Genomic DNA, 118,755 nt, shown 5'->3' on the forward strand with positions numbered 1-118,755 from the left:
GTTCTTATCTAACGAAAAGGACGTGAGCTGGGTTCAGAACATCGTGAGACAGTTTGGTCCATGTCCAGTGCAGGCGTTAGAACATCGAGAGGTCTTTTTCTAGTACGAGAGGACCAGAAAGGACGCACCTCTAGTGTACCAGTTATCGTGCCTTCGGTAAATGCTAGATGGTCAAGTGTGGAGCAGATAACTGCTAAAAGTATTTTTCTTAAGTAAAGTACTTTTTTTAAATGAAAAACTAGATTTTCTAGTTCTTATGAACCGAACTCATTGAAATTTCATCCTCTTCTTTTTGTCGGGCGTATTTCTCAAAATCTCCAAGATCACAAGCGGAATGCTAAGCAAGGGAGGGGAGGCTGCGAGCGGAGCATCGAACAAAAAGAAGCAAGCAGGGAGAGCAAACGTGTTGCAGACCTTGTCATTATGAAAACTTCCCAAGCATCACCTAATTTCTTCAATAATAGCTCTTGTATCCTAGGTCGGTTCCACAAGCTCATTTATCATGTTGGCTAGAGTTAGCCATATGATTAGCTCTCACTCTCTCCAAAAGTTCCTCTAGAAGAAAGTTTCTCCATACAACGACATTAGAAGAAGACCTCCGAAAATTTGCTCTAGTCTGCAGCCTAATTACATTTCCTATATACATGGTGACCTTGTCATTATGAAAAGCTTCACAAGCAACACCTAATTTCTTCAATAATAGCTCTCGTATCTCAGGTTGGTTCTACGAGCCCATTTATCATGTTGGCTAGAGTTAGCCATCTGATCACTCTCACTTGCTCTAGAAGTTCCTTCGGAAAAAAGTTTCTCCATACAACAACATTAGAAGACCTCCGAAAATTTCTTGTTCAGTTAGCTGCCTGATTACATTCCTTATAGATATGGTGACCTTGTCATTACAAAACCTTTCCAAGCAGCACCAAATTTTCGCAATAATAGCTCTGTATCCCAGGTCGATTCCATGAGCCCATTTATCATGTGGCTAGAGTTCACCATTGATCAGCTTACTTGCTCCAAAAATTTCTCCAGAAAAAAGTTTCTCCATCCAACAACATTAGAAGAACTTCAAAAATTTGCTATCTAGTCAGCAGCATGATTACATTTTTCTATAGACATGGTGACCTCGTCATTATGAAAGCCTCCCAAGCAGCACCTAATTTCCTCAATAATAGCTCATATCCCAGGTCAGTTCCATGAGCCCATTTGTCATGTTGGTTGAAGTTAGACATGTCATTATCTCTCACTCCAAAAGTTCTTTTGGGAAAAAGTTTCTCCATACAATACCATAGAAGATCTAAAATTTGCTGTCTAGTCAGTAGTTTGATTATATTCCTATAGACACGGTGACCTTGTGATTATGAAGCTTCCCAAGCAGCACCTAATTTCTTAATGATAGCTCCTGTATCCCTGTCGGTTCCACAAGCCCATTTATCATGTTGGCTAGAGTTAGCCATCTGATGGTTTATCACTCGCTCCAAAATTTCCTCTGGGGAAAAGTTTCTCCATACAACAACATTAGAAGAACTTCAAAAATTTGCTGCTCTTTAGCTATCTTATTGTGAAGACCAAGAAGTGAGTTATTTATACCAAGCATTCTTCTTAAAGCTAGATCCAATCTCCTGGTCCTTGCGAAAAGGAAAAAGAATTTTACATTCCTCCTTTCGGAAAGGGAGGATTAAAATCCTTTTGATTGTTGCTTTCTCCAGACCTCTAGAAAACGCATGAAAAAAAGGCTCGAATGGTACGATCCCTCCATGTCACCAGAATGAAAGAGGCAATCTCATAGTTCCTCGTCCTTAGGAATTCTTCAAGCTCTAACAGATGGGACTAAATTACTTTTTAAGGTGGACCTACTCCTATCTAGAAAGATATTCATTTGTTTATTATCGAACCATTTACAATAGTCATATCAATTCTACTAAGTTATTTAGTAATTTCTTTTGGGTATTGCCTTGTTTTAGGTGATCTCAGTATAGGTGTTTTCTTTTTGGATCACCATTTCAAGGTATTGCCCGTATTGGGCTATTTATGTTAACATATGGATCGAAAAAAAATATCCTTTTTAGGTGGTCTTACGAGCTGCTACTTCAGAAATTTTTCTTGATCAATCTTTTTGGCCCCTTATTCTTGAAGAATCAGGAAAGATCTCTTTTGAGTTGAATTTGTTCATTTTGGAATTCCGGGCTCTTCTATCAATCTACTTTTTTTCTTATTTGCATATTTTTTTTGCTAAAGATTTTTTTATAATTAATAATTGATTCCGATTCACCAATTCTTATCTCTTTCGAAAAGAACAATAAAAATTAATAACAAAAAAATAAAAAAATAACAAATTATATATATAAGAAGTGGCAAAAAATTGGAATAGAAATATCATTTGATTTATCGATTTTCAGATAAAAAAAGCGAAGTTCTATCATTGTGTGAGAAAATAGGAAATTCATGGAAAAATGCAACCCCCTAGTGGTTCAAACAAATTCACTTTCTTTCTCATTCATTCTATTGTCGTCTTTTAGTGACCTTTTTCGGGATTTGGCAATACCACAATCGGCTTCCTTCTGATGATTCCGTTGTCTCCTCCTAGATGCTGTTATGGTAGTCGTCCTAGAGGGTGCGGACCTCCGCCATACCACCTAATGTTCCGGGGGATAATTCTCCTTCACCTTCCTTCACGCATTGTACTTAATTAAATAATCTAAAACATAGGATCTTGAGTACTATTTGGAATTCTAAAGAATTACATAGAGGGGCCATTGAGCAGCTCGAAAGGGCCAGGACTCGCTTACGGAAAGTGAAAATAGAAGCAAATGAGTATCGAATGAATGGATACTTTGAGGTAAATCGAGAAAAAGAAAAATTTCATTAATGCCACTTGTGACACGTTGGAATGATTAGGTCCGACTCATAAATTTTTTTTAGGATCGGCCGACTCATCCTTGGAATCCGAAAAGAAAGCAGAGACAACAGATTGCTTTGTCGGTAAGCCTAATTGTGATGTCATCATGGTCAGAGTTCATATTGGTACCCATTTGATTGATCATCTAAAGTTAATGACTAAGCCTCTAAGTCAAGGTTAGTTAAGACATATCAACTTATTTAGAGTTTATGTTCTGTTAGCTACTTAAGCTATGGTTAGAGTTCCTCTATGAACTCATTTGACTAACCATCTTAGGGATCACAACTCAGATGAAGGTTTATTGAATCAGGTCTCAACTAGCTTGAGTAAAGGATCACTATAGGTCAGATTTATGCCTGATTGTGGCCTGGCTGAGATGAAAGTTCTTATCTCAGTCCATCTGATGCAATTATTCTGATAACTTGGCCATGCATCGAACTTAACGAAGTTTGGGTTTGGTCCCAAGTCCACTTTCATGAATCTGGGTGTTTATGTTCTAGTCTGACCCAAAATGGATCATCTTGGGCTTTGGATAAGGTCAGGTCTGAGCCATCTTTTAAAATGTTAACCTAGTGAAGCCAAATGTCCTTTTTCTTAAAAATTATGACTGTCATTAGCCATTTTGAAGCTCTAGCAGAAGCTCCTTTGTTCAGGAACCCATCATCAAAGTTTTGGACTGGCTCCATAGCGGCGTCTTTTCCATTTCTGAACTCATGATGGGGGTTGGTCTGTACCTGAGAATAGTCCTACGGGATCAAAGTTGTTAAGTCTCAATAGGGCACATATGATCCATGTAAGCCTGGTTTTGGTCTTGAAACCTGCTTGAGCATATGTTTGATGATTAAATATTCACCATGGTCCTGAGAGATCATAGGCTTCACTCTTGAAATCCACATTTCTTTGGGTTGGAAGGTTTTATTATTTGGGACTAAGGTTCGCGATCTAGGTACTAGATTTTGTTGTAGTACCATGATGATACAGTGGTCGGTACGCTTGGTATAGTGGTTGGTTGGGCATATCGACACTCGGGGCATTCCCTGAGTCTTGGTTTGGTACCGATACGGTATGATATGCTTGGTATGGGATGGTACACACGGGTAAAGCAAAATTTGCTTCACACCTTTATGCTGAGGTTGTGTGCAACCAATAAAGATACATGGAGAGCCCTATGATGCTTTGATGCTCTTGGTTGATAAAGAGCATGTATGCTTGAGCAAGATGTCACCCATTGAGGCAAGCTATGTAAGCACCATTATCATCTTCATTTAGCAGATGATTAGCAATAATCATGGTAATCACCTTAGTGGCCTCAAAAAGATATCGAGCTGAGGCGTGCTTGAAAGAAAACCTGCCATACAAGTGAACTGGAGAATATGATAAGGGTGGGGAAGGGGAACCCCACCTTTGTCTTGAAATCCTGTCTGCACTTCATCCTTCAAGAAAAGGAGGTTTATTCTTTTTGATGGCTGCATACAGTATTGTGGCCATTGGGGAAGGGGGGGAGATCAATCCCTTCCTCAATGGAAGCCTCTCAACATGGAAGAACAAAACATGAGTCTTTCAATGTTGGAAGGATCTCCAATGGCATAGCATTGGAAAGAAGAGTTTCATAGCCTCTCAACATTGGACCAAGGAGAGGAGTGAGAATCCTCAGATGGCTGCCTCTCAATGTGATAGAGGAGATTAGCAACCTCTCGAGTCTCAATGTTGGAAATGCTTCTCTAGCGCAGCCCTAAACACTTGAAAGTTGTCCCTCATGCAGTCTCGTAGCATGGGAAGGAGAGTTGCAAAGGCAGACGCTCAATGTGGGAGAGAAGAAAATCCCTAGAAGATGCTATCATCCTTTTTATAAATAGGACCAGTGGGATATCTCTGTAGAAGGTTTTATGTTCGATATTAGGAACTGATTGGGGGCAGATTATATGGATAGAGGAGCTGTGAGTTGCACGGCTATTAAGTACCTATTATGCAAATATCCCGGTCTAGATTTCATGCGTAATCAATAGAATCTGAAGGCTCAAATTCAACTTCACACTCTTTTGCTTGTAGTGCGCCATATGGTGTGAAATCTGGTGAGCGGTCGCAACTGGAATGGACCGATGTGGTATTTCCAATTGATTTTCATTTGTTACTGAGCCACCGCTGCAGCTTTTATGGAATGGAGGAAAAAATAGTGTCCTAGTGATGGACTCTTGTCTGCATGTACAGAATTTGAAGATCCCGCCGTCAGTTTCCTTCTAGGCTGTGGTCAGAAATAAGAGAGATGTTAATGAATGCCCCAGGAGCATCGTTAAGGTGATTGCCCCCATTAATCAGTGATAATGTGTTTTAATTCTATTGGTTATATAGCTACAATTAAATTGGCATTTTAGTTATCAACTGTCTTTTCATGTCTTCTAAGATTTTCTAAATATCTCCATCTCAATCACCAATCCACCCGTGTATTGCTCTTTTTGTCATCATACGAGCAGTTGATATTTATTTTAGTGAAGCACAATAGGAACTATGAAGTTGTTATATGGGAACTCTAATTGTGAATAAATTATATTAGGAAATACAGGTTGTTTAAGAAGATTAAAGTTGTCCTCCAACTAAATTTTGACATGTTGTTTAAAGTAATTAGGGCATTGCTCTTAATAGATGTTCCGGAGGCATTTGTTAACAGGACCCCAAAATAATAGAGGTGTTATAAGGTAGGAAAGACTGGTGCCTGGTGGCCTTACTTGGTTGCTCAAATTTTCTGATATCTATCATATTATCTTTGTCTGTCTTGATTACAATTTTTTTTTCCTTTTAAAGTTCCCACATGGAAGTGGGTAGCTTGATGGCCATCCAAGCCTCTGGGCTTTAGAGCGAGGGAAGGAAATCTGGCTGACTTGTTTTGATACTTTTGTTTTATGTCCCAAGGCCAAAGAATATCTATTATTTTCAAAAAACAAGCAGTCTGATCTGGCCTCTTAATCCTTTTGTTTCCCTCGTTAGTCAACTCCAACTTGACACCCTTTAATTGCAATGGCTTTGACAGGTACGATAAATAATCTCTCCTATTGCTTGTAGATGCGATGATGTATATACACCCTTGTGTGAGACTCGTGCTAGAAACTTGAATCTTGAAAAATAATGGTATTGTCACATGCTGAACTTGTCAACCTTCAAAATGGGACGTTGGATGTGTGATGTGAGATTGATGCTTATATTTGTTTATTTATATATGTGCTCGTGTGTGTTGTCCAATATGTGCTTGAAGTCACTGCAGACCCAACACTCACAGAATTAATACCTCATGATCTCGTGGTTGAATTTGTTGTACTCAGTTGATCCAATAATGCACGAACTAACATATCCAGTTGGTATAGGTCAATGGATCAGAACATTATGGAAGGTATAGTATCTACTCTAAACTAACCCAAATAAAAACTAAATAATGATACGCATCAGGCTGGGCTGCTGGGGTTAGGGGAAGTAGATATGTGAAAATCTCACCTCACCATCCCCAAAACCAGAATAGTCTTTCAGCTGCACTAGGTATATTTAAGAAATATGTGGTTTTAATGCTAAAATGATTTGATACACATGCAAATCTAAACAAGTGAGAAAGTGAATAAAATAAAATAAAACAAAGTCAGGAGAAGGAACAAAATGTAAAGAAGTTCGTCATCTAAGGTCTCTAGAAGTGCTCTCTTTCATTCTGTTCAGGATCAGCAAGTTAACCTCTATGATATCACAAAGACACGAGGACAGTGTATGAAGGAAGCATGGATGGTAGGTGGAAATAGGTGTTCTTGGATGGATCCCCAAGTTATACTTCAGTTAAAATGTGTTTAAAATAAGAAAGAAAAATAAGCATTTGGTGCATGACAAAATAGTAGAAAGCAGAAAAGTTATGCAAAGATAGTTAAAAATAGACCTTTAATTTGTCACAATGCTTTTGAGCCATAAATTTTTTTTCTCCAAATCTTCATGAAAGATATTTGCATGATTGATGCACAAAATTATGCATCAATCCCAACATTTTCTCCAAATCTTCATGATTTTTTATTTTTCAAACTTTGGTTGAGAAAAATAAATTTCATTGACATGATGCTTGTTAATTAATACCAACGCAAGTTCTTTCGCCTGAAAAGATTTTGAATTTTAAACTTCAGGAGAAAGGAAATTCAAAAACTGATGCACAAAAGTGAAAAAGATTAGATTATGTTTTACCTTTTGAGTCCTGTGAAAAAGATACTCAAAGTGAGATAGTGGGAGAGTATAAACTATCATATGTTGAGATGATCTAATCAAGATCAAACTAGTACTTTTTGGGATGCGGGAGTTTTGAACAATCTAGCTGGAGAAACTGTCGGGAAAAAAAGGTCATGTTTAAAAGATAGTCGGTCAGAACTTATCTCACTAGTCTTTTTGATAATAATTGTCTGGTTTTCTTGAAAATATATTTTTTTCATGATAACCATAAATCAATCTTAGAAACCGGGGGACATGGAAGATCATCTTTTATATGGCTATGCATCTCCTGGAGAATATGTGACTCTCTCTCTCTCTCTCTCTCTGTCCCTCTCCCGCACCCCCCCCCCCCCCCTTTCTCTTTTAGCTGCTGCATTCTGGTTCTCGGTGTCAGCATATATGGCTGTTCTCAAGCAGCGAGATAACTACCCTGTCATGGATTTTGAGCTGTGTTGTTGGTTTTCAGTCTTCCTTGCAATCTTTTGGGAATGTTACTAGTGCCTGCATGCCTGTTCTTGCTTAACTGGAAGTTTCTTTCCTGCCATTCTTGTTTACATGATGTTCTTTTCCAAATGCAGAACTAGCCACTCCAGGAGTTGGAGAACTCGGGATTATATTTGTAGTTGTGCTGACATGGAAGCACAACCTAGCATATCTAACACTTTCAGTGGTAATATTTTTATACTTCTCTGGAACTCCAATAGTTTGAATGCAAAACCCAAATCCAGATCCCTATTTGAGCTGTTTTTATCGGTCATTGATTGCATTGCAGGATTGAATCTGCTCCCTGGATCAAAGAGGAAGTCTCCTGCAGATGCTGGTGAACACCATGAGGAAGAATCAAAGCGTTTACAGAACCCAACAAGCTCAGATCATGTGATGAAATCCAAGCGAGGGAAGCAGACTTTCATTGCTAGACCTTGGGAGTCTGACTTAGCTATGAGTCCAATTGATGTTACGGTAGATTACCATGCTGAAATGAATAAACATAGTTCACTTGGTTGTCTTCAAACCTCAGCATGTGCTGTAGAGGATAGCTTATCCAAAGGTTTCGAAGGATACCTTTCCATAGGGTGCTGTTTCCAGTTTGATCAGAAAAGCAGGGTTTGATACACATAAATATACCTCAAACCTCAGCATGAACGGTCGAGGATAAGTTATCCATAGGTTTTGAAGGATACCTTTCTAGAGGATGCTTTTTGCAGTTTGATCAGAAAAGCAGGGCTTCATACACTTGAATATACCTCCAGGAATGTTTGGTTTGAGCTCATGCTTCAATTATGAATTCCCGTGGTCTTCCCCATTGCTGCAATTTATTCTTATGGCATTAATTTTCGTCATTTGTTCATGTAAGGTATTTAAGCTTAGCAATTTTTTCTCAATGTTTGAACTTGATGTATCAATAAGTAAGACACGATCAAATCTACCTTTTTCATGAGCTTGTTTTCTCGATCTGAGTGTGAATGCATGTTGAAGTATTTCTAGACATTGTTCTCCAACCGATTCTGTGGCATTACTTAGAGGCTGTTATATTCTGGCTCACAGTAACTCTTGCTTGGTAATTTTTTCTTAAAAAGTGGTCAGTGGCCAGTCAATGTGGTTCTGTGGTCGATGGCCGAGTGTTTGCAGGGTCACTCTATTGTGTGCGCATCTCATTCTGCATAAGTTTTATGGACTAAAATCAGAGAGAGCTGTCTTAGATGCCAAGAAGGCTTTCCTTGATTGTTCCAGAATGAGTTTGATGATCACCAGGTTCCTGGCAAGAGTATTCCTTGGTGAGATAATGCCCCGGTAGTTCAGTTGCTTTCCAATCAGCTGCTTTTTTAATTCTGTTTTATTCGCCTTTTTTTTTTTTTCCTTTGTGGGAAGAGTCTCCATTTCAGCTGCTTTAAAGACTGTCGGCTAAAGTGCACTCTGAATCTCAGGTAGGCCTGCTAATGATCCAGGGCGTATTTCTGGTCATCCGAATCCCAGGCCCGCCATTGGCTGGTCGTTCAGACAGGGCCCCTGGGCAGCCTTATATCCATGTTTAAAATCTTGAAATTGGTTATTCTTTTTGAACTTGTCTGGAATGTTTTCTTGTCTATTGCTGACGAGTACTCTTGTAGCTCTTGCATCTCATTTGAACTGTGTTTTTGGAGGTGAATTGCATCAGCCGCGTCTAAGCAGGGTTGCTAATGAGCTGTTACCATACAATTTTTCAAATTTCCATGGTAATTTGAGCCAGACTTCTGGTAGTGTGTATTCCAAATCTTGGATTTACTCAACTGGAAAAGAGCATTGGCTACCTACATTTAGGTGATCTCGAATGTAGCAGGCCCTTGTTATTGATAAGGGATATATAAAGCACAACTCGCCCCTATCTCCTAAGTTAAATTCATACATGAACTGGCTACTAAAATTTCTGCTTGTTCTACTATCTTTTTCTTGTCATATAATCAGCTCTCTTCAGCGGTGTCGAAGCCAAACTCTCTTCTGGTGGGAACCAAGTTCGCACTCCGCATGCCATATGCTAGGTCACAGGTTAATTGGCCTTGGGAGAGGACAGAACTGAGAGCTCCTACAATTCTCAACAATATCAGATAATGTTGTATGAGCTTCTGAGGGGGTATAAACTATTTATGAGCCTAGAGAATAGTTTTTTTTTTCCTCCTAGAAAAAGGCATCGTAATTTCTACATTTCTCCAAAAAGAAAAGGAACAGAGTAATCTTTAAAAAGGGGGGGGGGGGGCGAATGCAGAGTAAATTTTTCTCCTTTTTCTCTCTTTTACAAACTAGTCTTTAGCTTATTCTATGGGGCGGCAGCATTGGAGTTTCAATGAACGAACAGAGAGGATAATAGACTAAAACAAAACTAATTTAGTTCACTCAAAAAAAAAAAAGGAGAAGAAAAGAAAAGAACAGGAAGAAGACAAACTAATGCATGAAAATGAGAAGGACCCCCTTCAGCTCTGCTTCCATGGGTACTATTTTATTATTCATCAGCATGGCAAGTAAGATTGTCTCAATCAAATAGAACATTTACAAATGAACAAAATAATGATGGAAGACTTCTCTGTTCAGAAATAATGATGAAGATCCAGATGTGTTGCATCGAAACGAATAACAGTTCAGTTGCATGAAAAATTTTCTTGTTGATCTCTCTTTAAGAAATTAGCCTACTGAGGATGCACTATCTTTTAGCTGCCATTGTGGAAGCAGTCTACTAGTGTTTACCATGGCATCAACTAATTGTTTCTCCACAGTATGAAGCTTTGATGGGTCCTCTTATTCAGTTCAAATTTACACAATGGAAATGCGAATCCATAAAAGAATTTTGACGTGGGGGAAGAGATTAAGATGGTGCTCAACATATCTTCATGTTCATACTGCATTCGCCTGCTGTGCCCCCGGTATAAAGATGCCAACGTAACCAGAGCCCATTATGAAGAATGAGATGGATAGCGGAAAAATGTATATGAAGTATTGATTTCTGCTGAAGGCGTAGTCATAATATGCACATACGAAGAGGAATATTCCCATTGCAATCTCCAGGAAAAGGAACCTGTTAACAGATAGAGAAGTTGCCAAGCTTTAGTATGCATGGTTTTACGCTTGGTGAAGCCAGACGGTGTGAATCTTTCATCCTTAAATTCCAAGAAATAGAAAAGTTAGTTCATATGCATGAGCAATGCTTATCAGCTTCTGACCACATGCAAGCGTAGCACTACAACACAGCAAAAGGATTGTAAATAAAGCTTGAGATATATGCATTATTTTGATTCGATCTTTGTCAAAAGAAGTTAGAGATAGATGTGCATCGATGATTCGAGAAAGAAAGAAATAACAAAGGTTCGAAGAATACCTTTCCCAGAATTTCTTCTGAAAGGTCCTAGCAGCATTAACAACTGGTTTCGTCTTCAGCATGTTTCCTAATTTCTCTGTGACAACCCATTCATTTACTCTTCCAGCATCAAATAGACCAATATACACAGCTTTGCATCGGTGCAAGGACATGACATTCTCGAAAAGGATCCAAATGAAAGTTAGATGCAGAGAGCTGTGATAAAGAGGCAATTTAAGGTAAGCAAGCAGGAATATCAAATAAAATAAATTTCTTACAAAAATCAAATACAATAAGTCAATGTGCAATACCTTTTTGATGCCTAATTGTTTTTAACTTTTAAACTGGTAGGTCAAGTAGAACTACGTTGTTGTTTAGCAAAAAGAAAGCTAAATATTATTGACAAGTGAGATGATCGTGAGGGGAAACACTGAAGAAGATTCAAACCTTGGGGTTCCAGCTGCATTGAGGATGGTAATGATGGTTGGAATATAAACAACTCCCCACGTAGGAATCTTGACTTCAGGGAAAAAAGTAGATAGTGGAATCACCACACAGTAAAAGAAGAAAGTAACGTTATACGATACAATCCTTCGGGCAAAAAAGAAGTTGTAGACCAAAAAAAATTTCCTCCATATGGACACTTTCTGCGACAAAAGAATTAAAAAAAAAAAGAAGAGAGAAGGCTTCAGCAAATTCATTAATCTTTCTACCAAGTGAAATGCAGATCTAACAGACATGGGTAAAAATAATATATGCACCATTCATCATTGCACGCATACATTCATCAAGCTTGTTGATTACATCTAGCTTTTCTTATAGTGGGTGAAACTGACCTTGGCCTTAATAATGTCCCAAGCCATTTTCTTAAATAAATTTGCAGGTCCACAAGCCCAACGGTGTTGTTGATATCGATAGGCCTTGTAAGTGCTTGGTAGTTCACTTTTAACCTGGCAGGTCCATATAAAGAACATGTGGGTATTAACAATTCGACATACAGCTTGACTTAAATTATAAGTTAATTAGGAGTTGCCGGTCATTACGCTTAGTTTTTTTTCACCCATTTGTTATGTAAAGAGATTAGTATTCCATGAATATGAAAGTTCAAGTTACTTATATCTGTCTGTAAGGGATTTTTCAAGACATAGTTTGCTTATCTTCCATTCATGATGAACCCCTCATCACTGTTTGTACCTAAGGGTATATTTACATCTTTTGGTAGCCAACAATCTTGTTAGGAGGGCCCAAGTCAAGTTAAGATTTAGGAGCCATTGATATAACACTAAACAAATCATGAAACGGATTGGAACTCGATTTTTGCCAGACATAAGAAGCAGCATATATTTCAGCAAGTCATGTCCTAGCTATCAAGGCTTTTCCCAACTAAGCAGGATTGGCTTTACAAATCCTTATTAGACTGTTGCACCCAAGAATTTCCACTTCTCACAATTTCCATTCATGCACCTTTCATATCCTACATCCTTCCTGATCTATATATTAAATGTGGATCAAGCTTTACCAAACAGACGTATGATATGAAGCTGTCCAAAGAAATAACTAGTCTGTTATGAGTTAGTACTTTTTCTGAACTTTTCCTTCTTTTTTTTTGTGGGGGAGGGGGGGTAGTGGGTGCAAACATTTTTAAACTGCTTGGAATTTTGTGATTGCAAATATACATGCCTCGTGATCGTAGGATATCTATAATCATGTACTTCATTGTGCCAAACAAATAGATACCTCAAGGTCACCAATATATACAAATTTCCAGCCCCGGAGAGTAGCTCTGACTGCCAAGTCCATGTCCTCCACAGTAGTTCGTTCCTTCCAACCTTCAGCTTCTTGTAAAGCTAAGATTCTCCAGACACCAGCAGTCCCTATATGTGGATGAGATTAGAGAAGAATTTTGATCGAGTTATATGGCTTGTAAATTATTAGGATATTAATGACACTAAATGTTGTCTTGCTTCTTGTAATAGGTAAATTAATGTGCAAGAAATAGCTAGTCTAGTTTTTTCTTAAAAAGATAGCCCATGTAGTGTATTTGGATTCGACACACAGAGTTTCGAAATGAGTTTACACATATCCCATACACGAAATGAGAGGACTAATTAGTATGTAACAAGCAATCATGGAGTCTGTGTCCACTGTATACTATAAAATAATTAGCAAGAACAAACTCGACCACCTGCTTCTAAATATCACCTGCTTGACCCACTTCTTATATGTGTTTGCCTCATGGGAATTAATTTATGGATTGATGACTTGCCTATATCTAAAACCATCAATTTGGTAGCTTCTAATCATACCATCGAGAATGCACCTTCATCATTGCTTTCTCATGGAAATGCTATCATATCTATTTTGTGACTGGAGCTCGTCTTCTGCTCCTTATTATTCAAAAAAGATTCTGTGCTTGGTGAAAATTTTCATTTGCTTGTGCCATAAAATTTCGCGTTGGCAATCGGATTTTGTAAGAAGAACCTACGCTATTGTTAATTTTTTTTGAGCAAAATGCCATTCTCTAAATTTCATTCTATGTTAAAATTCATTCTAGAGATGGATGAACATACCATTGAAACCAAAGAATGCAAATGTTGATGAGCCTGATTGTTGCTCCACCTTGAAGTGGTAATTCAGAGACATCTCTTGTATCCTTGTCATTATGCATTCGTCGGCATTCACTGGAGATTAATAAACAAGACATCATCAATTTTGGTATAATCACATGAAGTTGATCAATTGAGAATGATGTGGGTTCATGTTCAAGAATGTATTCCAGTGTTTCTCAAAATAGATTTTATTTCAATGATAAAAATTGTAGAAATACTGATATTGGCCTGACATCATAGATTGCTTCAGCTGGATGGTAAGTCACTGGCACGTCTAGAATGGGATACAATTAATATTAGGGACTTTGTTATGGTTCAAAGCTAATGTTATAATTTTTGAATAAACATGATCATGCTTTAACAATTATAGAAGAATCAATATGCCACCAAGTCCAACAACTGAATTTATGAATTTCTATGGAAACGGTACCAAAAAAATTGCCATAAAAATATATTAATTTCATCTGACAAATATCTTTTTTTTTTTCCTTGAAGAACCAGAATGGGAGAAAACCTGGTCAAGATCAAGCAAAGCAGGGAGTTGAACCCAGATGACTAGCATCAACACCCAATGACTTGACCAACTGAGCTAGTTGGCATCTTCTTATCTATCTAAAATTTAACATGTGAGGCTATATTTTCAAAAATTTTAAACTTTAAGGACTTTAAACTAAATTTCTCTAACTACTCCATGGTTTTTAGGTTAGGAATTACATAAACACATATGATACTCTAACAAATTTTTCACAAACATATCCCTAAGTGGGAAGGAGAGATTAGCAAAAGTTATTTTCTTATTTTATAACATGAACCAGCTAGAATGCATCGAGTTGAGTACAACATAAGCTTACCGAACATCCAACGAGCTTGAACAAGAGCAATTTTAGGATTGTGGATGAAAAAAGGAATTGTTCGCATGAGAAAATCACATGGGGGCTGGTGATCTGCATCGAATATTGCAACATAGTCACACTTCTTCACATAGTCAAGCTCCATAGCTTCTTTTAGAGCACCTGCTTTGTACCCATTTCTATTATCCCTTGACACATAATGTATGTTCATTCCCTTCCTCAACCATCTTTCACATTCTTTTTGCACTAAATCCTGTGACTCAAAAGGCATCATATCATGCTTATGAAACAAGAAAGAAATACCCCCTATGCATGATATAACTAAAACTATTTGTATATTTTAGGTGGAAAAAAATGTTTTGCTGCAATTAACAGTCTATGCCAATTTTTTTCTTTTGCAATCATAGACATAATATATGTTTGGGTTAGTTTTAAAGATAAAAGTCAGAATGCTTTTAAGAGGCAAAAGTTGCATTATATGGTTGTCCAAATAATGCACATTTGGATAGCTCTTGCTTGATTAAATTTTGCAAAAATATCGTCATATAGAGGTGCTTGATAAGCTAAATGAGAAAAGTTGAAGGGGTAAAATGGCATCCCGGAAGTCTTAGGTTCAAGGAGGCAGTAGGAGTGATCAAAAAATTAATTTATTGATTCCACGGAGTAGCTGATGAGTTTCAGTTTAAGAAATTAAACCTTGTCTTTGTCATATTATAAGAGAGGTTAGTAGATTACATATTATAGGATCTATGGGGCTACAGACTAGACTGGCTGAAGAAGCTGAAATTGATTAAAAAAATCACTATTCAACGTTGCTGAACTATAACCAAACATGGAACTCAAGCCCATCTTTTTTACCCAATATCAAAGGAAAAAAATAATCTTCATAAATACCCCCTAAAATATTTAAAAGAAATAAGACATCCACATATTTTAACTTATAGTGGTGATGCATGGCATATTTTTCTGATATATATATATATATATATATGAGAAATATGGTGGGAACGCCAATACCAAGGTTTTAAGAATGATACTATCAAGTGGAAATGATGCCAACCAGCTAAATTAAGAGGGGTTGTAAATACAAGCACCTATAAGGAAAGATATGGGAACTCATTCATTCTTCATTAACCCTCACGCGGAAGAGAGCGAGCTAGGTTAGTTAGCGTCAGAATTTTTACATGAAAACTCATGTGATTCAAGTAATACAATATTTTAGGTTCCACATGCTGTAAAAAATAGTAAACTAATAATTTCCCAAAGAGGGGAAGGTAGATCGAACCTTGATTGCTGCATCTGTTGAATCATCGAGGACTTGTATGATAAGTCGGTCGGATGGCCAATCAAGTGAGCATACAGCTCCTATAGACAACTGGTAGACCTGCAGTGCAAAAATCTCTCCGATTATAGATATTAACTTTATAAATAGCATCAACAAGTAGCATAAGAATTAGAATCAAGAGTTAGTTTAAACAAGCACTGGAACCAGAAGATCAAAATGAAAATGATAGTTCTTGAAAGAAATGTAGCATCTTGCATACATATGTCAATGCATTACAAGATGATTTTTTTGCTGAAAAAATCTACCAGCAATTAGCTTGATTATTAAATGAAATTAAATATTAAATTGCATCTGAAACCTGGACTGAGACCAAATTTTTGATCAGCAGAATTTGTTAGTTAAAAAGGAAATAACTTCCCAAAAATAACCCTAAGGAACCAATGGTCATTTGCCCTATGGTATACCCCTTGCCACTTGGGCAAGGGGTTGGGGGTTTGATTTCTATTGGAAACAACCCTCGAGGAGCAGGTGATTGGCACAAAATAAAAAATAAATCAGTCTCTTTCTAGTCTATAAAAAAAGGAAAAAAATAAAGAAGATTTGTAGTAGCCCACCTCCTTGGGCCTGTGGGCCGGCTCGAAGAGGCTAGGTCCAAGGCCAATTGTGCCCTATGGCACAAGGCAAGCAGAGAAGACTCCTAACCAGAATCTTCTTTCTCCCCAATTTTGTCGGACCTTAGGCCAGACCTTAGGGACTTCATCTATTTAAGGCTCCCCATCTCCTCCGTTGAACACCGTCCACAATAACTCCACAAATCACCGCCAATCTCGAGTTTCTTCTCCAAATTTTTCTCTTGATTCTTCACCGGCAAAGTCATCAAACCACCTCGTCGGACTAAGATAAACGTTGTTCGACTCTCTCTCTCTCTCTAGTCTCCGAGCCACTTTCTCCTTGATTTGCACCGGCGAATCATCGGGATTTGATCCGAAACAGGGTGCCCTACTTTGGCCCCTTTTCTTCTGGGTTTCATCACCACTGGCTGTCGGATTAGGCCGGGCTTCGACTCTTCTTGGGACCCTTGAGATCATATAGCTGTTGGTCGGGGTGATCAACCATGATCTAGGCCAAGTTTGGTGTGGATCCTTTTCTATTTTTCTTGTTTCTTCCTCTCGTCGGCGGACCACCGTCACCGATTGTGCCACGGCTGAAGGCCGCCCATGGCCGTCGTTGCCGGGGCTGGGCCTCTTTGGTGGCCATCACCCTGATCCAAGAAGAAGAGGGAGAAATGGCTCTCTCCTATTTTGGAAAAAAAAAAGGAGCCCTCGCTTCTTTCTCTCTCCTCTCTTTCTCTTTCCTCTCTCTCTCTGCATGGTTTAATGGACCCAGTAGGAGGCTCCCAAGTGTTCTCTTTGTGGAGCCAGGTTTACCCCAGTAGAGGGTCCTGGACTAGTATTGCTATGACCATCTATCATGCTAGCCTTCACTCTGGTATTCGTCGGTGCTCCTTGGACCCTGACCATCAGCAACCGGGCATGTTACCCTTGTCATATTTGATACTTATTCCTTGATCTAATGATTTAGAAAATACTATTTTGACATATTTGAGAGATTGGGCATCATAGGACTTTACCATTATGAATCTCTAATGCGTTATTTGTACCATGGACTGATTCTTATTTCTTGAGTTGACTGGTTTGATTAGCCAGAGTAGACCAACCTAGATCATCAGATACTGTTACCTAGTTGACCCTGTCCTTTCTTCCTTCTGACCATTGTCAGCTACCATTGAACCCATAATTGATAATTCCTAATTTATTATTCTTTCTTGATTGGATACACGTTTTCTGATCAGATGGATTGAGTTATGTTGTGCCGATCAATTCAAGTAATTAGTTGTCGCCAACCAGCCGACCTCATACCTCATTCTATATGAATTTATTTTCATAGTCGGTCCTGATTTGTATGGAGGTGCAGTCATCCGGATAGAAAGAAGCCCAACGAGATTCTACACTCTAGTTCTAAATCAAAATAAGGCCCTGACCCTTTATTTATTTTTAATTTGCAATTGAAGGAGGATTGAGAATATGGGTAATTCAAATATTAGAACTCTAAAATTAGATAATTTATTGAATAATTGATTCATCAGTATGGCGAGTGATTGATAAGAGATAAGTTGGTTTTATATTAATATTAAATTAAAATTAAATTGACTAAACATATTAGGTGTGGATTGGTAGCATTGTAGCTGCATTGAATTGCGATATAGGTAAGAATCTTTGTACACTCACCTGCATGATTATAGATATTTTATACACATACGTATGATATGCTAATGATTAGGATAAGTAAGCTGCAAGAATTCTTTTATGATAGTTTCGATATTAAATTATATTTTGATCATGTATAATTGTGATTGATAGTATGATGGATGCATATATGAGTATAACTTATATTTGCATAATCGAACTAATGGACTGGTGTTCTGGACTAACCATGTTATATAGATTGCTCCATCATAAGCAAAAAACGTAACCGTGGTTAGTCTAAATCTGAAAATAAAAAAAATGGTATATGAACGTGAACTTGATTGAATGAATAAGGACTCTAGGCTGAACTCATTATTATCGATTACCCCATCACAAGCTAGAAATGTGGCACTATCGATTGTCCTGTCACGGGCGAAAAGTGTGATACCTATTGATTGCCCCATTACGAGCGAAAAACGTAATTAGAATTTGGCCCAAAGCTGAAAAAATAATTTATCTTAGATCCAGATCGGGTTAAAAAAGCATGGAATGAAAAACTGCTTAAAAGCACTATTGAAGATTTATGAGATATTGTATGATATCTCATTCTTGAGTGGTTGGATTTCTATTGATATTTGACGTATATAGGTATACTTTTATTCGAGCATTATTGATAGTCGGTTTGTAATTTTATGATGTGCGTAATAATTTTTTGTTATTTTCAAACTTATATTATTATATTGATGTGGATATATGGGGATTCTTACTGGGCTGTAAAGCTCAGACCACCTCTTTCATTTTTCTTTTAGAGTCATAGGATGTTTGGTACTTGGTTGTGGTTAGAATCATAGGTGAATTAAAGGATGAATAGATAGACTATCACTAAAACTAGCTGAATGATTAAATTTTGTAATTGTACCAGTTTTGTTATTTATTATGAATTGAAATCATTATTGTTCAATGATATTAAGGTTGTAATAAATTTTTAAGCATTACATATTCTCTTGGGTTTTGCCGTAAAGAGTATGCGGCCGTGTCATAGCCGACCCAGGTGTTGGGTTCGGGGTGTGACAAGATTATTCTCATGCCCTAATTAGGATTTGGGTCAACAAAGTTTTCAAGTGAAGCATGGCAAATATAAACTTGGAAATCATGCATTATGTGGTCCCAAGAAATCATATAACCATGCACCATGTGGTACCAAGAAATCCAAGTTTGGTGGTTGATATTGGCAACAGAGTCCACCGTGGGCCAGATCAGTAAACATTCAGCCTGAGATGGCACATGAGTTGATCATTTCATGCATTCTGCAGCCACAGAAGGTTGATATATTTCAAAGTATTTGGAGTCGTGTGCTTATATTATCTCCACTTTCAAATTTGACTCTACATGACAAAGCAAAAATAAGTCTAAGATACTTGAATATGGCTATATATAAATCTACTAGTTAGGTTACACACTGAATATTATTTTTTTTATAAAAAAGTTAATTTTAAAATTAATGATAGATTAATCCAAACTAAAGATCCATGCTGATTTATTTTACGTTCGTAAAACTGCATAAAACCAAAACTTATATAGTTCGGAGATCTTTAACATATATATATCAAGTAAATATATAAAGAAATAGTTACAATATGCTAATGTGCTAAAATATGGCAGGTTGCTGTTTCTCAAAAAGAAAAAAAAAACATGACAGGTCATCTAAACCAATTTCATGGATCATGATTCATATATCTTAAAACATGGGCAAATTTAAACTCGATAAAGTTTGATAATTAGATTAGATCAATACATAATACCATTTTAATTAGCAAAAAATGCATAATACCATTTTTTGAGAAATATGGTAACTATTTACGATCATGTTTGAATTTGAGACCTCTCTTATAGACAGAAGGGTGCCAATTAACTAAGTTAACAACTATTAGCATATCATATAAATCATTCATTTCATAAAGCATGATTTAAAATACATGATTTTTGTTGTTAGACATTATTTTAAAATATAAATCATGTCCGAAAATTTGATTCTCTAATTTGGATGACCCTTCATGATTCGAACCATAATCCAAAATTTGATTCTTTATATTATAAAGCCACATTCATGTTGATATGTAATAATTGCTGCCCATTTTGTAAAAGTATTATTGTATTTGCCTTGCTTCTTAACTAATTAAGAGCATTTTTTTGGATATACCATCTTCTCCTTTCTTTGATAGAGAAATATAAATTGAATAGCAATCAAAAATAAATGTAAGAAAATGATCTCAAATCCACCATATCTGACCATTGGCCAATGATAGAATAACTTCTCCCTATTACACTACCATATTTTACTTGGGGGACAAAGACTCAGGGCAATCTTAGGACATTCCCTTTGCTTGGATAACAAACAAAATATGGGCAGGTTGCATGTCATACCAAATTGCCTTGTATCACGGACGTGGCCTTCCTCTCCATCCAAACCCGTTCTTTGTGCAGCATCTGATGGTCCAGCCGAGCAAACGTTCTTATAAGTCCAAACCTAACCTCATGTATTTAATAGGTGACATTATGAGTCCTCAAACCCAGCATTCAGTGCTTCCCTCAAAACAAGGGCCAAAGGACGACGTGCGAGGGTGAAGGACCCATGCAAATTGCCCGAAGACCAAAGTGGCGGAGAGACGGTCTATAGTGGAGATCCTGGGGGTGGGAGAGCAGGAGGGCATGATGACTTATTTGGGGGTCCCGCTCTCCTGTCAGCGGCTGCGGCGTAGGGACTGTATATCTCTGGAGCTCAGTATCAGATGCAAATTAGAGGGATGGCAGATGCATACACTTTCTATGATGGGTAGGATCACTCTGGTTCGATCAGTTCTTACCTTGGTTCCCATCTACCTACTTTCCAATACTCTTATTCCAGTTACAGTCCTGAGGTCCCTTGAGCAACTATTCAGGAACTTCATTTGGGGGAGGTGCAGTGGCAGAGGGGGAGTCCATTTGATGGCATGGGATGTTGTGTGCCAGCCGATTAGCCACGGAGGTTTGGGGGTGCAGTCCCTGGTGGCGATGCGGGAGGCCCTAGCGGCTAGACATGCAGTTAGATTTGTGCTTGAACCCGAGAGTATGTGGTCCTCACTGATGAGGGCCAAGTATGGTGCCTTGGCTACTGGGGTGCGAGCGGGTCGTCACCACTCACCGATCTAGAGGGAGATGTGCACTAGAGCAAGGGTGGTGCTTCCAGAGATTAGATGGACCATAGAGGACGGCCGGTCTATTGATGTGCTGGAGGATAAATGGGTGACCGAGTTGCCGATTTGTCGCATGCCGACCATAGTGGATTCGTCGAGATTAGCTGGTTGCAGAGTTAGCGAGCTGCTGACCTCAGAGGGGGGTCGATGGAGGGAGGAGATGATCCAGGAGGTCTTTGGGGAGCAGTTGGCGGAGTCGGTTCTGTCTCTTCCGATTTCCGGTGATGGGAGGGCCGATAGGCTATTATGGGTCCCGACGGGACGAACGCGAGTGAGTGCCAGTGATCTCCATGCATTGATCGGGAGGGTACCAGCTCGTCAGATTGAGGGTGGTTGGATATGGAGGTTGCGGATTCACCTGCGAGTAGCGTTATTCATCTGGAAGGTGGCCTGGGGCTGCCTTCCTACGAGGAGCTTGTTAGCCCGGCGTGGCATGGCGGTCTCTCAGTATTGTGAGGAGTGTGCAGATATTGAGGAGACGACAGAGCATGTTCTTCTGCAGTGCCCCAGAGCCAGAGAGATATGGAGGAGGTCACCGGTCATACTACCCGACTCGATAGTCTCTGTGCAGGATATGATTCAAATGCTGAGAGCCTCCACGCAGAGTCCCCGATCTACAGAGGCAGGGATTTTGATGGCATACTTGTCCTACCACATTTGGTTGGACAGGAATGCCGGCCTATTTGAGAGGAGGAGGTTGTCCCCGAGGAGGGTGGTGGATAGAGCGACGCTATATGCGAGGGAGGTCCTAGCGGCTACCGTTCGATTCTCTTCTGGGATAGTCAGGGACACCTGAGGTACTTTCCACGCTACTTCAGCGCCCCGGTTTGCCCTTGTTTCTTGGGTACCCCCACCCCTTGACTATCTCAAAGTAAATTTCGACGGCAGTCGGTCAGTGGATGGTGCAGCAGGAGGAGTTGGATTTGTGATTAGGGACCACCTTGGCAGGTTGATAGCAGCAAGAGGGCGACGCACACTAGGACTCACAGTGGTTGGGGCAGAGCTGCAGGCTACCTGGGAGGGTATATCCTATGCGTGGCAGGTACTTGGTGTGGAGCGGGTCTGCCTTGAGGGAGATTCAGCTGTGGTTATCGACTGGCTCCGAGGGGCGGATCGGTTTGGGGATGGTCACCCCCTCATCCGGGAGATCCGGAGGGTGGTGTGGCTGTTGGGCGAGGTTCAGATAGGACATGTGTTCAGGGAGGCGAACAAGGCTGCAGACTGGGTCGCCTCTTATGTTGCTCGGCATTCCGGAGATTTTACTTGGACGTCTGCTTCTGACGTTCACCCTTATTTGCATCTTTTACTTTTCCGCGATTTAGCAGGTTGTACTCACGTTAGAGCTATATGAAATGAGTAACCGCTTTTACCAAAAAAAAAAAAAAAAAGAAGAAGAAGAAGAAGAAGAAGAAAGAAAGAAGGACCCCATGCAACAGTATGAGGTACTGCAAAGGCTGTCACTCAGCCTCGTGACTTCACTTTGGCATGACTTTGGACATCTTTTATTTCATTTCTGGATGAAATATTGTCATGGATTTTTATCATTTTCTCAAGGAATCATGATGTCTGATTTGGATATAACAACTGGGCAATTAATTTATATGTCTCATTTATCATATGTGAACTGACATTTCCGTTATGCTTTTTTGTCATGCTGCATGGACGAATCACTAGGAAAAACCTAGAAAAGATCGCAAAAATTTGAGAAAGAGATGAACCTAGCCTCTTCCTTGATCCAGATGCTGGTCAAGAGACATACACTTGCTTCCTTTCTTTCTGTCCTTTTGTTTTTTGTTTTTTGTTTTTGTTCACTCTTGATATGAATTGCGAGTCCCACACAAGACTTGTACTATATTTGACATTAAGATTCATGGTTAATAGAGCGCCCAAGCGAAGCGTCAATTCTCCCACAGAGTATTCCACCATGAGGGCCTCAGCCAACCATCACTCGCCAACCCTGGCCAGTACAAAACCATGTGATCTGTTCCCGTTTACGTACCCCACTGGCTTCTTAGAAAAAAATTGACAAGGGACCGTCTCACTCTTTCTCCAAGATCAGTAGGTTTTCTACTATTAATCCTATAGGCCTTTAAGAGATAATAAGGGCGAGAGCAAGATGTTAAGGATTTCCCAACGTGAGAAACGGTAACGTGAGACTCGACAACGGATCTCCTAACCAGTTTCATGGGAATGTTTTCCTCCTTTGCGGGTCGATGTCACACACAGCAAGATCTGTGCATGATCCAACGATCACCCAACATTTTATTTGCTTAAATCTAGCCGTAACCACTGGCAGTGAGCCAAAACAGTTCCTTTCGACTCCCATCCCAGTCTTTGTTTCCCTTTGACGTGACCTGACGAGAGACAACTGGCCCTGGACACACCCTCATTTGTTCCACATTAAATCCTTTCATCCAAGCCAAGGCTCCTTTGCCACATGAATTCCGTCAGTCCACTGCATCCACCAGTAGACTGTGGCAGCGACAGAGTGGGTGGAGCCCAAGTCCAGCCCTGCAAAGCCAAATGGGTGCATGCTCCCTATGGCTCAGGTCTCTGATCACACTGAGAACCTAACCCAAACTTATGGAAACTTATGGAGGCAGAGAGAGAGAGAGAGAGAGGATGATATGGGTTAGTAATTAGGTACCTCTCTCTCATTAAACATGGGGATTTGGACAAGGACCATGGGGTAGGCAGAAGAGCCCAGCTCCACATCCCCTGATAAGGGCTCCCATCTGTAGACCTTCTCCGGCGTCCGGCGGAAGACCATAACGTAGAGGCTGACGGCGGCCATGGACAGCTTCTCGACAACGAGCATCACCGACATGACGAGGCACGAGATGACTGCGGCCTTCACGGCCGGGACCAGCACCGCCGCTCTCACCCACCACCATATCGACTCGATACGATGCAGCCCAACGTCGGCCGACAGCGAGGAGCAGATGTCCCATGCTTGTGTCAGGTAGAAGGCCAGAGGGCGAGAGAGATGGGCTGCATTGCACCAAAGAAATTAATAGACCCATGCAAGGCAGCCATTACTTGGAAGAAAGTCTTACATGACTGCATTAGTGTGGAAATAATGTACTTTAGAGCAAGAGATAGAGTAGAGTTGGTACCTTCCATGGCTTTGTCCTCCACCTCTCCTCCTCCACTGTGACCCAGTGCCCTTGATAGATCTGTCTTTCCAAGCAAAGGAGGCCACTTCTTAAGGATTGGGTTGCGCTTTTGAGCAAGCCAAATGATTAAAATACCTATGATAAACCCAAGTGTGAAAGCTGTACATATGGTGCTGGCTAGGATTGGGACCACCCAACTAATATATCTATCTATATATGTATATGTATACCATGTAGTGAGATTTGTTGTTTATATACACAAATATATTAAAAGTCCTTTTCTTAAGAAAATGAAAATATGAAAAAAAATCTTACATGATTTTCTAAATGAGTAATTAGCTTATCAGAAAGATTCTCCAACAGCTTTCTCATGTCAATTTATACATCTATAACCTCAGTTATTTGAGATAAAATAATTATGTAACAAAAATATTGCCATCAACTACTCTCTTAAGATCTATCAGCATGTAGAAGACAGACCGGGTTAGAGCAGGACAATTAGAAATTGTTGCTAATAAAAGATACTCTAAATTTACACAGCATTCTTTTAAAAATGGTGTATGTTTGGTTTCATATTTTAGGAAATCAAATGTTATTGACTCAATCCATCAATCATGGCAAGATTTCGAGTAGGTTATTCAGCCAAAACATTTTCAACCTTCATGTGCAACATGAAAATCCCAGCTATAATAGCTACTTTAATTAATTGATTAATGATAAGAGAAAACGCCACCCAATGAGCCGAGGAATGATGGAATAAGCCATATGAGGTGCTCTGAATTGGCACGGCACCAAGCTGTCAACAAAGGACCTGTTCGCCGTTAAACATAATCTCCTCCTTGCTCTATTCCTTCTGAAGGGTAAGTTTAGAAGTGGAATAACTTAACCCGAATAAGTGGGTTAACTTATTCCTTCTTCTCTTTACTATATATAAAATAAAGTATTTTGAGCTGAGTTAAATAGGATAAACAAGTGCATAATGCATCAATATTTATTTTACTTTCTAAATAGTAGTTGAGTCTAGCTAGCTGCTTCAAATGTTTGATCGAAAAATAAAAAAAATAATTAGTTTTTTTTTTTTGCTGCAATGGATGGCTCATCCATCTCTAATGTAAATACATCCAAAAAAGTCAAAAGATAATACGTTACGGAGTGCGCCCTAAAATACTCCCAGAATGATTAGCCACATACGAGGCTATCCAATTCGCAGTTTTATTGACTTATTCTCTTCTTTCATTTTCAAAAATAATCCAAAATAATTGATGAGGAAGAGGACAATATAATTTTACATTCACGAGAGGCGTAGGTAGGAACAAAATAATGTGGCCCACCCACACCAATAATTTAGGGAAGATACTTTAATGCGTCAAAGGGAGTGAAGTATGACAAGTGCTTCTACGTGTCACCAAAACTACCACAAAGCTCTTTCTATTTATGTCAGAGCTTGAACGCAAAGCTCTTCTTCCTTCCTCTCTCGGCGGTGAGAGTCCTCAGGATACTGACTGCCGAGAGCTCCACCGACACTTAAAAACTTGCTTTGCTCGTGCCAAAAAAGACTCATTGATTAGAAAGGCCTGTGTGCCGCCGAGGACATCTAAATTCTATCTGGATAGAATAAAATTTTATTTCATGTTCAATTTGCAGTTCTCACCTTCAAATTTTCTCCTTTTTGCTAATTTTAAACTATTTAATGAAAAAGAAAAAGAGAACAAGCTGCAGCTAGAGCAAGGTTTCAATAATGATGCTGTTTTGACTAATCCCAATGAAATTATTGATGACTATCATAACAATCATAGTGCTTGTAGCATGTTATTTAATCTATTGTATGATTTCAAAATTTTAAACTGATTCTAATACTTACTATAAAGGTATAAAATTATAATTCAAGAGAGTCGACAGTTCTATTGTGGACCCTTGGAGCCATCTTGGGTAGATTTCGACAGGATTATACGACAAGATCCATCACTTTCTCATCCGGTTCGGCGTGCCACGTGCCAGAACAAAGCCAATGGCGTGTATCACGAGGGTGGGATGATCATTAAAAAATTTATTACATGCGGTAAACAAGGGCCTACAATGATCTTTGAGTCCTGAGATAAATGAAAGAGGAGAATCAGAGGCATACTTTTGAAAAAAAATATATATCTTTTATTATTCTCTGAATCCGGTTGAGTAACTGGAAGAAATTATTTTTTTCTTTTAATAAAATCAGTTTATAACATTGAAAAATATAAGAAAATAACAAATAATAGTAAAACAATAATGATATTCTTTTTTCGATTGTTGTTCTCTAAACAAAAAATCATTCAAATTGTACAAACTTTTTTTTAAAAAAAATGCCATAAGGATTTAAATTTTAATAGAATTTTTTTTATAAAAAAGATACAAATGGTTTCTTTTGCATTCCTTGGAAGAGTTCCTTTGATGATCATAAGCAAATTCTACATGGACTCGGCCCAAAGCCTCAATAAAAATAAATAGAGTTTAGGATTGAGGTGCGGCCTATGATCAGCTATATAATTTGATGCAACAATGGCTTAACAAATTTTATTGTGTCTTCCCTCTTTTACATCAAAAAAAAACAAATATACATAATGTTATAATATATAAATCTATTATACAGGTCGGTGCCATTACTCGTTCCGTTATTATATATTTAACACAACAAAGTGAATAAAAGAATTCCATAGAGAACCCTCCATAATACATCATATAAACAGCCCCCTTTGGGATGGGTCCACCCTTTTGGGGCTCCCTCCAAATATGGAGAGAGTTTGTGTTACTTAGAAAACGCTGAAGAACAGTTATGGTGGAAAGTAAAGCCGCAGCACACACACATAAGAGAGGGAGAGTAGGAAAAGAGAGAAGAAGAAAAAGAGAAGAAATAAAGAATAGAGAGAGATGGATAGCCAAGGTTTAAGAACATCATTATTTCATGATAATGGCCAACTAGAAAACTAGGTCATTATCAATTTCTAGTGTGACAAACCTGTGTTATTAAATTAAGCATGGGTAATTATGCTTCTAAAAACTTTATTAAATATTTTGCATTATCTATACATGCTGAAAATATATTTTCATTATTAATAGATGTTTTTTGTGTTGTTTTATTTATTCAGAATAAAAATCGAACTTAAAAGTAAACCTCTCTTTAGTCCATGCACTTCAATAACATAATTACCTCCTGATAGTGCGCCATGCCAAAACTATTTGGTTAGTATTTAGGCTTAAACATTAAAAAAATAAAGATGGATATAGGATTAAAAAAAAAGAAGATGTATAGCACTCAGGGCCCTTCTGTTTGATATAGTGGCCATCTAAGGCTATATACCACTCTCTGCAGTGCAAATCGTGTACTGCAGGAGATCCATGCTCTTCTCATAAGAAGTAGACGATGTAGTTTCATTCACACAAAGAATAATATATAAAGCACAAATGTGCCTACCCTTTTGCTTCCATTACAGATGGAGCGGGTAAATAAAAGAAGAAAAATATCTGGCCAATTGAATACAAATTATGTAACTGAGATAACAAAGAGGGGGGGGAGAGAGAGAGGGGGGAGAGGGAGAGGGAGAGGGAGAGAGAGAGGAGAGAGAGAGAGAGAGAGAGATGGGCAAATGTCTCCAGGAGCCACAGCCCAAAAAAAAGAAAAGCAATGGGAAAGGTAGAGAAGAGAGCAGAAGGGATGTTACAAAACGGGAGCCCAAACCCAGCCCACCCCAACTTAGGGTTGGTTACATAATTGGGCGGGCCGGCCCACAGCAACCCAACACCAGCCGCCGGCCGCCAAAAAAAAAAACCTCCCTTTCGCGGATGAGCCATTAAGCCGTAACTCGTCTCTGTTGTGGTGATAAAAAAGAGTGCACGTATACTGCCGCCACTCCTGGTTCCAAAACAACTAGCTTTCTATTTCCATGCCAGGGTCGTCGATGAGTCATTCTTTGGGATTTTACGCAACATCCTGCACAGCCCAAGGGTCTCCCATAACATTGAATCTCTAGCTTGTATGTTGATCCCGTGCATGGTCGGTAATTAGCTTGCTGTAGGTGTTGCAGGCTGGGTGTTTGGTAAAATTCCTCAGGGAGCAAGTGCTCGCTGAAGTTGTGTGGTTTCATGGCTCTGCTTCCCGTTCCACTTGGCCAGGCGCTCAGGCTCAGCTCAATCGTCTCCGAGAGGTGTACGAATCCATTCTACAGCAGTCCGTCGCTTGCATTCCCCCGCAGACCACGTAAGCTTTAGTCCTTCTAACATGTTGGTTTTTTGTTCTGTATAAGAAATTCTACAAGATGGTCATTCCCTTTGCTTCTGTAGGGCCCTCTCATTCGTTTCTTAGAATTGAAGCGAGGAACATCACTCGAACAGAGAATGCGAAGGTCAGAAACCGGAGGATGCGAAGAAAGGTATGGCTCCTGTGCAGCTGTGCTGGTATCGGTAGCATTTTGGCTCAGTCAGTTGAAGGATGCTGTTGAATGATTAGGTTTCGAGGATTTCTGATATGGATTTCAAATGCGAGTAAAAAGAAAAAAGAAAGAAAGAAATTTATAAGGTAATATAATAATTACAACAAAATGACAAGTCCTGGATACAATTGGTTCAAATCCACGTATCTTTTTAACAGCATGAGAAGAGTTAGTTGATATTTCGCTCATCATTTCTACATCAAATGAAAGTTGATACTTAAGTGGGTGCAGGTCAACTTAATTTATACTGGCAGTTTATTTAGATATAAGAAGATAAGAATACAAGCAATACCAAATGTAGAGGTTTGGAAGAACCATAACAAGCAACTAAGTAAGCTCTTTCCTGCAGGCAAAGAAGTCTGTAACCTGATTAACTCCCTCTATCATGTAGCTAATGGAACTCTCTCCATGTCTCCCTCATCAAAAGTAAAGCAAACTCCACAAATGATTTCTTAGGATGCCAAGTTTTTTTTTTTTCTTTTTCATCTAAAACAATCTCTCTATGTTCTCCCAGTAAGCTCTTCTATTAATTTGTATATCTCATGTGGACAAGTTTGCCAATTAACAGTAAGTTTTAGGTTCTGGAGAATGTTATGGCATCTTTACTTAGCTGGTCTGTACACTGTATGTATCTATGCTCATGAAAGATTTCAGTTGATGTATTCTTATAGTTTCATTTCCGCAAAATTGATAGTTTTAAATTTAACAACGAAAATCCATATCTTGTGTAATTTGACTTGGTTTTGCTAGCTCGCAAAACTTAGTTTTGTTCTAACTATGTCATGTTTTTTACATTTATTGATTTACTTTACTCCCTTAATACATTTGTTTTCTGCCTAGAATAAAAATGTGCATTATGACTTACTTCATTTTGATCTTTTGCCTAGTTCAATGGCTCGCCTACTAAGCCAAGGCTCTCAGTATTTTGTTCAAACAAACAACTGTATGCTATGCTCGTTGATGATCAAAATAAGAAGACTCTCTTTTATGCAAGCACCTTACAGAAATCTATCCATGAAACTTGCTCTTGTAGCAGCACTATAGTAAGTGTATTTATATCTCTTTTCTAGCAGATAAAGGTGCTCAGTTCTTATGTTGTACTTATTTCTTCGTGAAGTAGTGTCATTTCAAACAATGGCATGTCTAGGTGGATGTGTAATAGTCATTGTATCAATGTTATGAAAATAGATTATAATTCACAATCCTAATCTTAGTCATAACTGATACTTTGGGACAATCTGCCTTGCAGATTTCACTTTTGGTCAGAAAATAATTTGAATTAGTACTCTATTGTTGATACTTACCAATGAAACCATCTAAGACTAAATGATATGTAAACTTAAAATTGAGTTCATATTAGTTTCAATACAGTTTGTGGAATCAAAATGAGAGATTTTATAATTTTAACTTTGTTTTTTTTGATGAATGCCTCAACATAACATTTAGGACTTTGGCTAAATAGAGTTGATGCATCCTTAAATATCAATTCAAATAACAAGCTTTAGCATTATTTTTCAATGCAAACCCATGAGTAATATGTTTGCATCATTGAAGGACGTAGGAAAGTGTTTTAAAAACATGTATTTTATATTTTTGCAGGTTTAGCCATGGTTTTAGAAGAATGAAACATAATTTTGTTGTGCGCTCCTCTCCCCACCTTTTTGTTGGTTTCTCGGTATTTTTATTAGTGGTTTGATCTAGGAAGATCAACGGACTCGATGTGGATCACTTTGACCACTATGAGGACTGGACAGGGTCTAGGAGTAAGATATATCATATTAGGAAGCCGATTCGCGTGCCAAATTTTCGGAGGTTATAACTTGGTTGTTCGACGTCCGATTGAGGTGCTTTTTTTAAAAAAAAAATCGAATAATTTTTTGATCCCAATGATGTATTGTTGTCCTTTAAAGATATGGTGCACTGAGCAGTCTAGGCCATCTGGGCCCTAAATAGGCCAATCAATGTAAAAAAAAAAAAAATTCAAGAAAGACTTTGATTGTGCATATCTCCCAATCTGAGAAAATTTAGGTGAAATGGTTGAAGACAAAGTCAATGTAGAATCGAGATCTACCTTTTATAAATTTTAGCTTTTCATGATTATTTCTACTGATCATATCTATTTTAGGAAAGTTATATCATTTTCAACTAAAAAAGGAATCCGATCCGAATTGTGCAAAGGCGGACCTCATTCTATAAGTAGAGGATATTTAACTTAATTTTGAGTTGATTGATAAAAGAAGAAGAGACTTAAACTCTATTTTCACAAATATTTCTATTTTTTTAGACTTTTTTAAAAGATTTGAGTTGAGCAAGTTGAGGAAATTAATTCATTCTCTCTAATCAAATCAGTGGTTGGTATTTCTTAATTATTCTAATGATTATATTCATTTGAATTTCATGTAGGAATTATTTGGCAATGCAGAATAATTTTGTATCAAATAATACCTTCATTTAATGGTTCGACATTGCATATTGTTCAAATCATTTTTCATCCTCTCTCTTCTAACTCCCAAAATTTTGTGGTTCATAAATTTCTTTTTGATATACAAAAATTTTTGAGTTAATTGCCTCTCTGTATCATATTAACTAATCTCTAACCATGATTGAGAAATTTGCTGAAATTTGACCACAGGAAGCTGCTCAAAGGGTTGGTGAGGAGCTTGTCAAGGCATGCAAGGATCTAGATATCTCTGAGATATCATCTTATGATCGCAATGGATTTGCTCGAGGGGAAAGAATGGCAGCATTCGAGATTCCAATCTCTCATCATGGATTCTTACCACGTTAGCTGATATATTTCCCATTCTAAATATATTTGTTTTTGTTCAGTGATGATATTGTAGGCTTTTGAGAAACATGTCAGAACGACGGCTAAAAAGCTTGCAGTATATAGAAGCCTCTTTGACAATCTCATCTCCCGAATAATTCTTTGCCTTAATTTCTTTTGTAAACTGTATTCTCTTGCAAGTTTTCTCAAAATCTAAAACCAGCGGCACAGAAACAGTATTAGGTCAAAATGCCTCCAGTATAAGGTGATGACGATAAGACAATAGTGTCAGCATTGCATTAGGTCCTATATAAATCAATTTTGTTTTGTAAATTATTACACTATATATCATAGAGTGAGAGGTTATATTTTTCCAAAAACAAACACAGGGATAATCATAATTGATCTCGTGGTTACAAAAAATCAAGAGCCTTCTGAAATTCCCATAAAATATTTATGGCTTTCATTGGAGCAACGCCTCCAAAATCACCATATTAATTTATTAGATTTTTTGCATGAATGCCCTCCTAAATATTAAATTTTGTATGAATATTCTTCTAAATTAATATTTGCATATATATCATTGTAAAACACTTATTTTGCTATTATGTTCTTTTTTTAATCCTTATTTTTGCATATATATCAATACCATCTAATGTCGTTACAAAATTACCAGTTTCAAATTAAAATGACTAAAATGTCCTTAATGGGTAGATTACAAAAAAAACATTTATAATACGATCGTGATGGGAGATAAAAAAAAATAATTTCAAAATTTTACTTTATTTTTAATTAAAATAAATATAGTTTTTGTTAACGATATTAGAATGACCGTTATATTAGGGGCATTTGTATAAAACTAGTATTTTTACGGGGATATTGAAATAAATATAAATTTTAAGAGAATATTTACGTAAATTTAAATTTTTAGAAAGTTATCCATGTAAAAAAATTCTAATTTGTTTTTATTTGGATTAGCCAAAGCCATTCTGCCCTGCATCGTGAAAACAGCGTCAAAATTCCCAGCCAAAATGGGTTGGACCAAGTTGTACATCTGTGATCGGTTTCCTCATTCAAAGTCCGTCACGGAGGGAACAGTTAACTAGCCGTTGCCGCCGCTATTCAAATTCTGAAGCAGGCAATGCAATCTCTCCCCCAACCACAACTGGGAATACGCTCTCGCCTCTACCCCCGCCTTTCCTTCCTCCTTGGGTGCTTGGAATCCTGCGGAGAAATGGACCAACCAGTTGAGACCGTTGTAGATCAGCCATCTTTGTTTCCTTCCTCTCCTCGGCCGACACCGGCCACCACCAGTCGGAAGCGGAAAGTGGTGGCAAAAAGCTTGCAAAAGACACTCTCAAAGACCTCCATGCTCGCTCGCTTCCTCCCAACGGGCACCCTCCTCACCTTCGAGATGCTCCTCCCACCTGTCTCCGGTGATGGGTCATGCTCCCCGGCGAGCACGACAATGATGCACGTCCTCCTCGGCCTCTGCACCATCTCTTGCTTCTTCTTCCACTTCACCGACAGCTTCCATGGCCCTGATGGCAAGGTCTACTATGGATTTGTGACTCCAAGGGGCCTTGCAGTCTTCAAGCCCGGCCTCGGAGTTGAGGTCCCAAAGGATGACCGGTATCGTATGGGGTTCGTCGACCTAGTGCATGCAGCCATGGCGGTGATGGTTTTCTCGGCGATCGCGTTGTCCGATCACCGGGTCACCAACTGCCTGTTCCCAGGGAGAGCAAAGGAGATGGATGAGGTGATGGAGAGCTTCCCGTTGATGGTGGGTGTGGTGTGCAGTGGTCTGTTTCTTGTCTTCCCCGCCACTCGCTCTGGAGTAGGGTGCACGCCCTCATGATCGACATCATTGATGCCAAGGAGATCTGCTGCAGTTGGGTGGTTGGATGAAGAATACTGTTGTGAAGCGTTCTAAATTGAAGCTCCAAGCAAGCAAAGTGCTCTTTGTAATATTTAAACTGAGTGATTGTATTTATATATATCATCATGATTGTGAGATAGGGCCATGAATTTAATTTTAGTCATGTAAAGTAGAAACCAATTGATCGAAAATATGGATCATCAGCAATAGTGAGGTACACCGAAGTACAGTAAGAATTGGCAATCCTGTTCGAGTGAACAGTGTTTTATACTATAGTTTTTTGTTAGATGTATTTAGTATTTTTCCATTAGACATTTTTGTAGATCTCCATTCTTAGGCTTTAAATTAATATACACTAAGCACCCGTTTAGTATAGTTTTTATTTCAAAAAATCTAAGGGAAAAAAGAATTAAAAAAAATATATTTACAGGTAAATACAGTAGAAGTAAAAAAATTTCTTCAGCAAACATAGGGGCATATGAACTTATTGGTAGAGTCTTGAGAAAGAATATATGAGGATATAAAGTCTGCTGGCAAAAATGATATAAGGCCACACTGGTGAAAATGAACTGGTAGTCGTAGGAACATCATCTCTATCCTATAATGCAGGCTCAAGAGGTTACTGTATCTTCGAGTTCGACTTTAATTTATATTCCTTTAGAATATTAAGATAGAGCCTAGGATGTCTTTATTTCTGTCCTTTCCTACTCTAACTCACCATCTTCATATTTGGACCATCATCTCTTGCCAGCCATTTATCGTATCTATTTCTTGATGCATCAAGCCGTATGTATTACATATGCACAGTGCTACTATAAATATAATAAGGATAAAATGTATAATTTTTTAATGAAAAATAAGGATAGCATGCATTCATCTATTGAAGAAATCCACGATAATTTGATCAAATCATCTCTTCCCATGTTTAAGAAATAAAATTATTTTTTAATTTAATTAAAAAAAAGATTCTATGGCAGTTTTTTTTTGAAAAAAAAAAAGAATTATAGCTGTTTAAAACTTTTGCAAATGCCGGATGGATGCAAGAATAAAGTTCGTCGTCTCGGTACCGGATTCTGTACCAGTGCCACACTAGCACAATATCGATATGGTACGGTATAAAATTTTTTTGGTATGCCGAATATTGGTACACCATCCATACCGAATACTGGTATCGAACTAGTACGACACGATATGCCCCATACTGCTCTGTTCGGACCGGTAGAGATGGGCATCGGGCCGTGCCGGGGCCGGCCCGGCCTAAACCCACCGGGCCACAGACCAAACGGGTCGTGCCTAGCCCGGCCTGTTACTAAACGGGCCATGCCTGGCACGGCCCGCTTAACCTAAAGGCTAAGCCCGGCTCGGCCCTAGGCCCGTGGGGTGGCGGGCCATGTCGGGCCCGGCACGGGCTGTGCCAGGCACGAGATGGGCGGTGCCTGGCACGGCCTGTCTGTCCAAAAAAAAATAGCCATTATGGGTGGCCCATAACGGCTATTTTTTTGGCCCATAATGGCTATTTGTAGCTTTTTACCCATTTTGCTCCTCCCAACAACCAATAAAACGGCTAATTTGAGGGGTATTTTGGGGGAAAAATTGGAGTCCTATAAATACTCCTTTTCTCCCTCATTCTCACCACACCAAACCAACTCTTCTCTCCTTCTCTACTACTATTATTTCTCTCTTCTAGCAATATTTAGCAAGTGCTCTAGGCTTCTAGCAATTTAATTTTTAGTTTGCATTTAGTTTGATCCAAGAGTTAAATTGAATGGCGTACTAATTTTACTTGATGCATATTGTGAAAATATGATTCAAGATTCTGAACCTGCTAAAATTGAGGTAACACAACTTCTTTATGATATTTATGCTATATATGATGAAAAAATTCGTGGATCTGGATTCTCCGTGTAAAGCTCTATTTCTTCTTCTAGTAGTTCTCGTTCGTTATCTATTTTTTCATTCATTACACAGAGAAAACATATACATGCTTCAAGTTTATCTTCATCTTCTTCATCTTTAAGTAGTGAACTAGAATTTTATTTATGAAATGATCTTCAGTCTGCATATAATAAAAATCAAATAGAGAGACTAGATGTATTATCTTGGTGAAAAAGTGTTAAAAATCAATATCCTATTATGTCTGCAATTGCACGCAATATTTTAGTTGTGTCGATGTCCACAGTAGCATCGGAATCTGCTTTTAGTGCAGGTCGGCATGTTCTTGACGAAAAGAGAAATATGATGACTGACGAAATGGTTGAGATGCTTCTCTGCTTCAAAGATTGGTTGGATGCTGAGGCGAGACTTCAAGATAAAGGTGGACATGATACAATATCCTCTGATGATGATTATACAAACACTACTAAATAATGAATACTGATGATTAGTAAGATTTGATCATTTATTTTTATTTCTTAATTTTTATAATTGTACATTTTTTTTTTTAATTATTAAAGTGAGTCATCTCTATTTTTTCTCCTTTCTTATTATATTCTGGAGGTCAGACCAAACCTCCCTTCATGTACCATTTTGATTTAAATTAATAAACTGGTAGGGGTCTATGCCAAACCCTCCACCATTAAGGTGGCTTTATATTAATAAATTCTTAGTTCCCAACATTTATTAATTTATTAAAAAAATTTATAAATAAAAAATTTTATTTCCATTTATTTTAAGGGGGACGAGCCATGCCTGGCTCGGCCCAAGCCTTTGTGGGCCGTGCCGGGCCCGGTTCAGGCCCTTATGGGCCGTTCCAGGCTGGCCCGCGAGCCGTGCCGTGCTTGGCCCACGAATCGTGCTAGCCCAGGCCCTTATGGGCCATGCCGGACTCAGCTCGCAAGCCAGAAATCCTTAACCTAGCCCGGCCCTCTTTTATGAGCCGTGCCTAGCACAGCCCGCTTCGTGCCGGGCCATGGGTGGCCCAGCCCAATGCCCACCTCTACGGACCGGTACAGCATATCATGTGCAACAATGGTAGGCAAATATTCATTCCGTACTCAAACATGTTGCCATATTATTGAGGATCTCCTTTTCTTAAATTACGAAAATACCCTCGTAACTTCAATCCAATAACGGCAACCGAGCCCCCAGAAAACCTCTTAGCGACGCTCGGTGGCCTATACGACAAAAAACTAGAAGGATAAGGGTAATTAAGTAATTATGAATTAATTTCTATTTTCCGACTTAAAACTTGGCTTTATATATCGAGCCTTCCCAGCCGTCTAAGGCTAATTGGGAACAAGCCACGGGGTCAGTTCAAACGTGACACGTTGACGACGTCTGACGTCCGTTAATTTGTCTTCTAATAAATCCTCTCTCCCCGTCAAGCGAACGTTATAAACCGAAGGCCCTGGGGCACCAAGCCACGTCACCCGGGAGCTATAAAAGGGAAGTCTTCTTTCTTTTCCCGTCCGTTTCAGAGCGAGGCAGGCGAGGGGGCTCTCTCTCATCGAGAGCTTCCGAGGTATGGCCATTTCCGTTTCTCCGCTCGTTTGATCCTATGTGTTTTCCTCAATTCTTCTAGGTGGGAATGTAATCATTTGTGGAGATGGATCGTGTTCGAAAAATCCTTTTGATTTGATGTGCTTTTGTGTTGCGGTCGGCCATTTCTACGGTTTTCTTCGTGCATTTGGATCTTTCTAGGGTTTCTGGTTGTTTTTTCTTGGATTCTTCTTTCGGGAAGGTGATTTTTGTTTTACTTCTCATGCTTCCGTTGAGGATTTTCTTGTATTTGATCAGATTTCTAGGTTTTTAATTCCTTGACATGCTTGTGCTCTAGGGTTTCTCTCGGCGAAAATTGGCTGTGTTGAGGTGGCCTTCTTCGCTGTTTGTAGATTTCTTTAGCTTTTCTAGGGAAGTCTTGCCGTTATTGAGATATGGACCTTTGTTATTCATGCAGGAAAGGTGAAAAATAGGTTGGGAAATTCGGAATTGGTGAAGTGATTCTAGCGTTCAAATACAGGAAAGGAGTGGCCTTTACTGTTATTTGTTATAGATGTTCTGGTGAGAAAGATTTGACAATGGGAGATCATCTGGTGTTGAATGTTGACCCTCTCGTGAAGCTTGAGACCGTTGAATCTCAGGCAGGGAAGGCTTCAGAATCTTCTGGAGAAGCTGTGCATGGTTCACTTCCATCTGTTGCTTCCTCTTCGGTGGTAGCTTCTGTTGGTGATGAGGGGAAGGAGTACTCGGGTGCTGAGGAAGAGGAGCCACTCATTCAGACGGTGGAGTGTCGCATTTGCCAGGAGGAGGACCATGTTAAAAACCTGGAGATACCGTGTGCATGCAGTGGAAGTCTGAAGGTTTCTGATTTTTTTAAGCAATAAAAAAGCTCTCGTTTTCTTTATCCTTGATGTTAACATGATATTGGCTGGTGTTGGTATGGTTCATAAACTGCTGTTAGTAAGGTTCATAAACTGTTCTATTGGTAACTTTCCTCGAAATCATGCTTCCATTAGATAATTGCTCAATTTCTCGGATTTTCTAGCTTAGTCATTGTAATGCAGGAGCGCAGTGTTGTGGCATTATTGTTATCTTGTGAAGTTATTAGGTCTTGGTGTGCTGATTGGTTGATAGCCTAGTTTGATATGGTCGGGTATATCCATCTTGATGTTGAAATTCTGTGGTTCTGAGTCTTGTCGCATAACTACAATTTTGTGTCATCTTGGTTGTTGCTGTTTTGTACATTAGCTGCTTTTGAGAATAGATAGGTTTCTAGGTTGAATCATTGAGAACTGTTAAGATTCAAACTATCTTGTTTCTAACGTCTAGGATTTGATTTTGTCACTCAGAAATGATGAATTCTTGGATTTCTGTGCTTCTACTTCCTCTAAGATTTTGAGCTAGGACATATATTTACTTTAATGTAGGACACATAAGGTTATTTAGCAGCCATTCTAATGTTTGCATTATGATGTTTCTATGTGGTAGATCCAATTTTTTATTCTTTAGTTCTCAAATAAGTTTTCATCCTGTCCTTGTCCCCATTCCTGCAGTGGGTAACAAATATCTGCATGCAGGCTTTCCACTGCATAGAGCTGGTTTTTTTTTTTTTATGTATTTGTATGGCCTAGCTATGGCTATATAATTGCATAATTGACATATTGTGTACAGTGCAAAAACTACCCACATACATCTGTCAAGAAAATGCTATGTTTCTTACCATCAGGGAAATTTACCTTTGAACTCAAGTAAATCCTACTACTGCTTAGTTCGAAGTAGTCACTGTGAATAGTAATATCTTGAAATATGGATATTGCCATTAGCTTTTAAAGCCCCCGGTAATCTGCCGTTAACTATAATCTGATGCCTGTTAAAATGTGGATAGTAGAAGTGCCAGTTATACTTGCAAAATATCAGTTATGTTTGTACTCAAGATAATCATTTTTTGGAAATAGTTTTTAATTTCTACCATTTTATCATGATGCTTATTTGCATCCGTTTAAATACCAATATTCTACTTTATCATGATGCTTATTCGCGTCTGTTTATACCAATATTCTACTTATGGGAGCTTACTTTGCTTATTGTGCCATATACAGTATGCTCATAGAACATGTGTACAGCGCTGGTGCAATGAGAAAGGAGATATAACTTGTGAGATTTGTCATGAGGTGAGTTGCAATTCTTTATGTAATTACTTAATAAATACATGGATATTGCTTCAACTTCTGTGAGAATACATATACTCTATCTTTTGATACTTGGGAATTATATCGTTCATTTGCTTCAATGTCCCATTAGGCTCTCCATCTGGTGGAAGGATGTATCACACAATTCAATTTGTTGAATCCCACTATGTTATGTAAATTTTAAAGTTTTATTATTTTCAGTGTCGTGGTTACTTATATACTTTAATGATATATCTATTATCTTAACTTTTCTGTCTGATAGATGAGTTAGGTTATCTTTTATTTTCAAACTGAATGTTTATGATAGATCTTTCTATATGATTTGCAGCAATACAAGTCTGGGTACACTGCACCTCCCCGAGCAAACCCAGATGAGACCACCATTGACATCAGGCAAGTGGTACATGTATTTCTTGCAGAACCATCTAAAAGATAAAAGCAAAATAATGCTTTTTGCCACTAAGTGTTTCAATATTTATCACTAAGTGGTTACTTTTGCATCATTTAGTTCAATTTGATGATCCTTCTGCTTGATTGGCAGTGGAGGTTGGACTATTACAGGCACCCCGTTGGATCTGCGTGATCCTCGGCTCCTTGCTGTGGCTGCAGCGCAACGCCGTTTTCTTGAAGCTGAGTATGATGAATTTGCTGCTACAAATGCCAGTGGTGCTGCATTTTGCCGCTCTGCTGCTCTGATTGTGAGCCTTATGCTGCCCTGGAAATACAAATGATGCTTTATTTTGGGTTGAACATATGAGATTTACATGGAAATTAGTTTTCAAGATAGTCTATATCCTATTTATGTACTTTTCTATGTTTATTTTTTGAGAAGAAGTCTTTCATACAATTAAATTTGATTTTCTAATTAGTTATACTCTAAAATAAATATTTCTTAAAACAATTTTTTTGAATACCATGCTATCTGAAAGGTTCATTTTCTTATGTTATTTACGGACATGTCAATAGTAACACATGGAGAGATTCTCATGTTTGTCTTTTTCAGTGTTGTTTGCTAAGTAAAATGGCAATACAGTGCTAATTAGGCAAGATGAGTTTTTTTCTTTTTAAATAAGTTCAAGGATGATTCTGAAAAGGAAAATTTTTGTGACCTTATTTTCATTTTGCACCACTTTCCACTGAATTACAGGATGCGCAGGTTCAGAACTCTTTTTCTTTGAAAGTAATTGAACTTAAGGTTTCAGATTGGCCAATATCTTAACCAAGACATCAGTTTGTCTTGGTATCAGGCATGTACCAGTACAATATTTATGAAGTGTTGGCCATTATAATTTCAGCAATTATAAGCCGAAATATCACAACATATCAGCCAATGATGGTTACATCGGTATATTCATCATTAGAGTTAATTGATTTCCTGTGATGGTTGGAGATGGTTGGAAAATTGTGAGAATAGAGAGATCATAGAAGATGCAAACCCATCAATGAGAAGTCTCAACGATGGATGTTGGACGATCCAACAAATAGATTTGTTGATTTGGTAATGAGATTTGTCGTTCTAGAAGCCATGTTTGTAATCAATGATTCAAATCCTAGTGGACATGCCATGAAATGTTGTAATGGAGAACCATCCCAGGTGTCGAGATGGCGGTGCATTTGTTCCGTGGAAAAACTGGGATGATGCCCTCCTACAAGATTTGAATCATTATCTGTAATGCCTTTGAGGAACTGAAGTAGATCATGCGGTGTACGCCATAGGAGATGATAACAGAAGGTGGTGGTAGAGGGACCACCATGATCGAATGGATGGGAACTCAAAAACGATGAGAAGGGAGAAGAGGAGAGGCTCTATGATCAAGTGGAGAGGCAAATCTCAAGGTTGAACAAAAAGGTAAGGAGAAGAAAGGGGATGATGGATGAATGCATGTCTTCGATGGTCACTTGGTGGAGTGGGCATACCGTGTTGGTTCAAAAAAGGGAAAGAGGAGAATAAAATGAAAGGAAGGGCTTTTAAGGGAAGATGGCCATGCTTCAACAATATTGCAAACTTTCTTGCCCTCATGGCCTTTGGACATGCCTAAATGTTGCTAAAAAATGTGATATTGCTGGTCGGCTGGTCCTTTTTAAGATTTTTTGGCTTCTAAACTTGGCCAAGATAAATCAATATCTTGATTCACCTCAGTATCGATCTCCCTCTAAGATGACTAAGATTACAAGAATTAAAACCCTTGCTTGAAGTTTATCAAGGGTTGAAATCTCATGCATACTTAGCTCATATCAGCCTCTGCATACCAACGTGCCCTGGAATTGGATGAGCTATGCACATATCACACTATATCGCTCGTCTTGTGTTGTATCTTTCACATGGAGGTGTATCTCCCTCGTGTCGAGGTGTATTGATCCTATGCCAATCCCCATATTGCTCAATACACTTTTTTATTTTATTTTTGGTTATTTCTACCAAGTCATATTGAGGCGTACCACCCCCTTGTCAAGGATTGTACTATACTGGATAACCATTGGTATGGTACCAATCCATAAGTTTGAATCCTTGATTTAGATTATGGCACATGCTTTCACATGGATGAGTTAGAAAATAAGTATTTGACGGATTGGTGTAATCCCATCAATTGAGATTGTTTACAATAGAGTTGCAAAGATGCCATGTTTTAGTTTATATATTCTTTCTTAATCATTTATTATAATGTGAATATGGCAAGGTTTATTTACTAAAGGAAGAATATTTAAAATGGGATTTGGGGTGGTCCTGACATATGGGAGTTGTTGTCCATACAAATGGAGGCTCCAGGGAGATTATAATAGATATGGGAGTTTTAGATGGGCATCCACTTTAATTTATCAAGGAACCAAGGTAATGTATTGGTATTTTGTTTTATATTAGTCATGGTTGGCTGCAACCTGTAAATTAAAGCTACAGAACTAAATTGAAAAGAATAGGACAAAACAAATAATATAATACATACGTAATACAAACATAAAAAAAAAACTTCCGCAGAAAATTGTCACTTTGAAATTTTGAAAAAATGAAAATATAGAGGGGAAGAGTGGGATATGAGAAGCTGAATAAAACAATAATGTGTACATGAGATGGGTTTTATTTGGCTAGAAGTATGTTAAATTGGACTATTTACAGAACCATTAATTAGTCAGGTGTAATTAAAGGTAATTAAAAGGAGACATTCAAGAGAAAGTATTTAAGTAGCGATTAAGGAGAAATTTGAAATGAGTAAAAGTCAAATATTAGCAGACAAAGAAGGCCGAAAGTGGATCAGGTATTATTATTTCCCTATTTGCATATCCACACTTATTAGGTGAATAGGAATACACATGAGGATTGTAATTGGATGCTAAATTCTATATCCATATTTGTTCTAATTGGAGATGGACGTGAACTAGATATTAACAATACAAATACAAATATGGATATAAAATATGATAAGGTAAAACATTGTAGAATATTATTCTACTTTATATTTTATTAATCCAAGTTAGGTACACGAGATTTTCAACTTTCCTTTTTTCTAAAACGAGCAATTCATTGTACACACATTTCTCTATATTAGGGGATCCACTTGATCGTGCTACACTTCTGTTGGATCTAATAATCTTTTGAGCTACAAACTTTAGGTCAAAGAGTTGATTGTTAGTTGTTCAAGAATGCAAGCCACTAAGTTAAAGACATCACTTTATGGAACTAAAGTTGGAAACATATTGATATGGTCACTTATTACTTGCTGGAGTTTACAAGAATTATTTAAATCTATAGAGGGCTAAGTAACTATTTGGATACTAATATGATATTTAATAGAAGAACCTACTTTTTCTTTGGTGGATATAGATGTTAGTCAGATGCTAAAAATTTTCATACGTGTATGGATAAACATGAATATAGAAGTGGATCAGATTGGATATTGTCATATCCATTCCAACCCCCATGGACCAAGGGTGAGGGAGGGATGGTAGGTGAGTAGGATATGGAAAGAGGGAGAGAGAGATGGGAGATCTGGTCTCTAATTGTGTGTTTTTGTATGTGTGTGTGTGTGAGAGAGAGAGCATTTAGATGGGAATTTAAGTGTAAGAGATACAGTCCGGGATTTTATTAATAGGCAGGGTTGGACATGGTTTGAGTAGGTACAAGTTAGGAGCCAACCCAACCTTGGTTAGTGTGCAAGAGATTTACAAGGGTCTTTTAACTTCAATACTATATGGGATATCAATATTAGGTGGATGCGGCATCTTAAGGCTCATGGTGTGCTATTTGCTTCATGTGGAAATTGGCATGGGAACGGCTTCCTGCATTTGAGCTTTTGCACCATCGTGGCCTCACTTCTCCCATGTGCCAATGCTGCCAATTTTAGAATTAAGTATATTGGTCATTTGTTCTTCCATTGTCCCAAGGTTCGTCTTTGGGATCTTGCCAACTTAGTTGCCTATTTGATCGAATGTTGGCGATCGCTAAGGAATTCCTTATTGCTCCTACTGCCTCAAATCTAACATGGCATGTGCTTAGACTAATCTAAACTATATTCTATGGCAAATTTGGAACAATGAACTATTTCAGAATTCCTGCTACCACGCAATAAGTTTTGCATTAGGCCCTTATCTTGGCTAATGAATACCATGACTTTGTTGAGGCTAAGTCACATTAGCAGCTCAGCCTCTGGGGTTCCCCTACTAAACTATCTTTGAGATCTGCATCGTCAACCATCATATAGCGGGAACCCCCTAATCGGGTTGTATCAAAGTTAACTTCGATTGGTCTACCTCTTATCTTCTAGTGCAGGATTTATAGTTCAAGATCATTGTAAGCGACCTCTATTGGCAAGTGCTATTCCTTTACATACCTCTATACTAAGGTCTGTCGAATCAATATCGAGGCTCGTACTGGCTATCGACATGTTCAGCATAGTATGGGCCCTCGTTGTGCCATTCTAGGGTGTTCCAAAATGGGGAGGGGGAGAGGAAGAGAGAGGAGGAGAGGGAGAGGGAGAGGGAGAGGGAGGAAGGGTAGGGAGAGGGGGGTAGGCTCTGATTGGATGCCAGGAGCAAATGTAGGCATGGTGATGAATCCCCTTAGATCAGCTAGGATATGGTGGGATGGCTTAGATCGAGAGTGGCTTGACCATGCAAGAGGGGGCTAATGTTCGCCGAGGGAGGGCTGGAATTCGAGGAGGGCCTTTGTGGACACCAGGGAGGGGGGAAGGCTTATCAGTGACGACCGGCGTGGAAGAGAGGTGAGCGGTGTTCAATGTCAAAATGAACAAGAGAGTCCCTTCAAGTTCTCGAGCCATCAAACTGGGAGGGGAGATTTTATAGCTGAACCAACCCTAAACCATTCCGACTTGGCATCTGTTTCGTTTGGTATGGGCTGAGCCATTTGGTTCGGTCCAATTTGGCGACCATTGCTCCGTACCTTTAGTGGGGTTGACAACTACTTGAAGGGGGATCTCTATCGCAATTTTATCACTCCATGCTACACAAATCTGGTTGGAAGGGGACGTTATCGACTGAGCATCCTTACTTGATGGACCTCTGGAACACTGCTCGCGCACACCCCCCCTGCAGGACTTCTGATCTTCACATATCTTTCTAGAGGGTAGTTAACCTGTTGAATTCCTTGCCAGTGTTGTAACTATTTATGCCCCACCGATCTTCTAATCTATATTAATTTTCCAACATACCTTATGTGTTTGGTTACTATTGATGCCATGGGAACTTTGTACTATAGACTACTATAGGGAGCCTCCCGCATACCTACCCCAAAAAAAGCAAAATGAACCTGCAAATAGTCTATTAATTAACATCATGTGTCAACAAAACCCAAAGGAATGAACTATAATTTCTTGGATGTAACATTTTATAAGAGGAAACTTAATGGTTTATTCGACAAAGCAAAAATTAATGTCGATCATAAGCTACCATATATCACTTATTTATGTATAACCATAATCGTCCAACTTTGTGCCACCTATTTGGGAAAGCTTTATGGATGCTCATTTGCCAAGCGTTCCTATTTAGGACCATCGTAGATGCTATTTCAGTTTTGATTTGCTTAATATACTATACGACCAATTTGGATTTGCTTAAATTTGGTTACTTGACCAAATCATCCAACTAGGTGTTAAAAATCGAGAGCCATAAAAAACTCAATCTTTGCTTTGAGGTCAATTTGGTTTGGTTTAAGGTTCGTTAAATCGGTACTGGAAGGGGCACCGGATGACAACTAGTTTAGCACAATATGGGTTTGTATGGTGTTGTTCCGAGGCATACCGGTATAAGGACAGCTGGAGAGGGAGGGGAAGAGGGAGGAGAGAGAGGAAGGGAGCATGAAAGGAAGGGAGAGAGAAAGGGAGGGAGAGAGAGGGAGACGAAAGGGGAGAGAGGGAGAGGGAGGGACTTGAGAGTCCTCATCGACAAGAGGTTGTGATGCAGCACAGGGTACAACCATCAGGTACTATGACCAGCTAGACTATGCTAAGCATTGCAGGATTCTAACATATTTTCTTATTGTTGAGTACTATTTTGAGTATAATTGTATGTCGGGTTTAATGTCCAAATTAGGGTTAGGGGACCATGTTCTGTAAATATGCATCTAATGCTTTATAAGGGCTAGCCTTTTGACATAGTAATATTTTTGAGAGAATTTGCTTCACCAAGCGAAGGGTTTTTCAATTCAATTTACTTTTATTTGTGTGTTAATCTTTGAGGTGCAATCTCATCGATCAAATTGTCCCTTATTTCTTTTCCTGCCATGTAAGGTTGCCCTTGTTTTGTATCAAAATAGGGGATGCCCTAATTTATTTTTTTTTTGTAAATTCAGAATTGAAATCAGCAAACAATTTGCCGACTTCGGAAAGTCGGGCAAATCGTTTCCTGATTTCAATTCAAAATTTACAAAAAAAAAGGGTTGCGCTGTTTCGTAACGAAACTAGGGCAACCCTCTATTTTTGGCAGGAGGGAGAGGGAGAGAGAGGGAGGGAGAGGAAGAGGGAGGAAGGCTGGGAGAGAGAGGGAGGGAGGGAGAGGAAGAGGGAGGAAGGTAGGGAGATACAGGGCTTGAAAGCCCTTGTCATTCATCGATAGGGGGAGAGAGGGATAGACGTACCTGGCCACAACATCATTGTCGTCATCGAATTGGCTGCGGAACGAAGTGAAGTGGGTCCAGTTCTAAACCGAATATAAGAGATGAATCATGTTGGTAATCGTCCAATCCAGTTCGATACTCCCCAAACCGGCTGGTTCGACATTTTCGAACCGGCCAGTTTGGCATGGTTCAACAAACCTTGGTTTGGTTCTTAGGTTGCCCTTGAACCATGTGCACTCTTATTTGCAAGGACACAATTCATCCTCTATCCTTAAGGACGAAGTATAAGTCATATATGTCAAAGGATAATTTACTAAAATGAATATAGTTGTATTGTTGAAGCAATAATATAAATTTAGTTCCAATTGCACCTATCATTTTTATTATGAGGGATGGTAGTGTGGTTCATGTTAATAAACCCGTGTGCACAAATTTTTTTTAAAAAAATGAATGTTCATGAATTTAAATCATTCTTTGAGATGTTATTGATGGTTTTTTTTAAATTTTGCAATATATACATAGAATATCTTAAAAGTTCTTACTTGAGATGATCGTGTATTTAGATACTAATCTTTATTTATGACTTAGTTATGATGCACTAATTTATTCAAATTTTTATGATGAAATAAGTTTCCAAGTATGACATAAATCATTGGGCTAGGCCTTGAATTAAAGAAAAAACTTAGAAACTTATCTCAAATACATGCTAGAAATGTAATCCGGACCACCTATCCCAAGTTTCTTTGCAGAGCCCTCCAGCATTAAAGCATTGAACGCTTTTATTTTTATAAATGAATTTGGTTTATTCTCTAAACCATAGAGAGAATGCATCACCATTTTTTTAAAAAATTTAAGCTTCTTCCTCCAAAGTTGTCTCCTCTTTCTATCTAGTCCACATTCCCTCTCTTTCTCTGTGCTTTGCCTCTACAAATAGAGAAAGGATTGTGGCCGTTGGGGTGGAAACGAGCCAAACACAAGCCAGGCCAAACCTAGCTCTAGCTCAGCTCTTTTCATATTTGAGTCGAGCTCAAGCTATTCACAAATAGCTTGTTTAACGGATCTAGTGAAAATTTAAGATCATTTGAGGAACTAAAGTAATATATAAGATATAAATTTTTAATATATTAGTATTTCTAGCTAATTTGAGCTGAACTCATGTTAGCTTGCAGCCTTATTGTGGGCAAGAGAAAAAGGATAAGCCTTACATGAAGTTGCTAATCCTGATATAGTTTGATTTGGTCGTTAGGATATTCAAGTTTATCAGCTTCCTTATTGACAAAGAATCAGATTTTAAAGGTTTCCTTTCTTGAACGAAGGTCAGGGACCAATTTGAAAATGGTGAATGAGTATATTGGGAACGAAAAGTAAGGGTGTTTTGGGAAAGACTGAAGATGAAATCATAATAGAATATTTCTAAATTCAAAACTCTTATTTTGTTATTCAGTATAGATTATCCTCAGAGATGTGCATCTGTGAGAGCTCCCAGGCTTTAAGGATGGGCAATGGCTTGAAGGAGTTTGTGTTGTAATATTAGAAGCTCAATAATGGAAGGAGTTGGCCAATTTCAATTAGGAGGAAATGGACCACTATATGAAACAAATTATTACTTAATTTTCATTCATGGTTTAGAATATCTGATGGGTTAAGTGGTAACTCAACTTGTCCATAGACTATTTTGCAAGGTTCACAGCACTGTACCGCCTAAACTGGGTGTACCGTAATGGTACCAAACTGACCACTGTGCAAGTGTATTGACACTGTACCAACATGGTGCTGGTATGGAGACCATTACCGAGATCGCGAACTTTGCAATCTTGCATTTTAAGATGTAGTTTTAAAACTTTGAATTGGTTGTTTGAAATTCCATGCCCATGCTATCTTTGAAGTTTTCATTTGTCGACAAATAGCAATTAAGCACTGTTTGAAGAGTCTGCATGCAGAAGTTTCTAAAGTAAATAGTAGAATAATATAATTTGGTGATGTTACATGTTCAAAGGATGTCATATAATAGTAGAGGCATATGTGCAAATTTTAGATTTTGAGGGGGTATATATGTAGGTTTCAGAGTTTTCAGGAGGAATATATGCACTTTTCACTTTGGAGGGGTAAATAAGAAGATGGGCTTCACTTCACCAGCTAGCTAGTGAGTTTTAGGATATTTTCTTCACTTTTATCTCTGTAGTTCACTTGATTATATAAGGCAGCTTGTTTTAACTATACTTTGTGGGTTTCTGTGAGTTATGCATTTTTATAATTTGGAATCAGACTTACTGATTTAAAGACTGAAGTTTCAGGATTCTAATCTTTGCTTGTTTTTTCTTCCCCAGTTAATGGCTCTTCTGCTGTTGAGGCATGCACTCACCTTCACCAATGGTGATGGAGATGATGATGCTTCCACAGTGTTTTCTGTAAGTGAGATCATTAAATGTTCTCTTTCAATATTTGTTTTTATGGTTTAGCCTTCAGTCTGTGTCTTACATTCTTTTCATCGTTAGCAGCTTTTCGTGCTGCGTGCTGCTGGGTTTTTGTTGCCATGCTATATCATGGCATGGGCTGTAAGTATTCTGCAGCGTCGAAGGCAGAGACAGGTAGTACACCAATTGTAAAGTAGAGATTATAGAGTTAAATATCTATTTTTCTCTTTTCCTGCCTCTCAAGAAGTATAATAAGTTTCTGATCTGTTTATAGAGGTTCTGTACCCTTGGGGGGGATATATGCTTACAGATAACTTGTACTTGTAAATTTCCATAATTGATGGCATAATGTTGTTACATTATGAATTGAGTGGCATGGCTTTATTAAGACAATTATTTAATAGGCTTAGAAAACAGGAAGATGAATCTTAATACTGCTGTCTCTTACTCTGAGATGTTATTGTACTAAACTTGAGAAGCCTTAAAAGTTAGCACTTGGTTCTTCATTTGCTTCATCCTGATAACACCTTCTGGAAAAGGATAAATGTGATGTCTTCTACAAATTCTACAATATCAGGCTGGTATTATAATGCTTGTAATATAACAGTGAAGGTTTATTATTCTCAAGCAATATTATTTTTTATGAGTCGAGTGATTTGAAACATCATTATATAAGCCTTCTTTTAGTTACTATGAAAAATCATTATTTGTTAGCTTGGTGAATAATTATATATCATAAATGAAACATTTCTTTTTCCTACTTTAATTATAATGCTTAAACTTGAAAGGAGGATATCTTTCAACTTTTAACTACTTGGAGTTCCTCTTTTCTTTTTTTTCCCTTTATCTTGCTCCTTTTTTACTGGATATGTACTCCAACAATTTTTGACTGAAATTATTATTCTGAGAAAGAAAAGAAAATATACATTTTGATCATGACTACAGCCTGTTGGATAATTCATACGAGATGAACCTTTTTCCCTAAATCAGTATACCTTTCCTAACCACGATTATTGTGGGGGAGAATAACATTTTTTAGTCATGAATGAAAACAATTTTATTCTTTTGATTAATAACTTCATCTCTGTTCATGTCAAATCAACATGTTCTGCTGCAGTTGTGGACCCTAGAAATGATAAAAATGGGCTTACCACAATTGATGTTTCTGTTATCCAAAATGGGGCTTTTGAGCCTCTTAGACCTGCAGACAGATCATAAACTTGTTTCTCAAGTATAGACATGTGATAATTTGCCTTCCTGTTTTGTCTTCCCAGATTCCATTTCCAGTCCACGTATGACTGCATTAGTGATGCCAAGCTCACAAATAATGTAGAGGACAACTGCTTAAACTCATGAATATTAGAGAACAACTGCTTAAACTCATGAATATTGTTGTGGTTTTAAATCTCTCTAGTGCATCCATATTTCTTTTTATAACCTTTCCAAGATAACCTGTAACTCTCCGTGTGGAACCACAGTGAGTTCATCCTGTATGCAATTTTAATTAATGCATCAAACTTATATGCAAATCAATGAATATGAAGCAGCAAAAGCATGAAATAGAGATGGTTTCTCCATATACAGCAATACAACGTAACCATAACTGACGAGTTTACCTCCACTGTTCTAGATATGCTTTGTGAGCTCTTCTTTTTTAGTCATCTTTATTAAGTTTTTCCTAAGTTTACAGTTATGGCCATGTTTCCCTTGGTTTTCTCTACCTTTCGTATTAAGGGTGCATTTTTCCTCATGCCTCTGGATGGTTTGCATACAGACAGAGTGCTGATTCCATCATTCAACAAAAACATAACAAATGATGGAGAGAAGTGAAAGAGGAATCTTGAGGACCAAAAATATAAGATAAATCGCCTCCCAGGTGACTTTAGAGTTCAATTCATTGATCATGATCTGCATGTCCTGAACTATGTATGGACCAAAATTCATCAAATTTGAGTACTTCTAGATTTCAGGTCAACTCAAAGCTATCTTTAAGTCAGAACTGCGTGTTTATTTGTTCGATACATAGGTGTAACATGCCCAAGACATTTTGATTTCGCTTTTTAGGCATTATAAGTGCTGCAAATTGTTACTGGTAGTTTGGAGTATTGATTTGTATGGTGCATCATTTGCTTTGCACTGAGCTGAATCTCTCTCTCTCTCTCTCTCTGTGCGCGCGCGCGCGCTTGATATAGTGTAACAATGCTATAGTCTCCTAAAAACACTACACTTTCTGCTAAAGTTCTTTGCATATGTGTCTCCATATCTCATGTGCGGGGACGTGTGATGGTGAAACAGTGTTAGGGTCTCTTAAAAGCACTTAATTTCTGCCCAGGTTCGTTGTGTGTATGCCTGTCACCATATTTCTATAATATCCATATTTGATGCAGGATAGTTATTTTTTATTTCAATACACCTGTTTTCTTTTCCTGTTTAAATTTGCAACTGACTTGCATTTTTTTTTTTTTTTCTATTTGATCAGGAGGCTGCTGCTTTGGCAGCAACTGAAGTGGCATTCATTCTTCAGTCTGGTGAGGGGAGGGGCCTGCATTTTACCATAGCACCTGAGTCACCCACAACTCCACAACAAGAGCCACATGAGTAGAGGTCTTCCAGTAAATCATGCAATACATATCATGTTATTTATATGAAAAATTATCAGGAACCAGTCTATGGCTGTGAACTATTAAACTGGCACCGGTGATAAGTGGATATTTGAAAATCTTAGAAATTTCCCGTGAAATTTGGTTTCTGTTTTGATGCATTCAGTTAGCTTTCCATGTGATATTCGTATCAGCGAACAATTGTAAGGAATGTTTAACCTCAAAGACTCAAGCTGCATAGAACAATGGGTGCATGTTTGGTAGGAGAGAGTTGTACTTTGGAATGAGAATTTGGAGTAAGAATTGAGATGAGTGACTCTCTTTGCAGCCGTTTGGCTGGGGAAAGTTCCATTTCAACTCAGAGAATTGTCTCAATCTTCTAAAACTTATGATTTCAGGGATGGACCAAGCGACGAACCAAATGCATTGGGAGATATGGTCATTTCAATTTCTATTTCAATCAATTTTGATTTTAATTGTGAACCAAGTGCACCTTAAAATTTATTTTTCTCTATTTAGATAGGTGCAAACATAGCCAAGGAAACATGATTAACATACTTTAATGTGTGTGGTCTCCAAGTTTGCGGACTTCTGAAGCCTCCCAGTTCGGCCATTTTTGGTTGACAGAGCAGTTTCAAAAATGTTCCAGTCCAAACCAAACAAGTCAATTTATTGAGGCTTAGATCTAGAAATCTAATCTGTTTCATATGAATTGGATTTGGATTGTATGAAAGTCAACTCAAACCAAAAATGACCTGAAACTAATTATTTATATATCTAAACCCATATTTTGGACCTTTTGAATTAAAGGAATTAATGTGCTAGCCGACTTTAAAAAATAAAAAAATAAAATGCAAACAACATGATGTAGGACTCGCTTTTCCTACCCCACCTTCCACATGATTAGGTTTCGCCTTTTCGGAAATACTCCTGTTTTTAAGAGAAAAAGAAAGTACATTAGAGGAAATGTATTTATCAAATCTGGATCACTGGGAGTCATGGCCATACATCAATTAATATCATTTCATGAATAAGCCATGTGTAACAGCATTTGCCAATTACTGGAAATTTATATAGCTAATTGCATTTGGGGGATGTTAATGGTAATTTAAATATGGTTGCTGATAAGTTTGTGCTGAATTGGTTGATGTGGATGCCTTCATGTTGATATAGACAAATTTTTCAGAACATGCAGAATATGTTTACGATTCAGTTGGTGAATCAGTGTTTATATTTCTTACGGTTTATGGTTGGCTTTTTTCGTGATCCAAATCTTTGATGAAAACTTGATGGTTTAGTAAATAAATCATAAGCCCGATCTGCACCTATCTGAACAAAAGTAGATCAAGCCTGGACGTAATTTTCTGCCATGATTTAACTCTGGATCATGCTTGACTCATGTCAAAGCAGAATCCAGCCCAATAAGCTGAAAGCAAATTAACACTGGCAAAATTTTGATCGCAATACCACCCCACCGCCGCCGCCGCCGCCGCCGCCGCCCCGCCCCCCCCCCCCCCCCCACACACACACACACACACACAAACACCTCGACTTATTTTTCTTTTTTTTTTTATACAACAGTTGATCACCCTATTCTAGTATAGGTACAGCCAACAAAATCAAAGGCAACAATCTGGCAAAACCGTAGAGGAGGAATATCTTGGTCGGTCCATAAAATCCCTTCGGAATGCTGTGCTACATAGGACGTGACCTAATCGACAGCCCTATTTGCCTTTCTATATACATGCACTGCTTAAAGGCACTGCAGTCTCTTACCATCCGCCAGATATCGCCAAGTAGAGGACTTCCATCCTCTCTCTACCCCTTCTCATGTAGCCAATCGATCACCATGGCCGAGTCGTCCTCGACAATGATGCGCTCCACCTTTAGTCTTCGTCTCGCATAAGAAATGCTTTCCATGCTGCCCCCTTCCTTTTTGAGGAGAGATAATTTTAGAATCATCAAGGTCTCACAAAAATACAACCACCACCTTATATTTAAACAATGGCCGGAAAGGGTATGTTTCGAATCCCATTCTTGGCAAATAAATTTATATTATTAGTCAAGATTTTACTTTTTCCTTTTCTATATATAATATATTTTTCTTTCCCACCCGTGTATGCAATTGAAGCTTCAAATCCATGAAAAATATTTTAAATTATTAGTCCGCTTCGATTTATCTTTTTCCTTTTTTGATTTTTGATAATATATATTTTGTTTTCTTATTTAAATTTTCCATTATATATTTTTCTTTTCCACTCGTGTATGCAACTAAAGCCTGTGTATAAAAGAATAAATTAAATTTAGAATGGATAGAATGCATTAGGATCTACATCTCTCGTCCATGGAGTAAAATCCAATGCCCCTTGTGAATCGCACTCGTAGGGGAAATTAGATTTAGCTTCATACCCTTACGGCATTATCAGTATTCTATGCAAATTAAAATGTGCTTGTAAAGTATAAGTTTTTGGTTTTGACTCAACTTGACCCCTTGAATGGATATGTCTAATATAAATTTGTCTAGGCCAAAATTTCTAATTGATTTTGTGCACATTTAGCATGACCAAACTAATCCAAACAAACAATCATCAAAATGAAAGAACAAATAAGATTTGGTGTTGCACACAAAATTGAAATGAAATAATTTATGCGGCATTTGTTAATCTGCCTCATAGGATGTGGAATGGAATCCAATGCCCTTCATGAATCATATTGCTTTGATTATTGTATGTGGAACAAGGGTATGATTAACAGGAATAGTCATATTTACATCCACAACGCTTGGCACAATCAAAATCTTAGAGCAAACTAATAAGCACTAACAAAACATAGAATTTTTAATTAGGATCAAAATCAAGTAATCCTCATAAACACATCTAATCTGAATTAGGGTGGATTAAATTTTTTTTTTGAATTTTGCATACTTTTAGCAAGATGAAAGTGAACCAATTAAGGAAGTCTTAGCATCTCGATACATATTTTGAAAGGCTTTGCAATGGCAACATGAAATCAATCACAGAGACAGCGGTTATGTTTTACAAAGAAATTCAAGTAGGTGTATACCTTTTACCAAAAGAGAAATCATAGATATTTATACTTCCATGTACATCACTTGTATCAAATACTATGAAAAATTCAAAATAATTTTGATTTAGCTCATGAACACAAATTAAATAATTTAGATTGTATTAATATACATGTGGCATGAAGTGGATTTTAGTTACCTCACAAATTACATCATTTTAGTCGGGGTTGGCAACTTCTAACCCGATCTGGCCCGACTCGAACCTGCTTCGCTAATCCAACATATTTGATTTATGCAATCCCCGGATTGAGGTCGGATCAAAACCCCTCGGTCATAGAGGATTTATATTATATTATTATAAATATTTATTTATTTATTTGTTTGTTTGTTTGTTTATCACTTTGCGTGGTGGATTTGTGGTGGTAAATGTGAACTATTGGATCAATGGGGATGCTATCCTGTTTTAAAACTTAAATTGGTACATAGTGTTTGTTTAAAGATCTCTGATTTGTATTATTATTTTATTTACTTTGTTGTGTCCTATGATTCAATCCAAAAACTATACAAAAGGTAAGCGGGCTTGGGCCAACTAAAACGGGCCAGCTAGTTGATTATGGCTCAAGTTTGGGTCGGGCCCTATAAATCTTGACATATGGTCTCAACCTAACCGGCCCTCTAAATTACATTTCCAAGTTTTAGCTGTCAGAAAGGTTCAATTCTTAGCATCAATTGGATCAGCTCAATACCCCAATGGCACAACCAGCATTTCAATGCAAACTAAATTCATTCCATAAAACACAACGCATCCTATCTAAATTAGGCCATGACCAAAACCCAACCTACTTCCAATCCGGATTGGAGTCTTCTATAATTGAGCATAGAGCCCGACCCGGCCCGGCCCGGACCGGCCCGACCCGTTGAGCCGACAGCCCAGTTGACGTCCCTCCCACCGGCTCCCTCTTCTTCTACCTTCCCTCGCGCACCACCTCGTCCTGTTCTCCGTCTCCCCCCCTCTCCTCCGCCCGCGGCGGCGCTTCCTCTCCCCTCGACCCCAATGGATCTCCGTGGGAAACCTCTAAATCCCAACAAACGCCTCAAAGAAGAGTAGAAAATCTCTTCTCTCTTTTTTTTTAACGTTTTTACCGGGTTTTTTCTTCAATTTTCCCAATTTTTCGCGGTGTATCCTTCTTGCCAGATTTGTTAGCAACCTCACGGGAACGTCGATGTTGGAGATCGCCGCCCTAACCGCTATCGTACCCGTAATTCTTTTGGACCTAATTTTAATAGCACTTTGATGGTCAAGATTTGATCTTTTTGAATTGTTGATGCCTTAATGATGCCATTTCTCTCAGGCTTTGATCGTCATCCGGCAATGGATCAGCTTCACCCGCGTAAACGGTAATTTCTTATTCTTCCTTGTTTCTTGGATGAATTTCAGAATCTAGGAAAACGAGATTACTAAATTCGAATCCCGGACTAAATGCCTTCGTTCAGAGAGTTTTTAGAGAATTTAACGGTATGCTTTCACGAACAATCGTTGTTTTTTTTTGTTCTCGGTTGGTTGGAGGGTGGGGAGTTGTGGTGGTTGGGTTGAGTTGTAGTAGCTAAGTGAGTCTGAGAAATGTAGAACATTTTATGACCAGTGCTCAAAGTAGTATCACCATTCTGGGAATTGCTAGTTACTGCTCACTGCATTGGCAATTGATTGCTCTATGAATGTCAATCTTAATATGTGAGTTTCCATAACTTTCACCTAAGCAAAGAAAGAGGCACTTTGGCTAAGGTTGCAGTGTTTCTATTTATTGCAACTGCATTCTTGGGGTGCCAAGTGATCAGAACATTTTTAATTTAGTTTATGTCGCAAACTCTAATGCCTATTTTTTTCTGCTTTAGGTCATCTCAATGCTAAGGAAGCTGTGGTAAAGAAAAATGACAACGCAACTTCTTGTACTAAAGATCGGAGGAGTCACACAGTTGCACTGGCTATGGATTATTTGTGTGTTGTTGTGCCAATTCTTTTAGTTTTCACAGTAAGTATGTTCTACAATATTTATTATATGTAATTGGGCTTTCTTCCATATTGTTTCGCTTATATTTCAATTCTCTCAGGATGTGTTTTGATGCACCACAGAATTGTGATGGTTCATGATTTTACTTGTTTTTCAAAATTTGAAGTTATGATTTTATGATATTCAGGTGTTTGGTCATGCAATGAAATTTCATGCAATCCTTAAAATCATGAAATTAAGTATCTCTATTTGAATCGGGAATTGCAAATTCATGTTTTGATTTCACTGTCATCTTACATTTTTCCATATTTGAAACTTCTCTTTTTAACAACCAATAACCTTCTTAAAATAAACTCAATTCCTAAAGTTCAATTTTTGAAATTCAGGAAAAGGATAAATTATGAGTTTAAAAAAAAAGCCTCCAAACAGAATCCAAGTTAAGAAACATGTTAATCTCAATGTTGAGATATTTATAGCTTCGTATTTTCTTGTATCCTATAAAAGATACACTTTTTCTTGTCTAAAGTTTTCATCTCTATCCATTGTAGTTTGTTGTTTTCAAAGACTTGCACAACTGCATGTGATATTGATTTGTTTCTGATAGGTTCTTGCTGAATGGGCTTATACATGCACAAGCCTTGTGGGACTTTTGCTGCTTTTCTTGATTTTAGCTAGAAGGTAGGCATTTAAATGGCGATGATTCTGAATTCCTTTTTAGAATTATTCATCTTTCACTTTGTGTCCATAGATTATATATCAAAATTAGAACGCCCTAGATGTTATTTCTAACTCGTGGAACCAAAATGCACTGATCTAAAGTTTACTAGATAATGTTCAGGCACAGATCTGATTTTCATTTTAATGATGGGTCACAACGTTTATCTTCATTCAGAACATATATTTCATCATACCGAGTATCAGTGGTATGCTAAATCAATTACTGTATATGTAAATTTAATTTTTAGTTTCAACTAGACTACCATTATCTGTTGGTAATCAAAAATGATAGTTTGATGTGTAGATGTTGGTGACATGCTTGTGCATATTGGCCGTGGACTTCAAAATCTTTCCCAGACGCTATGCTAAGACTGAAACATATGGTACTGGTTTGGTAAGTTTTATTCTGTGGACAAGTTTCAGCTCACATGTTTTGGTTTTTAATAGTACTATTGAGATGGCATTTTATATTCCCATTGTCTCAGACTTGTTTCATTTGTTTAAACATCATTTCTGACGGAAATCTAATCGGAACTGTTTTGGCTGAAACATAGCATGATAATCGAACTTACAAAAAAATAACCACCTTGCTGGGCAGTGGTTTAAGCCATTCTCTTTCAAATGGTTAGGACCCTAGCTGATATAACGAAGTCCAATTCTGAGGTATATTAGATAGCTTTTGATATACTCTCATATTTGCCCTCTAAGTCACTACAGAAAACTTGTTAAAGAAATGAGATGTGGCCCAGAGATAAGAGCATGCTAATAATATATATTTTTCCTGGCCTTCATCAATATTTTTTCCCCTTCTCTTGCATCTGTTTTTTTCATCTGTGTTAACTTTCATTGATCTGTATTTGGTTTCTGCATTCTTACTTAGCTGTAAGATGGAAACTATGAATAGAGCTAAATCCAGTTGCCATAATTATACTAGCCTCTCTTAATAATCTTCATGGGTGTGAAAAACTTCATATCTTGGATTAGCCGTGCATTTGTGCAAAAGGAACTTACTTTTAAATTAGATAATATTTATCTGAGCTATGCAAGGTTCGCCGTCTCGGTACTGGACCTCATACCGGTGCCACACTAGCATAGTGTCGGTATGGTACAGTATGAGATTTTTTTGATGTATCGAGTGTCGGTACGCACCCGTACCAGATACCGTTATTGAACCAGTATGGTACGGAATGCCTCGTACCACCCAATTTGGGCCAATATGTCGTACCTTGGAGCCGGGTCATTTTTGTTTAGTTTTCTTCCTACCACATGCCATGTGTAACTTAACCCTTCCAAGAAACAGATGCTGCCACTGCAAGGATCTTCGAAAAGTTTGTAGTGAAAAGGGAGTTGCAGAAGCATAATATAATTTAAACTTCAATGGTCATTTTTGACTTCTTTCAATTGAATTAGTTATGGTAAAAACTGTGGTCTACAACATTCAGAAATCATTATAATGAATATAGGTTGAAGAGTATTTATACAATTTGTGTACCATATACAACTTTGCTTGATACAATTTTGTTTGAAGAGTATTTATAAACTATTTAGGTATTCATGTAGGCCAAAATCTACCTTCGGTGATATATATACTCTGTTTGAGGAGAGAGGAAGAGAATCATCTTGATTCCTAGTTTCCCATTTCATGAACTTGAGCTATTTGAATTATACCTAATCTTTTAAATTGAAGACCATTTATTTCGCTTATCGCTTGTAGAATTAATAGATGTCAAGATTGGTATCTTCTTGTTGATGTTAACCATTTAAAGTACTCTATGTTATCCCTTATCTGCAGTCATTAATTGTTGATATCTACTCCATGGGTTCAACAGATGGATGTCGGAGTGGGATTATTTGTTGTGACAAATTCATTAGTCTCAAAACAAGCACGGAATGCCATGTCAATGTTAGTCCGTGAGTTCATTCATCACTAATTGCCAGATTCGGTTTAATGGGAAAATGTTTATATTCATTTTTCATTTAATCTAATTTGAGGTGCTATTTTACTACTATGTGCATGCTTATGTAAGCTAACGTATATCAAATTCACACACATTATGTATTTGCGTGTGTGAGAGAGAGTGTATGAGCAATGCTAGAATTCTTCTGAAAGCACTTGAACTTAAATGCTTCTCGATTAAAATCTATAACATGCCTCTCAGAATGAAATTCTGCACTTTTGAACATGATCTACAGTGCCTAAAGTCATTTGGGAAGGGCCCAAATGCTCTCAAAAGCATTAGCTTTACTCTCTCTCTCTCTCTTGTCCCGCCAACATGAACACACACAGACATGCGGACTAATCAGGTTCGTTGAGCCCTCAATACGCTCGGTGCAAAATCAGCCATAGATGTTTTAAAATGTAGTCCATGAAAGATAATGATCTCGAGTATCTAAATTTCCCCAAAAAAACAAAAATCATATATTTTGAATGCCATTTAACTAAGCATCAAGCAGATGCAAAAATGGAGAGTATAAATAGTGTGAATAGGTTAAAATGCATGATAGGTATGTGAATTTTAAATCCAATCCATTGATTATGATATGCACATCATAAAATATATGTGGACTAAAACTGACACATTCAAATGTTTTTTAAATCATAAATCATATGAAAACATTCTCCCCTATTAAGACTATCAAAATCAATCTTTAAGTAACTTGATGTGTAGGTAAACAATTTCCAAAAATACATGATTCTTGGTTTGCAGGTGTTTCAGATATTCTAGATCATTATCAACAATCTTCATTTTTTAAAATTCCTACAATTGAATTGAAGCCTGAATATGCTTAGTGTTCTCTCTCTCTCTGTGTGTGTGTGTGTATGTGTTTGCACGTGCAGGCATGTGTGCACGTGTCTGTATCTGTGTGCATGTGTGTGAAGCGGGTGGGGTAAATGTTTGGTAAAATCAGGAATGGTAGTTTAGAGCTTAATATACTATAGGTAGCTAAAAGACTGCTCCATAGAATAATATCATGGTGAAATATTTTAGATGCATAATCATCTGTAATGAATAGTAGAGGAAGTCTAGGTTAGAACAAGGGATCGGTAGATTTGTGGTAAAAAGCAAGACACTCATAGAACTCATTCTCTCTCATATATAAGAATGTATTTATCATCACATAAATCAAAATTAAAGAGGCCAGAGCAACAATATTTACTACATATTCATAATTGATCATATTTTGGACCAAAATTAATCACACATCTTAGTCAATTATCTTATCATGACATCACATTTGAATGAAAACATTCTGTAAGCAATAGTCACCAATATGAAATTCATGGTTTCTCAATAAGGTATGGACCAATAAAGATGGTCTATTTCATGAGTGTTAATGAGCAAGTTTCAGATGTGACAACATAATTTCTTAAATAAATGGACTTTTTGATACTAAAAGTAGTTCTTTAATTGGCTTTTCTCTGATTAGTTCATTGTCCTGCATCATTATGCTATGGATCTAAGTTTCATCTTTTCCTCGCCAGGAATTGGAAGGCAGCATTTCAATCTATAAGTCCACTAGTATTGCTGGGATTTGGTCGGCTTATTTTCACAACAGGTGCAGATTATCAGGTTGGAATATCTCTTTATCTTTGCTTGATTTTATTGGAACCATGTGCACTTTCACTTTAAATTGTTATGTTCTTTGATTAAATGCCTTTTAATTCCATGTGAAGTTCTAAAAGAAGAACATTGAAGGTGGATGCCCAAAGTTGTGAATAGATATTTTAAGTCATTTGGTAATATCTAATTAGGATATGTAGCAATGTTTGTATTCTAGAAATCTTGCACCTTGACAAAATTCGGCTGGTACCAATGTTTGTTACAGCTGCGATATCTTTCTTTCGATTATTCATACTTGTGGTTAAAGCAAAAATCAAGATCCGTAATCTCGATATCGGGTACCTTATCGATTCAGTACGGTACCGTATGGTACGGTATATCTCTGTGCCGAAATAGCTCTCTAACTATTTTTCTCAATTTTCATCTTGATACGCCTTGGTACTGACCAGTACGCATCTTGGTACGCCTAGGTAATGCATCTCGATATGCCTCGATATAGGGCGGCACGCCTTGCTACGGTTTTGGGGCAGTACGGCAGACCTTAGCAAAAAATACTCAAAAAAATGTAGCAATAGTTTTATGAAATTACTGGTGCAATAGCTCCTTGATCACTATTAACAATTATATGCTTTCTCTGATTCTCAATTATAGAATCTTAAGCTCATTCTTCTCTGCATCCTGATATACTAACTAGGTTTTGTATTATAGCTGATGTTACCAATCCAAACTTACACTGTCAAAGGAGTTGTCCTATCTGCAATATTTTTTTCCCAGTGTATGATTCATGGAGGTATTTGAAACTTGAGAGATCCTAGATCTTTCAAACCAACTTATGTTATATTTCAAGTTTCTACCTACCTACTAGGTTTGTTGAACCATGAAGAATATGTGAATACTGAAGAACACAAAAAAAAACAAATAGAAAGAGCATAGTTAATTGGACTAGCCAACACTCATGAGAGAAGCACTGAGTTCTTTATGTATAACAGTGCAGACCAGCAAAAACTAGAACCCTATATTTGACTGTAAGGATCAGTGTCGAATTGGGAATACAGCTGGGTCATTAGCAGCTCATCAATTGCAGTCCCAACCCATATGAAAGCACTAGTTCAGCCAGAAAGCATCAAACGGGAAACAAGCAGATCAGGGGAAAGAAGAAATTCAATTTATAAACCCTGAAGAAAGTATGGATAGGTCAAAACCTCATCTAACAATGGAAAACACATTAAAGCATGGACCTTGGAGCGTTCTACTTTGGACTTTATTTAACATCTATTTAAATTAATTAATGTTCTCTGATACAGTTCTATATCTTCAGATGTCCATTTTGGCACATTAAGTTGCCAGTAGGTGAGAGAATAAAAGACCAGCTGTTAGTAAGATGCTAAGATGTAATGCTATCAAACACAACCTACTAAATCACAAATATACAAAGGGATGATCTCCAAGAGGAGAAAATTAAAAAAGAAAGCAGTAGCTTAGACTATCTTTGGTGAATGGCTGGTGCCTTTATTCCTCCTTTGGCTACTGTGCTCGTCATAAAGACCTGCTCATAATTGTCATAACATATATATCAACATATATAACCCTCCTTGCAACTAGTAGTATACACTAATGAGACAATCTTTCTGCATCAAGGGCAAGTCAATTGCAATATCACTGTTTGATAGATTTCAAATACAATTCTTTTGTGTCTTGAACAATTCGAGCCATTTTGCAACAGCTATTACTTTTCTTGTGATTAACAGTGAAATGTAATCAAAGAAAGAATGAATCTATTGGCTCTGTGCATTTCCAGCTGAACAGATACAGCTGTAAGAAAATTCATTTTGAATAGCTGGAATTTCACGTAATCAAAACATTTTCTACCAAGACACCCTGACAAATTATTCTTAATTCAAATCTTTTGACCAGCTTAGTTGCTTAAGAATGATAATTGCTGTGAATAAGTATCTTAATGCACAACATTTTAAAGGGAGGAATAAAGGTAAACCTAGAGTTCTTACCAATATAATAGATATAGGTAAACTAAACATGCCTATAAATTGTCTGATGACAAAACTAATCACATCACTTGGAGGAATTATTTGTGTTTCCTTTATCTCCTTAACCATTAGCTAACCAGCTTCTGGAGCCTATTTGCTCTTAGACTTCGACAAAACTTTAAAATAATAAATTGAAATTATTGGGTATTGATAGGATATTCATTTATACTTGGTGCTTGATTAGTGCTTAGTGGTATTGTGCTTCTAGCAAACACTGCTGTTCCTTGGGCACACTGACATGGAAATTACAATGGGCTGTTATTTGAAAGGTTTCAGATAAATTAACATTGTATATACAACGTCATTGAATTTTTTTTTTTTTTTTGAGAAAAGTTCTTTCTATGTCCCTTTGTCTGTTTCTCAAGAAGAGTTTGTTTTTTTTTTTGAGAAAAGTTCTTTCTATGTCCCTTTAGTAAAAGTAGCATTTGTGTCATTTTGGTGCTCCAAAGTATAAATAAGATTACCTTTCTAAGCGAGTTTCTACACTGTTGTTTTCAATTCTGTCCTTTGAAAATTCTATCATCACTACCAGAGTACATAAAATTCTTGTGCTTCTTTTTTTTTGGGGGGAAAAAAGGATATAGGTTCTAGTTGTTATTCTTTCCTTTATATTGCCTTTATACTGTTTTCCTATCAATTAACCTCTCTTTTCTATTATTTTGTAGGTTCATGTGGGGGAATATGGTGTTCACTGGAATTTCTTTTTCACTCTTGCAGCTGTAACTGTCCTAACATCTATAAGTAACATCCATCCCAAATATTGTGGAATATTTGGTTTGTTGATTCTAACAGGTATCGCACTAACTGGCTACTTTTAACAGTTTGATTGTTCTAAAATCTGGAATGTGGTTTATCATATTGGATGATTAATCATATTTACATCTCCTTTTTCAGCATATCAGATATGCTTGAGACATGGTTTAAGTACATATTTGATTTCAAATGAAAGGACAGCAGATATCATCAGCCAAAATAAAGAAGGACTTTTCAGTGTATTTGGTAAAGAGAACTTGGAAAATCCTTTTTCTTGTTCCTCTAGTTGAGTTTTTCAGGTGCTAGACACAGTGACTGAATGATATGTGTCAGCAAATCACATTTACAACTAAATTTAATGCTTGATTGGGTTTTCAATAACCTAACTATGAGAGTAGTCTTTTAATATTAGATCTTATCTATGATTGTTGTTGTTTAGTATCTGAAAACTGTATTGCAAATGTGTAATAACTAGGTAACAAGGTGTGTTGGCTGATAGCTCTATGTAACATGTCTAATGCATGTTGATTAGATAATTATTGAAAACTTGTGAAACATCACACTCATTTATGTGGTTGGTGACGAATTGTATATGTACATGAATAGAAGACCTAAACCGTAGGTTTTGTGTGTGTATGTATGTATGGTAACCCCTCATTGCAAATCTATTTTGTTGTAAAATTATAGTAAAGCTTGCATTGGCAGAGAATCTAGCATTAGATAGAAAAATGACAGAATGGTTTGTAAAATTGGCCCAGGATGGATGGGACAAGGTTTTTTTTCAGGATTGTTTTAACATTATAAATAATCATATTATTTAATCTGCCTAACACTGATGGGTCATCTCAACAATTGGTTTGTTGCTTCCTCAAGGCCATGACAGTTTGGATACTTCAATTCTATAGGATAAGAAAAAGCAATGGGGACAGAGTAGAATAGGAACTTTTGTCCTGTTGTTTAAGATGAACCTACAAGTTGAAACTAAATTTTGGCAACATTTGTGTATTCGTTGGTGTACATAATGCTGTACAATTTGGTATTTTATGAAAGAGGAGCAAATTAAACTATCTGGGGTGCCATATGATACGTGTGCTTCACAATTAACTACATGACATAAAGCGAAGCTCACATTTATGTGGTTGACCTCAACAACATCATGCTTTGCATTGCTCTCTCTCTCTCTCTCTCTCTCTCTCTCTCACTCTTCAAGGTGAACAAACTCCTTTCGTTGGAAGAAATGCTTTCGTAGGTGGATGAACTTTGCAAATTCTGTTATAAACTGCGGCCTTCACTTAGATTTTTGAGTTTGCTTTTTCTGTAACTCTGATAAATATTAATTCTAAAACTTTTTCGTAGAATTGATGTATAATATTAAACATCTAAAGTAAACAGCAAGCATCATAGTACAGCATTTAATATTCCATCTTGACTTTTTCAGAAATGTGTCAAACCTTGTAAACTCATTCATTGGTGATGTCCTATGGTAAGCTACACTCTGCCATCCCCTACACGGCGAGACTTGAAAAATAGTTGTCTTAGATGAAAGGTATTTAATGATATTAGGTTTAGAAATCTATAAGTTCTTTTATTAAGGGTCACCGTGCCGGTACATGGGCCTATACCAGTTGTCATGTGGCACGGTTTGGTACACCCCCATGTCATTCCATGCCATGCCCATACCGACATAGCCGAAAGAGTTGGGGAGAGGAAAAACGGGAGAGAGGAAGCGTGATAGAGGAGGGAGGGAGAGAGGGAGAATGCCGTGGAGCGTGGTCCAACACGGTAGAGAGGAAGGGGGAGAGGGAGAATGGGAGAGAGGAAAAAGAGAGAGGGGGGGAGGGAGAGGGAGGGAGGGTGGCGGACGGCCGCGGAAGGGCGAAGGCAGGGCTCGCCCTCTGATTCTCCTATTTTGTTTCAAATGGGGATCCGAGAGGGGGCTCCTTTTTTACTTTAAAGAATTTAAGTGAAATCGGCAACTCTCTTGCCAGCTTTTTTTATTTTGAAAAAATTAAGTGAAGTCGGCAAGAGGGTTGTTGACTTTACTTAAATCTTAGAAATAAAAAGGAACCCGCTCCTGGACCCCTGTTTCGAATGAAATAGGATAACTGAATGGTGGAGCCCCTCCTCCACCCCTCCCCGGCCCTCCACCACCCTCTCCCCCCCCCTCTTTTTCTCTTTCCTTCTTCCTCTCTCCCTCTTTCACCAGTTTCTCGATTTGAAGGCCGGAATTGTCCCGATCCGCTCGCCGATACGGCTTGGTATGCCCTAAACCAGGTGGTTCGGGATAATTCTGCCGACGCTACCTCTTATGTACCCAAAATGGCCACTTTCTTTACCCAGATATGGCAGTCAACTATTTATTTTTTAATGATGCAATTATCTTGTTTTTAGATTGTGAGTTATTTTTCAAAGTAATTGGGCTTGTAATGTTCATAATCTCCACATGTTGGAATGTAAGACAGGTCAGACCAACATTTTCAATTTTATGCACAAGAGTCATTCGTATTTTGTCTTTTCTGCAGGATATTGGGGTATGTACCTAATTGGTGTTCATCTAGGGTATAAAATATTCTTTGGAAATCATTCATCCTCCACCGTTGGATATACTCAACAGACAAGAGTTACAGTTTGGACTCTTTTTGCTTTGTTTTGGTAAATATTGCCAGCATTATTTATCACACCTTCCCTTGCTTACTTTCTGAATGTTTAATATTAAATAACATATCTTTTTATGCATATTTAATAGGTTCCTCACTGTCATTCTGGACAATTATGTGGAAAGAGTTTCTCGTCGAACGGTGAGGAATTTAGCTACTAAAACTGCAGACATGGTCCTTTATATTAATTATACTGGAAAAGAACTAATAAGCACTTCTCCGAGCAAACATTATAAACTATTGCAGGAGATCTGAACAACTTTATTCCGAACTTTATATCAACTCTAATTTGTCCTTTCACATGAATTTGCTCATTATTCATTCTTTCATATGCTCGAACCTAGCTTGCATGTATGCTTTCACCTTAAAATGACATAAAATAAATTTATCTCTGCAGTGCAACCTGGCATATGTGATGATAGTATTTGCCCAGACCTTCCAGGTATTAATTTCAAAGTTTCCATATTTGAGATAATAACTTTGCTGATCCTCTTGATCATAATTGTATGCATTACCCTTTTTTAATATATTTATGACTTATGTTTTTGTGAAACTATCAGACTAGTCAGTTTTATGGTGTGGCAAGTATCAGGTTTAGTCAGCTGCGCAATTATTGTGTTTAGTTACCGAAGGGGATGCCATTAACATGAATATACATGTGGAGCATGATGCATTTGGTCATGTAATCTAAAATATTGTCCAGACCAAAATCTTATGTACCATGCAAACTTTGTCAGGTGAATGTGCTTCAGTATGAATTTTCTAGACAGAAAATATAATTTCTATTTTATTAGTTTATGTTTCTCGAATTGCAGCAGGCTCTTCCTTTCTTTATTTGTTTCAAACTTCAAAATCATAATAAGTGACTGCATAAATTGTCTGATAAATATGCTATAAATACTGTAGGAATGGTCAGGAACTCAAGAGATAAATCTTCAATGCATCGCTTATGCTGTATTCTTTACATTCGTATATTTAAATAGTAAGAGAAGATGAATGCTCTGTTGATCCAGGAGATTGCTTTAGTCCTATCAATGTGTGCAGACTTTATCAAGAAGTAGTCTGGGTACTTAATATTATTGTTTATGTTAGCCCTGGGTTTTTGGAGGCCAACAATATGATTGATGATTTTGGCTTAGGAATGTAGCAGAGGTGAGTGCCACATTTGTTGGACATTATCATACTTACCAAATTTGTTTAACCACTTTTGTCTAATCTTCAGAAAGAAAATCATTTTTTCAGATAAAACAGAATATTTTTTCCTCTAAAAAAGGTGGTTCAATGCATGAGGCTCCTGCCATTGCAGGGTCTGGGGAGAGTCAGACGAATGCAGCCTTACCGTGTGAGAGATTATTTCTGTATTTCAAACAGGTGACCTCTAGGTCACAATGGAGCAACCGTACAGTTGCACCAAGGCTCACCCTCTACTATTTTTCCCTCTCACATGGCATAATATGCATAAGATGTAATTGAAACAACGGTAAAATTCTTCTAGAAAGAATTTTGCTAGGCTGGCATGCCCATTTTCCACAATTCATTGTTCATACTGAAACACATGGCTAGCCAATCTTTCAATTTCGAGTACATTGTGCAGGTTTTATCGATTCTCATGCTTTCGGATTTCACTTATGTGCAAAAGCCTTTAGTACTTGAAGAGGCATTCAATCAGAATATGCTGGGAACCTTTCTTCTGGTGGGATGGACACTATTGGTTTCTTTTGCCCTGTTTTAGGGGATTGTCATTAAATATCAGAGAAAATCTTCAGACTGACATTTTATGTTGTATTTCTTGGTGCAGGCAAATGTGCTCACTGGCATGGTAAATTTATCTGTGGATACCCTTTCTGCATCTTCTATTGCAGCAATTGGTATTTTGTTGGGATATTCCAGTATTTTAACTGCTGTTGTTGGTCTCGCATGTTTTTACGGCATCAAACTAAAATTTTGGTAAATTGATGCATGGTTTTCTATAGTAGCATGTACCTTAAAATGTTTTATTTAATCCAATATCCATCAATCAATATGCAACCGCAGCTCAGCTAAGTAGCTGAATTTACTTTCTTTTTCTTGATATGTACCAACAATTCTCTTCCTAAATTAATTGTCGACTTGGGTAGTAATACCCCATGAAGTAGACGTATATCTTCCAGGTGCAGCTTACTCATCCCCCTTGAAAGTAATCTGGTAAGCCATTGCTATGTATCACTGATAAACCATGGTTACAGTATGTATCTTAGGATTTTTAGCTCCCCTACAGGATTACAAATATGCATTATGCCAGTTTTGTAGTTAAGAGCAAACTGACTTCCGAATTGAAAGAATGTAAATCCTTTGAAAAAAATGAAATTGTGCCATGAAAAATTCTTCCATTGATCTGAGGAATTGACTCCCAACCACGACCTCTAATTTCTATAAAACGTTAAAACATTTTGTTCATCTGAAGCATCAAAATGCTTAGCTTTTTATCTGAGTCCTAATTTTGAATCATGAGTTGTACCTTGTTTGCTGTATGTCTAAACCACCAGGCTATTCATTTATGGAGTCTTAAAAAAAGTAAAAGTAACAAACAGTGAATGATTTCTCCTCTGTTTTTGATGCCCTTGTCACTTGTGTGAGTGGAATTTAGAGAAGGTAGCATTCAAATATAATTCATGGGGTAAAAACATACATTAATCACAACAGCATGAATAGAACTGAGAAAACCAGTCTCATTTCAGTGTAAACAGAATGGAGTTTGGCATCTGGTGAAGGCCATACGTGATTTATTAGAGACATGAATGATTGCATATCATGCCTGCAAACTGCTACTGGTTTATTCTGACATGATACCTGTGCAAGCATCCTCCTTATGCAAGTAAACAAGAGCAAAAGGACATAATGCAAGAATGTTGTTGCATTCCATGTAAAACTATAATCTTATAAGAGATTGTCTGCATTGGTTGGCAACAGCATGTCTCATAGTTCCTCAAAAGTCAACATAGTTCATAAGCTTCATCCAAAACAGAGTTGCAAAACACTAAGGACCACAAATCAAATAAAATAAATTATCGAAGAACTTCTCATCGGCCAAATGATTTTATGCATCATATCGCACGATCAGAAATTGCAGAGAGCTTCACTAGTTCATCATTTTCATGACTTAATTTTATATTCATGAAATATCTTTTTTTTAATTTTTTTAAGAAAAAGCCTTGTGTTTGTTGTTTGTTGTATCGTCTCACAACCCTATTCTTAGTCATTTATACGCCAAATAATTATGATAGATCATTTCTACAGCAACATGGTAAGTCACTTAAAGGTGCAAATATCTTGTGAGCATTGAAGAACGTCTCAAAATACATGGACCTTCATGAATACATCAATGCTCTTGACGGCTGTAAATTATTGTAGTTATCGAAATTCAATGATGCACTGCAAGTGGTGCAATGTGACAATCAAATGAGCTTAACATAAAGCAGATTAATTTGGAAAGACAGGGAAGTTCCATAAGTCACAAATTGTGGGCGATCTTTTTCCCTTTGCCAAAAAGTTAGTGCTCGTTTATTCTTGGGGATATCGTCTCTTGTCCAATTCGTAGCTGGATGTGTTGAATGAAAGTGAGGGAAGCTCAAAAATGTCCATCCATTAGACAGTTGGAAAGAATTCTTTAGTGCTTGGGGGAAGAAATTGCTGCAGGCTCTCTGCAGTTTCTTCACAATAGCCTCAGAGCATTAATAAATGCATGGAGGGGTTTTATGACAGGAGACAACATATTAAACTCTATGAAGACTATGAGAGCGTCAGAGACCAAGGTTGCCAGGCAATTCTTCCATCAAATAATGGTGGACTTCGACCTGTGCAGGACTTAATTGAAATCAAGTTCCGTGTTTTTTTGGGTACATGAATTATAATCGATTATTTATTGACACATGGATGTATTACGAAGCATTATTTCTTGGGGGGCTTCGATTGGCAATATTTTTTCTTCTTTATCTGGGTTATATTAGCTTTCAGCTAAGGTCTGACCCGGCAAGATAAGGTCTGAAGCCAATTCCTTGGATCCAAATCCAAAATTTGGGTCTATACGTGTATGGTTAATGTGGATCTGTAAACATTTACTTTAGAGTGACTATGATTTGGAGGAGGAGACTATAGTTATAGAGTACTGGAGCATTTGATCCGTAGTAATTGTGTGCTTGAATGTGAGTAGTTAGATGTTTGATCTTTGGGAAGTCCTCATATGTTATCCTTTCATTGAGATCCTTCTCTCAAAATAAATAAGAGGATCATGCATAGTCAAAAGCTGCCCTTTCTCTCTCTCTCTCTCTCGGCAATAACGAGGGGAGCATTGATAATCTTTTTACAAATTTTGATACAAGAATTAAGTATGTTAATCACTCTAAAATACACGCAAGTTTCAGGCATAAGACCACCTTCTTTTGCAGGATGGTGCAGCTCAACTGGCTATTTCTCACAAAAGCTATACAAGGAGAATAGATTCCTAACTCGAAGGATTGTTCCTGCACCATATTATAATTGATGAATCAATTTGCTTTTTGTAAGTTTTATTCATATAATTTTTTGCCTCTTATTTTCTTCGCCTTCCAAAGTCCCCTTTTCTTATCAAATGCTTGATTCAAATATTGCTAAACCTAGCACACAGAGGTTTTTTTTTTTTTTTTTTCAATCTATTCTCTATGGTAAACAAATCATCCAACTATCCTTTTATACTTCCACCAAAGTTCACCTCCGAAAGTCCTTTTGATGTGCCGCTCGCCCCTTGCTGATGGGGACCTTTTTTTTGTTTGTTTTTTTTGCTAAGATGGATGTATCATACATTACGGATAAGGATACAATTAAAAAAGTCGAAAAATAATAGAATCCGGAGTGCACCGGATAACCCTCTCTCCCCCATCCAAAGAGTATTCACAAGCTTTGGCTGCAAAATCATGCTACCATAGACTATAGTCCGGATGTTCTTAAACAATGGATGGTAGTCGCCCACCCCACCCACGTTCTACTGGATCCGACCAATGATTGTCGCCGAATTACTCTCGAGCATTACAATTCTAACCTACAGCACCCGTCGAGCATAACCCAAGCTAGCCCAAGCCAGCCCCCGAACCGGTTTTATTCTCCAATATTTCAACCTATTTAGCAACAACAGTCCCATGCTTGTCTTATATGATCCCTTTTTCCCCCCTTTCTTTAAGAAACCCTTCGTTTTGCTGCCTGTTGCTATTGAGCCTCTGTCCATATGGAAGCCCTGTTGTCCTTCCACTGCGAGCGGCATGCCCATGCTTTGATTTTTTTTTTTTTTTTTCTTTTGATTGAGATGTACCTCGGCCAGTTTCTCCCTTGCTTGATGGAGAGACCCAAAAAAAAAAAAAAACACAATTCTAGCATCCATGGGTACTTCCATCATGATCATAACCATTCATACTTCTAATCCCTTTTGTCTTCTATGTGCACAGCCCTAATCTAACATTAACATAAACTCTTGAGCCCACCTAAGGTGGTGGCCCACAGCTAGGCTGCCGACGTGGATCACCCTAGCCAACCAAGGCCCCACCAGCAATCCACGTACTTTTCAGGAGGAGGACACCTCATCAAAATTTTGGCATCAGCAGCAACTAAAGTATCCATCACCTTTTAAGTAAATAAATAAATAAAAGCGAACTAGCTTCATAGTTTCCATTGACACAGAGAACACGTGCCTCGTCGTTCCTCACCAGTGCCGACGCTGACGTGCGGCTCTACGTAAGCTTCCTCCCACTTTGCCACCTTTTCTATTTGTTTATTTATTTTGGCCTGGCCCGGCAACCGGTTAGGTGACCCTAGTTATGACGGCTGGTACACGTGGTAGGACATGGGCCACCCATGCAGCGCTCTTCCCGGGTGCCATGCGGCCCGTTGTCCACGGCATGGGCTCCATGTGAGCCTTAAGCTTGCATGTGGATCTAATACACCAAACGGGCGCCGACAAGAGCCTAGCCTACCTAACCCACAAGTGGATCTAATGAAATAATCTGATTTTTCTTCTCTTCTTTTTTTTTTTTTAATGGCCGAACTCATAATGGTTATAGTAAATGATATACAACAGCTAAATATGATGCTTGCAAGTTGCAACCAGGATAGCCCTCTCCTACAGTATTCTAAACCATTCTAATTTTGATGAAGGCAGGACTATACACCTAGCACGAGATGTTATTTACCCATAAGCTAAGCTGGCATTTTTATGGATGAAATTTCTTTGTGATCCATCAAGACTTGTGTGGCTAAAAATTAAAAACCTTCGAGCATATTAGTGCGAGTACATATATAGCTATAGGTCAAATTTGCATCGCCAGTTATCTCTATGGAGAAAAATAATATTTTTATTTTCAACTACGCCATCATAGGGGGAAGAACTTATGATGAATTTTTTGTGTTCAATTTTTTTATGAGCTATGAAAGTTTGGTACGATTAATTTAGATGGTGAAACATAAAATGTTAGCTATGTAACTAATATGGAGAAATTATATTCTATATATGGCCATGCACGCCAATAATTACAACCGCTCATTTCTATAGCAATGTTCCGAAATGAATGCTCGATGAATAGAGTTTATAGAAATGAATGGATATAATTGGCGGCATATACGGTGTATACAGTTTATAATATAAATTTTCATATTGGTTGGGATTACATGCATGACATAGCTGCTGACGCAGCTCAAAAGTCAGAACTCTATCTCTCCTACCAATAAATTTTGCTATTCATGGGAGAGGAAAGTCGGCAGGCTTAATTGAGGTGGTTCGGAGTAATATATGGATTATTTGGAAAGTCCATATCTTTGTTAGAGAAGGGGGATTGCACACCGTATTCTTTGCTGTACATGAAATCTCTAGAGGTCTCCTACGGTACCCCACTTTGAATGATGTTTAACACTATATTTTTGTGATATTAAACCACCTATATAATATATTAATGAGTATTATCTAGATGCATATCAATATTATTCATGTAGTTTTAGTACAGATACATCCAATAAGATCAGAAGATAACAAATGTTGGATCAGCGCTCTAGGTAGATCCCCTTCTTCAACCCACAAAGTGCCTCCGAAGTGTCTAGCCACATATGAAGCCATTCAGTCTGTACCTCTGTTTGCCTCTATGAAAATATACGTTATCTGAAAAAGCCACGCCACCACTCAATATAGCCCGAATATTTCGAAGCAAAAGGCAACCTCCTTCCACCATCTACTATAGCTAGGCATCCAAACATCTACTATACGTGGATTCAGTCGTAATCTTGTGGTTCACACTTCACATGCCACGGAGTCATGGGGAGTTAGGAGACCATGTCATTTCCTTTGACATTATTCTGCTAGTAAGAAAATTTGTCAACATAATCTTGTGCTGCGAGTCAAAAAAACTAGTGCGGACTGTTACACTAGTCATTATCACTATGTCGCTGTAGCTATTACTATGTTGATTAATATTGTGACTCATTTTTTCCATGTTACAAAATACATATTATAAATACTTGGTCCCACCAAGATACTATATTTATCGCTCCAATCTTCAAACTGAATAACATTTGCCTCATCAGTCTTATAGTAATCGTATTTCCCTTGAAGTTAAAACCAGAGATGTTGGATTCAATCATTGGATAGTCTTTTGAAAGAAAAAATAACAATGACAGCAATACCAATCAAAAATTACTCATGCCAAACGCTTAGAAAGAGGAATGAAATAGTCAACTAGATAAATATCATTGGTGGCTACAGACTTTTTTTTGCTAGTTATAACAAATATTGCTTGGACTTTGATTTACATCAGCTCGATATCCAAGCATTGACTAAGGTTCGAAACAAGCAAATACTTTCCTACTAGCCAAGCTTTATTTATTGTCGGACAAAAGAAAAATATTAGGAAGGAAAAAAAACACACACACACACACACACAAATATAAGTCAAATAACTAAATATTGCCTATTTGGTAACTAGTATTAATCCATTAGTCAAGCACAACCACCCATGACATTCTTAAATGGTGATATAAGTTAATACAAGAGATGTCGAATTCAAACATTGGATACACTTTCTTGGGGGAAAAATAATAATAAAAAAAAGAAGAAAGCAACACCAATCAAAAATTACTATGCTTGCAACAGTCAACTAGCTAGATAAATATATATCCTTAGCGCATACGCCTATTCACTAAGCATATACAAGAAATGCCATTTCAACTTAGATTTATATTATCTCGATATCCAAGCATCTATTAGGTATGTAAATGAATAATTCTTTTTGTACTGGTCAAGACTTTCATTATCGGACGGAAGAAAAATATTAGATAAAAAAATTCAACTCAAATAACTAAATATTGCCCGATTGATAACTAATATTAATCAATTGGTCAACAAGATAAGCATCCATGCATGACCATCTTAAATGGGGATGCAAAGTGGCTTAGTGGCTTGGGATTCACACTTTCATGGTCCCCAAATAAATCTCAGCTTTTTTTTTCCTTCAAAAATAATCCACCAAAGCTGACCAAATGTCCTTTCATTGCCGGTTCTAATTTGTTCGCAGCTTGAAACAGGTTTTTAAACCTAACAAGTAACAAGTTCTCACAGAATGCTGCTGAAGGAAATTAAATTGCAGCACCATTTAACTAGGAACCAATTTCCCTATGTGATTAAACCATGATTCACAAACTAATAGTCCTTTTTTTTAAAATTAAAATTATGACATCCAATCGATGCTGCCATCTCAGACTATTTGTAACTCTTTTTCAAGCTTGCAGCCCCATTTCAGCTTATCCATGAACACACCACATTCAACTTCGCTGCCAGGCCCGCACTAAATGCAGGAACGATGAAGGAGACTAGAGATGAGGTCTGAAAGCGATTTAGTTGTACAGTACGATGGTGCCAATTCTCAGTAGCCTTCCTTTTCTCCTCATTGAAAGGTGAAGTCCTCATTAGCCTTCCCTTACTCCACGGTGAGACACGAGAAACCTTTTTGTACCCCTTCCTCAATCCCATGAATATAATTTAAGAGTTAGGACCCGAGCCGTGCTTTGAGCTTTCCCCCTTTCTCCATTTTTCTTTTTTTCTTCTTCTTTTTTTATACATTACATGCATGGATACAGAATTAAAAAAAAAAATGAACAATAATAAAAAGATATCCACATCTAAAAAGTATTCTCATAGCTGCATACGAAGCCATCCAATTTGTTGCTCTATTGGCCTCTTTATATACATGCTTGATCTGTAGGACGGCGAGCTCGTATGGGGTGTGACGTGGAGGGGTCCTCGCCTTGCCGGTGCCAGGCTGGTGCTTCTAGACCTAAATGACTTGGCCTGGTCTCCTCAACATTTCTTATTGGTGTTTCTAATTGATGGGTTGGCAAAAGGAAGGTTAAAAAGATTAAAACAACAGTAGAGTACAGCAAATGAGGTGGGGCCGTGCAGGCCTATCCAGCAACAAACATTTGGTAGCCTGTCCTTGAGAGCATTTAGAGAATTAATTTGCACCCGACCTGGTAGGGCTGCTACTATTGCGTATTTTGTCGGTAGGCCCAACATTGTTGACCATCTCTACAGCTTTGAGTTTATATCCACAAAAATATGAGAATATCCATTGAGTTTATATTTACAGAATTATGGGAGAATGATGCGCAGTAGCTCTCCTATAGCCTATAGAAAAGTTAATTGTGCAGGTCGATTGGATGATGTCTTATATGGTAAATCATATTATATTTATATTAAATAATTTTTTATTTAATTATTAAATATTTTATTTTTTTGACTTCTATGAATGTATCTCTATCCAGATAATTTAATTCATCTGTTTCAACAAAAAAAAAAAAAGAAAGAGATACTCTGCTTCTTACTTTAATTACATTCTAGTTTACAAATTAACTCTTCTTTCTTGTGTATGCTCTCTCTCTCTCTCTCTCTCTCTCTCTCTCTCTATCTCTATATATATATATATATATATATATATATATATATATATATATATATATATATATATATATATATACATACATACTTCTTTCATTGTCTTAATGAAAACTTGTAGTGGGTTTCCCTCTCTTTCAAGTTAAGAGTGATAAATTCGAGTTTTGATGATAAATTGTTAGTCATTGTCATGCTTTGTTTACCACTTTACTATCGAGCATGATCATATTACTATAGAGCTTACTATGCCAAGTTAGAAGTTGATGCTAATCATTATGCATGTAGAGAGAGAGAGAGACTTGACCATATTAGAGTAGATCTCTACTCATATCAAGTCAGGTATAGATCAGATGATGCAAGTTCTACATCGATGATTCAAATCATTTGATACGATCTACTATCTTTAAAATTTTTGCATACTAAAATCATATGATTTGGATATCCTTCTTAACCAATGCATCAAGTGGTCAAAATTAAACTTGTATTGTTTTGTATTATTTAAGTTATTCAATTTTTAGATCATTTGATACATATAAAAGAGATTTTTAAATTATATAATTTTATTATGTAAATTTGATCATATCCAATGGCTGGGATAATCTCGCCAAACAATTTAAATCTGACCGGATCTAAATGAAATCTAATTACTATAGGTTTAAAATTTTGCACCGGTAGCGGGGAAAAAAACTCAAGGAGGCAGCTGCTAATAAGAGCAAACGGGAGTCGTAACGAGCCCTTTCTGCCTTAAAAACTCAACCGCTGCTTTTAACAAAAAGATAACTAGAGAAGTTTAAAACTCTGCACTCGTAACCAAGAAAGGTTCGTAAGGGTTTAGGGGCTTTGCCGGTGCAACGACATTGAATGCACGCGATTCTGTGAGGCAGAGGGGAGGCCCTTCCTCTCCATCAAGCTGACTTTCGAGAGCGCACAGAGTAAATGCTCCTTGCTGCCTTCTTTGACTCTTCCTCCATCCAAAGTCTCCACCTTGCCTTCTAAAAGGGTCAGCGAATCCTGAGCTCATCCTCCCCCCAGGTCTCTTGTGTATATATGCGAGTGGAAACCAGTGTTCTTGGACCCTTGTCCCTGCCTTCCAAGAGCGACGAGAAAACACCCATCACATATAGAAGATATCTCTCTCTCTTTCTTCCCAAGGGGAAATAGAGAAAATAGAAGGAGGGTGACATGGGGAGACCACCTTGTTGTGACAAAGTTGGTGTGAAGAAGGGTCCTTGGACTCCAGAAGAGGACATCATCTTAGTCTCCTACATCCAGGAACATGGCCCTGGGAACTGGAGGGCTGTTCCTACCAACACCGGTGATCCTTTTTTTTCCTCTCTTGCAACCTTTCTTGAGTGGGTCTCTGACATGGTTATGTACTCTCAGACACAAAAGGATATCTTTCTCAAAATAATATCACGTAAACTTCTTTCTAATTAAAACGATTTTTGTTTTTCTGAATTAAGCTGTTTTTTAAAGAAAAAAGTTCTTGTAGTGGGCTTCCTCCACATATATTATTTTTTATGTTTCTTTTGGTGGGATCATCATATATGTTGTTATAGATCTACGGAATATAGAACCAAAAGAGGTCTAAAAGTGCTTTGGTGAGGCTAGAGATAGGGAGGTTGTATTTGGAGTTTTAGGTGGCTGTTCTATTTTCTTTTAATCTTGTACTCTAACTTATGAGACTGATATCTTCTTCCGTCTTCCAGGCCTCATGAGATGCAGCAAGAGCTGTAGGCTTAGATGGACGAACTACCTTAGGCCAGGGATCAAGCGTGGCAACTTCACCGATCAGGAGGAGAAGCTCATCATCCACCTCCAAGCTCTTTTAGGCAATCGGTAAAGGCTTAAAAACACAAAGATCTGATACGTGAGATGAGATGGATTTAGTCCTCAATTTTTGTTTCGGATGTGGTAGTCTGGATTCAGTTCTTATGCTAGCATCACTGAATGCAGGTGGGCAGCCATAGCTTCTTATCTCCCGGAGAGAACCGATAATGACATCAAGAACTACTGGAACACCCATCTGAAGAAGAAGCTCAAAAAGCTTGAAACTGGCGTTGAAGGCCAGACAAGCACTGGGGTCTCAAGCCATAACTCCATCTCCAAAGGCCAGTGGGAGAGGAGGCTCCAGACTGATATCAACACTGCAAAGCAAGCTCTTTGTGAAGCTCTGTCTGTGGAGAAGCTCAATTGCCTATCTGACGTCAAGGCCTCCACCAATGGCTACAACTGGAGCACTGCACCGTCGACCTATGCATCGAGCACCGCGAACATATCTCGGCTCCTCGAGGGGTGGACAAGGAATTCAACAAGGACCGGTGCTTCCCAGGCTAATTCAGGATCCACACAGACTCATGACACAGCTTCCAGCCAGGGGACGCCGAGCGCTGCCAACTGCATCCTGTCGCCGGAGCCGCTTGAGTCGTTGTTCGGGCTCGATGCCTCGTCGACGGAGGCATCTGAGAGCAGCCTCCTGGGAGAGGAGAGAAAGCCGGTATTCGAGGCTCAAGAGCCCCTCTTTTTTCTTGAGTCATGGTTGCTTGATGAGGGTGTTGGGCACGGGCAGTTGAGCCTTCTTGACATGGCACTAGACGATGCTCCTGATCAATTGTTCTAAAGCGGGTGTTGTTAAGCTTTTTTTCTTCTTCTTTTCTTTCACCTTTCTCCTTGGGGAGGTCATGAACTAATATGCTTTGATCGGAAAAGAGATCCATCGATGCAAGAAAATAAGTGTAAATTACCTAGTTGCTCATATAGACAATTAATATGTTACATAATCTATCTCAATATTATGGGAATGTTTTCGGTCAATTTATAGCCAGTGTTTTCTATCTATAGTTCAGGTCTTTCAGCTATCAAAGTTTTCTCAAATAAAACAAGAGAAAAAGGAAGTTGTTTCAGCCATATATCAAAGCTTTCAACAGATGTTCAAAGTGCTGCTGCATATAGATGCATGAGAGGATTAAATTTGACTATATAACCTTTTTTTTTTTTTTTAAGATGAAGTCTGATGAATACGTGATATGGATTATCCCGTTGTTTGTGTTAAAGGCTGGGGGTAGGAGCTCTGTGACCGAGCAAACTAATGCCATATGGCTTGTGTTTGTCTGGTAACGAAGGGAGAACAGTAAATTTATTCGGCCTTGGGAAGAATCGTGGGCCGCAATACTGTGGAAGAGAAGTAGAAGAAGAGACGGATGCGCCCAGAAGATCTAATTCCGTATGGAGTTTCTCCATGATCCGGTTATGGTCGGGCTGAAGTCACGATCAAAGTTTATGCAGTGAAGTTGACCTTAGATGGAGACCTCCTCCCTCATCAGTCTACAGGGTCCCTCACCTGAAAGCTCACTGGACGGATTGGCTGGGTTTGATTAGGACTCTTGAGCAGCTCCCATGTGGAGGACTCACACATAAATTAGCCTTCCAGAAGCCCAAGAAAGGTTTACCTCCTTTTTTTTTCACACGCAAAAGGCAGTAAAAAGTAAAACAACTTGGGAATTTGTCCTCGAGCTTTCATTTCCAAGGATAAACCGGCTATTCTTGACAAGAAATTGCAAGTCCTATGTACGGAGACATTTCATTACCTCCCCTCATGAATGATTCAGTCAAATAAATGAGGAAACTGGCTTCACATGTGGAGCTTGCAGCTGATGAAGTGCAGGAATATTTGAAAAACCTAGCTAGGGCAGAGATCAGCCTTGGAACTACCTCGATCGATAGGGTTTGAATGCACCACATGTGAAGAGTTTTGACCTTTGCTTCCCTTTTAAAATTCACAAGTAGCACCTGCAAGCACCCGAGCAGGCGTGCATGCAACCGAGCTGTAAAAGAAAAGGATTCAAAAGACTCTCATGCATGCCATGACCAAATGGCAAAGTAGCCCAGCCCTTCCTTTCACCTTTTGAATGGAAGAAGGGAAATAAACATCAAGTGCCTTCAATGCTCTAAAGAAGTACATTTAATAGTCGGCCCCCCACTACTTCACATGTGAGTGACCTCGCTGGAAGGAACTAAGAAAGTCCTCATACTAGTTGCGAGGAGGAAAGGGGTGGTAGGAAAGGGCTCGTGCCCTTGTTTCTAGGATCCTTCCTTCCACGAATAGACATGCAGCATTTAGTGCGTCATAAATGGGTACGTGATGGATCTAAAGCTGGCTTTTTAAAACAGCTGCTCGATTGACAACTCGAGGAAATTTCCTTTTAAAGAGGAAAAAAAACAGGCTATCATGTCATGGGTCATGCATGGTGTGGTTACCATGCATCATCCCCATATTCGTAATGGCACCGTTGCTGCTCTTGCATGCAGGCAGTACCATGTGCACCTTATGAGAACTTGAAATGGAGCATGCGGAATTGGACGTACGTAAATAGGTGGCATCAGGATGACATGCATGGGGAATTTGTTCGAGCCACGTTTTATGCTGAATTAAACCATGCAAGCTTAGCTTGGTCTCGTGAATGACACCCAGGATTGCGGTGTCAGTAGGTCTTTCACGGTTTCTATGAACTGCACCCTGGCCTTCCTTACTGAAAAGAATTTTGGGTATGAGAAAGGAAACGCCTAGGCATCATCGTATTGCATGCGGATGCTATTGCCATGATTTGAAGTAGCATGCAACTCTTACACGGCTAAACAATGTTGTTGCCACAGCATTTTTCTATTAGGCTAAGTTGTTTCGGAACCATCACTGTGACAGTGTGGAGGACTTTGCTGCTATTGCAGTTGCATTTTTGGACTTTGGACTGAAATTTTTTACCTACTGAGACTCCACGTACCATACTGCCTAATTTCTCGATATTTCTTTAGTTTCAAAATTCTCCAAATGCTCCCAAAGCTCTAAATGATTAGCATTTCAGGATTTTTTTTTGAGAGAGACAAGGAGAGAGTGAGCCGCACTATAATCATCTCAATTCAAATTACCGAGAATGCACCATTCAAGAATCAAATCTAGAGTATGTGGTTGCTAAGTAGAGGGTGTGGTTATTAGGGCAAGTTCATTTCACGATCGATGCATTAGACATTATTCTATTTTTTTCTACATATAATGCTATAATATTGCTCAAAAAACTATTATAGTATCGCAAAATAATCTTAACATATTGATCATGCCACAATGGTGCATTGATGTTTCCGCTCTTAAACTTCTGGTATTAATAGTTGCATGTAAATAAAAAGTTTAATAGTCAAACATCTCTGCTCTCATTTTTTATGTGCCTATATATATATATATATAGGAAAATATGTCTGCATCAATAAGCTGTAACTTTTTATAAGTATCCTATATAAGTTTCAAAAAAAAGCAAAGTTTATAAAAAATCTAAAGATGCATGAAATCTGTTAATAATATTTAATGTTTACTTGTGAGGATCCGTGCGGATGTGTATTTAGTATCATTTTAGTTATTCGCTGGATAAATTTTAAGTAGTTATACTAGACCAAGAAACTCAAATAATATCTTCCAACTAGTCTTTTTTATGAGGCTATGGATCCATAACTTTGTCGACTAAGAGATGCATCAATATTGATCTATTTAGTTAACCATGAGTTAATCATGATATTTATGATTGGATTTGAATGGATTTAGACCTTCATCTTAGCGATGATGTCATAGCTTAAACGAGAGAAGCATGTGAGAATCTATGCGAACGTGTATTTAGTCCTATATCGGTTATTCGCTGAAGAGATCTAAATGCTTATATACAGAACCAAAAAATTCGAGTAATACCTTGCGGATAGTTTTTTTTTTGATAAAAATGGCAATTTATAAAGCTCTAATGTGAGTATATCCTGCCAAATCACGAGAAAATAAAAAACACAAAGAGGAGGGAGCGTTTACCGCTGAAGTCCAAAGGACATCCCCGGCATGCCGGGCAACAAAAGAGGCAACTTAGTCTGCAGGCCTGTTCACTTTCCTGAACACATGTGCTGCTTAAAAATCACCCATTTTCTGAGCCAGTCTGCGGGTCTCTCGGATGAGGGGATGACCATCATCATACATGTTCGCTTTCCGGATCCAGTCAATGACCACAAATGAATCCCCCTCCAGATGCACTCGCTCGGCACCAAGTACATGCCTCGCATAAGATAAGCCCTCCTACGCTGCTCAGAGCTTTGCCCCAACAACGGTAAGTCCTAAAGTACGGTGACTACCAGTTGCTACCAGTGTACTAAAAGACTATCTGATCACAAACTCTACACCTCCAGACACGCCGTCCACCGATATGCTGCCATCAAAGTTCACTTTATGATGACTAAGAAGTGGAGGCACCCAAAAAACTAAGGCAAACCTGAGCGCTCTAGGTGGATAGTTTTTTTTTTTGAAGTCCTGGGTTGTTATAATGAAATGTTTGGTTTAAGTATTCATGCTAATGATCATGAGAATGATACATGCTTTCGAGACCCATTGCGTCAGGTTTCACTGCTCAATTGGATGCACCTGCAAATGCCAGTGCCTTGGGGGAGGTATCATGATAAATTGAAATCGCCATCACGACGAACACCATTCAAGGGAGACAAGTTAACCACCAACGCGCGGGGTACCACGGAAGAAGCCACCAGGACTGACCGACAGACACATGCTAAATGACGCTGCATCCATTCATTAGTTGTCTATCTCATCACAATTAAGACCATGACTTCTAATTTGGATTCAAACAAATTTGCTTTTAGTCAAAGCCATCACAAATTTTTTTTTTTAAATAAAAGGAACCACTGCAGCTCCTTCGTTATTTAATGCTTCATGTTCGCAGCATTTGATGGCTGGATGAATCTATGAAATTACTGTAAGTTAGCAATCAAATTTTTTTTGAGAAAATGATTGGCATAACCCATCAGGATTTCACCACAGCAATCTAATTGCCAGGCTGAAAAGTCTTTTCCAAATTCTTGAGAGTTCTTAGTGATTTCATACGATCGTTGTGGATGCCTATACATGATATTTGATCTTTAATTGACAAGTTGGGGGGTCTTCTTCTTTCTTGAATTCTCTTACCACTGGAGTAATAAAACTACTGCTCTTCCCCAACAAGTAAAGATCCTGAATATTTTGTACTTCATGTAAGTTACTACGTTTTCTCAAAAAAAAAGAAAAAAAAAGAGGATAAGTTGCTTGTGTTAGCTTTACAGCCAGATATATTTGGATACGATTTAGTTCATCAGGATAGAATTCTCATCCCTTCAATATTATGGCAAACTACCCTGTTGCAAAAAATAAATACTGCAATGAGGAGGTCTAGCTTTGGGACATTCTAATCCAACTCTAGCTGAAAGTTTTGTGCTTTGTTCTGCAGCTTGTAATTGTTGGAATTGGACTGGCTGCATTCCTGTATATTATAAATATTGTAATCATAACACTAGCTGTTAGAATGGTTTCAGCTACCATTTATTATATTATTAAGGTTTAAATAAATAAGATTGAACTTTTTTAAAAACTATAATATTATTTTAAGCTATAAAATTTAAATAAATATAATATAAGTTAACATAAAAATTAACTAATAAAACATGTGGAAAATAGAAAATAAAAGAGTATAAATTATAAGTCATAATAATCAAAGAAAATATCCAAAAATGCTCCTTAAAAGAATTATAACGACTATTACTATAAAATTAGTCATATTCCTTAGTTTAGGATTTGTCTACAAGATAGAAAAAGATTTAGTATATTTTAATATATAACTTGTTAAATTAAATATTGGGCTTGAATTTCTTTTTTCTTTTTTTTTTTGCCCGCTCTTTTCGTGTCCAAATAATGGAATAAGAATAATGATCTGTCGACGATATGTTTAGAAGATAATAATAGACACTTTTTTATATTCTGATATACAAGTAGTTAAATTAAATATTGGACTTGAATTGCTATTCCTTTTCATTCATCCACACCTTTCACACCCAAACAATGGAATGAGAACTATGATTCTAATTTCCATCCATTCATTCCTTCCACATCCAAACAATAGATTGGGAATTGTGATTCGGATTCCCTTTCATTCTCATTCTATTCTAATTTTCATGTTGATTTTCTTCATTCTTGGAAAACAAACTCGCGTTAGGATATCTTTTCTTGCAAGAAAATTCATCAAAATTGAGAAGAAACAAAAACATTTTCGTGGAAAAAAGAAAAGGTTATACCGCCACCTAATTGTAACCTTTCCAAATTTATCATTTTTCTATTGAAATAAATAGATAGAAAACTAGATTCTCTAAAAATTTAATTTCCTAAGTAATTTTTTGTGCAATCAAGTATACTTAAGAGAATTTTGGATAGAGGGTTCTTTCACCCATCGTCCAAGTTGGGCGGCCAGAGTAGGTTATCTTAGCCCAAATTGCACCACTTGTGGGATGTCCAACCGTCATATCTAATATATCTAATGTACGTATATACTAAAATGGAGGCTTTACTTCGGCGGAGCACTTCATTCACTATATGTACAGATCCTAGAACTCTGTGTATGCCATAAGATATCCAGAATGGCTGCCAGATCTCCATTAAAAAGGTGCAGGTCGAACTTTGAGAGATCCTCCTAACGGAGGCTCGATCTGCTAGTGCGATAAGGGACTCCACAACTTAAGATTATGTTTGCTACTGACTCAATATTCCAGTAGATCAGAGACACAGCCAATGGTCATCAGATGCTTCACATCTTCATTTGAGGGGCACGAAATGAAGAATTTATTCTCTTTAGATGGATAACTTCTTGGTGGTCCATGATCCATCCATTTTGGCCTTGTGAACAAGGGCCATAGCAACATCATTGGTCTTATTAGGCCGGCTGAAAGCTTTAACAAAAGCTGCCTTACCTAGGTAAGAGGATATTTCCGCCATCTCTGGGGTGAAAGGCAAGAAGGCTTTGCAGTGAAGCCTAGAGTTGGGGTTTGATGAAACTACCATAAGATATCTCGGGGTGGAGACGCAGAAGCGGGGACTTGCTCGAGTGGAAATGAAGCTTGGGATGTTTTGTTTGGCTTTGGTAGATAGTGTATGGAGCAAGATTCGCCGTTATAGTACCGGACCCCATACCAGTGCCGCACGAGCACAGTATCGATATGGTACGATATAAAATTTTTTTGGCGTACTAAGTATTAGTTTGTCATCCGTATCAAATACTGGTACCGAGCCAGAATAGTATAGTACGTTTCCTACCATCTAGTTCGAATTTGTACGGCATATTTTGGTATGGATGGCGAAGGTATAGGCGAGATATCCTTAGGAATCAAGCCTCTTAATGGTGAAGAGACCTGGGGGGAAGACTTGGTTATCTCTCAAAAGTTTTGACTCTCTATTCATGAATCGATCTTTTTAAATTAGAAGAGAATTTCTCTATCTCCCCGTCCCATAAAACAAACATTCTATTTTTTTATAAAAAAATATATACACATTGGTTTATTTTTAGTTTGATATTTGGTTTAATATTGAATTTCTAGATTAGTAAATGAGTCAAGCTTAAGGTTTTTCCGAACTCATTTATCCTGAGCTCAATTAGGCTTGAAATCAAAATTATGAGTGTATATATGCATGTACGTATGTTCCACAAATTAATAACCCTTGTTATCTGTTTATGTATGAAGGGCAGGGCAATTATCTCTTGCGAGCCGAATTCTTTTTAAGTAAAAGAATGCTGTAAGTGTAGATTAAACTTTCTTTCTTCTTATATTTACAACAACAAAAATACTCATTCGCATGAAGATTGCGACAAAAAAAAATAATTTAAATAGAGTAATAATTAATATTACAACTATCCATAAAATGCTTGTTTTTCTTGAACACAAATGACCCAGTTCACACGTACTGGTATTTAGAACCACCAGACTGTTTATCGAGATCATCTGCACAGCTCATCGCACGAAACGCCACCATTCATCTTACACGTGTCCCTCAACAGCGGGTCCCACAAAAATGGCGCTCCACAAAATTATACAAGCAGGCGACGCGCTGGACCCACCTACGAGTAACTACCTTAGTGTGGGGCCCACTCTACGCCCTTTTTTTATGCTCTCTTGGAGGGAAAATCCTCCTGCTCCCAAAATTCGAAGCTGCTCGTAGCGCGAGGGAGAACGAGAGGGACGAGATCGGCGTCATCTAGGGTTTCCAAGCGATGAGGCCGGAGGTGAGATCTCCTCTATCTTCTTCTTCTTTTTGTTCTTCGATTAATACTTAGATTCATCATCAGATCTAGCGTCTTCTTCCTTTCTCTTCGAATTCTTGCGGATCATCGAGCTTAGTTTCTTCTAAACGGAGCTGTTCATTAAACCCTTGATCACTTCCATCTTCTCTCAGTTTTTTTTTTTTTTTTTGATACAAGTTTCTATGCATCATTTATTTTTGGATCTTGTGTTTCTTAAGTGCTCATGGATCTGAACGAAGTGCTAGGGTTTGTCTCGCCTGAGGTGTCGTCTTGCATCAATTCTGCTGCCAGATTTTCTGTTTTCGCCAGTGAATTTAGGGTTTCCATAGTTGGTGATCGAGTTTATTGCGTGCGTATAGTATCTATGAGGCGTAGATTTGTTTGTTTTCTTGGATCAGGGATTTGACTGTCGGTTTACTTATTTTAGTTATTGTAATGAACTTAGTGTTTGGATCAAGTAGTTGATAATTTGCTGAAGTGACAATTAAGCTATTGCTTGCTGGCCTGCGTGAGTTTTGTAATTAAAACCTGACTGTTAGGGTTCTCTGAACCTGGAGGCAGTTTTGATCTTGCCATTGTTGGAATTCTGAGTTTCTATTGCAATCATACGGAATGCTTCATTTTTTAAAAAATTCTTCTCATAATTAGAAGTCACTTCTTGATCAATTTATTGATATAATTTTGATTTTTTATTTATTGTCTAGTTAGAATGGTAATTAGCTGGTCGACCAGTTTGATCATCTCTAACCTTCATATGGTTCTGCTGTGTTTCTGAAAATGTAGAACGCATGCACTTTTGGTTCTCTCAATAACATGTCTTGCTTCGGGTGAAACATATGCGTTTATTTTTATTTTTATTTTTATTTTTCATTTAGCCAAGTTGATTGCTCACTAGAAGAGTGTGATTTAAATATGTGATTGCTAAAGGATAGCTAATGCCAGTTTCATCATTTTGTATATCTGGTCTGATGCCACATGTAGAAATACTTCTCTTTTCCCACATGAGATCAGCTCATTGCATGTCTTTGTAACCCATGAATCTTCGCATTGTTCTTGGTTAATCCATATAATGCATGGTGTTGATCATAAAAACATGTAATATAATGCATGTTGTTTATCATACAAACAAGTAACTAGTAAGGAGTGAGAGAAAAACTGTCTTAACTGCAGGCAAACTCCTAACTGCTGTCTAGAGCCAATTGGTACTAACTCATTGAAGTCCAGTTAGAAAAATAATAAATACTAGCTAGATAAACTTCTCAGCTAACAATGAAGTAAGATTCAGTGATAACAGGTTGTAGTTGAAAGTAAAGGGCCCATCTAGTAGCAAAAGTTCATGGTGTTAAATCTCCAGATGTTGGTGTTTTTATCCAGAATGCAATTAGAGTGCTTTATGGTCATGAGGATAAACTGTATGCATATTGAATAAGCAAGGAATCCATGATGGATTAAGCTCGGGCTCATCCTAAATTCACAAAAGTCTATTGCAAACTTAGCAATCAAGAAAAAGAGTGTCCTAAAGGTCACTTCAGAGTTTTTTTTTCTGGCTAGTATATGATGGCATATTTTTCATGCTTGAGTTGAGTTAAGATTAATTTGTGGTTACACTTACATCTTTAGATTACTTGTGACTTCTCATTCTTTCTCTCTTTCTTTTTTTTCTTCCTCTTGGTATTTTTTCTTGTTACCAGATTCTTCTGTATTTTTAATTCACCCTCATTAACTCATTCAAAGCTGCAATGGTGGAGATTGGGTCATGAAAATGCAACATGTAAGCGGTTCTTGAAGTAATCTCAAAGATGTGATATTGTATTTGAACTGCTATGATGTAAACGTAATGGGGAATAGGTAGTCCATTTATCCTTATCTATGTCTTTATATTGTTGGTTTGTATTAGTTTGTCAACTAGGACTTGACTTGTTATTATTTTAACTTTGTGATTCTTTTAGTTGCTTCAGAAGTTCGTATGTTGGATTGAGTTGTGATTCTTGTTACTTAGTCATTTTGTCCCGTTAAGTTGTTTACATACTGGGACATGTACTTATCATGAGCATTTAAATTCTGAACTAAAATAACAGGCTGGATCAAGCGAATGCCAGAGTTTGGGCAGTTCTCTATATCCATCTGGTCGATTTCCAAAAGTCTCTATTGGGATCAGAGTTGAGAGATGCCCAAAGATGGGATCTGGATCAACAAAAGAAGATGGTGCTGCATTGCCTACTAGGGAGGGAGTGTCCTCATCTCAGGGAAAGGTTTTTGAAGAAAATAGAGGACCTGGAATTGTAGAAGCCTCTGAAGGAAAACAGGCAGCTAAAGATCAAAAGGCTTCTCCATGGTTAGTTTGTCATGAAACACCAACTACAGAGGCAGTGCAGATCTTTGCAAATAGGGCTTCAATGCTACAGTCAGAGGATGGTTTTCACAAAAAAATTGATACTGTTGCTATCAGAAAAAGGACAGAGAAAGATGGCAAGAGGGAAAGGGCGGAGAAACTTGTGTTTGCTACAATGGAGGAAACACATGTGCTAGATGAAGGTATAGGTGGAGAACATCCTAAGGGAATGAACAGGAACAATAATGAAGCTTTAAGAATGAAGCTGTGGGCCATACTTGGTACTGCTTCACAGAACAAGCAAAATATGGTCTCACCTAACTTTGAAGACACAATATTGCATATAAATCATAAAAGGGAATCCCAAATGGACAAAGTAGAAAAGCCAAAGCAGAACTCAGATACGATTGAGACGGATTCTGAAAGCCCAAAACAAACCACAAGAAGACCTGTTACTCGCTCCTTAGCACGGAAGAAAGCTCCACGAACTACCGCGCACAAGTTGCCAGATCAGGTTGGCTCTAGAAAGAGGCCTTTGTCCTCTTCCATCTCGGGTGCTAAACTGAAACTTGATGGGAAGAACATCTTTTCTTTTGAGGAAGGTGAAGGAAAAGAACGAAGCTTAGAACGCACTGTCAGGTTTAAATGGAAGAGAAGTGAGCAGAACAAGGCTAGAATGGAACCTTGGAGGATTTATTTTCCTAGAAAACAGGCTTCAGACAAGAGCATGCAGATTGACGGTAAAGAACAAACACTGCCATCACCTGATAAAGCATCACCACGGATCAAGGAAACAGCACATTCTTCTCAGCCATGTCAGGGTCAGAAAGACATTTTGGAAACAAACACTGAAGTTCCAGATGTTAATCATCATTCACAAACAGCAGTACACAAACATTTTGCCTGCCCATCACTAGCATGTGATGCGGAAACTCATAAATATGATGGTAGCTCATTCCTGAAAAAGAAAACACGTTCATGGGAACATACAAACAGTTTGCCAGTGCCCAACGATGCTTACCTGCACAAGTGGGTCGGTAGTCCATCAGCAGCAAGGAATTGTAATCCCTTGGATGACTCTCAGAGTCCAGCTGTAGCTATGAATGCAAATACACCTACACCTTCACCAAGAAGGAAACTACCAAATGAGGCTTTCTGGAGTCCTGCGCTGGTTAAGAAAAGAAAGTTGACAAGACAACTTTATAGCTCAAAAAGTCTGGGTAATTTAAGAAGAAAATCTAATGGTTCAGATGCAGAAACAGAAACATCTGTATCCTTTATCTTGCTATCTTTCCAAGTACCATGTTTGGATAACTCGAATTAGTCCTTCCATTCTTCCTTTGAGTTTGCCTTAATGTGCATTCAGGATTGTACTAGAGACGTTCGTCAGTCAGGAACACCACATGTTGTGGGAAAGACAGAAATCGAGAAGCAGCCATCTCTATCCCCAATCAAGGTCCAGGACTCTGAGGGCTTTGACGCAAACAATATTTTTAAAAAAGGTTAATAAATTTTCATATGATCACATATATAAGTCATGTAGTATTATTTATCCCATCTGTGCTTCGATTTCGCCTTTTGTTTTCTGCTTTGCCAACATATCTGAATGGTGAAGACAGTTGACACTAATCACTTACTAGTCACCTATTATTATATAACCAGCTGACAGCTAACGGTCCTCAGCTCATACTATTATCCAACAAGGATAGAACAATGGCTCCAATGCATCACAGTTCTGCATACTCTATTCTGGTCCAAAGAATGATACATTGGACATTATTTAGCGCACGGATTCATGTGCATAAACTGGTCTATTACTTTCTGTCCTATGATGCCAAATCGCATTATTGAAACATAGGGACATTGTGCTGATGGTTAGATTATTTTGTTTCCTGTAAGGAGTGCATATACTTTGGTGGCCAGAACCTTCTACTTAGGGTAGTGCACCCGATTTAGAATATTCCTAGAATCTCAAGCCACACCTGCTTCTCAAGTACTTCCTTACTAAAAGTGTTTCTAGATATCCACTTTCCTCCACCCATATCCACTCCTGCACCTACTCCATATCTGGGCAACGAGGGCATATACTGCAAGCCATAATTTTGGGCCTTGGATAAGTCATAGATTGTGGTCCTGGAAAAACTATGATACTATTTGATCATGTAACTGGAAGAAGTTATCGCTAGTGTGAAATGGTCATGATGAGGCTGTTTATGAATTTATACTTGAATATCGTGACTGGCGACAAGCCAGTTATATTATCACGTTCCAGAGTGTACAAGGCTAAGGTTGCATGGATGCATGATTTGTTTATAAAGTGAAAAGAACTCTTCCTTTCACATTTCATTTTGTTAAGGGACCATATTGTTTAGATGCTAAATTAAGTTATTGAAATTGAATCTTAAAATGAGAAATGACTTATCTATTTCAAGTAAGAATAGAGCTAGGTACATATGGCTTCGCTTATTATGTTGTTACATTTGGTGTCAGATTAGTCCCATTGATCATGTGCTGTATTCAAGAAGGATCTAATCTCTCTGACTTTTTTTGCTACTTACTAAGCATCGTGAATTTAATGTAATAGTTAACGAGATATCAACCCAGCCTTAGCTCAAAATATTTTGCCTATTTACTTTCATTTTGGACACCCTTGGCCATAATTGCCCAAAACAGATAAAAGTGATGTAAGTTCTTTTAAAAAAAATGTCATCTGCATAGATGCACATACATATCTGTGTGCCTGTCAACTATGTTAAACTATTGTTTATGAATGTTGCAAGTAAATTGTCAAGTTGACATTAACACCACTCATAGATATTGATTTTGTCGAAACCATGTGTTTTGGATATTTTTGTTCCGTTGTATGCGTTAGAACTCAATGATATACTACTTGTTTAGGTCTGTTAATTAAATTTTTGTAGTCAAAAAAGAGGAAATTGTTCAGTTTTGAACAATCTTTTGATCTATTTGTTCCAATGCTGTGACATTAACACCACTCATAGATATTTAATATGAAAAGCAATATCAGTATCAAGATATCACATATGATGTATGCTACTATCGTATTAATAATTAAGATTAAAATCTCAGCTTCAGTTTGAGTTTCAACTAGGACAGATGAGTGCTGACTTTGACAGGGTAACTTGGGTTCCACTTTTGGACAAAAAAAAAACATAAAAATGTTCAAAAAAGCAAAGCATCAGTGCAAAACTAGAAAACAAATAAAAATAAGACAAGAAACTTAAATAATTTTGACATTATTTTAAAATTTATTCTATTGTTTATGATCTTCTGGTGTATGGTTTTAGGGGTTTCATGCTGAAACTGTCAATTACAACTTTTTTCTGAAAAGTTAATAATCATTCCAATACATGACTTTTTCACCCCTCTTTCGCTTCTTCTGGTATCTCTGACTGTTACATATCATGCTATCATTTGATGACAGTCAGAAGCATGAAAAATTTGATGTCTTGTGATTTGAACTAACAGCCAAAACTGTGCCAAAAATATATACGGAATCGACTTTCTTTGGAGCCCAATATTTTCATGCTTCAATATATTGTTGACTTGCAAAAATCAAATTAAGTTGAGAAAATATTTCTCAGAATCTGAAAAAAATGTAGGAATGACACCTTGGTTGCATAAATTGCTCGTATATATTTTAGCCTCAACATAATTTTGGGCAAAACTCTGAAATGAACTCTGGATTTAGATTGTCTCTGGGTGAAACCAAAAAGTTCCAGTGTTGATTTGGAGTTTTGGACAAAATTCAAATTATGTTGTAACTAGCTTGATCAGACTATGCATCTGTCTGCTTTTGCTTATTCGGTGGATAAAAATGACTCTTCACCTTTCAATTCTCCTACTTTTTCCCCTACGGCAGCTAATCAGGTAGTATCATTTTATATGATAATTCTTGGGATTCACAGCAGTTTTGGGGGCTTTACTATGGTTAAAGTGAAATTCAATATTTGAAACCTGTATCTTATTTGCTATTTCTCACATGAAAAAAGAGGTCAATCGTTCCCCATACTAACTTCTTGATGATTCTGTAGCCTACTGATGTTCCTGTGTTGACCATCCAATATTTTCTGAATCTCCATACTTGGTGCTGGCGCTAGAATTTTGTCTAACAATAGCATGGAGTTTCTGCATTTTCATCAATATTGTCGTTGTCCCTCGGAGTTCTTACATCTTGAGTTTTGACCACAGGAAAAATAATTATAGCCAATAAGTTTATGATAGTAATATTCATTTTCCATAAATTTCTGCTTTTTCTTATGTTGAAAACAATGTATTTTTGTAAATCGTAATTCATATTATGCATAATGTGCAATTCCATGTGCAGGTTGTAGACAGATTGAAAAATGTGTTTCAGATGCTGGCAGCCCCAAGATTTCTCCACTCACACTTGATCATAGGAAAAGAGTACACAGGCAAAAAGTTGGAAGTTTGTGCAAAACCAACCTATCTTCACCATCTCTAGTTGGCACTTACAGTAAGCTGAGACAAACTTTTTTCCACCATCTTTTACGTTATTTTAAAGCGCAGATCAAATTTACTTGCACCTACCATGATTTAGGAACTGAAGAAACAACTGGTTCACATGAATCTTCAGATCAATACCCAGAGGATAGCTTGGCAAGGTCTCGTTCTTCTTGATGTAAATACTCTATCTGATCCTCATACTTTTTGCTTATTCGATGTGATGTGCCATTTGCATTATGTAGCAGAGCTGTCTGCCAGCTGGCATTGGTTTTGGAAAGGTTCAAAAGCAAAGTAAAATCACACACGAACAAGAAAAGCTCTAAGACACTCTCAGTTGCTGCAGAAAAAATACGCCTGCAGCTACAAGATGCTGAGTCTCATATACAGGCAGATTTGTAAGCTTTTACATATTGAAAATGATAATAATTATCAACAATATTTCCTTCCTTTATAACTTTGATTCAATAATGAAAACTTTTTCTCTGCCTGTAGACGGAAGTTCATCGGCACTGGCAATTCCAAGAGAAAGCATCTGGAATCTAAATTTCAAGGTAAGAAACCTAAGGAGTTTTTTTTGGAAGATAGACAACAGGCCTTAATAATTTGCCCATCAGCTTGTTAAGACCTTTGGACTTGAGGTCAACCGCATGTTTTGGCATGCATGCGCGCTACCTCACTGGACATATGCCAACAGGGCAATATTGTCTTGCTCCTTATAGGCAACTTATGTCATGTGCATGCACATAAACCATACAAAAAAAATATTATGTATGATTAATGAAAATAATCAAATGAAGAGTATATACACAAGTGGAAAGCGAGTTATTTATCATCAGATAATATGCCACTGGCAATGTTCTTCAGTGATTGTCCTCCCTTTTCCTTAAAGTGGGGCCTATGCCAATAGTTTGTTGCATGAAAGACTAACAATACCTCTTGGTATATTGTAATCATAGCATATAGGAAGTCACATAGGAACAGAAGTTAGAGCTTTAATGGATATGATGTAACCAGGGTTCTGAATTTTCATGCTTATGGAAATGTCGCAAGATGACGAACAGCTAACTTTGTCTTCGGGCAAGTGAAGCACATGACAGGAAAAAGTATAGTCATACCAAATCAGGTCAGGGATGACGTGAAGATAAGGTTCCAAAGATGCATCAAAGGAACAACAATCATATACATCAAATGCGTGGACGACTCAGGATCCATCACGGATAATGAAGTTCGCCAAGAGAATGAAAGGTGGAGGCATAGTTAAGGAGCCATCAGCTGAATTTTGAAAAGCTAGAAAATAGAATAACAAAAACTGATTGAGCACTGGAAGTTATATCTAATTTAATGACTTATCGCAGACTGCTCTTCCTTTGTTCTATGACCCAAACGCTCATTGTGACTTCCATCAATGTCAGGTTCATACAACTGATCTGTACTTTTCTCTCATGCATGTGGTCCAAGATCTCATTGAACATGGCTAAGTAGTTGTCTCTTCATCCCCTGGCAGTTCCAACAACATTTTCCGAAACCCTCTCCTGCCACATTCGGTAATTGCACTGGTATGGAGTAGCACATCTGCAAATCTCATAGTGGATGCCCAGGGACAAGAAGACCTAGTACACCTTTCTTCAGAATCAGATGAGGTGAATGTGATTAGTCTTTTAGTGCTGCCAGGCTCTACAAGACCTTGCCTCCGAGGTCCCATCAGAGTTCTTTCCCAACTTCTATACCTGTGATCATTCCTGGCTATCCATCCTTCACCAATTCAGCGTCATATCTGTTGCTTTGCGATCCATCTCCCCCAGAAAAATCCTCTCTCTGTCTTTCTTTGGACCCCCTCGTTGGTATCCAAAGCAAGCAGCCCTACTGAGTTAGTTCCCGTCATTTTAGTCGACAATTAGCTAATTCTGGTTTAAACTAGCATGGTTTCTGTTGCAGGGACAAAATTACATGCAAGTCATATGAGAAATTTCAAAGTTGAAGTCCATTAGTCTGAACATTGACAAATTTTTGAGATTAAACTGTTAAATGTCTCTTATACTGCTCTGATTTCCACGCCTGCCCAATCAAAAGCTTTTAAAATAACAATATTTGCAATTAAAACAACCAATATTTTAAATAATTGTTTTAATGTTACTGTTGGGTTTAATAACTTGGGAGAATAATGTTTTTAAAAATTTTTACCTTTTGTCTTCTCGATTAGTTACTAGTGATTGAAGATCAATACTGTTGTATGAAACTCCTCTAGATTAAGATATAGACCTTGCATGACTGTTTTGGATGCTCCTTGATTATGGTTTTGTAATGTCTTGGGTAGGATTGTCAGTTATACATAATTTACCTATATGTGATTAATTGTTTGAATATGTCCAACGGCTGATGTTTGGACGTTGGAGTGTTTAAGGTGAAGCCAAGGCTTTGGGCAATGGATTTTGGATGCTCCTTGATTACAGTTTTGTAATGTCTTGGGTAGGATTGTCAGTTATCTGTAATTTACCTATATGTGATCAATTGTTTGAATATGTCCAATGGTTGATGTTTGGAGTGCTTAAGGTGAAGCTAAGGCTTTGGTCAATGGATTAACTAAATAATTAGAATCAGCTTAAATTGTAATTCAAGCTTGGACCAAGCATGCTACTTGCTCGGCTGATTTTGACTCAATTTAAGGTCCTGAGTTGATCGAAATAGGCTTATGTTCAGCTCAGTTCAAAATTAGGTTTAATCAAACAACAAATGAAGCAATCTTGATATCAAACTTAGTTAAAATTAGTTGCAAGCTAAGCTTGATCAGACCTGTCTTGATCAAGCTCAGCTAGATTGTGCCCAAGGCGCTTGTTTCCTAATCTATTTTGGATTTGGAAGTTGCTGATTTCTTATCCTATTAAGCCTGGCTGGATTTGTAATTGAAACATGTTGGCCTCCACTTTTCAAATGTGTGATGCCTTTTGTTTTCCATTCTTGATGCAGCAAATGTACAATTATAGGCTTCTTTTCCAATTTGATTTTATTCTTTCACATAAATCATTTTTCAAATACAACTTTTAGTTTTTGATGGATCATTTTAGAGCGCTAAATTTTTTCATATAATTGGACTTTGACCTTCTATTAGGTAAAATCATGTCAACTATTAAAGACATAGTTCCTTTTTATTATCAACTATCAGAATAAGCAATCAATACTTTAGAGATATTTTAGTCAAACAAAAACATCTTGTAAGAATGTTCAAAGTCAAAACTGAATGTTCATGTGAAGTTAACCCAAAACGAAATTATGAATGATGTAATTAAACTGACTACCAGATGATGGGAAATGATATAAAATAGTTCAAAAAATGCAACACATGAAAGAACTTCGGCACTGATTTACAGGCTGAAGAGGGGGAAGTAATAGAATATGAAGAGAAATGTATCAGTTAGGATGCGTTTTAATAAGTTAAAAAAACTCAACAAAAGGACAGCCAAGCATGATGAGGAATCTAGCCCCTATTACTCCTGAAGCCAAAGAACGAAGCTAGATGCTTTTCTGGGCCCTATTCAATAGTACAAGATGGATGGCTCTATTGCTATAGTCTGATCAAATGAACTACTAGATGATGAAGATATCTCCTTTAACCAATCAAAAACTCTATTGGATAATTATACAGTGACTGTCTCAATGTATATAGAGCAGAAATAAATCAATGATTACTCAGGATAGATCAGGAGCACCACTAATGCAGAGGGGTCAGGCTGATTCCATCTGGTTACAAATATTTTCAGTACATGTATATGGACAAATCTGACAGATTTACATCGAAGGTTTATGCAGAGGTTTCAAGTAAGCAACCATTGCCATTAAAACCATGAAAACTGGATAATGCTAAGGTTGGGGCATGCACCAAGCAAATACAATTAGAACTTAGACCCTGCAAGTGTGACACCACATATTGTATAATATTTATATGCACAAACATATGAAAAAAACGAAATCATATTATACTCTGGCACAACCTTGTAAGATGAATGAATACGTATTGTCATTTATATAAAATCTTCCAAGAAGCTCTTCAAAAAAAATACTAAGTGAATGAAAGTATTTCGTATTTAAATACAAATATAAAAAAAGAAATGGAAATGTTCTTTTAGTTGCCAACACATTACATATGTTCTATCATTCCCAGAACAAAGTGCAATATATTTAGAACCAGATAACAGAAACTGCATGTATACACCAAGTTTATCTAACAAGACCTTAAAGCCACATCTTTGACCAATGTGATGGACATCTGATTATATAAATGGTCAACACCTAAGGGAATTGTTTTATTCATTGTTTTACAAGATGGCTGGTCAAACCAAGTGGCTTGTAGGCTTTGATAAACATGGGAATTGTGTTCTTTGAATATGAGATAACAATGTTATGACTCCTTTTTATTTGATCCTTCTTCAAGAACACATAAATTATTTAGAAATAAGCCAGTAGGTATCTTATAGAATATGCATTTCTTTCAATAGCATAACTTTGATTCGTTGATTGCAGATTTTCTTCTGCTCCCCTCCCCCCTCTTTTCATCCATCGTATTATGTTGTTTTTGTGGCATCTTGTACTTTTCTTTCAGATTTTTCCCTATTTAAACTGGTTTGAGCTGAAATTGGTTGGATGCAGAGCAACAAGGAAAGCTGAAGTTTATACATGACAAATTTAAAGAGGAGGTCAATCAGCACCTCCTGGACTGCACGAGCATCCTGGAAGAGTTTGAAGCACACCAAACAGAACTTAAAGGATGTGCAGACCGGCAGAGTAAGTGATGTTTACACCTGGGTCTTTTTTTTAACAAAAAATAAGTGCAGGAAACAAATGGTTGGTTACTGTTCATAAGGAGAATGATGTGGGTTCTTCTTTCAACCTTCGATAGCCTGGATATGATCATGCATTATATCAGACTTGGCATGTAATACCTCAAATCAGTCAGGCGCTTATGTTTAAATTTCCTTTTTTCTAGGTCTCCCTGTACTAAGTAGTCCCCAAGACATCTTGCAAGTTTCCTGTTTAGAATAGTGACAATCAACAGATCCACCACACAAGGGTTTGTGGCTTTCCTAGCACCAATGACCAAGTAGACCTAGTAGTGCAGATGTTTAACTCATACATGTACAAATTTTTGCTTATCTCTACATCGGCATCCTTAGAAACATATGCAAATAAACAATGGACATCTTATGCTTCATATGCTTTACTTTCTTAGATTCCCTTTACTGTCCTTGTTTTCATTCATTATCTTGATGAAACTGGGGTTGGGCTCCGCCTAATTCTTTTCTTCATTTTCTTTCAATTTTGAAATCGGAAATGATGAATACTTACCAAAGAACAGATCAGATAGATTTTCCTAGGAGCAGGAAAATTGAGACCTTGCTGGTACCTTGCTCAATAAGTTGCCTCTCAGCTAAATCATTAACTTGTGTATTCTGAAAAAAGTTTGCAAGTCTTTTTGGGTGTCTTATAAATCTCTCTCTCTCTTCTTCTTCTTCTTCGTTTTCCTCCTTCTCTTACTACTACTACTACTAGTACTGCTACTAACAACCCTGTTGGTTTTGTTGGTTCTCGTATATGGGCAGAGATGTCACATAGGAAGCTTCTCCTGCAAGTTGAAGAAGCAATGGAGGCTCAGCTAAATGATGCAGAGACAAGCATTGGCATGGTTCATAAGGTGAGGTGTCCGCTAGCAAGTAATTATTAAATGGATTTCAGTAGTATGACTGACAGATAACATGAGTATTTGGTTGTTGAATGTTGTTACTATACCAAAACAGTAGACTTGCTACTGGTACCTTGGTTTTGTGACTTTTGTCGGATAGGTGCAAGTGCCTGTGGCTGCATAAGCTTAATTAAGGGTATCAAACTATGTACATTATGGGCCATTACTGGGAGCAAGAAATTTAATCTTGCTTGTCATTATTTATTGGTGACCTGAGATTTATGGAATATGCATTGGCATTTTGATCTCATTTGCTGCAGGAAGCAAGGAGAAAGATGAATGGCTTAAAGCATGTATTGAAGGAGTTGCTGGCAGAGGGCACAATTTGTTGATCAGGTTCGTCATATGAAGGATGATGACACTAGCTACGGCAGGTTTCTGCTTGAATCACACGAGTCCATGAGTGTAAACATGCCAAACCTTAGCGAATCCTCATTGTTGTTCCACACTTGTAAAAGAAAGGAGAAGAAAAAGCTGACAACTGTTATTTTTGGCTATTAAAGTTACAACTATGCAAATTATCTCATTGTTTCGATGCTGTATATAGGACATTAGGACCAATGAGTGAAATGTCCTTATAGTCAATGTAAATCTCTATAATGATGATGAAATGACCAAGAATTGATTTTTGTTTAACTGGTGAGATTCATTGAAATGCTTGATAAGGTTCCAGGAAGTTTATGTGCGTGCACTCAGAAACTTGTTTTGATGATGGGTGTGATAAATTGATGTTTCGCTGCCTTTGAATTGTCCTTATCAAATTATGGATTTGGCTTCGTACAGCAAAACTCTATTGTATAATTTGTAAGTGGTCTTTCTGATACCATTGCTTTCAGCACCTTGTAGATTGAGAGGTTAGCTGATTGTTAGGTATACAGAAAGTCTTGTATTCAAAAGCTAAAATTGCACAAAATTAAATGTGAGCATTTGATACCTATATGCTGAATTATAGTGCAAAGGCTGAACTGCTGCTTACGGTGGTATCTTGGCTAATCACTTACAGCTGCTGTAGTGCAATTCTGATCACATCTCAACTAACTCAGTAAATGGATGGACAGAAGAAAGCAGTGCTTGATTAACCATCATTCTTGGATTTTACTCACAATTTTCTTGTTTTTGTTACCATTTGACATCCCAGTTCAACTTTCAGAACCTTGAAGGGAGCCTTGGAAGAATCTTTTTTGTGGCCATGGTCATTCTATTGATTGCTGGATACAGCAGTTGAGAAGTTGACTGCTGTATCAGGCTATTGAGGACTCATCAACAGTTTTTCCATAACTGCTAAAGATTCTTGAGTACTTATGAATCTTTCATTGGTCAAATGTCCCTACAAGCTGATTAATTTGTGTTGATTACAGATTATTCGGTGATTTATGACTTTCGTAGATTTTTTTTTTTTTTTTTGATTGAATATGACTTGCATGGATATGTTTGCAATTATCTGAAACTTATTCAGTGAGTACCTATGGATGCAGACCGGTGAAACTGTTTGTTGTTTTCTGTGTCATGGTTTTTGTTTTTTGTTCCTGTTTATCTCAAGCTTGGCATAAACAAGTATTCTAACGCATACTGCTTCTGTACTTTTTTTTTTATTTTTGAATACTTGAATTATTTTCAGATCTTTGCCCTTAGCTGAACTATTCTTGAATTTTGGACCTGTAATATTATGTTTGAAAAGATTGCATGCTTGAGTTCTTGATTCGCCAAGATGTTTTGCTACCAAGATGCAGTTCCTATTGTCTTGCTGTCTTGACATGAAGATGTGAAATTTGGTATGTAATATAAGTATATACTAACTAATTGACTAAATACTTCTGTGGGGTTATGACATACTCCCACCACGCCCTCTCAGAGAGAGAGACCTGCAGTGTAACTACAAAGTTCTAGCTTTTTTTCAGATGCATAATTCAAGAATTGAATCCTGAGCCTTGGGTTACGAAGCACAGGGGGTGGCCTATGGGAGCAATATGAGGTTTTGACTCTACTTAGTGGTTGTTAAAATTGTTAAGAGTTCATTTGATTGTAACTCAAGTTGGAACCCATCTTTCATGCGAGCTCAAGCGATGATCTATTCAAGCTTGATGCAATCTCCATTGATGTCTACTTGATTTAAGGTTATCAAGCTATCTGAAATAAGGTTTTATTTGGCTTAGCTGGGTGTCAGGTTTTATTAAAATAATAAATGAACAAAGTTTGGTCTTAAACATGAGGCTCAATTTAGACCCTGCCTCAATCTACTCGGATCAAAACTCCCCCTTTCATGTCTACTGTTTATATCTCGAGTCCCAATCAGGTAGTCCGAATGGCTCGATCAAGCCGGTTCTCCTTGTATTTGTGCTTCCCGTTTCATTTGGATATACCCATATTTTAACTAAACAACCTTCATATTCACACAGATAAAAAAAATAGAAGAAAGAGATACACATGAACTTTAATGGGACTATATTCATCGAACTTATCCCAAAAATCGTTGCTATATTGCATTATAGCCACCCATAAAGTCCTAATATTTGTTGAATAAGCAATATCTTATAACCTTTGCTGGTACATATAATTTTTTTTTTTTTCGGTAAAACAACTGCTCACACTGCTCTCGTATGAGTACAACCAACTACATCACTATCAAAAAGACTACAAAAAGCAGAAGGAATAGATAATTGCTAGGTTCACAGAAAATCTTCAGAATAATGAGCAACAAAAGAGGCAATCCGATCCGCAGCTCGATTCGTCTCCTGAAAGACATTGGTAAATATATTTCGATATTACTCTCATGTACTTAGTAGAGGGCCTAAATTATACCTATATTATAGAAGAAATTATTTTCTACATCATGCATATATGGTGATGCATGTCATCAATTACAATTGTTAATATGTATAAGTTTGGTTTATCAAATATGCATTTGAATATATTATTACAAAAGTAAGCGGTTATGATCGATGACGTGTGCAGCAGCCGAAAATAAGTGCTTATATTGCAGGGTTGAGAAGAAATGTAATGGCGCGAGCTCGGTCAAAAGGTAATCTAATCATTTCATCCATACTTTGTCCCTTTCTGCATATCCACAGATTTCCAAAGCTTGCTTGAGGTTGACGCCTAGATTCCTTGGCATGCATCAAGGATGTCATTTAATTCATGAAGACTAATGTCACACGGACATGCATTCCCTTGCGCACTTTTTCTTCTTCTTTTTCTTTTCTTTCTTTCTTTTTTTTTTTTCTTTTTTTTTTCTTTTTTTTTTTTTAACGGCAATTCATATAGCTCTAACTTGAGTACATCCAGCCATATCAAAATAAAGTAAAGAGTGCAAGGTGGAAGGAATATCTCCTACAGATGACCAAATGACCTCCCCGGAATGCCGGGCAGCAAATGAGGCAACCCAGTCTGCTGCACTGTTTGCTTTCCGAAAAATATGTGAAGCCTGGAAAGCGCTCGGCACCTGAGCCGATTTCCGAATCTCACGGATGAGAGGATGATCATCCCCGTATCTGTCCACTCCCCGTATCCACTCTTTTACCACAGAGAAGTCTCCCTCAAGGCATATATGCTCAGCCTGGAGTACCCGCCTCGCATAGGATATCCCCTCCCAGGTTGCCCGCAGCTCCGCACCGACCCTTCATGGGCGTTGCCCCGTTCCCCAATCAGATGTTTGGATCTACCTTTTTCAAAAGTCGGAGGCGCCGCACGATGGTTCTTATCTCTCCCCATTCATGCAATCCGAACGTTTGAGGATGTGGTGGACTTATTCATCATAAAGTAGTTGCACCAAGCAGATCGTCCGCCGTGCTTGATCGAGTTGATTAACCAGTAAGTCCCAGCGCACGACGACCACCGGCTGCTATCAAACTACCGAGATGGTCTTTGATAACAAAGTCAACTCCTCCTGACACCCATCCGCCAACATACTACCATCGAAATTCACTTTGAGATGACCAAGGGGTGGGGGTACCCAAGTGACTAGGGCGAACCTGGACGCTGTGATAGTAGAAAAAGTATTCCATTAGGTTTCTATTACTACCGAGATGGTTTCTATCACTACCATTAGGTTTTCTTCTGAGATGGCCAGGGATACTTGCACTTTCTTTTCCTCCATGGAAAGGATTAAAGAGATGAGCATGGCTTCGCACAGGTTTACGTCATCAGCCAACCTCCACTCCAGAATCCCAGAAGATACCCTTCCAAAAAGACACCACCAACTTGAGTAAGGATAGACCAAAACGGAAATGAAGCCACAAGCCCCACCGCCCATTAAAGGCAAACCGGAGGTTTTTATATTCCTAGTAGAAAAGGAAAGCCTTGAAGCAATCAATCCCTTGCTTGAACAAAGAAGGTTCCGAAGAATCTCTCGTTAAAAAATTGGAATAGTCCTGTACTTCATAATCTCTGTTATTAGAGACATCTAACCACCTAATTATTTGAGAAATGGGTTTGCGTGCTTTGAGAAATAGATTTTTTTTAAATTTTTTTTATGAAGAGCGAGGCAAAGCAATCTGATCTTTATTAAAAAAAAAAATTATAGAAACTATTTATAAAAAAAAATTACAAAAAATAAAAATATAAAAAAGTAATAAAAAATTTTTAATAAAAAATAGCGGTATGTAATTAGACCGATTAAATTATTGCCGCATGGTGCGAGTATCAAGCAAAATGAGCATCATCCGGTAATGGCTCTTCTATAAAAGATTGAGATGGTTTACGGTTGAGGAAGGGTGTTACAAGATGAATGTTAAAGATCCCCATGGACCCTACAAACCCAACACCAAAATCTAAAAAACAGCATCCAAATCATGGGCCAGCAACAAGATAAGAAAAGGTGGAGGCAAAGGACTGAACAATGGACCCCTAAAACTAAAAGCCAGCAGATCCAGCCAGGCAAAGGAGTTAGTGCAGCACCACCACTGCCTTCCAGCAGAAAGAAAGCAGAGTAAAAGGCAACATGTCAAACATCATTAGCTCACGCAACTGGAGGTTAGAACTTGAGAAGCAAAAATTCCAAGCATCATTAGATCAATAACAGCACTAGAATACAGGAGAAAGGAAGATCAAACTACATCACTTGCCACTCCATCAATCCCAATACCAAAAACAAGAAACCCACGCATAAAATAATAAGGAAACAAATGAATAGAAGCCTGCATGAAGGACACATGGTGCTGTCACCACCTTAAAGAACCATGGAGGCATGTTTCAAAGCATTTAAATACAGCTTAACAAAATCTCTGTTCCCATCCACCGAACACGTACAGGCAGCAAATAAATGAAAATCAGATGAAAACGAGCTACTGTCAGTAGGTAACCACAGCAATATACAATTAAAAAAACGATAAATTCAATGATGCTATTCAAATTGCTATAAAACTTAGTTTGATCAATGGGAAAACAAAATGAATGCAATGAACAATCTGAGAACAAAGGAACCTGATGATGATGCGGAAAAATATCAGTATTACATCTAATAATTGCTTGATTCCTGGATATCCTATGCTATCTATTAAGGCAGTTTCAATCCAAGAATTAAAGCCACCAAAAACAAAGAAGGACAACCTCATATCAAATATCCCTTCTATTAAAGGGAAAGCAGGAAAAAAAAAAAACAGAATGTCTCCATTTCTATCTTTCCCCTCTGATTTGCTCTCTCCTTCCTCTACTGTTTACCATCCATTTCCTCCCAATGGATCCAAAAACAAAACCTAACATCATTCTTTCTTGGAACAAAAGCATGACTCACAACATTAACGACAACAAGGGGGTCAACATTCCTTAATTGTCTCCTCTACAAGATTGCATACATCTCGGTCAAGAGGAAGAAGGAGAACCGTTGACTGCATAATTGCTGTCGCCCCTATTGTCGCCGCCGGCACCTCTGCCATTCCCCTCACCATCACCGCCGCCGCCGCCGCCGCTCGTTTCCCTTCTCGTCGACGACGGGCTGCCATGATAGGCGTGCTTGTTGTTATGCATCCACACCTTGAAGACCCCCCTCTCCACGCCGACTTGACGGCAGAATTCCTCGACGACCGCATCGTCCTTCTTCGGCATCCTCCAGCCCAGCCGCTCCGACATCTCCTGCATCCTCTTCTTCTGCTCCGCGCTGAACTTCGTCCTGAACCTCTTCCTCGGCACCGGCGCTGCGGCCTGAAACCCCCCCGAAGACGCCGCCGCTACGGGGGCGGCGATGGCTTGGGCGGACCCGGGTCCGGCGATGCCGGCGCCCCCGCCGCTGAGCGCGAGGAGCATGTGGGGAGCGGAGGAGTAAGGGGGTGGGGAGCCGGAGCTCCGGCGGCGGCGGAGGCGGAGGCGGTTCTCCCCGTCGTCGTCGTCGTCGTCCGACTCCTCCTCCTCGTCGTCGTCGCCGTCGGTCTCGTCGCGGCGGATGCGGGGGTCGGTGGGGAGGCGGCGGTGGAAGTTACGGTGACAGCCGCAGGCGTCGCAGGTGAGGGAGGTGGGGACGGCGGGGTCGGCGGAGGGGGAGGGCATGAACTCGCAGCAACCGTCGACGGCGTGTCCGCCGAGGCTGGCGGCGTGGTTCCGGAGGCACTCCCGGTACTGGGGGTGCTCCTCCTCCGCCGGCGGGTGGGGTAGATGTTTCTTTAGAGTGCCGTTAGTGAAGGAGATGGGGAAGGGCCTGTGGGGACCAGGGTCGAAGCTTCTGGCGACCGAATCCATGGCTGTTTTCAGAGACTCGGAGGGCATGGAGGAACGGTCGGAAGGTGGAGAGCGAGGAGGGAGAAAGGAGGCGAGAGAAGAAACAGTCGAGAATGGGTGGGTGGTGAAGACAAGAAAATAGAATACGAGGGGATGAAAAAGGAGAAGGCTAATAGAGATATGGATGAGAGAGTATTTGGTTCGCTTTGGTGATAGGCTAATAGAGGAGCGGTGATGATAAGAAAAAAGAACAAAAGGGCATTAAAAAGGGCAAGGAAAGAGGTAAAAAAAGAGACGTACATGAGAGAGTGACAAGAGATTTCAAGGTGGCTGCATTAAATGTCTCTCTTTTTTTAAGCAAAAGCTACGGGTTTTTTTTTCTTTTATATTTCGTTGGATTTTTAAAAAAAATTGTTTGGTTATAACGTGATCCCTAAATAAAGAAAATGATATTATTTTTTAAATTTTTGAATATAATAATAATTTTTCGAAATTTATTATTTTTAAAAATCATTTTTTGTTATTTTTGTTGGAGCTATGCATATCTAAAGAAATTTGTTGGTAATAAATGTCAGCTGGTGTTCAGAAAGCGACGAGTGCATTTGAGGCATTGCATAGATCTTGGAGACTTTGATTTTTATATTTATTTTTGAAAATAATTTTTATGCTAATTTTGCTTTCCAGAGAGTTTTGAATTATTTTTTGGATGAAATAATCTTTCATTGGGTGGATTAAGACCAGAATATGAAGGCTTCCCCTATTCTCAAAAAAGGATTTCTTTGATCTTTAAATAAAAGAGGCTTTTTGTTTCTCCGATCCAAATTCCATAGCATGCTTCTTCTTGCAAAAGGAGTATCATATATAAATTTTCAATAAAAATAACAATGGCATATAATATATATAATATATAAGAAGGAAAGAGAAAAATACATAAGAGGAGAAAGAGAGAGAAAACGCAATAGAGCATGGCGACACAATCAGTGGTCCACTCCAAAACTAAATTTAAAATTTAAATCTAATTAAGTCTAATCTAAAAAAATTATTTTCTGATCCGACTTTCATATTCTGACGAGTCATCTGAGATCAAAATATTTGGATAAGACAAAATATCGAAATAATAGTTCGATCACAAATCTGAGGATGGTTGGATATATTTTCTTCGAAATAATATTTTTTTGACATGTTTAATAGTCACCAATTAAAAGGCGCGATTTTTCCAAGCTACTAAAGCAGCTGTTGGGCTTGTATTATTTCATCAATCCATCGTCACTGAAAACCAACTTGTATCGATCAATCAAATTTGAGATTATGAGGGCCATACCTTCCACGGTCCTAAGCTTGGCAAGAAATTTTGTTACGAAAGATCTACAAACAATAACGTCAACCAGAACGGGAGAAGAAAAAGGGAGAAAGAAAACAAGCCTCGTTATTTAGTATAGAATGTTGGATTCAAGTAGCAATCCTTGGGCAGCATGGCCAATACTACTCACAAACATCCCCTTTGCCTACAAACCTGCACAAATTGATACAAATTCTCCTCCTGCTCGAGGTAATTAAAGTTCGGTACTTCATCTGTGATGGCCATTACGATGGTGCCAAACTTAGAGGGCAGGCCTTTCCGTCCTTTCATGGCTACTATTAGGAATAGTACTCCTCTCGGCATGGGACCCGGAACCATTTGGTTTGGGTGCATGATATCTGTGGGCAGGATAAGGCCAAGTTGGTTTATGATGGAAAATTACGGTTGATTCGGGTTTTGTTTGGAAGTTACCCTGGGGGCAAACTCTCGGTCTCTTACAAAATTCAGCATTAAGCAATTAAGCTATAGTTATAGGTTACAAGAATTCATTCAGTTAAAGTAGGTTTTCATGAATCTATATGGACATCGATAGGCAATCTAACATCTTGTAGATTAAGTTCTATGGTAATTACGTGCTTTGTTACTCTTACTAACTACATGCCAAAGCTCTGACCACTGGACAACTAATTCATGCATGCGAGCCTCCATTATTGTTTCCATGCAGTGTGTTTGTCTTTTATCACAGAATGCTCATTTTATTTTCTTGTCAACTTTTACTGAGCTGATTACTAACACAACGTTACTGTGGCAGCTTCAATACCTACTGTCGAGCATGGAGCTGCAGTTTTGTTTTTATTTTTTGGAACGAAGATTAGATGCTTGTAGTTTCTATTATTCTAAGCAAAGAATCGATCGGTCTCGAGAGACCTTGGTGACTAGTGGGGCCATGGGAAGAATGGCCGAGACCCGGGACTTGAAGTTTGCGCGGACGGTGGAGACGATATCCGGCTACGACTCTCCATGCGTTGCTTGCAATTCGGGGATTGCTTAGACCACGGTAACAGGACGTGCTCCGTCTTTTGGAAGTTTTATATGACTTTCTTTCATTCCTCATTCGCCTTTTTTTTTTTCATATCCAGAATTTGTTTACTTGCTCATTCCTTCTCCTTTGGCATCAAGCAATCTTTGACCTTAATTATCTTATGGTATCAACACTCACCGGGTTTTCTTGTTGTAGGCTTGTATGTGCTTGGGGGATTCTTACCTTGCAAACTTCTGAAAGATAAGACCATTCGAGACTCAGAATTTATAAACAGGTCACATAGATGGAGATTCTAACACAACTTACTTTCTCATTAAAAGCTGTATGGAACTTAAACTGCACTGCCTCTGATGCGACCGAGCATTCTGAAGGAGTACTGTGAACTAATTTGTCGGCTGTTCTGGTTACTCTTCGTGATATTTTATTTTCTGATTTTGTTGGATATATTCATACCAGACGATTCATCTGTCTTATCAGGAAAAAAAAATGAAGCTCGGAGGCATGGCCTGCTCCAGTTGGATTGAACCACTCAGCCTACATGTTCCCCCATGGAAATCTTCACTGAAATCTACACTGTTAGGGAGTAAAATTAATTAATATGGATGGATCTTTCTATTATTTTTGGAGGACCTCAGGGTTGCCTCAGCTGATGGGCTGCTTCTAGCAGAAGCTTGAGCTGTTCAAGAGAAGCCATGACGGTCGGACTCCAAAATGTCATCATCGAAAATGATTCCCTCACCCTTGTCTGCATCAAGCCGGGACAAACCACAGCTGGAATGTTGAATTTCTACAGGTTTTGAAGACTTTGTTCTCTTTGATGACATCCACAAGCATAAAGAACTAGTCTTCCCACAGATTTTGGAGGCTTCTTTTTTATAATTTCTCCAGGTCTATGGAACTGCTCTTACACAAAAATGTAGTTTTCGAAGACTTAATTGTACAGAAATGTGGAGAGCAACTCAAGTCAGTGTATCCAAAAAAAAAGTTTTCAAGCAAGTTTATGCGATTGGCTATAAAACTTTTTTTTATTTCCAATAGAATTTAAGGCAGCAGACTTTATCACAGAGAAACAGTAGAAAAAATCAACTACAATGTCAACAATTACAGAGATCTGCCCAAGCTTAGAGGATTCAGTTTGATTAAAAGATTAAGCTCAAAAGCAATTATAATCAACTAATTCACAGATGAATTGCTCTTGAAGTTTGAAAAAATGACAAATACTAGGTATACACTGCAGGATTTTAACAACTAACTTGTTGATATCTATTACAGCAGTCAGAGAGAGAGAGAGAGAGAGAGAGAGAGAGAGCTTAGGATGAAGAAGAAAAAATATAATGGATTGCATGATGCAAGTTCAGATAGCCTCAGTATGTGATAAGATCCCTGCTTCCATCACATAATACCAAGACTACCGATGATAATCAAGCGACATCACATGAATGCTATTACTGCATCTGTCAATACCACCTTAATTAAACTTATCCATGAGGTCATTGATATGCTCTTCACAATTGCCTGAATCACCACGATCCTTGCAGAGCTTTTGCTTCAACAGCAGACGTCTCTCTGGTGCTTTAAGCTTGAATGGCCACAGGAATTTGGTCACCTCTTTAAATTGTGATCCCACTGTAGCAATCTCATGCAAGATATCTTCGATACAGATGATCCCATACTCCCCAGGTGCCTGTGCTTAGGCAGCAAAACAATTCATAAGTATATATACTTCCTAAATAAAAGGAGCAGGACACAGATGGGGAAGGGCATATCAATGTTCAAAAATGGAGGAGGGGTAACTTAACACATTCATCACTATCAAGTTTATTCAAGGGCATAACAGTTGAGTATATTAATTTCCCTATTCAAAAATACAGGCCGAAATCAATGTTGATATCGTTTGAGCTCAGGTCAAGCAAACTTGCTAAGCCACATGTAGCTACAATGAGATAAAATATCCAAATACGCTGAGGTAGAGAGAGGAGGCCAAGGTACAGCAAGGCTCAGCATGACATTATTTCTATGTTCTGATTGGCATGCAGTATATGCCACTGTGATAGAGCTTATGACTTGGGAAATCTTTCTACACTTAAACTTTGACTTGGGGAATTACGATGCCAGAACTTTCTATGTGAACCAATTCTTGACCAAATTTCTTTGACATAACATCTTAAGTATTTGTGCACTAAAAAATTAAGAATGTGATGCAATGTGAAAAGAAATTATTTTCATGATGGTTTCATTCCTAACCCTTGGTAATAGTAAATTCATAGACCATGTATTAAACCGTGAAACAGAAAATAAGTTATTTTCTGTTATGTGCAGGTGAATGATTATACACATTGTAGAAGATTATACCATATCAATAACATTGTTGTTTGTGAGAGGAACTCTTTGCTTATCTATCATTCCACAGCCCTTCTTGTAAACCAGCTCCCTCAAGCTCTTCAAGTTAGGATAGCTGTGATACAATAGATTTTTAATTGAACTTGCAAAAAAAATAAAAGATATAAGGTAAAAGAATGAAGAAAGTATCTGATTTGTTACCCATAGGTGATAAATGGTTCCACACCAACATTTTTAAAGTTGCCTTATTGGCCTTAAGAAATACACCACTTAATATGTGTCTCAACCTTAACAAGTTCAAACTTTTTCTGGTCCTAGGATGCATATCCTTTGAACTGGATATAGAAAAAAGGGAGACAATCGAATTTAGCAGAAGCAAACCTGTTGACATCAATTTCGAACAAGAGTTTGCAAAAATAAGAATACGAAATATTCAAATCCCTGGGACAAAATCATCTTGGTTTTTCCATGGAACGGGATGCACCATGTCCCCACAATCATGATGGTGGATGGACGTCCATCCTATCCCGATACTTGGATAGTCCCCCTTTCCGACACTTGGGATAGTGGGATGCCTCACCATCCTACCAGGTCTTAAATCCTTAGAGAGTATTATGCCTCTAACTCACCCACGAATATGAGTAACAAAAAGTAGCTCAGATTTAAGCTTGTCATAAGGCAAATTCCGCAGCTTAAGTCTTTGTTTCATCCGAATGTGGTCCAATTCCTGGAAATTGAGTGACAAAATCAGTAATAGAATTCAAATGAAACTGCCTACACACCATTTAGATGCCAAACATATTGACAAAAAATCCTAATGTTGAAAAGAATTGAACATGCCATCTAATTTATATGGCCTAGGTTTACCATTAGATAAGTACCTATTCCATTAAAGTTACAAATGGGAAGCAATAAGAATTCAAATATCTTGGTTTTAGTTTTCTTTATGGTAGTTGGACATTCCTTACATAAATCGTAGTTCTACAGTTTCTTTTATTCACAACAAAATTTATGTCATTATATATCAAATAGATAGCTGGCCCTAAATAGTTGGGAAAAAGTTGGATGGCTATAGTTATGGTAGGAATAAAGAAGACTGGAGAAATTATAAAAGAAGGATAATACTAATGAAATTTACAAAATGTTAGTGAAACTATTCAAGAATAAATAACATTCAGCAAGCAGAGAAATCTGAACAGGTCAAACTGAGCACTAAAAAAATATATGTAATATTGCAGCCATACTTGAGGCAAGATGATACTTGCTTTATCACGGTATTCCTTGACAAACTCCTCAGGCCTTTTGATGGCGAGTTTCAAGTCCTCTTTGTTTCTTTTCTTTCGTGCTTCCAATTGCTCCCTCCCCTTGATAGCACTCTTCATTGTTTTTCCTCTTCTTTAGCACTGTCTCATGGCCATATGAGAGGGGTTGGGGCTCCTCCTCCGCCATGTCAATCTAATAACCTTCGGAGCAGGTCCACAGAAGAATTCACTCACAGTTGGCACTAAACCTATAACACAAGAAATATAAAGGGAAAAAAAAGAGAGAAAGAGAGTGATCAAATTCATTAACCAAATAGAATAATTCCATTATAAAACAAGTCAAGTAAAAGATGCAAACTTTTACTACTCGATAGATAAGAAAATGTTGGAAGAAACTTAAAAGTCGACATACTACAATATCAGATATAGAAATCATTGAAGAATAAATCAATTCTCCGCTATATCCAATATATGACATTAGGTCCTACAATTATTCTTTTTCCAAAAAAAAAGAAGTGATTTTGAACTCAAAATGACATAATTCTAGCTCTCAAATTTATTATTTAGGGCAAAAAAGATAAAGTATCGCTCCAAAAGTAATCTAACTGGGCCATTATTCAACGCAGAAAGGGAAACAGGAGGAGCAAGTGGGGGAGGAAGAGAGTACCAACGATCGGCAGGGGACGGCCGGGTCTAAAGGCGGCGAGAACTGACTCCGGGCTTCGCCGGAAGGGAGACGGGAGTTTTTTGGTCAGGGTTTTCATCTGGTGATCTCCCGCTCCCAGCTGTTGGATCCTGGAATCGCTATTCTAGGGATAAATTAATCCACCTGTTTTATTGCAAATAACGATAAGGCCCAGGAAGCGGCCTCATGGGTCCGGTCTAAAGTTTATGGTTGGGCCTGAGAAAGCCGTTCCAATTCCATCTAGACGAGTGCTTGTAGTTTGTAGGAGAGATGAAGCCAAGAATGCCACTGAGTAACTTTCACTGTGTTATGGTAATTTTGATTAATTTTTATCTTCATTACATGAGAAATGATCTTTACTGTGGCAACTAGTTGGACTCTAACCTACAATTCAAATACATTCCTATGATCAAAACATGAGCCAAAAATCTATTTGTAAGGTAAGATACATATTATCTTTACACTAATATCATGCACATACAATGCATTAGAATTTGTTTACATAGCCTATTGAACTTGTGCCAGCAACAAATCATCAACCTTTTTTTTTTCTTTTTTTTTTAGGAAGGGTGGTGGGGTTAGGGCAAAGGGTCGGGCAGATATATTAAACAAATTTACTGCAAATGCACGATTAGAATGAGAAGGCAAGAGATTTGATAATTGCGTAAGAACATAGGAGATGGACTTCAAATATCATGTGATTAGCAACATGAATGGCTATCCAATCTACTGCGTAATTAGATTCTTTCTACATATGGGGGCCTCAAATGAAATAAGAGTAGCAACAATCCCCGCAATGGATGAACACCAATAGCCTATACTTCCAATTTGGTTATTCGCTTGACCATAGTTTTTGAGCCTTCCTCCAACATAATGTGAGTTGCTTGCAAAATATTAGTGGCATCCATGATGCCTTCCTAGGCCTCTCTCAGCTTGGCCAATGAGTCTGAGATATCATATACGTGAGATTTGCCTACAGCTATAAAGGATAAATTAGAGTTTCGAAGGTCGCATTACTATCAAAGTTGATCTTGAAAAAATAAGAAAATGGAGGTTCCCAAAAATGTGAATCACATGAGTATTCACAGAACCACAATAGAGGAATTCCAATTTTCCCTAGCTATGAAAGAACCTTGATAGCATTTGTATAGATGAACTTAGAAGCTTAAAAAGAGGCTTCCATAGAGTTATTTAGAACTTAATTCTATATACTGAAACATCATTGAGCTTCGATTTACTAGTAAAAAAATATTATATTTGTTTCGTTATCTATACGATATAAAAAAGAGTATTGTATTCCTTTGAGTTTTTCAAATTTGTCCATCAATGAAATATTATTTGATTTACAAGCAAAATTTTATTACTAACAGTTATCAATATAGATAGTTTCGGAAATAAAATATGGAGGTAACGAATCTCAATTCCTTCTCGGTATCCAAATTCCACGAGATTTTTTAACACCCTAATTTGCTTTTTTGCTATCCTAACTAATTTCTCTCTCCAACAAATTCATTTTTCTATATCTCTATCTCTTTGTGTAACAATCTTATAAACCTCAAATCCCCACTTTATCTTAAGTTTTAATTTATTTTAATATATTTAATATTTATATATTGTTTTTAATTTTTAATATGTACAGTGTGTATAGACATGCTAGAGGCTCTAGATTGTTGGTTCATCACCTTTTTATATAAGATAAGAAAGGTGGGCTCTCTACAAGAGGACATAGAAATTGGCCAATCTACCTATAGGGGTAAGATTGTGTATATCTGACCCTCATGCACTAAACCACCCTTTAAAGGTGGGCTTAGACCCTTACAAATAGTGAAAGAAAGGTGCAAGAACCAAAATCTATCATGTTTGTACTTCCAAGCATAACTACTAGATTAATCAGTTGCCCGATTGGCCTCCCAATAAACATGATTTCTTTAAAGACTGCTTGAATGTATCTAGCAGAGATACCAAGGAGCATAATGGCTTTCACAAAATCAGTATCCTTAGGTTCTTCCTAATGATGGAGCCCGCCCAATCTGGTTACATACCAAGTCCTTGATTGATGGAAACCCCTAGAGACAAATAGGGTTGTGGGAGAAACCATAGTGAAGGAAGTACTTATAGCGATCAGGCAAATTTGGATTTTTAAGATAGAATCTAACTTTAAAGCCTAATGGATTGCTCTTGTTTTTTCCTTCTTCTTTTTGTCGAAAAATGAGTGGTTAAGAGTCACCTTACGAACATAAATGACATATTTGGAGTTATCAATAACTGAAAATAAAGATTATAAATCAATCATATTACAAAACAGAGAATACAGTTTTCATCATTTACTAAGAGAATATTTATTTACTGTTCCAGCAACTAGGCAACTAAAAAAGAACATCTTGTGACGTCCTCAAATGACAGACTTGGCTTAAAATTGTCTTAAATTTTGAAACAAATAAACCTTGAAGGCCTAGAAGGGTGCAAGTCAAAATAAGATCAAGCCAATTTGATGATTTCTTTGGACTACTAATGCCCAAATTGATTAAATCTAGTCACAGTAACACAACATGGAAGAATTCCTATATTTCACAATAATTTGCGAGAGTGGCAGAAATTTGACATAAATCTATCCTGCCTCTTTTTTTTAATGAAGCAATCTACTTGACTTTGTAACTTTTCAGATCCAACAGTATCCTTCTAATCTTCTACTCTCTTCACAACAAAGCACAGAATACTTCAGCATCGATATCTTTTCCATACCATCTCTGTACAGATCTCTCCGCAACAAAACCAGATGGGGAAAGAAAGAAAAAGAAATGGAACCTTTAGTCAATAAAACCTCTAGCTTTTCCACAACACATGGACACTTCCAGGTTCATGTTGCTTCTTCGATGAAGTTCCGGCGTGGCAGCTCCGCGGCACAGCAGTAAGATGCTATAGAAATCAGCTTCTATTGTGAATCGGATCAGATCCTCTTCGAACTCTTCTCTTGCTCATTTGTGTATAGTGGAACGACGACGATTCTGAAGCTGATCTCTTCCTGGTATTCAAGTTTGCGACGCTAATGTTCTTTAGGATGTCAGACTTCTTTGCCGCTAGCCCATGCACTGAACTTGGCCTGTGGACAAGGTCTTTGCTTCTAAGGCCATGGACCATCCCTCGTTCCATGGCTAAAAGGCCAACGCAAACTAGGAGAACAAAGAGCCTACCAGTGAGAAAAGCCATTGCTCCTTCACTTGGAGGCACAGATAGATAGCAGTAGGCGCTTGTTAGAGTACAAGCAAAATAAGTAACAACGAGACCCTGATCCTTCTCTCTACTGAATGTCCTATCTATGTATAGAAACATCCCTGTTTGGATTTTGGGTCTAAAAGAATAAAGCTTGCCCAGGGGCTCAAAACACTCGGAGAACTGAGATTCACTTCAATCATATGCAAGCAACCAAAGCATGCCTAAGGCTGTTTTAGAAGGTTCTGACGGGAATGAATAAAGTGGTTGGAACGCGGTCCTTGGGAAGCTGTAAGCCTGTAACCCTTGCTTTATGCCCTCCTGTGATGCTCCTCCACTTTAAGAACTCCCCTTTGAAAGCACTCCTATCCATGCAACTAAGAACAGCAGTACCTGGATTTCCGTGCTGGAATAGACTTCTTTGTGCTTTTGTTTGCTATTCTTGCAACCGAACTTCCTTTTCCTTGAAATCTTCCAAGCCTCCAGACCTGATTCAAAGTTTTAAAGAGAATCCACAGTAAGCTTCCCTCATCTTCACCCGTTTTAATCCTCCTCCCTTTAGTTTTCGCGTTATTCTATGCAGACCATCCTCTCTTTTACTTGCTACTTTAATATATCAATAGATATGCATAACCACTTGCAGCTTGGAGATTTCCTAAAGCATAAGCTTTGCCACTTTACCGAAATGTAAGGGATGGGTTTTCATTCGAGATCAAGCTGGTGGACTGGTCATGGTCCGAGCCAAAACCCCCAGCTCAAGATTTTGCTACAAATACTTGGGCTATCCTTTGCTTTGTATTAAAGCAAAAGAGCAACAGTAGCCGTTGCTTTATAAAGTGGTTCCTGCGCCACAAGACACAAAACTACCTCTCTTGAAGGGCTGCCTTGTGCACTACCTGAAGTTATTCACTAAAGCAGTAATACCACCTACTTAGATTCATGCATTTACTCAAATTTGTAGGACTGTACGTTGGTATAAGCAAGTGGCTCTCCTAGAATAGCCAAGTATTCTTTTGCAGTTCTGACGGGGTTGTGCATGTGATAATTACATAAAGGGATCTAGATTCCTTCACACACAAAGTTTGATACTCAAGATGGATTCGCTTATATTGTGGAATCAAGTGAGATCGAAGGAGGTGGCCCCAAGGCTGTGATTGCCGTCAAATAAGGGTGAGTAAAAGAAAGAAAGAAGAAGCTAAAGAGTAACGAGGGAATTTTAATCATGCGGCCTCCTTTGATGGCAAGATTCTTAAAGCGGGGGGGCATTTGACTAATATTTCTCCAAGGTGGAGGGTTGGACTGGGTGCCTCTTGCTCCTTGAGTATGGGTTGCATTGCCTAAAGGCTAATAGTTTAACATTGTTGCAAAAGAATTATAAGGAGCAACGGCTGATTATTCCAGCTAAACTAGTCTCGAGTGCTTGCAGCATTTAAATGGCAATTGTGAAGCTCATAATGTGGTAGTTCCCTCCTCTCTGACTCTGAGCAATGGAAACCTCTGTTTGCCTCCATATTGAAGTATGTGCATAAAGTAGTACATGATGTGCAAGCATGGATAGATAACCGAGGAAGGCGAATTATGCTAAAAAATTGAACAGAAAAAGAATGAAATTGCAAGCATCTAGAACTTGTTAGACTTTTTATTTTATTTTTTTTGTGGGGGAAGAACATATCAGACTAATAGAAAGCTTGAGATAGCAACTGCACTAAGGATATCCACTACATTGTCATAAAGGGGAAAAAGAATATCCATTATTTCCCTTCTTGGCAATCAAACTAGCATTTAAAGATTCTATCTACACTAGGATCTTGTTTACATAAGATACTATATGTCACGCCCCGAACCCAGCACCCGGTCCGGTACGCGACCGGCCGCATGAGCCCTAGAGCAGTGCCCTAAAGATCATGCAAGGCCTATGATTAATAAAAATTCTATTAAATCCACAAGAAATTGATAATTCAAATAGACAAATCCGACATGTCCAAATAAACAAATTAGTTCAATTACAAGATCTTCAAATGTTCATCAACATCAAAGAAGGATAAACAAACTAACTAACTAATGACTCTGGTACTTGCACTCTGCGCCCATCCCATCCAAATCTATGCATCCTGCAACTCTGGTAAAGAAAAAAAGAAGAAGAGGGGGTGAGCTTTACAGCCCAGTAAGAATCCCTACACATCCATACCAACACAATAATAATATTAATTTAGAAACCACGACAAACCAATGCACATATCATAAAATCATATACCGGCTATCGAAAGCTCGAATAATCAGTATGAATATGCAAGTCAAATGTCAATAAAAGTCCAGCCACTCAAGTGTGATACGTCATACGATATCTCAAAATCTAATGTTTTCAATACTTTTCTTTTCATTTATATTAACTTGATCCGGATCAATTATCTTTCCGACTTTGTGCTACATCCCGGTCACGTTTCCGGCCCACGACGGAGCAATCGATAGTATCACATTTCCGGCTTGTGATGGAGCAATCGATAGTATCACATTTCCAGCCTGTGACGGGGCAATTGATAGTATCACATTTCCAGCCTGTGACGGGGCAATCGATAATATCACATTTCCAGTCTGTGATGGGGCAATCAATAATAACGAATAACCCCAAAGTCCCTATTCATTTAATCAATTCACACACACACATCAATTTCCTTTTCCATCTTATATTCGGCCTAGACTAACCAAGGTCACATTTCTGGCCCGTGACAGGGCAATCAATATAACATGGTTAGTCTATCCACCATATCTATTAGTCTAATTATGTAAATGTAAATTATGCTCAGGATTATATCCATCATACTATCAATTACAAACAAATATAACCAAAACACGATTTAATATTGTCATATCATAGGAACCATATTTATAAATCCAATTATGCAGGTGTAGGTTATGCGCATACACGCATCCACCATAGAACCAATCATAAGCCAACACGATCAAAATATAATTTAATATAAAACTATTTTTGCTTTGTCTGGATCATAGCATATCAAACATATATGGTGTAAAAATATTTATATCATGCAGGATTGGCATACAAGGATTCTTACCCTTTATTGACAAGCTCAGACAGACTAATCACCCGCCCTTACGGCGATCTAGGAACTGGGATGCGCAGGACTCCGCTCAGCGTCCTCTCGTGCAATAGATTGTTCTCCTACATAATCAAGTAAATATTAAAATTAACTCGGGATAAATGACAACCCAGAACCCTCAAAACACTAATCTTCCTGGATCTAAGTTTAGAGAGAGAGAACCCAACCTAGAGATAAACTAGAGAGAGAAGGAAATATAATAAGAGAAAGGGAATGGGAAGCCCCTTTCTCTTTCTCTCTTCTTCCTTCTTCCCGACGGAAAGGGGAGAAGAGGGTTCGCCCGACTCTGAAAGGCAAAAAGTGTGCTATTTGGTTAGCCGGTCAACAATTACCCACACAGCATCATTACCTCGTAGGGTTTTTGGTAAGCTAGTCACAAAGTCCATGGTGATATGCTCCCACTTCCATTGAGGAATGAGTAGAGACTGTAATGGTCCCGCAGGTCTCTGATATTCTGCTTTTATCTGTTGACATACTAGACACTGAGCTACAAATTGAGCAATATCCTTTTTCATACCACTCCACCAAAAATGTTTCTTTAAATTCGGATACATCTTTGTGCCTCCTGGATGCATTGCATAAGCCTAGCTATGAGCCTCCTCTAAAATTTTATTTCTTAATTCTGGAACTTTAGGGACACATAATCTGCTACCGAATCTTAAGGAACCATCCTCA

At 38.0% G+C, this 118,755-nt stretch overlaps 9 protein-coding genes and 1 pseudogene across 16 annotated transcripts; 7 read left to right on the forward strand and 3 right to left on the reverse strand.

Moving 5' to 3' along the window:
• Positions 1–7,662: 7,662 nt before the first annotated feature.
• On the forward strand, positions 7,663–8,606 carry LOC120106964. The gene is made up of 2 exons (XM_039120095.1): positions 7,663–7,790; positions 7,893–8,606. Exons 1-2 carry the CDS (start codon positions 7,676–7,678, stop codon positions 8,228–8,230), a joined length of 453 nt encoding a protein of 150 aa, XP_038976023.1. The 5' UTR covers positions 7,663–7,675; the 3' UTR covers positions 8,231–8,606.
• A 1,444-nt stretch (positions 8,607–10,050) lies between these two features.
• LOC103700383 (glucomannan 4-beta-mannosyltransferase 1-like) lies at positions 10,051–24,434 on the reverse strand. Of its 4 annotated transcripts, none has more exons than XM_026802085.2 (10): positions 24,284–24,434; positions 23,815–24,158; positions 15,689–15,787; positions 14,404–14,656; positions 13,514–13,624; positions 12,681–12,817; positions 11,780–11,902; positions 11,391–11,590; positions 10,965–11,159; positions 10,051–10,664 (listed from the first exon to the last, which is right to left on the reverse strand). In XM_026802085.2, exons 1-10 carry the CDS (start codon positions 24,288–24,290, stop codon positions 10,484–10,486), a joined length of 1,650 nt encoding a protein of 549 aa, XP_026657886.2. In that variant the 5' UTR covers positions 24,291–24,434; the 3' UTR covers positions 10,051–10,483. The 4 variants fall into 4 exon arrangements, with proteins under 4 accessions (XP_026657886.2, XP_008780554.2, XP_008780566.2 ...); XM_008782332.4 differs by having other exon boundaries at positions 11,780–11,893; positions 24,284–24,431; XM_008782344.4 differs by lacking the exon at positions 11,780–11,902 and having other exon boundaries at positions 24,284–24,433.
• Positions 24,435–28,094: 3,660 nt separating this feature from the next.
• On the forward strand, positions 28,095–31,651 carry LOC103700895 (50S ribosomal protein L18). The gene is made up of 5 exons (XM_039120096.1): positions 28,095–28,259; positions 28,339–28,511; positions 28,595–28,683; positions 29,631–29,786; positions 31,376–31,651. The coding sequence occupies exons 2-5, from the start codon at positions 28,397–28,399 to the stop codon at positions 31,529–31,531; spliced, it is 516 nt and encodes a 171-aa protein (XP_038976024.1). The 5' UTR covers positions 28,095–28,259; positions 28,339–28,396; the 3' UTR covers positions 31,532–31,651.
• A 617-nt stretch (positions 31,652–32,268) lies between these two features.
• On the forward strand, positions 32,269–33,524 carry LOC103700896 (protein DMP8-like). The gene has a single exon (XM_008782797.4). It carries the CDS (start codon positions 32,652–32,654, stop codon positions 33,366–33,368), a length of 717 nt encoding a protein of 238 aa, XP_008781019.2. The 5' UTR covers positions 32,269–32,651; the 3' UTR covers positions 33,369–33,524.
• A 3,218-nt stretch (positions 33,525–36,742) lies between these two features.
• Positions 36,743–51,356, forward strand: LOC103700406. Of its 3 annotated transcripts, XM_026802089.2 has the most exons (9): positions 36,900–37,068; positions 37,165–37,196; positions 37,285–37,687; positions 38,927–38,998; positions 39,345–39,409; positions 39,558–39,714; positions 48,407–48,487; positions 48,575–48,667; positions 50,973–51,356. In XM_026802089.2, the coding sequence occupies exons 3-9, from the start codon at positions 37,406–37,408 to the stop codon at positions 51,093–51,095; spliced, it is 873 nt and encodes a 290-aa protein (XP_026657890.2). In that variant the 5' UTR covers positions 36,900–37,068; positions 37,165–37,196; positions 37,285–37,405; the 3' UTR covers positions 51,096–51,356. The 3 variants fall into 3 exon arrangements, with proteins under 3 accessions (XP_008780577.2, XP_008780583.2, XP_026657890.2); XM_008782355.4 differs by lacking the exons at positions 36,900–37,068; positions 37,165–37,196 and adding an exon at positions 36,743–36,849; XM_008782361.4 differs by lacking the exons at positions 36,900–37,068; positions 37,165–37,196 and adding an exon at positions 36,743–36,849 and having other exon boundaries at positions 48,578–48,667.
• A 3,722-nt stretch (positions 51,357–55,078) lies between these two features.
• On the forward strand, positions 55,079–67,930 carry LOC103700420 (uncharacterized protein At4g17910). 3 transcript variants are annotated; one of them, XR_005508945.1, is made up of 16 exons: positions 55,079–55,222; positions 55,314–55,377; positions 55,471–55,516; positions 56,012–56,148; positions 56,732–56,805; positions 56,966–57,050; positions 57,149–57,238; positions 58,637–58,755; positions 60,329–60,416; positions 63,118–63,244; positions 63,347–63,451; positions 65,728–65,857; positions 65,952–66,003; positions 66,260–66,304; positions 66,423–67,233; positions 67,457–67,555. XR_005508945.1 is itself a non-coding variant. In XM_008782370.4 (16 exons), exons 1-16 carry the CDS (start codon positions 55,173–55,175, stop codon positions 67,811–67,813), a joined length of 1,464 nt encoding a protein of 487 aa, XP_008780592.2. In that variant the 5' UTR covers positions 55,079–55,172; the 3' UTR covers positions 67,814–67,930. The 3 variants fall into 3 exon arrangements, 2 of the variants coding, with proteins under 2 accessions (XP_008780592.2, XP_008780594.2); XM_008782370.4 differs by lacking the exon at positions 66,423–67,233 and adding an exon at positions 67,661–67,930; XM_008782372.4 differs by lacking the exon at positions 66,423–67,233 and adding an exon at positions 67,661–67,930 and having other exon boundaries at positions 55,080–55,222; positions 58,674–58,747.
• An 8,723-nt stretch (positions 67,931–76,653) lies between these two features.
• Positions 76,654–78,613, forward strand: LOC103700432 (myb-related protein 306-like). The gene is made up of 3 exons (XM_008782379.4): positions 76,654–77,114; positions 77,509–77,638; positions 77,756–78,613. Exons 1-3 carry the CDS (start codon positions 76,982–76,984, stop codon positions 78,417–78,419), a joined length of 927 nt encoding a protein of 308 aa, XP_008780601.1. The 5' UTR covers positions 76,654–76,981; the 3' UTR covers positions 78,420–78,613.
• Positions 78,614–85,822: 7,209 nt separating this feature from the next.
• On the forward strand, positions 85,823–99,113 carry LOC103700897 (meiosis-specific protein PAIR3-like). The gene is made up of 10 exons (XM_026802092.2): positions 85,823–85,908; positions 88,005–89,528; positions 89,625–89,760; positions 92,607–92,756; positions 92,841–92,904; positions 92,992–93,141; positions 93,239–93,297; positions 97,388–97,522; positions 98,338–98,429; positions 98,738–99,113. The coding sequence occupies exons 1-10, from the start codon at positions 85,897–85,899 to the stop codon at positions 98,807–98,809; spliced, it is 2,394 nt and encodes a 797-aa protein (XP_026657893.2). The 5' UTR covers positions 85,823–85,896; the 3' UTR covers positions 98,810–99,113.
• Positions 99,114–104,273: 5,160 nt separating this feature from the next.
• LOC103700439 (zinc-finger homeodomain protein 10-like) lies at positions 104,274–105,143 on the reverse strand. The gene is made up of 2 exons (XM_026802161.2): positions 104,809–105,143; positions 104,274–104,697 (listed from the first exon to the last, which is right to left on the reverse strand). The coding sequence occupies exons 1-2, from the start codon at positions 105,141–105,143 to the stop codon at positions 104,274–104,276; spliced, it is 759 nt and encodes a 252-aa protein (XP_026657962.2).
• Positions 105,144–108,630: 3,487 nt separating this feature from the next.
• On the reverse strand, positions 108,631–111,309 carry LOC103700447 (annotated as a pseudogene).
• Positions 111,310–118,755: the final 7,446 nt, after the last annotated feature.

This window comes from Phoenix dactylifera, unplaced genomic scaffold, assembly GCF_009389715.1.
Source record: "Phoenix dactylifera cultivar Barhee BC4 unplaced genomic scaffold, palm_55x_up_171113_PBpolish2nd_filt_p 000713F, whole genome shotgun sequence".
Lineage (NCBI taxonomy): Eukaryota > Viridiplantae > Streptophyta > Magnoliopsida > Arecales > Arecaceae > Phoenix > Phoenix dactylifera.

Coding starts and splice junctions, on each gene's coding strand:
- LOC120106964 (XM_039120095.1), top strand. CDS start 7,676: ATGATGTTCTTTTCCAAATGCAGAACTAGCCACTCCAGGAGTTGGAGA. Junction 7,791..7,892: donor CATATCTAACACTTTCAGTG/GTAATATTTTTA, acceptor ATTGCATTGCAG/GATTGAATCTGCTCCCTGGA.
- LOC103700383 (XM_026802085.2), bottom strand. Junction 14,657..15,688: donor CAACAGATGCAGCAATCAAG/GTTCGATCTACC, acceptor TTTGAGTCACAG/GATTTAGTGCAAAAAGAATG. Junction 12,818..13,513: donor TGCATTCTTTGGTTTCAATG/GTATGTTCATCC, acceptor ATCCACATATAG/GGACTGCTGGTGTCTGGAGA.
- LOC103700895 (XM_039120096.1), top strand. CDS start 28,397: ATGGCTCTGCTTCCCGTTCCACTTGGCCAGGCGCTCAGGCTCAGCTCA. Junction 28,684..29,630: donor ACCGGAGGATGCGAAGAAAG/GTATGGCTCCTG, acceptor TCTTTTGCCTAG/TTCAATGGCTCGCCTACTAA. Junction 29,787..31,375: donor GCTCTTGTAGCAGCACTATA/GTAAGTGTATTT, acceptor ATTTGACCACAG/GAAGCTGCTCAAAGGGTTGG.
- LOC103700896 (XM_008782797.4), top strand. CDS start 32,652: ATGCAATCTCTCCCCCAACCACAACTGGGAATACGCTCTCGCCTCTAC.
- LOC103700406 (XM_008782355.4), top strand. CDS start 37,406: ATGGGAGATCATCTGGTGTTGAATGTTGACCCTCTCGTGAAGCTTGAG. Junction 39,410..39,557: donor GAGACCACCATTGACATCAG/GCAAGTGGTACA, acceptor CTTGATTGGCAG/TGGAGGTTGGACTATTACAG. Junction 48,668..50,972: donor AGCGTCGAAGGCAGAGACAG/GTAGTACACCAA, acceptor CTATTTGATCAG/GAGGCTGCTGCTTTGGCAGC.
- LOC103700420 (XM_008782370.4), top strand. CDS start 55,173: ATGGATCTCCGTGGGAAACCTCTAAATCCCAACAAACGCCTCAAAGAA. Junction 55,223..55,313: donor AACAAACGCCTCAAAGAAGA/GTAGAAAATCTC, acceptor CCTTCTTGCCAG/ATTTGTTAGCAACCTCACGG. Junction 55,517..56,011: donor CAGCTTCACCCGCGTAAACG/GTAATTTCTTAT, acceptor TTTCTGCTTTAG/GTCATCTCAATGCTAAGGAA.
- LOC103700432 (XM_008782379.4), top strand. CDS start 76,982: ATGGGGAGACCACCTTGTTGTGACAAAGTTGGTGTGAAGAAGGGTCCT. Junction 77,115..77,508: donor GGCTGTTCCTACCAACACCG/GTGATCCTTTTT, acceptor TCCGTCTTCCAG/GCCTCATGAGATGCAGCAAG. Junction 77,639..77,755: donor CAAGCTCTTTTAGGCAATCG/GTAAAGGCTTAA, acceptor CACTGAATGCAG/GTGGGCAGCCATAGCTTCTT.
- LOC103700897 (XM_026802092.2), top strand. Junction 89,761..92,606: donor AAACAATATTTTTAAAAAAG/GTTAATAAATTT, acceptor TTCCATGTGCAG/GTTGTAGACAGATTGAAAAA. Junction 92,757..92,840: donor ATCTCTAGTTGGCACTTACA/GTAAGCTGAGAC, acceptor ACCATGATTTAG/GAACTGAAGAAACAACTGGT.
- LOC103700439 (XM_026802161.2), bottom strand. CDS start 105,143: ATGGATTCGGTCGCCAGAAGCTTCGACCCTGGTCCCCACAGGCCCTTC. Junction 104,698..104,808: donor GACGACGACGAGGAGGAGGA/GTCGGACGACGA, acceptor CCTCGCGCTCAG/CGGCGGGGGCGCCGGCATCG.